Genomic DNA, 144,179 nt, shown 5'->3' with positions numbered 1-144,179 from the left:
TCTACACATATTTTAGGATGTTGTCTATCCCTGGAAATAATCAGAATTCATGTAAACATTGCAGATTTGAAAAAGCTTGTCCAAAGAAAAAGTGGTCTCTTGGCACAATTGATGGGGTAAATTGAGCTTAGGGCCAGGGTAAGCATTGGGACTCATTTCTAACACTTTGTAAAATAAAATAATACACTTTTAACAATAGGTCAGGCCCTGGTGTAACATCATATCCCAGTGATAATGCCTTGCATTACGCATGGGAAGAAAACACTTAAATTGTGGCCTAGCCCTAGAGGGGGGCGCACCCAACTGAGGATGGCCTTTTTCATCATTTCAACATGACTAATCACACAAATGCGAGGTGTCTTCAAAAAACTATGCATATTATGCATAAAACTGACTAAATGTAATCATCATTTGTACGGGGTAGATTGATTAGCCATTTGTTCAACTTGCCCCTTGCCAAATGGCACAATTTACCCCAAAGCAACCGTTTTGACTATCAGCCCACACAGCTACGTGGATGCACTTAAATGCTAGGTTTAAGACCTCATATTGTAGCTTACAGAGATCCCGACTGTCTTACAACGATCTACTTTGGTTTAGATACAAGCATTTTGAAACCTATAACACAATAAATTCATTGAACTTTTATTTTTACCTCACTTGATTACCGCTTTTTCCATGTGGTTTATTTCTTCACAGACTCCATGAAATGATGACCTCTTCCTAAATATTTGGTCACATGATTAATTTTGTGTATGGTTTTCTAAAAACAAGTGGTGGCTCAACTAACCCTTTGGCACGACTTACCCCACTTTCCCCAACAGTGCTCAGAAAAGTTTGACTTTTTAGGCTGTAGTTTTTTAGTTCAAATCATTTCAGCAATTTGGATGACAGAAAGTGTCACAGTTCTGTCTTGAGGGTTAAAGGAAGAAGAAGGGTGTGCCCATTGTTAGTACACTGCAGTGGCAACCCGTCATTCAGGGCAGGTGGGGCAGAGCCTGTTTTGAGCCCCACATTTTTGGCAAAGAATGGGGTAGGGCTTGCCTGTTTTGCATGTTATTTTGGCATTAATACGTGTCACATATCAGTTTGCAAACAATGTAAAGAAATATATATATGTCATTGAGTTAATAAAGCTGCACACAAACATGGTCTCTTTTTTGTTTTCTTGAGTGAGGCAGCTCCAAAATGCAGGTGTTTCAGCCCAGCTCAGTGCTTTCTCTGGTGGTGGTGGTGGTGGTGGTGGTGGTGGTGGTGGTGGTGGTGGTGGTGGTGGTGGTGGTGGTGGTGGTGGTGGTGGTGGTGGTGGTGGTGGGGCAAGCCAGCAGGAAATACGGAGCGGTGTGCCGTGATTGGCTCAGTGTTCTGTCACTCATGGGGAAACTACGTCACCGCGAAGTCTAAGGGGAGACCTCGAAAATTCGAGCCCTTTGGGTTCTGACATAGAGATACATTAGAAGTGCCCATCCAAGAAGCCTCAAGGTCATTGGCCACAGATATAATGATGTCAAATCACGTTATAGGTACAGTAGCTGATCATGTCAACATCATACTTTCAAAATTTTAGCTAGCAGTCATCATCATCTTTCAAGTCGACAATCTACTGGCAAATCCTTTTCAATCCTTGTCATTTGAAGATCGGACATAAACATTACACACAAGTTGGAAATCGTAAATTCAACAATGAGTGGTTTGGAAGGAAGTGACTACAGCAAAAGGTGAGTCCAAAAACGTATTGTTTGCTCCTGCATAAATGATGTAATATGCCAGGGAGATATGTATACTGTAGCTAAGAAAGTAATACTAAGTGTATGTTGTGCAGTAAGATGTTAGTAGCCCATGTGCCTCACACTAATCATTTAATAATCTTAATTTTGCCTACTGTTCTGACTTGGTGTTGCACGTGTACATGTAGCCTATAGCCTGTTTTAGAGAAATGTAATCATTGAATATTGTAAGAGCATTCATAGTCTGCTTATATGGCCCCTTTATTTATCCTGCGCTTCTGACTTGGTGTACAGGGAGAATACTGTAAGAACGGCCTATGTTCTGAATTCTGTCGCTGTACATTTCAAAAGTGCTGAACAAATAGTTATATTGACAACGTCCGTCCTGGCTCGCTCATTAATGTCTTAATCGAAATGACGGATTGCCTCTAATCTGCTCGTCTTTCCCTTATGCCATAGTTTGTACATCTCAATTGTCAGTAGAAACAAATTTTGTTTAAACAAGTCCGCCTATGTTTTTTAAAAAGACAGTAAATGAGGCTGAATTAACTGTTTCATTGACAGACAAGGCTCCGCTGATAGCCAGGTGTAGCAGTGGTAAGGTGTTTGGACTGCTGTTGGAACTCTGCTGTTGGGACAGCTTAATGTAGGCCACTACACAACAGTTTTTGGGCACCGTTTGTCACCGTTATAGTGCAATTAATGTATTGTTTAGTGTTGAGTGGTGGCTTTGCTGGCATGCATAATAAAAACTTTTTTTTTTGCACCACCAAGATTTACATGCTAAAATTGCCACTGGTACACTGTGAACTTTCTCTAAACCATTACTGTACAAGGTAGGTAAAGTCCTCTATGACAAGTTCTATACATACCTGAGACTTAATCTCTTGATAAAATAACCTGTGTTTGGGTATTTTGATTTAATAAGGTGCTCTAAAAATAAAAAATGTTTTGGGGACACCAGTCTTCATCCTCTGCACCAGCGCTTCCCAAAGAAACCTTGTTCCTAGCTTGTTTTTACTAAATGTACTTCCAAATCATTAGAAAGTGCATGACTGCAGTCTCACTGTATAAACACAGAGCTGTTGGTACCGGGAATTTGATTAGAGAGCGGCTTTGATTTGAGGATTCCCAGCCCCTTCCCTTCCCCAACAGATATCAGCCAGATATCAGGAGGAGCAGAACCTGAAGAATGGGCTTCCAGACCATGTATCCAGTCTGTCGAACACACTCCCATTATCTACTATCCTCTTATTTTGAATCTTTATGTTCCCTTGAGCTGAAAACAAAATGTTAAAGCTATTCGAGGAATGCAAGCTAATTTTGTGCCGTCTCAAGACCAGTGAGTTAACAGCAGTGGTGTACTTAAGTAAAAATATTTTAAAGTACTACTTAAGTCGTTTTTTGGGGTATCTGTACTTCACTTTACTATTTGTATTTTTTGACAACTTTTACTTTTACTCCACTACATTCCTAAAGAAAATAAGGTACTTTTTACTCCAAACATTTTCCCTGACACCCAAAAGTACTCATTACATTTCGAATGCTCAGCAGGACAGGAAAATGGTCCAATTCCCACACATCAAGAGAACATCTCTGGTCATCTCTACTGCCTCTTATCTGGCAGACTCACTAAACACAAATGCTTCGTTTGTAAATGATGTCTGCGTGTTAGAGTGTACCTATCCGTAAAATAATAAAACAAGAAAATTGTGCCGTCTGGTTTGCTTGATATAGTGAATATGAAATGACTTATTCTTTTACTTTTACTTTTGATTCTTAAATATATTTTTAGCAATTACATTTACTTTTGATACGTAAGTTTATTTAAAACCAAATACATTTAGACTTTTACTCAAGTAGCATTTTACTGGGTGACTTTCACTTTTACTTGAGTCATTTTCTCTTTAAGGTATCTTTACTTTTACTCAAGTAGGACAATTGGGTATTTTTTCGACCACTGGTTAACAGTTGTGCGAGGTTACGATGGGAATCTCTCCACTCAGAGGACAGTGAGCTACTTTTTAGGAAGAATTCAACATTGGTCTAAGACTGGAAAGCAGTAGTGGATTACACTGTTTATCTTGGCCTGCTGAGCACTGCTTCTGTCTTGACAACTGTTATGAGTTTATCTGGACATGGTCCTCATCCATACCATCTACGCAGTGTATTGAAGTATTTTTTCCATAAGACAACTAACTTTCAACGTCAACACAACACGGTAAATGTGCTTTTATATTATACTATTCTTTGTCAAGAAGGACTGCGGTGGATTTAGTCCAATGGAAAGTTTTGAGAGTACAAAGTCGACAAATGGCTTTATTTTGATAATTTCCTGACTGAAAATCAGGATATTCTCCTTCTGCCCAACTTCCTTTCCCTGTTACTTTACTTCCTCTAGCCACTGGGCGTGCTCAATGGCAGCGTGACTTTTCTACATTTCATTTTAGAACCACAATGCTGATGATTATTGTCTTAGCAGACAATCTGGCTGAGGGCAGCACAACCTTTGCCAGACTAGGACTACTACACAGGTGAACATCCTGTACAGATTGTCCTTAGAGCCTCCTAGCCACCTTTAACAAGACTATAGTCACTACAAACAGGATTCCTTAGTAAGATTTCTGCCTGTCAGCATGCTGCTTTGTAGCAATAGATGACAGGTGAGTGGTAGGCCTATTCGACTGGGGCTTATGTGACTGATAAGGATGGGGCTAAGGTGAGTGGCAGGCATGTGATGTCAGGTAAGGGCAAGTGAAGCTACTGTAGTGGGGAGGCTCCAGCGCCTACCTGTTGTAAGGGTTCCTTAGCAGTAGAGCTTGGCTGCCTGCACATCCTTCTGATGGGGTGTGACATCCATACACGGGTGGAGGGACAGGATACTGCTGCTCACCTACACAAACAGACACATTAAACCGTTAATGTTCATCTCAATAATCACCCACCAACTAAGCACATTACAGATTGAGAATGTAAACAGTATCATGGGACATTCCTAAGGATAAGAGACAGCTTCACGACTGCACTGGAAGTGAGTTCCCCGATTCTTTACTTCTCTCGACAACCCAGACGCACAGCTATGAGAGAGTAACAATAGTAAACATACTTGTCTGACGGTTCATTTTCTGTGCGTGAACAAACAAAATGTTTCAAATGAAGCACTTTGCTGTTCTACGAGTGACGTGGGTATGGGTCAAAGAAAGAAGGGCCACATTAACTATAAAGCTTTCAGGGAACTCATCTCTGGTCGAATGGATCCTTCTCTGAGAAAAACTATCCTGAAATGGAAATTGTGAAAGAAACCTGTGACCTGTGGCCGAATGTACACAGCACTTATACAAACAAGAGGCTCTTCTTTGAAGCCGTAAAGCACACTGAATCTTTTTGCTTTTTCAAAGCGCAAATGAAGGATCTCTGCTTTGGCTCTGCCTCCACATATTGTGAATGGGTCCCAGGGCAGTTCTAAACATTCCAAAAATCTTGTATCGCTGTTTCCTACAGTTATCATTTCCATGAAGAGAGTCTGAAATTTACAACATCACAGTTATAAAATTAACAACACACGTCCAGCCGTTTACTAACAGGAGGGCCATGGATGAAGAAAAGGAAAATGAAAAACCCAAGATGGTAGTGATTTAGGACACTGACGTGAAGGTCACTGTAAGACTTAACCTCGCAGTGACTTTAAGATGGAGGCCACTCCCTAGGTGAGGAGTATGGAGTTCACAATACACGTGTTTACACACATATATACTTGAATGCACACACACACACACACACACACACACACACACACACACACACACACACACACACACACACACACACACACACACACACACACACACACACACACACACACACACACACACACACACACACACACACAAACACACAAGCAGAAATCTAGGTGAGAATATTGTGCTGTTTACCCATACTGGTCTGCTGAGCGAGGGAGTCTTCATGTTTAAAGGAGTGGTTGGGGAACTGGGAGGAGTGGTGTGTGGGAGTGTGACCGTAATTAGTGGTACCATCGAAAGCACTGTAACCTGTAAAGACAAAGAAGAACGGTTTAGAAAAACTAAATTAATAATGTCAAGGTTTTAAGACCATGGAAAGTACATAAAAATGTGTTTACATGTGAAAAGTTACTTTATAAATTCTGAATTAGCTCATCCATTAACATTCAGCACCATAACCCTTTGTACTGAATGGGTAGGTAAATTACCTTCCTCCTCCCTCCTCAAACTCCAGTTGCCCCTGTGTTGCGGTGAGAGTGAAAGCGTCCGGAGTGAAAACAAACTGTGGCAGGACACTGGAGGGCTGACACCAGGTTCAAGGCTTAATCATGTCTATGTCTGACCCAGGGTGGAGCACCAGTTCATCAGTCACACACCAACCAACACCGACGCCAGGAAGTACACACCACAGCGACTTTCACCAGCGCCCCAGCAGGGTTCACTTAAAACTCATTAAAGAGCTCTATTTGTCTTCCACTCATCTCTGTCTTGACAGTGGAGAGGAGGACAGGACTGATCCCCATTACAGTAGACCTACATAGGGCTGGGTAGCCTCCTGGGCTGGTCTGGGACACAAGGGGGCATAGTGAAGGGCACTGCCCAGGGAGTTTGTGTGGTAGTGTTCTCACCTTAAACCAGTCTGCTTTACGCACTGCAGTAGAGCGGGATGTGAAGAAATACCAAATGCACCTACGAAGTGACCAGAATTTTCTGCCATATATATATATATACAGTCCTGTCTCGGAGCTACACATATATATATATATATATATATATATATATATATATATATATATATATATATATATATATATATATATATATATATGACTTTTTCCACATGTTGTTACGTTACAGCCTAATTCTAAAATTGATTAATTAAATAAAAATCAGCAATCTACACACAATACCCAATAATGACAACGTAAAAAACAGAAATACCTTGTTTACATAAGTATTCAGACTCTTTGCTATGAGATTCGAAATTGAGCTCAGTTTCATCCTGTTTCCATTGATCATCCTTGAGATGTTTCTACAACTTGATTAGAGTACACCTGTGGTAAATTCAATTGATTGGACATGACTTGGAAATACACATACCTGTCTATATAAGGTCCCACAGTTGAAAGTGCATGTCAGAGCAAAAAACAAACCATGAGGTCAAAGGAATTGTCCATAGAGCTCCGAGACAGGATTGTGTCAAGACACAGATCTGGGGAAGGGTACCAAAACATTTCTGCAGCATTGAAGGTCCCTAAGAACACAGTGGCCCCATCATTCTTAAATGGATGAAGTTTGGAACCACCAAGACTCTTCCCAGAGCTGGCTGCCCAACCAAACTGAGCAATCGGGGGAGAAGGGTCTTGGTCAGGGAGGTGACCAAGAACCCGATGTTCACTCTGACAGAGCTCCAGAGTTTGTCTGTGGAGATGGGCGAACCTTCCAGAAGGACAACCATCTCTGCAGCACTCCACCAATCAGGCCTGACAGCCCGCTTGGAGTTTGCCAAAAGGAATCTAAAAGACTCTCAGACCATGAGAAACAAGATTCTCTGGTCTGATGAAACTAAGCTTGAACTCTTTGGCCTGAATGCCAAGCATCACGTCTGGAGGAAACCTGGCACTATCCCTACGGTGAAGCATGGTGGTAGCAGCATCATGCTGTGTGGATGTTTTTCAGCGGCAGGGACTGGGAGACTGGCTTCGGGACAAGTCCCTGAATATCCTTGAGTGGCCCAGCCAGAGCTTGAACCCGATCAAACATCTCTGGAGAAACCTGAAAATAGCTGTGCAGCAACGCTCCCCATCCAACCTGACAGAGCTTGAGAGGATCTGCAGAGAAATGGGAGAAACTCCCCAAATACAGGTGTGCCAAGTATGTAGTGTCATACCCAAGAAGACTCTATGCTGTAATCGCTGTCAAAGGTGATTCAACAAAGTACTGAGTAAAGGGTCTGAATACTTATGTAAATGTTATATTTAAGTTTTTTATTTTTAATAAATTAGCAAACATTTCTAAAAACCTGTTTATGCTTTGTCAATATGGGGTATTGTGTATAGATTGATGAGGGGGGAAAACTATTTAATCCATTTAAAAATAAGGCTGTAATTGAACAAAACGTGGAAATAGTCAAGGGGTCTGAATACTTACCGAAGGCACTGCATATATCTTCTACAATATAATGCGTTGAACGTTAATTGTAATAATTTATTTGATGGTCTGCTTATTACTTTTGCTGAAAAGATTATGAATCATATAAGGACAAGTACTCAAATGTACATCACTGAACCACGGCCTTATGTGTATTACTTACAGTATAGCATCAATGTAATAATAAATTATAAAGAGTTTTGACTGACTCCCAAAGAGTTCAATTATTACAGAATTGTGTATTGTCAACCCGTAACCTAATCAATAGTCAGATACAAAGTGTCTAATTCTATAAATGAGTGCCTTCATCAATATAAACTAATATCACAGTGACTGTATAGATATTAATCAACTTCAGAATTCCATCTATATTTTCCCAGTAATTGTATTTCGATAAGTGTCTTTTTTTAATGTTCGTTTTGAAAAAGCAGGCCAAGAAGTAGCCTACAAATCTTGTATAAGTTATTACAGAGTTTCCGTGTGTTAGAAATGTCAACCAGGATGGTAAACCAAGGGAAGTCAACTATAAAACTATGCGACAGTTGGAATATCAGAATGATACTTAGAAACAATACGTTCATTTCAAAAACTTTACATAACAAAAAGGGTTCTGAAGGGTAATATAAACCTTTGAAGGGTAATACAAATATTTGCAGTTTTTAATCATTTTGTTCAAGGAAAGTCCCTACTATAATACCTTAACTAGCCTATTCTCTTTTCCTCAGCTTCCATTCAAGTAAACTTCACACACACACACACACACACACACACACACACACACACACACACACACACACACACACACACACACACACACACACACACACACACACACACACACACACACACACACACACACTCACTCATGGAATTGCACAAGCACAAGTACACTTTAACGACACAGACACTAATACGCACAAAGTACCTGTCCTCACACTAACTCGTTTTGACTTTCAAGTTTCGTATTTTAAATGTAAACAGAGCATGAACACAGTGGACATTCCCTCAGTGACCATCATTGATTTAGTATCTAGTGAAAGTGACCCGCATGAGTCTGTGCCATGCTTGTTTGCACTGCTTGGCCAGGCACAGAAGGGGTGTGATAAGTGGGTTGAAGGTTGGACGAGCCCTTTGAAACTGATGTTATTTCTAATTAATCCTCCGTTAAAAGTGCAGACTGATTACATTTGGTGTGTGAACACTGGTGACCCCCAACAGCCCCTAAAAAGAAATCCCAGAGCTTGACTACAAATAGCTCAGGTCAAAGTGAAACCGAGGGGTAATAATCATTTAAAAAATAACTTGGAAATCATAAGCCAAGTATATGTCACACTCACAATTGGTCAGCTTCAGATACACTTTCATCGATTTAAGGAACGCTACTGAGATTAGTTCATGTCATAATACAAGTTAAAAAATAATGACCTTTTCTGTTATCACTGAGCCTTTTCCCCTTAATTTGTATTACATTACCATACTCTTCTATAGCCTATACAGTAGCCTAATGCCTAATTCATGGCTCAGCATAATACTGAACGTTCAGTAGCTATGTGTGTTAACCTCCCGCAGGACTCTTAAACATTTGTATTTGAGATTCAGTTGTAAAAAAAAAACACAAGTCCACAATAAAGGCAAGGTTTTTTTTTGTAAATGTTTAAGAGTCCTGTGGCTGTATGATCAGCTGAACTATAACACAGCTGCTGGTATTAGAACTTCAGAGATCCTATTGTACATCCATTTGTGATGAAAATCATCTATTCTGTTTGAAATAACGCTTTGTTGAAAGGGCACATTCATTTAAAAGCAATGTCAGTAATTCATAATATAATTTGTTATGAAATTGACTTGCTGCAGTGGAATATACTACTGATAAATAATTTAAACAGTACTAAGTTCAGTGAGCGTCATTAAATAATATTGTTTATATATATGTATGCAATGCACTAATTATAAACTCGCTAAATCAATCATAAGTTTGTGAAAATTGTGATAAGTTAATAAAGAAAAGAGCATAGCAAATGCAGAGATTTTCTCAATTGTAAACTCATGTCAACAACATTTGTTTGTTTATTGATCATGAACTATAGACAAATGTACATCACTAGAGTCAGCAAAAAACTGTAGGCAGGGAAAATAGTCAAATCATAAGAAAAGCATACATTTGCAAAATTATACAGAAGGACTAGAAACGTAACTGCTTAAAACTACTTTGAACAACACGGAACAAATCCATTCTTTCTGAGAATTAAAATATTGTATTTTACCTAATACCAAGTCCTCGTGCAACCACACTACACTACACTACACTACACTACACTACACTACACTACACTACACTACACTACACTACACTACACTAATCTAATCTAATCTCCAGAATAGATTATTATGGTTAATCTTACCCTGGTTCCTGGAGGGGGGCTGGGTGTCCATACAGTTGGTCAGGTAGGGTGCGTTGCTGAACATCCTTGGCTGGCTTGGTGGGGGCTGGCTGGGTGGAGGGGGGGCCCCGAAGGCCCCGTACCTGCAGGCCCCTGTGCCAGTGAACTGGCCGGAGAAGTGCACAGTGAAGGCGCTCAGGCCGCAGTGGGGGTCCTCATGGGGGTCCCCAGAGCTCCAGCTGGGCTCCTGCTTGATGAAGGGGTGGGGGGCCAGCGAGCTGTAGGGGGTGCCAGTGTGGAAGTCCAGTACGGGGCCCCACTGAGGAGCACTGCTGACGGGCAGGGTACAATTGCCGTTCCCCCCTGGCAAGGCTGGCACCGGGGGCAGCAGGGCGTTGAGGTCACGTACGTCTGAGCCCATCTCTGGCGGAGCGACCGCACCCTGAAACCAGTCTGTCCAAAACCCCGACAGGGTCGCTCTGAAAATGGACCTAAGTCTTCTTCGGCGTTCTGATGTACCCGGCTCCTGGTTCTGTGGAAACTCACGTCCAACAAAGCCTCATTGTAACATAGGAAGACGGCAAACTTTGTATCTAGGGAAACACACACAATTGCCCCCAAACGAAGGTGAAACAATAGTGCTTCTTTTGTTGTGTGCTCCGGGAGTCCATGCAGTGGACAGAGAGAGGTGCTGCCTGGAGGTCCAACCTGGGGAGTGTTCTCTCAGCTCTGTGAATGGAGGAGAAAAAGTGGGAAGGGAGGAGAGGAGGAGAGGAGTAGCCCTCTATTCCTTTACTCATGCGTCTGTTTTCTTTAGAGCCCACAAAGCTCAAATAGAGACCTAGTGAGAAGGCTGGAGGAGGAGCCAAGGCCAATGAGCAAGAGGGATGAGAAGCTGGCTTCATTTCATTTACAGTATGGCTCCTCAGCCCCTCACTCTAAACACCTCTCTCTATGTAAGATCACACCATGCAGTAAGTCTAAATGAGAATGTTTGTGTGATTTGGGTTATTTCATTAGGATCCCCATTAGCTGTTGTGAAAGCAGCAGCTACTCTTCCTGGGGTCCACAAAAAACATGAAACATGACATAATGCAGAACATTAATAGACAAGAACAGCTCAAGGACAGAGCTACATACATGTAAAACATGAAACATAGCCTACATACACACAGAATATCTAGGTCAAACAGGGGAGAGGCATTGTGACATGAGGTGTTGCTTTATCTGTTTTTTGGAACCAGGTTTGCTGTCCACTTGATCAGTGCGTGTGTATGGATGCATGCGCATGTGTGTGTGTGTGTTCATGTGTGTGCGTGTGTGTGTGTGCGTGCGCGTGCGCGTGCGTGTGAGAAAGTGAGCAAGAGAGTGAGACAGTGAGTGACTGAGAGAGAGTTCAATTGAAATTGAAATAATTTTGGGGATTTAGAAATAAGACAAGTGTACATCCCTTCACTATATTCCTTTCGCAGCATGTGCAAATAAGTTGTGAGTACCAATATTACTGCTTGATTTGTCTTGAACAGGATTATTCACTGAATCTTTGGATGTTGCCAAAACGTTCGATTTGGAATTATTATACCTACTGTGTGTTAAACTTATTCCTGGGGTGGCCTAAATCTAATAATCAGCTTTACTAACAAATAGAACATATGTGGGATGTTGACACACAGCCTATTTAATATTACTGCATATAGAACAACAAAATGTAGGCAATGCTTTCGAAATAACAACATCATCTCACATTGTTGGTCATTTATAACTGGAACATACACTTAAATGAGTTACATTCTTGTTTACGCAATGGAATCAGCGTCTCTTTTTCATATAGTCGGACACGATGAGGATGTTATCTTGGTTCGGTGAGTTGGATATACATTATGTGTTGCTCATGCCTTGTCACTGCACGTAGCCTAGGTTGTATATCATGAATGCAATCAAAAGCCCTCTATTTACGAACAGAAAATGTACATGAACACAACATATAAACGATGGAGTGACATTCTCGTCTCTTGAAATGATACCATAACCTGAATATGTTTTGACATTGATTAAATAAGCGGCTCATGCAAAGTAACACAATTCGTTTTTCGATATAGGTGCCTTGGTCAATTATTTTCTGATTGGCATATTTAAGTTCCAAGTTTTAATGTCGTATGCACAAGTACAGTGAAATGGCTTTCTTGCAAACTCAAAGAAAGGCATTTCACTGTACTTGTGCATGTGACATTTCAACGTGAAACTTAATTATTTTGACTAAATGTATTCCGATAATCCCTGTAATTTTTCTTAATTCGTTCACTGTATCTCTAAACATTATATGAACCTCTGTCTATCGAAACAGTTGAATTTAGCTCAAAGGCTAAAAGTTGAATTTAGCTCAAAGGCTAAAAGTTGAATTTAGCTCAAAGGCTAAAAGTTCATCCAAGTAGCAAAATAATATTAATAGTCTACTAATACTAATACTACTACTAATAAAGTATTATTACATGATATTGTTATATTCTATTATATGTGTATTAATAATTACAAACTATGCTTCAAATTTGTAGTAGGCCTACACTTATATTAGTAATGTTTTATCGATGATGAAGTACATTTTCTAGACATGGGTTATTTGCATAAATTCTGTCAAAAAAGGATTGTGACCCTGAGACCAAAATAGACTGTTAAAACATCATTGATTATGAATACTTTTCAAATGATCTTCCAGTGTAAATTCTGTGTTATGGCGCTATGACAAGGCAACACATTGAAATGCATTATTTTTTATTTTGTCCAATATGGTTATATTTTTTTTTTTAAACATATAAATATTCTGAAAGACAAAACAAGTAGGCCTAGCCTACCTCTCTACTTTCAATCCAGAAATACATTTTGCGCATTCGGGAAGACTCCAACATATTCTCTATGCTCCCACTGTAACAGCGATAGGATTTGGAAGGCTATGGAATTAGGCTGTTCTACCAATGTTACCATGCATCTGATGATGGCAGCCGCTGTGGTAGGGAACAAGACAAAACTTCACAAGATGAATAAAGTGTCTCTAGCCTACTTCAGCGCGGATCATTCCGTTTCGAATAGAGAGTAGTCTATATGGCCAGGTCTTGTCTTCTTATAGCCTACTAAAAAGGGGCCGCGCAAAACCCATCCACAGGTTGCAAAATTAACTCTAAAAGCGGCAATGGGTCCGTTTGGGAAAATGTCTCTCTTTTGTATAAAAGTGGTGTGTGTAGGACCTCCCGAGTGGTGCAGTGGTCTAAGGCACTGCATCGCAGTGTTGCGGCATTACAACCGGCCGTGACGGGAGTCCCATAGGACCTCACAATTGACCCAGCGCTGTCTTGTTTAGGGCCTGCAGGCTGACTGCGGTTTTTAGTTGAATGGTGTTTCTTCCCAACAAATTGGTGCAGCTGGCTTCTGGGTTTAAGCGAGCGGGTGTTAATAAGCGCGGCTTGGCGGGTCATGTTTCCGGGGGACGCATGACTCGACCTTCCCCTCTCCCGAGCCCGTTGGGGAGTTGCTGCGATGAGACAAGATGACAATTGGATCGTAATTGGGTATCATGAAATTGGGGAGAAAAAGTGGGTAAAAATTACAACAACAAAAAAGTGGCGTGTGGCTGAACTGAAAACGTTGACCCCATAGTGCACTTTGTGATAAAAGCACAATATTTGGCACAGAGCAGCTATACACGAGCCCATCATTCTGCAGCGATACACCATCCCATCTGGTTTGCGCTTATTGGGACTATCATTTGTTTTTCAACAGGACAATGACCCAAACACACCTCCAGGCTGTGTAAGGGCTATTTGACCAAGAAGGAGAGTGATGGAGTGCTGCATCAGATGACCTGCCCTCCACAATCGGCTGACCTCAACCCAATTGAGATGATTTGGGATGAGTTGGACCGCAGAGTGAATGAAAAGCAGCCAACAAGTGCTCAGCATATGTGGGAACTCTTTCAAGACTGTTGGAAAAGCATTTTTTATTTTTTTATTTAACCTTTTATTTAACCTTTTATTTTATTTAACCATTTAACTAGGCAAGTCAGCACGAATTCCAGGTGACTACCTCATGAAGCTGGTTGAGAAAATTCCAAGAGTTTGCAAAGCTGTCATCAAGGCAAAGGACTGATCATGTCAACATCATACTTTCAAAATCTTAGCTAGCAGTCATCATCATCAATCAAGTCGACAATTTACTGGCAAATCCTTTTTAATCCTTCTCATATGAAGAGAAACAATGAAGAGAAATTATAGATAAAACGTATCGGTGCTCATCGGCCATTGGCCATAAACATTACATAACAAGTTGGAAATCGCAAATTCAACAATGAGTGGTTTGGAAGGAATCAGTGACAGTGGCTGTGTGGTCCCAAATCTGGGATGAAGGGGCTTGTTTCCAAGTTTAAAATGATAAAAATTCAACATTGGCCATGCTGTCAATGAATCATGATTTGTGCTGTGCTCAAAACAATTGTTAACTAGGAACTGCAAAAACTTGACTTCAGCGAGTTCAAGACAACTGGGAAGTCGGGAAATAACAAGCTCCGACTGGGAAAATAGGTTTTGAAAGGTCATCCAACTAGGAATTGTAAATCCGGCCTTTTTCTAGAGCTACGACCTGAAGGTCAATGACGTCCTCATGATTCGATCTTGTTTTTTTCCGGAGTTCCCAGTTGTCTTGATAGCACCATAAATCCAGAGAATGCCAGGCTTTGATGACAAAAGTTGCCCACGAAGGACTGCCGCGCCACCTTCCTGTTCAAGTGAGCACAACAAGGTGAGTCCAAAAATGTATTGTATGCTGCTGTATAAATGTTGTAATATGCCAGGGAGATATGTATACTGTAGCTAAGAAAGTACTACGTGTATGTTGTGTAGTAAGATGTTAGTAGCCCACATGCCTCACCCTAATAATTTGGTATATTTACCCCTCTTCATTTCGCCTACTATTCTGACTTGGTGGTGCACATGTAGCCTATAGCCTGTTTTAGAGAAATGTAATAATCAAATATTGTAAGAGCTTTCATTGTCTGCTTACATGCCCCCTTTATTTATCCTACGGTTTTGACTTGGTGTACAGGGAGAACACTGTAAGAACGGCCCATGTTCTGAATTCTGTCGCCGTACATTTGCTAAACGTACAAGTGGTAAACAAATAGTTATATTGATAACGTCCGTCCTAGCTCGCTCAATAATGTCTGAATCGAAATTACAGATTGCCTCTAATCCGCTTCTCGTCCCCTAATGCCATAGTTTGTACATCTTAACTGTCAGTAGAAACCACATTTGTTTAAGCAAGTCAGCCATATCAGCTATGTTTTTTTGAAAGGCAATAAATGAGGCTCAATGAACTGTTGCTGCCAGACAAGACTCCGCTGATAGCCAGGTGTTGCAGTGGTTTGATGTTAGGACTGCTGTTGGGACAGCTTTATGCATGCCCTAACAGTTTGTGGGCACCGTTTGTCACCGTTATAGTGCAATTGATGTATTGTGTTGTGTTGTGTTGTGTAGTGGCTTTGCTGGCATGCATCACACTTTTCCCCCACCAAGATGTACGTGCTACAATCGCCACTGCATATTTGAGATGTAATTGGAACTGAGTTGATAGCCCAAAGCTTTCCAAAGTTAGAGCTAAAAGTCTGATGGCAGATGAGCTCATTTTTCCTATATCGGTGGCCATTTTAGGTTGTACTGGTACATGTATGTCAGAATAGCTCAATCGCCAATTTCTCAGCCTCTGAGTATCACAGAACTCCAACACTTTGAATGAATAACAGAAAAATGTCCATGACAAGTGGCTATGGGTCAAATTGATCAAAAGAACGTTTATTTTCAAACATCCAATTTGCTATAAATGTCAATTTTTTTTCTAATATGTGCTTATTTTGGGGGCATTAAACCATTTATTTGTGTTACAAAAAGTGAATAAAATAAAATGTGTTACTGCTTGACAGACAGTGTCAATTTGCAGCCATTATCAATTATGACCTCCGCTAACGCTTTTAAGATAAAAAAATATGTTGGCGCTTTTATAGTTAAGAAGACAGCGGCCATATTATGGGGCAAACCATCCCGACTCCCGAGAGCAACGAAAAGAGACTTTCTGCAGCGATGAGTGATCATGACCCTGACCCTATCTCGGCTAGTTAATAATTTCAGGAATTGTACATTTCAGGAAAGTTAAATGGATGCATTTTAAGTCCCAGAGGAATGATCAGATCCTTGTCTATAATAAGCTTTGTCAACCAGCAAAGTGAAGAATGTGAAAAAGTGGATACAGAAAGTAATGACTTGTAAGGACATCACATTAACTTTTGCCAAATCACGCACATTCAGCTTCAAAGAAAATAGTAGGCTACTTTCCCTTCTGTGACAGTGCACCAACTCCCCTTTTCAACCCTGTCTCAGCTGTAATCCAATCCAAGATGTTTAGTAAGGGAGAGAATAGGAATCCACGAGTGGCCCATCTTCACCTGGGAGTGAAGCCTATTCTGTACGCCCACAACAAGGACTCTTGCCCATATAAACAAACACACATCACACCCACACACAGTGTTCCTCACTCATCATAACTCCCAACAAGCAGTGTCCAACTGTAAAACAAGGCAGAGACCCAGGAATCTGTCAGGCCCCGTGTCTGTATTGTTGGTATTCCTCAGTGAGTTTACTGAGCTCAGTAATAAATAGCCGGGGTGACCCAGCTTTAGCCTGCTGGAGGCTGGGGGACAAAGCAGAATGCTGGATCAGAGTTCCATCAAAACACACAGCAACACACAGAGAGAAAACTAAACCCAGCATAGTGTTTGTGTGGTTAGAGTTAGTGACTCACTGCTTTTCCTGGCAAAACAGAGATTTTTGTGAAAAGTGCTTATAGCATAGAAAACATTGGAAACAGGGCCTATCTGAGAGTGATGGTAGGCTAGCGCGTGAAATGGCTTTGAACAATGCAGGATGTCTGTTTTGCAAAATTGCAAAAACTGAGATTAGGCGTGCCGTTGTGATATACTGTATGTTTTCGTTTTGTGCCGTCAGTATCGATAGATAAATCATTCATTGCTGGAACAACAACATTGGGAGAAACAAAGCATGTTAATGAAGAAATATATGAATAAAGAAACATACGTTTGGTAATGTTACCAATAGACCCAGGGCTGGTTCCAGGCAGGAAATTAACTTTGCATTTTTCTCTCCACAGTCAAGAGGGGGCCATTAAATGTTTTCACGCGAGGTGGGGGAGCCCCCCCAACCAAATCTTGCAATGTGTTGTTGCATTTAATCACAAGTATTTTATTTAGTCCTTGTTTTTGATCTATCTCTACTGCTTCCGATCTTGCCAACTCCTCAGTGCTCATGGCAACACTGACACAAACAGCAGACATGGATGAAAGTCAACTCAAAATGGCCACCATCTCTGTTTACATGGAAATAAAAGTAGATCATCACCACCTGTTATCAGTAACTGCCTCAATTTGTTACATGCCAGAAATGTTCTTGCAGGGAATATTTCCCTGATCATTTTTTTAAACATGGTGTCAACTTTCCTCTTGGTTCTAAAATAATGTCCAGTAATACACTGGAAAACTGCCATAGGCCTAGATGGACATTTGGTCAGTCTGTACTGTAGGATGACGTGTCAGAGTTTGGGATTCCTAACGGAAATATGCACTCAGCATCATTTCCCCCTCGACAGCTTCCTTGTAGGGTACATAGTGGTCATCATGTAACCAATTAGACAAGATATGTCTCAATTTGTTCCACGTTGGGGCCATGGTGTGGCCGGAAGCTTTGGCCCGAGCAAGCATAGATAGACGCAGCAGCACTCCGTTAAATTGATGAGCTGAGATAGTTTCTGACTCCACCATCTGGAATTCTAGTCTGGGGTTCTGCTAAAAGCTGCTGACCCACGTTTCAACTCTTAAACTCGGGGAAGAAGGCAAGAAAGAAAAAAAGCCTGTCATGTCGGGAAGAGTCACTGTGTCAAAGTCCTTTATCTTACCATCAACAGGGGAGTTGGAAATAAGATTGGAGGCCTGAGTCGTCTGAGGCTGGGGAAATGAAGACAGAGCTATGAGACAAGTCAGACTGCTGTTCCTTCTAGTAGTGTACAGCAGGGCTTGGTCCCCGGTCCCTTATGGTTTCACAGCTTAATGCTATGATGTTAAATATTTGATTGATTTCCATATTTATTGTTTAAAACATGAATGCCACAACTGTACTCTGATGAACATCTTTTTGTTCTTTGTGTTCTGATCAATGGGTAGACCAATCATGATCGTTCTTTAGATGTCCGATAAGGACTGTGAGATAATACCCCACCTTGACAACGAAGATAGAATGAGACAATAGGTTGCAGTCTCTTTCTCTCTCTCTCTCTCTCTCTCTCTCTCTCTCTCTCTCTCTCTCTCTCTCTCTATCTCTCTCTCTCTCTCTCTCTCTCTCTCTCTCTCTCTCTCTCTCTCTCTCTCTCTCTCTCTCTCTCTCTCTCTCTCTCTCTCTCTCTCTCTCTCTCTCTCTCTCTCTCTCTCTCTCTCTCTCTCTCTCTCTCTCTCTCTCTCTCTCTCTCTCTCTCTCTCTCTCTCTCTCTCTCTCTCTCTCTCTCTCTCTCTCTCTCTCTAACACACATACACACATACACCCTTTCACTCTATTCACTCTATTTTAAAAAATATATATGTATCAAAGGTTTTCCTATCCCAGAGGATCTCTGAGGCATTCTGTAGATGTCCGATCTGGCATTTCTTAAAAATAGCAAAGAGGAGTAATAGCTCCCAGGGCCATAGAATGCATTTTTACTCTACAAACAACAAATTATCTTCAAATAAAACCTGACAGACTTTTACCCAAGTGCTTTCCAGTCTCAAGAAACACAGTGATCCAGCTGACCTGGAAAATATTTTGTTTTTCCACACCCTTCAGTTCCTTCGAAAATGATGGACTTCAAGGTACAACATTGGGCCACTTCATTTGCTCTGCACTAATTGATAGCCCCAGTCGACTTTCAGTCGTTTGATTCATCTGTGGTCGAAGTCCACTGAGAGGCCTTAGAGAAAATGAGAAATTCTGCTTTTAATCCATGGCAGAGAACACTCAAGTTTGAATATGCTTCTGGCGCCTTGAGCAAACAGACAGCACTTGAAGCGACAAATTATTGTAAACATGGAGAGAATATGGCCTCACTTCAATGGAGTGCAGAGGACAGCTGTTGAGAGCAGTCTGCAACAAACTGTACAGATGTTACAACTGACAGATAACACAAAATCTTTTTCAAATAAATCACTGTCTTCTTTAATCAGCTTTCGTCTTCAGTGAATTACATTAAATGGGAAGGGGATACCTAGTCAGTTGTACAACTGAATACATTCTTCTGAAATGTGTCTTCTGCGTTTAACCCAACCCCTCTGAAACAGAGAGGTGCGGGGGGCTGCCGTAATCGGCGTCCAAGTCATCGGCGCCCAGGGAGCAGTTGTTTTGGGGGGTTAACTTCCTTGCTCAAGGCAGAACAGCAGATTTTTCCACCTTGGCGGCTCCGGGATTCGAATCCAGCGACCTTTCGTTTACACTAGGCTACTCGCTTTTGAAATCCCCCAAAGTCTGCTTCAAAACAATGTCCCTCTGTTCACATGCTCAGCATAAATAATCGGACACTCTCTCGTACTCGTACTGGTGCCGTTAAGGCCCTTGCTCACTCCCTTCTACACTATCTGCGGATACCACCGAGGTCAGTTCACAGCAGCACAGCCGGCTGGCAGCATGGCCACGTGCAGAACGACATTAAAACTACACAGGTGTTGGAGAGAAAGAGCCTCTTTGGGGCGTCTCTCTCTGGGGATAGTAGACTGATACAGTCGTTATTACTAAGGCCCAGTAGAGAGAGGCGGCCTTGGGGCTGGTGTTCCACAATGCCCATTGTTTACTAACTGCTACAGAGGACTGACTAAGATATATCTTCTGCTGTACCGCCATTCAGTCAATTCAATACTATATAAAAAGTTTATAACAAAAACACAAAACATACTAGCTACTGTAGTAAATGTAACAAACTTTCGCTGATTATATTGGAGGAGCAACATGGACCTCTCAGAGGGGGAGGAAAAGTTACATTTAATCATATTTTTATCAACTTAATGCAAATGACAATAAGCCTGAACTGGGCACACCTCCACGGAAAAGTTCCAGATGGAGCTCGCAGTCTGGTCAGAAATAATAATGTGGCGTTACATGTGGGAGTTTGATTTACAACCAGAAAGAGGAGGATCTAAGAATAACAGGTGGTACTGGATGTGCAGGTGGTAATGGATTTGGGCAGTGCAGTTGATAAGGCAAAGGCCGAAACTTGTGTGAGACTTGAGTATCTTAAAAACACTGGCAACTCTTCAAAAGGCTGAATGGGGAAATATTCAGCTATTTGAGCGGATGTTGGAAGCCATCCAACATTACCTAAACACAGGGAGACTGAGGCACTGAGCGCCGTATCAGCCAGAGAGGTACCGCCAGCTGCAGCACACCATTAATTCATGCGCCTTGGTATGCTGCAAGTCAGACTAACTTGAATTCATGTCAAAAACACTACACTAAACTATGCCTGGAAACTACAGAAACATACCAATAGGAATATTTAGAAATGCAGTGATAAGGATTCATAAGGAGCCCTTTTGGTAATAGTTTCTATGAACCAGCGGTATATAACACATTCACACAGTGTCTACCTGTGTACTGTAGGACATACAAAACGTCAATGACATCCATTGTGAACTATATGAATTACTATAAGCCGTGACAACTGCTTATGGCTCCCTATAACAGCCTTTATAAACAATTTACAGACTACATTGCCTCTTCGTAAATGCCTCATAGGTATTGTTCGACAAGTAATGTACAATACATAAAGGAAAGTCCCATGTCGTATAAAACGGTGAGTTCTACATCCTTACAACACACTAGCAATCCTTTGAGTTGAAACTGTTCGGTCTCTACTCTCTATGGTTTATGAGGAGGAGAAAGTGGAGAAGGGCTGGCTGGGGTTCAACAGGCAGAAGAAATTATGTTTGGTCTGCCCATTTTTTTCAAACTTACTATCTCTGTGTATAAGAACGCCACAGCATCAGTATAGTAGGAATCAAAGTCCTACAAATAACAGAGCAGTTCTGATCTGCTGCCAAATCCACGTTACTGAACTCTAAAAGTGAAGAGCGCGTCAGACGGTTGGTGTCAGCGATGGGATCCAACTCTGCTGATAGTAAATGGAGAACAAATTGCTTTGATAAAAAGGTCACAATGTTACAGTGTTTCAAATGGAAAAAAAGCCTCACCCAAGGACAAGCGTTCATTGGTGTACTAGCTTGTTTTGGTCACGCTACACTGCCTGGCTGATGTTTTGATTCCTCTGACTCACCAGAGCTGGGAGATAATGAAGTGTCACTTGATGATGGTCTCAATTTTTATCTATCCTCATTGTTGGGTGGTGAGTGAGTCATGAGACGTTGTAATATAAGTAGGGATGCGGAAGCCACATTCAAGGTTGTGTTCTGTTCCCTAAACATCACGTCCTTGTCACCTGTCCGTGAGGCACATACTCCAGTAGTTACTAACTGGGAGTCGGGCTAAAGAAGATTACCTTTCTGGCTAGAACGTTTGGCAGGAAAACTAAGAAGAGCACGGTAAACATGAGGTCTGTCTGTGTCTGCCACTGGGTTCACTGGCTGGTCACTACAGTTTCACACGGCCCACAGTAGCCTAAATGCAGGGCCTTACCACGACTAAAACATGGAAGTAGAAAAAACATCACTCAAGTTCCAAGTAGGCCTACCGTATGCATCACAGATTCCTAAAGAAAAGTTTGACATTTTCCAGAATAATGTAACATTCTAACATCATTTTTTGATATTCTCTTTGTGTTATTGGCAGATTTGACATCCTGATCATCAGCCATTGCTCTGTGGCATGACGTTTTAGCAGTGCCGCTTCACCCAGTATCAGTGTAAATTTAGCTCACTTCTGGACCGTGGCTGTGAGGCAGTGAGTACCCACTAACTAAACACTCCTCAGTGACATGAAGGCCATCCATCACCGGACTCTGCCATTGTAGTGCATGTGAGAGAGAGATTGGGTCAAACTCTGCTAAATCATCTGAATTCCTGCTGTGTCTTGGCCCTTGCTCTCTAGATGAAGATAAAGAGTCATGCACATTCCTCAATTTAATAATTAATGAAGTAACATGTGATGATGTTGTGTTGTGGTGTGTAATGTCTATTAAATGTGCGACATATGTAATGTTTGTATTACATTTTTGTTGTATACAACATTACATTATTGCAGGTATTGTAATAACATTCTAATGTAGTGGAACTTTTTTTTTCAAATGTTCCCACCAAAATGATCTTTACATTTCACACTATCGACTCTTGGTGATATACAGTTATGCATTGCTTTTTTGCTCTTGGAAGACATGCCAAAACTTGAGTTCCATTGGTTATACTGTACAGAACACACTAAATAAATAAACGTTGCTTATCACTGCTGAGGAATAGAACACACAGTGGCACCAGGAACTCCACTGACATCAATCTGAAGACCTTTGACCCCATTTTTCCTCCAATCTGACAGATCATTAAACACTGAACGCTACATCATCAATCTGAAGGCCATTGATCAGATCTGATCATTGTTTACGGAAAGTTGCTCACAGACTTTATCAACAAGTCTACGTGTTATCCCAAGGAACTCAATAATCGAGAAAGAAACAAATAACCTACACTGAGCGGCATGACAAAACAAGGAAGTGGGTAGATCAGAGAGACTGTCCTTCCAAAGAACATCCTTCCAGACATAAAGTCAGTTATCATTATTAGTGAGAAGGAAAAAAAACTACGACAAAGACATTAAGGGGCATCCCCATGATTGGATGAGGGCTAAGGGATGGACAGGGGCTGTCAGCCTGGTGCTTTTATGTACCTACAGATGCCTATGAACCTAGAGGAAGACTGTGATGGAAGGCACCTGCTCCAGGCACTGGTTCCTCTCTACTGAGCCCCTCTTGGATGGCCTATCCTCTATACTTTCACTGAGCTGCCTATATCTGGGGCTTCTCCCTCCAGCATACCAGCAGCTCACCCAGACGTAGCCTTCTCTGATGAGCTCTTCTCTGGCCAGTGGGAACCAGGGTGAAGGGCCACAGAGCTGAAAACTGAGACTGGATCTACTAATTGAGTGATAATAATATGACCCAGTTGGAGGATGTATGAGTGCCTATGCGACAGCTCCCTTCTGAACAGATTTATGAGAGAGAAAGAGACCAAACCTCAAACAACACGCTCCATAACATCTGTCATCTCACGACGCCCTTTTCCGTCTCATATAATATTGTCGTATCACTGAAGACCCTGCACCAAGATTCACACAGGGTGAGACAGGGTGAGAGAGAGAAAAAGGGACAGCTAACCTGGCATCAACACTCCCCAAGTCAGAGGCTACATTCATCAGGGAGGTGAAGTCAAGGGTCGCTTGGTAAGAGTAATGGAGCATGTCATTGAAGCCTCATCAGGAGATTCTCTGGTTGGCTGGTAAAGTAAGCAGATACCCTATAAGGAATAAAGGAAAGACAGTTCGCAAGTGTAAGTATATCAAATAATACCAGGTTAAATCAGAGTTACAATACTTTGTGGTGTGTTGAATACAGCAAGAGCACGGAACATTCCCTATAACGTGAATCTAAAAACATCAAGCAGAAGTTTCAGTCTTAAGTTTCTTCAGGCTATAAGCAGAGTTCAGAGAGCATTCTATAACTGTATTTTCATTTCATGTAGAAAATCGTTGCACTGGAAAATATAGTGGAGAAAAGCAGTATTGAGTAACACAGTGAATTCTGAACACATGAACGCCCACACACAGTAGGCCTACTGTAACTTTAAACAACACCTTATTTATCCTGTCATAAACTAGCATTGACATGGTTACAGAGAACATTGTTTTTTGTACAGTATTCTATACATATTTTAGCCCTTTGAAACATTAAACAGGACAAAAGTTAGCTCTGATCTACCAGCCATATTTCAATGTTAAATAAATAGAACACAACTACCTAGTGAACAACAGAAGCGCGCTTAGCTATTCTACAAGTTGCTAACTAAACACATTTACCGCTTACTGGATGTTGGCGTGTTATTATATAGTCGTGATTTAGGAAGAGAGTAGTGCAGGCTGAGGTTGAGGCCCAGACAAGGAGGAGAGGCTGGGGGCATGACAGTTTTACAAGATCCCCTGGAGTGAAGAAGTGTTCTCCGTCATTTGGCTGCTGCGTCCTGCTGTTGGAGACTTATGGGCTGACACCTCAATGGGGACGCGGCTTAATGCAAGACGGCATATGGGTTAAGACCCGGCTCCAGTTCCTCCCTCAATCACAGCCGAAACAGTTCATCCTTTATGGAGCTCCACACAGTCAGAGTTATTCATACAGATATATAGGGTGACATTCTGTACCTCCTAGCCATGGGAGGAGGATGTACCCATGTGATGTTCTCAACCTTGCTCAAGTCAAACGTGTGTGGCGCTGGCATGGTGGTCTTTGATGTGTATAATTCAATCAGAGGAACCATCCAAAGAGTGTTAGCCTTACTTCCATATCTCTCACCAGAAGGATTTGTACGGTGATATTTCATCATTTGAATAACTTTGATAACTTTGATAACTGACGGCAAAAAGTGAGACCGCGAAGAGACAAGGGCTGAGCTTATTTAAGAGCATAAATGATATAAAGGATGAACTTCAAACCCTGGTGACCTTTGACAGTGGGGGACGGCCTAAGATTATCTTCACTATGCTCCAGACCCGGGGTAAGATGAGAGGGCCTGAACAGAAGTGCTTCACAGCGTGCACACAGGGAGACCAAGAGCGTAGTCGCTCATCTTAAACCTTACAAGAAAAGGTAAAGTGAGCTATTCGTTATTAAGTTGTGAGTTTTAGTACAGCTATTGCTTGCAGAGGCTGTATCATTTTTCTAACAATGTTTAAGTGTAAAAATGCTACAAAGTCGATGTGTTAAATGAATGCAAAAAGTTCAAGGTTGTTTGATCTTTAAAACTATTGAAAATATAATCAAACACTAGATCCCTTCTTACTTCAAATACACATCTTCGGTTTATGTTTTCATTGGATTGCTATAACACTCTTATGTGGGCAATGCTTTTCTAAAAAAAACTCTGGTTTCTCTACAGAGGCACTATGGGGGGGTCCAGAGTAAAATCAGCCCAGTATAATGTGCTCATGTACCGGAAGTATTTTATAGACCAGCAGCTGCAGTATTTCACTTCACGAGGCAGTGCTCTCGGAGTGCCAGGATTGCACTCAAGCTTTCTTAAAAGGACATTTTCTTCTCAATTTAATAAGACTTCCTGGTTAGATTTATTGTGATGGCTTTTGAAGTAAAGAGGCATAACGTGACAAAAGAACAAGCTCTATAACCTCGGGATATTCCACAAAGTGCTGAGCATTCCGAGGGATCTGTTTAGTCGACGGTTGCAGAAAATTGGCAAATAAAATGTTTTCCCCGCCTATAAAGACTTTCAATTAAATTGATCTGGGATGTAAATCATAAGCAAACTTTAAACTTGACTCCAACAGTAAAGATGTGAGGTGTTTGTTCAGGCTTCAAGGCTCATCACCTACAGTTTATGGGGAATACGTTAAGAACGTCAAGGTCTTCTAGTATGAAAACTTTGTTTTCATACTCTGGCAGTAATCATCGCTCACACACTCACCCGTGATGAACAGCATTGTCTATCTGATCAACAAAAAAAACAAAAAAAAGATTAACAATAGCACAGCTGAGACATTCAAATGATAAGACAGGAAGGGCTTAATTAAAAATGGTAATTCATTGAGGTCTATGATTCACACACCCCACAGCGAAAGAAGACTATGTTGACATGATTTTGATCAGGGTGCCTTGTTCCCAGAGAGAGGCACCTTCCTCAACAGTGTTATTCTAATGTTAGCTGAATGCACGTGACCCAGTGGAGCATGCAGAGAAGAGTAGAGGAAGGGCCTGGCTAATTCGCTTGGCACTCAGTGAGGACACAGTGATGGAATGTGAATGTCAGCAGCCTCTTTATTTACACACTATATAAAAACCAACTGGTAATTAACACCGGGGCGCCCTCCCGCGCTCAAGTGTAATTGACTGTTTCAAAAGGACCACCGCTTCATAATCCTGGCTGTGTATTAATATTACCCTCTCCATATTGCCCCATATCCCACCCTCCGTTTCAGGACAGGGGTCACCACCACTGGCTGAGACACTCAAACACATAAGACTTCTTTATGAAGGCATTAACATTTTGACGTGTTCATAATGAGTAAGTGTAGTAAGATGGACCTCGGAGAGACCTTGTGCTACTGTCGAAGGTGTGTGGTCTTATTTGTGCTGTGTGAGGAATTTTCTTGTGGAATACATCTTGAGTGGTAAGCCTACTGAGTATCCGTAAGAGCAAAATGATAATTGGCGTTTTAATTGCATTCGTGCGGGTAACTGGCTGAAAAACTATTACATTTCCCTTTGTATCTTCCAGGGTTCTGTATTTGTAAAAATTGGAAATGGTACAGCATTTCGATTAGATCTAGTCAATTTGACAGCATCTTCTGGCATCCATTTCAAAGTGATCATCCCAATAGCCAATTTACAGCATAGTAATTATCCATGGTTACAAATAGTATAAGTGTTGTGGTTAAAGACTAGTTCTTTATTCTCAACACTGCTCTCTACACCCGCTGTTAGTCGGGATAAAATATCCACTTGTTAATCTTGACCGGTGAGGCCTGTGAGCAACATACTGTATCGCCCTAACATGTGTTCATATGGTCTCTACTGCTTCCTCACAGGGGGGACATAAACTTAATGAGAAGCTCATTTGCATTTGTTAATTTGGGTTAATGTGCACTAATTGATTCTTGTAACTTGTGTATTCTAATTAACCCAAGTTACAGTTGCCCAGTGGTCCTGCTCCTGCTGGAAATGAGTGGTGTATTCGCCATTAAATTCCCTCTGAGACACTGCCAGATTGGCTGTAGAGTAATTAAGAGTTAATTAGCTTGTAAACAATTAGACCAAGCAATTTTCTTCCTACCTTTGTTTATCTATTTCAGTGTGTCTATACTGCAACGTAAGACTGCTGGCGACCCTTTTGAAGTCTATAACAATGCAACTTAAACAAGCCAGGTACAAAGAATTAGGCTATTTTTAATTGACTGAACAGTAGGCAAATAACAAACTGCATGGATCCAAAAATAAATACAGGAAACCACTGAAAATACTCGAGCAATGCCTTCCTGTCTTGAGAGTAGTTTTCAAATCTCAGCAACAGCACATTTGATCGTTTGAACAAGTGAACTTGTGGAATGTAATGATCAATAAATGAATGGAATCTACTCTAGTACTTCTTTATAACTGCGTAGTTTCATCCATTTTGAGTCTCTTGGGGAGTCTCAACCTCTCGGAGCACAGGAACTGCTCGATCTTGGCAATCTGGGCTCTGATGTTAGACTGCTGCGACACCTCGTTGTCCTGTGAGCTGGATGGAAAAGCACCAGAAGCTCCCTCTGCTGAAGCTGGGGTGACAGGGAGAGGAGTCGGTCCTGGGGTACTCCTGCCACAACCTGCTGCTGCGCATAGTGGAAGGGGTCAGACTGACAGTTAGTTATTAGTTATGAGCCTTTTAGGCTTAAATAATAGATCCAACTTGTTGAAATTGTCCCTTTACATGTTTTAGGTGCTTTCCCCTCATACATGTACCTCATGCTCATTGTTTCTCATTTCACAGCACCTGGCTCTAATAAACAGCAGACTGTCACACTGCGATGATTGTGACGAGAGAGTAAGTGAGTGTGTGTGAGTGAGGAGAGGTAGCAAAGTATCATTAGGTAGCCTATTCCCACAGCCACTCCATTCTCTATCTAGCAATATGAGGTTTGTGTTGAACACACGGTGAAAATCCCAACCCCTCCACAGTAGCATCTCGGTGACCCTCAACATTAAGACTCAGACTCTGTGACCCTCAACCCAGAGGCCTGGATACAAAATAAAAAAGATTTACAGGAAACAATTATCTGAAATAGTTTGAACTGTTTTCTGTCACTTGTCATTTGACAGATATGTCTGAGAGTTCCCTATAAACGTATGAGTTGATTCAACATTCTAGACATTCCCAAAGCATGGTTGATCGCATCTACCAATCTATCCCTTCGGAGTCGAGATACTACTGTTCTCCATCAACCTCGAACTGAGAAAAATGCCGTCATTTCACCCGGCTGAAACGTTTTTGTAAAATAAGAAAACTTGAAGCTCACTTTCTATTTTCATTGCTCTGCATAACTGCTCCTTAGATACTGCATATGAACTCACTTTTTCTCTTGATATTTCATAAAAGGTATCTCTGATTTTGTTCCATTTCCCTTGAGGATCTGTCTTGTGGGAAGTCAGGATGCTGTCAGCTTCCTGTGAGTCTGCAGACGTGGTCATCACTGACGGATCTGAATGACAAACAGGGAATGGAAGATATACTCAAGCCAATCAGATTCCCTTGATCAAATATCAGGTATGCCGATCGCAAGGAGGCAATCATGAAGTCGTAAAACAACGACGTTCCTTTTTCAGAGTAAAAGTACTTTGAAAGATTATTTGAAGACTAAATGATTGCCATACTCACCTGTACTCACATACTCACTGTTTTGCTTGCCCTTTAGGATGATGGGTATTGTGAATGGAGAAGGAAGCTGTCGGAACCCAGAGGACTGTTTGGTTTTCAGTTCAGACACTGGAGATATCTGGCATGTAGAGGTTGTAGGGCTACTGTCATTGATACTTTGACTATTTGCGATGCCCTGCATGTTCCTGGAATGTATGTCCCTTTTTTTCTGCAGTTAACACAAATGATGATTGATATCTTTTGTTGTTTGCAAAAAAATGTATTGTCTATGTCAAATGTCTTCTCTTCAACTTTTAGCGGGTCAGATTGTCTTGAATGATTGTTTTTGGAGGAGAGATCGGTCTCAATTCTTGGTTGACGTCAGTGGGTTGTTGTGCGTAACTTCAGCATCCTTTTCATTGGCATGTTGTGGTCTCAACTCCACCTCCACTGTAGAGTTACGGCAGTGGCCTTCATGAACCCTCTCAGACTGTGGTGAGCCCATAGCAAGTGGAGAAGGTTGGGACTGTGATCCATCAGGGCCGGCAACGTCCACACAAACATTTGAAGAAGGATGTTCAGGGACATCATCTCCATGGGTTCCGTCAGGGCTCGCATCAAGCTCTCCACTCTCTGGCAAGGTCTCCTGACAGTTAGGATCCAGTGGATCCTCTGTCACAGCTGGTTGTTCATGCTTGTCCTCCGACTTCTTGATGCCAATATTATAGTCCAACTGAGCACAGTCCTGTGCAACAACACTCTGGGGACTGTTTTGCTGTGGAAGATTCATGGGCATTGATGGAAGACAAGATATGCCCATTATCTCTTGCTCTGTCGTATTCTCAATGTGTGTGTTGCTGTGTTAGGCTGAAGCTGGTAATGACCTGCTAGTTGACTCATCATTGACCTCTGGCATGTGACATCTTATTACATTGATTTCAATGACCTTCTGAGGAAGCGCGTTGCATGGATCTGAGGACTGTGAGACTGCCAATGGGGTCTCAGCTCGGACTGGGCCAATGTCCTGAAATTATGATGCTGCTTTTCTGGCTGCCTCCGTGTTTATCACATGTCTGGCTGGTTGTCATCTCTGGTGTATACACCCTCTGTTCTTGCTATCCATCCCTTGTTCCTCCAGCCACTGGGTCAACGTCTAGCGCACCACAGACAGACCTGTTCTCAGAGCCAGATTCCCCATAGAGTGACCTGTGTCGGTTAGATGGACATCCAGACATTATTAATCAAACTGCAGACTGGATCATTGGAATAACTGGAGTTAGGTTTGTTGTTTGAGTCAGCTGGCTGACCTTCCCCTGCTCTGCAGATACTCAGCACATGGACAACGTCTGTGACCGTGGTCGGACCATCTGCAGATCCGGACTGGAGCGAGGCCAACCACTCCAGACTTCCTGCTGGTGGCTGGAGCACTGAGCTAGGTTTGTCAATACCCTGACGGCTCTCCACCTCCCTTTACGTCTGTGTACGCTGGATCGGAACCATGGGTGGCCTGTACGCTGTTGATATCCTTATAGTTGGCTGTCTGTGGAGAGACATCCATCACAGTCTCCAAACACCCCTCAGGACCGACTTCACAGCTTTGATCTGTGTAGGTAAATCACATACCAAACAACATCAAAGATACATTTGGTACAATTTCTACAAAGTTATTGAACTGACATCAATGCCACAATTAAATATGCAATTAACTTGAATGCGATGGTAATGAATCATGCAATGGCAATGACTGGCAAACAATATAATGTTATTTTTGTACAATATAATGCATCTTACCTGACACATTTGTGACATGTCATTTCCCCTGTTTGTGCCTCTCCATCCACTACACCTGCATCCTCTCTAGGAATGTCCTTGGCAGATTGGTCTCTGGTTGTCTTTCAGCCCACTCTGTATAGGCGAACGATAACAGATAACAGTATTATTGAGGTATTCATGGTGTAAGGTCGAAATACAGCAATTAAACATCTGTACAAAACGTTATGCACACCTGCTCTTCCCATGACAGACTGATCAGGTGAAAGCTGTGATCCCTTATTGATGTCACTTTTTAAATCCAGGTTAAAGAAGGATTTTTAAGCCTTGAGACAGTTAAGACATGGATTGTGTGTGTGTGTGCCATTCAGAAGGTGAATGGGCAAGACAAACGATTTAAGTGCCTTTGAATGGGGTATGGTAATAGGTGCCAAGCGCACCGGTTTGTGTCATGAACTGCAATGCTGCTGGGTTTTTCACACTCAACAGTTTCCCGTGTGTATCAAGAATGGTCCACCACCCAAAGGCCATCCAGCCAACATGCCAACTGTGGTAAATATTGACGTGGGCCAGCATCCATGTGGAACGCTTTCGACACCTTGCAGTCCCAGCGAATTGAGGCTGTTCTGAGGGCAAAAGGGGGTGCGACTCAATATTAGGAAGGTGTTCTTAGTATTTTGTACACTCGGCATATATCAGCATGTGGAACTCGGATTTGTACTTGGCAAATGTTGCTGTCCCACCTCTAGTCCCTGTGTGCATTCTGCTTGCAGTGTAGCATGGGATGATAGTTCTGTGTGTTTCTCGTGAAGGTGATCAGAAGCCTTCTTCACAGATCTCAGGTGCTCTGACTGGATCCTCACATGTCACATACGCTTCTGTTTAAGCACACGCAGTACACACAATTTGAACACAACTTTAGTGTGTTCAGATATGTGGAACAATGACACAAACATACAATGTCTAGTTAAGTTTGACCATGCTTTTACATCACAAGAGAGACTTGGTCTATTGAATATATTTGTCCAGTGCATCACAACATCTTATTCAACCGTATTTGACAATATTCAGGGATACCTCATTGTCCCATGTCATCTTTGAATTTCTGTACTCCTCCATCAGATCAGTCTTCTTTTTCCTGGGTTTTCTCTCGGATCACTTCATGTTCTCTTTTAAGGGCCTGCAATAAAATTAATCACCCGAGAGGTTTTTTGTGCAATAATACATTTTTATGTGTTTATTTAACCTGGACAGAGGGATCTAAACAGGAATGGAAGCCAATACAAATCAGCTGAGCTGTGTCATGTTAATAATGATTTTAATAAATGAATGAATATGTGAATTAAACTGGGGTAGAGGGGCGAGTAAGAGGCAATAAGATACGCGGCTGTAAACAGAGAATAAACACACTATCATTCAGTTGCACTTCGTGGGTACTAATGTGCAAAGTGTGATATATAATGCAGTCCGTCATCTTTATGTGCTGCGAACACTGTCATCATTTATTTCTGTCCTTGTATAAATTCACTTCATAATCATTTAACTGGTTTTAAGAAGTCTTTGATCGAAAAGAGAGTGACAGAGGAAGTGTTTGTTCCACCGTTTTGTATTAAACCATCAACAGTGCTCTCTGGTCATTTAAATCATACCTATCAAATTCTGTTCTATTTTCAGAAAATCATGGGGCAATAAAAAATGCAATAAGTTTTAATAGAACAGAATAAACATGGAACGGGAAAGTGAATTTTGCAGACCATTTTGTAATCTTAAAAGAAAACCATTTTCTTTAGCGTAGTTTGCTTATTTGAAACGAGGAGACACTAATACCTGCTGAAAGGCCTGATCTGGTACTCCTTCCGCTGTGCTTCAACCTCCAGCTCCACTCGGCTCACAGCCTGAGTTTATAACAGCAGAAGTTGCTGGACATGCGAGATCATCACCTCTTGAACACACACAAAGGGGTGGGGGCTGTGTTAATGACATAAAGCACAACCGCTTGCCTGCCCCGTGTGGAAATCCCCTTTCCAAACCCCCACAAACCAACCCCCTTTATTTTACACTGACACACTTTCCCCAAATCCATCAAATGTCACCTTTTAACATTTTCACCCCATCGAGCAGCCAATGTAATACACTATGCTATGCAGGGAAAGACAATTTGGATACTGACCTTTTCCCCAGCCCTTTCAGTCGTACACTCATCGCTGAGTTTCTTTAATTAATTTCTGTTTCCTACAAAATAAAAACCTGTTTAATTATTTACATTTCATTCATGTTGTCTTGATATACAAGGTAATAAATACCCTGCTACATATCCAGAAAAACAGATCCACCCACTGATGACACTTTGACCTTAAGAAGCTTGTTATTAAGTTCCTCCACATCCTTGACGAAGACAAGAACATAAGAGTGCTTTCATTTACAAACTTGGAGACCCCAAAACTCCGATCCACATCCATAAGAGGGAAAAGTAACAAAATGATGTCATGGTAAAATGTGTGTAACCTTCAGTCTCCGGCACTTTATAGTGCACTATGCCCTTTAGCACAGTGAATGCTGTACATATATATTACAGAGATACTGCACAACAATGATATATGATCTCCTTGGCAGATAATTATTTGAGTTACACCTCCAGACACTGCCTTCTCTACACAATCGTTCCCTATAAACAGCAGTCAGTATGCTCTGCTGATGTACCATGCCTTTTAAAAATCATATTTAAATCATGTGTCAAGTGTTTTAAGGAGATGATTGTGGATTCTTGTTTTCTGTTTACAGACGTTAGTTTTATTGTTGAGTCTCATGACATTTTCAACTGTGAGAGGCATCAGAGACCACAAAGAGAAAGTCATTGAACAAATGTAAGCTTGATGAACTAAATTCATTAATGAAATTACATCATGCAACTTGTTGACCAAGTTAAATATTTCTGGGATTTATATACAGTGCATTCAGGAAGTATTCAGACCCCTTGACTTTTCCACATTTTGTTACGTTACAGCCTTATTCTAAAATGGATGAAATAGTTTTTTCCACTCATAAATCTACACACAATACACCATAAAGACAAAGCAAAAACAGGTTTTTAGACATTTTTTCACATTTATATATATTTTTTTTGCAATATCACATTTACATACATTTTCAGACCCTTTACTCTGTACTTTGTTAAAGCACCTTTGGCAGCGATTACAGCCTCAAGTCTTCTTGGGTATGACGCCAGTCCACCTGGTCATATGTTCCCAGTCCACCTGGTCATGCTGCTGCTCCAGTTTCAACTGTTCTGCCTGCGGCTATGGAACCCTGACCTGTTCACTGGACGTGCTACCTTGTCCCAGACCTGCTGTTTTGGACTCTCTCTCTACCGCACCTCCTGTCTCTAACTCTGAATGATCGGCTATGAAAAGCCAACTGACATTTACTCCTGAGGTGCTGACCTGTTGCACCCTCTACAACCACTGTGATGATTATTATCTGACCCTGCTGTTCATCTATGAACGTTTGAACGTCTTGGCCATGTTCTGTTATAATCTCCACCCGGCACAGCCAGAAGAGGACTGGCCACCCCTCAGAGCCTGGTTCCTCTCTAGGTTTCTTCCTAGGTTCTGGCCTTTCTAGGGAGTTTTTCTTAGCCACCGTGCCTCTACATCTGCATTGCTTGCTGTTTAGGGTTTTAGGCCGGGATTCTGTACAGCACTTTGATTTATCAGCTGATGTAAGAAGGGCTTTAAAAAAAATTGATTGATTGATTGATGACACTACAAGCTTTGCCACACCTATATTTGAGAAGTTTCTCCCATTCTTCTGGTCTACAAGCTATTTTCAGGTCTCTCCAGAGATGTTCGATCAGGTTCAAGTCTGGGCTCTGGCTGGGCCACTCAAGGACATTTGCCCCGAAGCCCCTTCTGCGTTGCCTTGGCTGTGTGCTTAGGGTCGTTGTCCTGTTGGAAGGTGAACCTTCGCCCCAGTCTAAGGTCCTGAGTGCTCTGGAGCAGGTTTTCATCAAGGATCTCTTTGTACTTTGCTCCGTTCATCTTTCCTTCGATCCTGACTACTCTCCCAGTCACTGCTGCTGAAAAACTTCCCCACAGCATGATGCTGCCACCACCATGCTTCACCTTAGGGATGGTATTGGCCAGGTGATAATCGGCTCCTGATTTTCTCCAGACGTGAAGTGTGGCCAAAGAGTGCCTTTTACTGAGGAGTGGCTTCCGTCTGGCAACTCTACCAAAAGGCTGATTGTTGGATTGCTGCAGAGATAGTTGTCCTTCTGGAAGGTTCTCCCATCTCCACAGAGGAACTGTGGAACTCTGTCAGAGTGACCATCAGGTTCTTGGTCACCTCCCTGTCCAAGGCCCTTCTCCCCCGATGTATCACTTTGGCAGGACAGCCAGCTCTAGGAAGAGTCTTGGGGGTTCCAAACTTCTTCGATTTAAGAATGATGGAGGCCACTGTGTTCGTGGGGACCTACAATGCTGCAGAATGTTTTTTGGTACCCTTCCTCGGATCTGTGCCTCGACACAATACCGTCTCGGAGGTAATAAGAGATAAGGTATTACTGTTTCTGCAAACATTTCTAAAAACCTGTTTTCCCTTTTTCATTATGGGGTTTTGTGTGTAGATTGATGAGGGCATTTTTTATTTAATACATTTTAGAATAAGGCTGTAACATAACAAAATGTAGAAAAAGGGAAGAGGTCCGAATCCTTTCCCGAATGCACTGCATATGTAGCTTTATCTTTACTGCAAATGGAAAGGTAACATTCTCCAGATGAACTCCACAAGGTGGAATTTTTTTTCCCTATCTTCTTTAAATGAACAACAGCTGCTGACCACACCGTAACTGTATCACCACTTTACATAAATAGTGATACTATGGTTTAGGGGCAAAATATTAACATGTTTCAAAAACCAAGCACAACAGAGTTACTGGTTGAATGCCAGACAAGCTACCTGATAATGTATGGCCTGCCTCAGATTTCAAAGGCACTTCAATATTTTGTCTTGTCCATTCACCCTCTGAATGACACACATGCACAATCCGTGTCTCAATCGTCTCAATCCTCATTTAACCTGTCTCCTCCCCTTTACCTACATTGATTGAAGTGGATTTAACAAGTGACAGCAATAAGGATCATATCTTTCACCTGGATTCACCTGGTCAGTCTATGTCATGGAAAGAGCTGGTGTTTCTAATGTTATGTACATTCAGTGTGTATTAGAGTCTGGGGCAAAGTCTGGCTTTTAAAACGTATGGTAACACTTTACATTAAGTAGCTCTGCACAGGTATAAGAGCAACTTAAGTTTGACATAAAATGTCTAAATGTTCTAGTGGGCATGGCTGTGGTGGGAGTACCATTTTGCTCCAGCTTCTTGTGGGCCTGCTTGACCATGGCCCACTGTCTGTAGAGAGCCCCAAACCACTTCTCCACTTCCGCCAGTTGGTTCAGGTGGCTGTCTTTAGTCTGGGTCCGCAGCTGCAGCTTCTGCTCCTCTAATAAGAAGGAAAGTGGGTTCTCGCTCAGTAGAATGGTCAGGATTGGTATGATTTTTCGAAGTCAGCCGCCACAAAGGAGGATACTGGGAAAGAGTTTGCTGTCACTTTGGGCTGAGAGGACCTTTGTTTAACATCTTGGCCGCCGGCTCCCCTCCTAGAGATAAGGAGTCAACTTGACACATGCCTGAGAGCCTTTTATTGTTCGTCGCTGTCATTTTTGTTTGATTGTCTGTATCAAGCCGCTTTTTTTCTTTGCCACTGGAAGGTTAAACAGAGTGAGGCTCAGTTATAAAACAGTATAGTGATATTTTCTCGGCTGCACTGGCAGTTCAAGTGTCACACACTCCCTATCCGTTACTCCTGATGAGCCAATCCCTCCCCTCATCCTCCTCTTTAATTCCGCCCACTCCCACTCTCCCCCGTCGACATTTTATATAATTGGAATCCTTACCAGCTCGCTTAATTTCTTCTCCAAACTGTACTCGAACAACTGTAAAACCGTAGTAAAAAGACAGTTATGTTTACAGTCTACAATGCAGACTTTCAGGGAAGTTTTATAGTATAAGCAAAGCCTTGCATATGTGCAAATAACATTCAATATAACTAACAATACAAAACACATGGATTTAAAATGATTTAATATACAGTGCGACATAAAATAAAATCAACACAATTGTGCCATAATATAAGCAAGAAGTCAATTATATTACTCCAAAATAAAATGTCAAAAAGAGGCTGTATTGCTCAATAGCAGGGTTAGGTTGTAAATGCAGTGAACCATGGGGACTGCCATATATCACCTTAGCTGTCTCAAACCAGTATCTATTCCACATACACACCAACTCATAAGGCCAGCGGTGGGATAGCTTTTCACATCGTTCACCCATATCCTCCAAACAGGAAAAAAGCGGAGGGAATCTTCCTTGTGTGTTTTCTAGAAATGTTACCTGTAACAATTTCACTTCCTCCTTCAGACTGTTAATCTCCTTGTCCAGCTGGTGCTTTCCCTTCAATTAAACATTGTCAAAATATATTTATTTAGTTTATTAGAATCAATAGAATAGTATTTGTGAACTATAAACTAAACTCAGTAACTTAATTTTGGCATTACTGAATTACTGCATTTGTACAACACAATATGAAACAATGGCATATTACCTTTTCCACGCAGTATTGGGTGTGAAAGGTAATTTAAAAAAAATGTATGAATAAAGGGAAAAAAGTTAAGAATAGTTTTATCATATTTTTTCATCTTCGACACCTCTGATTTTGGACTGACACTTAATTCAGGGGAGAAAATTAAACAGATTGCAAAATTATTATGTCATGATATCAGAATCAAATGTTACCAAAACTATAAAGCAAAATTGGAAACAAAAAATAAAATAAAAAAGCTGGCTACATTGAGCATGTTTACATGCACACCAATAATTTGATATAAAACTGATTATGGCAGTAGGCCGAGTATGGCAATAGTCATGTAAACACTTTACTCTGCTTATCCTACGGATAAACACCTGGTTTTCTGAGCAATCTTTGGAAGGAAATGTTAACAGTTTTATCCAGCGGTGTATTTGATCTGCGCATGTGCCAGCACCAGCAACGCAAACCTCCTGCTTATGCACGAGTGCAGTGAATTCAGAGAAACTGAAAGTATGCATTTTATAAATAGTTTTCACATACAACCTTTATATACCCGAACTCGGAATCAAATGGGCTTTGCAAAAATAACATGGTATAACCATGTGTTAGAACGTTTATTTTCATTGGCGATTTTCTGCATTTATTTAGGTCCCACCAGGTAGCCTGATTTCAGATGTGTTAGAACGTTCATTTTGATTGCCGATTTTCTGCATTTTATTTGAGTCCCATCAGTTAGCCTGATTTCAGATGTGTCCATGTAAACAGGATGTAACGGCACTCGTCGGATGAAGAAGGAGATCAAGGTGCAGCGTGGTAGGCGTTCGTGATTTTTAATAAACTGAACACCGCAACAAAATAACAAAGTAGAAAAAAACGAAAGCGCACAGTTCTGTCAGGCAACAAAACAGCTAAACAGAAAATAATTCCCCACTAAACCCAAACGGAAAATCACAACTTATATATGATCCCCAATCAGAGACAACGATTGGGAACCACACATGGCAAAAACAACAAAGAAATAGGAAACATAGAATCTCCCACCCGAGTCACACCCTGACCTAACCAAACATAGAGAATAAATAAGGATCTCTAAGGCCAGGGCGTGACACAGGATTAGTAGGGTAATCCTTCTTCCTGCAAAGCATGTAAACATTTTAAACAAACTATTACATTAATCTGACAATCCACAATAATCGTATTATTGTGTGCATGTAACCATACTCATGCTTCCACTCCACCACATAGTCGCGGGAAGTAGGGGTGTTGAGGGTGAAAAATCTGGAGAAAAATAAAAGAAAAAAGAGGGGCTGTCATTTGTGAGATATTCATCTATTCTAGTTTCTGCTTCTTCGATACAAGTTTACTAATCTTTTCTTCATACTGAGTTTCAGCCTCCTGAAGCAAAGTGCATACAAATAATATATAAAATACATAGTCAATCTCAGATTTAAAATTATTACTAGAGTATTCTTCGCAGTGCCGTCAAAAAGGCCCAGTGCAGGCAAAAACGTGATTTTCCTGTGTTTTATAAATATTTCCACACTATGAGGTTGGAATAATACTGTGAAAATGATGACATTGCCCTTTTAGCGTAAGAGATGTTTGAAAACGCCACCTGAAATTTCAGCATGTTTAGGTGAGATGGAGTTTTGGCCTTGCATGGCCAAAGACCAATAAGAAAGAGTTCCAAACCTCTCTGCCAATAACAGCTAATTTTCAGTATTCCCCTTCCCACTCAGACAACTCCCAGACAGTGTTAGCGAGTTTTGTTTCTTTTTACCATTCTAATTGAAAACAATCACAGTAAGGTACTTAATTGTTAACCAGAAATGGTTTGATATTGAGATAAAATCGGCTGCAATCATTTAAAATAATTGAACAAATCATGATCAATACCAATATATTTTTCCTAAAGACAGAGTTGGATACCGGTCTACAGAATAAATTCAAAGAGGGAGGCTCAACTATGAATTGAGTTTCAGTAGTTCACCGCGATATCTTCGGGGAAGTAGCGGTACATTAGAGTGGTGATATTAGTGCCCTGGAAAGCAGGTAAAAGGAAAAAGCTTTCTACATATAGTTCATTTGTATATGCGTGTGGCATTTGGCTCATGGAGTTTATTTAAGTTCCCATTAAACTATGCATTGCATACTCGAAAAGTGCACACAAGATTAAGCTGTTAGTTTGCAGAGGAATCATGGGTGGTGAGCCCAGTAAATAGGTTATTAAACTTGGGTATCCAAGTAAATCAAGAGGCAACAGCAGATTAAATAATGCCCGAGCCAAAACACATTGTAAATATCAGGCCTATCCCATATGTAATCTGAATACATGTAAATAACCTTATGTGAAAATTCCCAACACAGTATTCTAAGATCAGATAAATGCCTATCATCGGTTTTCATTTAATTGCTAGTCTGGGCATTAAAGCATCTGGAGTTTGAATGCAGGTAAACCAATGAGATACCCAGACTTTGACGTCATGGCCCTAAAACGTCCATATGATTATTTTTAAAAATGGCGCAGTTAAAATATTTGCCACTACTCCATCGTCACACTGTATAGGAAAACAAACGTGATGGAATTTATCTTGCGCAAGATATTCTGACGTGACATCCTCTTCTTTTAACCTCAAACCTATAAACCCAAGAACTACAAAGTGTTACTTTAATGGCATGCCTGAGGATCACATAGATTGAATACTTTTGTTTCTGTTCCAGAAACATGGTAATAACAATAAAAGGCAAGAGACAATAGTTTATTTTCCTCTTATAATCTTAAACATGTCCAGTGCCCGGTTTAAAGTGCTTGCTCCAGGGTACCCCTTTTTACAAGCAAATACGAGAATTCATCAGGTTTTTGCTTGCATGACCCCGTTCTGATGTGCAACTACAGCTGGCTTGTGTCCAGATGGCCAAAAATGTCTGTGAGCTTCCTCTGAAAAATCATAATACACCTCCTACGAAATTACACTCCCCAATTCCTCATGACTTGGCCAAATAGAGCCGTAAGTGTACGAGCTCTTCCTGGTAAATAATGGGATGAAAAGGAAGTTGTTATTGTGGAGACATTCCTGAAAATGTTCGTTTTTCCAAGAACGTATAAATCGATAATCCGGCTTTATGTTACTGTAACATCAAGAGATATTTAAAGGATGTTAATAAATCCTTGTTCCATGTGAATATGTAGTTCTTCCACTGCTTCAAGAAGACTTGTTTTAAATTCCAACACTTGTAAGGAAATTATCCCACTGTCTGTCTCATGAGGGGTGTACGATAACGACAGCTCCTTTTCAAAGTCGTGTCCTCCAGTCAACAACAAAAAACTACAATAATTAGGATGTAAGTTAGGGAAATAAGAATTCAAATGCATTCCATAATTGATGTCTTTCTACAGTAACCCTAGCAGAGGGTGGCGGGGAGTTTTCCTGAGTGTGCCCTGAGATCCATCAAGATGTTCAGGTCAGGAGGTTTTGTTGGGACAAATTAACACTCTGATAACTCCTGTACAAGTAAAAAAATATATAATATTTAACAAGTCATACTTGGTATACGCCTAACGTAACAGAACTGCAGGGTATACTGTGCAATGATTTGGTAGTTGTAGCAATTCTACTGCATTGAGAATAACATCTTCAACCCATCAAGGTGGAAATGAAGCTGTCCTGAGAGTCTAATAGGGGTCAGAGCCATTACACTGAATGGACAAATTGCCCTGTCATTCATCTTAAATTATATAAGTTATTTAATTTGACCTGTAGATGGTCCCTGTCTCCTCATCATGACCACTTTTTAAGTGGGAGGTCTCCACTGCCGACGATCCTTTAATAGAAAATAGTATTTTCTCCATTCAACCTGCACCATTATCAATCAAGTGCAGGGATTAAATGAACCCGTTAGAATTTGCTACTATCATAAATGACATTGTGACCTGGGGGGGGGGGGGGGGGGGCAATTTCTTTATTTGCCTGTCCTCTGATTCATTTGAGCAGATATTAAACAATTCTATAAGCCATGAAAAGCGAAATTAAAAGGACACCATCCATACAACGGGATAATTCCCATCAGCAACATGAAGGCTTTATTACCTTCAAGTTTTATTACTATTGTCTTGTAATGCACTGAGGGAAAACACTGCCATAACCAAAGCCCTGAGGTGAAGTTGACACGTATTTAATCACAATGTCATCGATCATGACGGCGGGGCTGACTTAAATGCTTAAAGCACAGCTACAGCAAAGTATTTAGGGCTCTTGTACCACAATTACGTAATTACCACCAGGTAATGACTGAGCTCAATAATATTGTAAGAGATAACGTAAACAAGCATCATAAATTCATGCCATAGACAATCAATGACCACACAATAGCATGAAAATACTGACTGTGCAAATAAAATAATATGAACACAACATGCAACCATTTCAAAGATTTTACTGAGTTACAGTTCATAGAAGGAAATCAGTCAACTGAAATAAATTTATTAGACCCTAATCTATGGATTTCACATGACTGGGAATACAGACATGCATCTGTTGGTCACAGATACCTTAAAAAATGGGTCGGGGCGTGGATCAGAAAACCAGTCAGTATCTGGTGTGACCACCATTTGCCTCCTGCAGCATGACACATTTCCTTTGCATAGTTAATCAGGCTGTTGATTGTGGCATGTGGAATGTTTTCCCATTCCTCTTCAATGGCTGTGCAAAGTTGCTGGATATTGGCGGGTATTGGAACACACTGTCGTACAAGTCGGTCCAGAGCATCCCAAACATGCTCAATGGAAGACATGTCTGGTGAGTATGCAGGCCATGAAAGAACTGGGACATTTTCAGCTTCCAGGAATTGTGTACAGATCCTTGCGAAATGGGTCTGTGCATTATCATGCTGAAACATTAAGTTATGGCGGTGGATGAATGGCACAACAATGGGCCTCAGGATCTCGTCACTGTATCTCTGTGCATTCAAATTGCCATCGATGCAATTGTGTTCATTGTCCATAGCTTATGCCTTCCCATACCATAACCCAACCGCCACCATGGGGCACTGTTCACAACGTTGACATAAGAAAACTGCTCGCCCACATGATGCCATACATGTGGTCTGCGGTTGTGAGGCCAGTTGGACGTACTTCCAAACTCTTTAAAAAGACGTTGGAGGCGGCTTATGGTAGAGACATGAACATTCAATTCTCTGGCACGCTCCATCAAAACTTGAGCCATAATGTTGTGTGACAAGGTGCACCTCTGTAATGATCATGTTGTTTAATCAACTTCTTGATATACCACACCTGTTAGGCGGATGGATTATCTTGGCAAAGGAGAAATGCTCACCAACAGGGATGTAAACAAATTTGTACACAACATTTTGTAGATATAAGCTTTTTGTGCGTATGTAACATTTCTGGGATCTTTTATTTCAGCTCAGGAAATATGGGATCAACAATTTACACATTGCGTTTATATTTTTGTTTAGTATGCTTCCATTATATGATGATTCTTTTATGGGATGATTTTAAATTATTTAGATGACTGGGAGGTTCAGAATTACATGATCACTTGCCAAACAGGATATGACAGCTCACTAAAGAACCTCACATTTGACTCTCTGTTTAAATAAAAGGTTAACTACAATAAATATAACATCCAAGTTAGACAATACAATAAATACTTAGTCAGGGTGGGCCAGGGTGAGTGGAGGCTTTTGTTTCAGCCAAGCAGTAACATACTTTTTACTATGGTCTTTTACCTTATCAGTATTTTGACAAAAACAATATATGATATCTAGCAAGCGACATCAACATTGTATGTGCAAGTGCTTCTGCATTGTCGGCAGCTTTATCATCCCTTCCAGCTATAATCCATAATGTGTTTAACGCATGTGTAGCCTAATAATTGCATTTAATCCTATGCATTCACCAATAATTGTTACTAGCACTAGGAGGCGTGAGATGACCAGAGTACCCACTTGCAGCAGATGGATGGTACAACTGAATAGTTTTAGAAATGTTCTAAAACACACAAATTGCCATATTTTAAAAACCTTGGTCACTGTAACTTTGTAACATTGAAATATCAAAAGCTTGTGGTTTTAGAAACTCTTCTGCATCATTGTATGTCAACATCCCCGGGTTGCTTCACTTCAACATGAGCTTATTTGAACCCGAGCACTAAGCAGGTATGACATCGGTTCTCTGTGTCCAAATATGATTCAGGACTTTAAATCAAACCTAACCTAAATCAACTGAAAAATAGAGCCAAAAATATTCTCTATACTTACTCCATAAGGGAACAGTGCATACCTGGAATAGTGATGAGCGATTAGGGCTTTTTGAGGTCGGTTCCCGATTAATGCTGTAACACAGAATATATATTTTTTAAAGTCCCATGATGGTAGTGACTGCCCATTACTGCTTATCAGTTATTAACCATAATTTCTGGGATTTGAATACTTTATTATTTCATTCCAAGTCATCTCTATTGAGCTGCTGCCTGTGCTGTCTGACAAAATTGGCACCTTGTAGATCGTCAAAGTAAATAAGGTATACTTTTATTTATTTTTTATTTCACCTTTATTTAACCAGGTAGGCCAGTTGAGGACAAGTTCTCATTCACAACTGCGACCTGGCCAAGGTAAAGCAAAGAAGTGTGACAAAAACAACAACACAGAGTTACACATAAACAAATGTACAGTCAATAACACAAAAGAAAAGAAAAATTGAAAAATCTATGTACAGTGTGTGCAAATGTAGAAGAGTAGGGAGGTAGGCAATAAATAGGCTCTAGAGGTGAAAATAATTACAATTTAGCATTAATACTGGAGTGATAGATGTGCAGATGATGATTTGCAAAAGAGCAAGAGGGTACGTAATAATATGGGGATGAGGTAGTTGGGTGTGCTATTTACAGATTGGCTGTGTACAGGTACAGTGATCGGTAAGCTGCTCTGATAGCTGATGCTTAAAGTTAGAAAGGGAGATATAAGACTCCAGCTTCAGAGATTTTTGCAATTAGATCCAGTCATTGGCAGCAGAGAACTGGAAGGAAAGGCGGCCAAAGTAAGTATTGGCTTTGGGGATGACCAGTGCAATATACCTGCTGGAGCGTGTGCTACGGGTGGGTGTTGCTATGGTGACCAGTGAGCTGAGATAAGACGGGGCTTTACCTAGCAAAGACTTATAGATGACCTGGAGCCAGTGGGTTTGGCGACAGATATTTAGTGAGGGCCAGCCAACGAGAGTATACAGGTCGCAGTCGTGGGTAGTATATGAGGCTTTGATGACAAAACAGATGGCACTGTGATAGACTACAACCAGTTTGCTGAGTAGAGAGTTGGGGGCTATTTTGAAAATAACATCGCCAAAGTCAAGGATCGGTAGGATAGTCCGTTTTACGAGGGTATGTTTGGCAGCATGAGTGAAGGAGGTTTTGAAGCGAAATAGGTCATGACTGCTGAATAGAAACTATCAACGTATTTTCAGGTCGTGATACCTCGTGAAGCAACAGCTGTTCTCTCTATCTCCTCACGATCGCACATTCTTCTGTCTCTTCCGTAGCAGGTGTAAAAGAAGCAGAATGGACAAGTAGATGCTCAATGGATTATGGTCACTGTAGTTAATTACCTTTATGTGCTAAATGTTGGACATTGGCCTGTTGGAAACTACAACTCCCTACTACTTTTCCAGGCTGTATCACAACCGGCCGTGAATGGGAGTCCCATAGGGCGGCGCCCAATTGGCCCAGCATCGTCGGGGTTAGAGTTTGGCTGGGGTAGGCCGTCATTGTAAATAAGAATTTGTTCTTAACTGACTTGCCTAGTTAAATAAGGGAAGAAAAACTTTGCAAAGTTCAGGCTGGATCTGATTTATCTCTAGAGAAACTGTGCAATGTGGGCATTGAGCTCACAGAAAAAAAAAACAGAATGAAATGGAATTAAAATAGTTTAACCGATGTTGGTCAATTAGTTGTTTGAAAACAGAAAAATAACCAACATTTTGGTTAATCGCTCAGCACTAAACTGGAATAACTAATTAATTAATTGAATTGTGTCCTGTACATCTCACTGATTGCTTCCATGTCTATTTCTTTGAATAAAAGAGTTCAGCATCCACTTGTCTCGGTGTGATCCATCTTCTAGTTGATCAATCTTCTAGTTTTCTATTTGTTAGATTGCTCCTTCCCCGTTCATAGACTAACTACCGTTACCGCCTATTGTTGAGGTATCTTTAGTGCTTATTGATGAAGGTATATTTTTCCTGGGGGACTTTTGTTAAGATCCCCCACGCTCGGTCTGAACGTGAACACCCATAGCTTGCCGAATGGTTTTGGAAACATAAGGAACGTATCATTCATAACAGTGAGAAAAATACCCCAAAACATACATGTTTTTTAAAATGACTAAACACATTTAAAGGGTTAGTGTTGCACATGTCCATATCTCCATGTTACAGCGCGTGTTTACGGAAGACAGACGGACGGTCAAGGCGACCACCTGTACTAATTAGACATCTAGCATGCTCTGAACACCTGTGTGTAAAGTAAGGCTGCCAGAAACATGTTGTAACTGAAGAATACTGTCAGCTTCAACTGTAATAAAGCTGTTAAAGCAGTGTATAGTAAGTGTATATTTTTGTATTTGTGAAATGATTTTGGTGTGATATGAAAGTAAAGGGCTTTATGTTTTCTAGAACCGTATAACAATTGAGAATTAATTCACGTTTAGATATAGTTTTTGGCTGTCAGAGCCAACCTACCTATGAAAATAGCAAGGTCCTTGGACCTTAAGGAGTAACGGTAGGTTATCCTAGCTATGTTGGGCTAGATTTCTCCCTGCTTTTTCAGGAACCCCCTAAAAGCTCTCTCGGGCACCCATAGGACCTCTGGTTGAGAACCACTGGTGTAGCTCCAGGCCTATATAGTTAGCAGACCCCTGTTTAGAGAAATGTGCCTTTGACTAGCCTCATGGCGTCTACCTCAGAGCCTGGGGTCACAGGGGTGTATTAGTCGCACATGGTATTTTACTACGTTTTTTTCTACAGGACAAATTCAGGTCGGTTTCCCCGTTTCGTTTGGTTCCTAGTTTGTACAACCCTGGTTAGTCTGGGCTACCTGTAAATAATTTTCACCAACCGTCTTCAAGACCAAGGGCCTATAAACCAGAACAAGGCGCCGACTTACCGGTAGACCCCTTCCCCTGCCACTACCAGCGAGCTAACGTTAGCTGGCTAGGTAGCATGGTTGGTGACTTACCAATTTCACAGCTGATTTCCTTTAGATGTGAAGAAACAAGCACACTTTTGAGAATACACAATAAGTGATTTTAAGTAAATCTAGCAAGGTTTCTAATATTATATAGTGACAGTGTTGTTTGCATAGCTAGTTAGCTACATTTATGAAAGTAACAAAGGCAATGTTGTAGGCCTAGCTAGCCATCTGTTGTGTAAACGTAATCAGCCGCTAGCACAGCTCGCACACAGCCAGATCAATGCACTTTCAGCCTGCCTGCGAGAAAAACAAACAAAATGGACATAATTTGGAGCTGTGTTCTGACACCTGAATGCACAGCACACATATCTACAAAAAGCCAATTTCTAAAACGTATCATCTTAATATTACATTTGCAACCTAACCATAACCACACTGCTAAACCTAACCTTAAATTAAGAGGTTTGACTTTGTGGCTGTGGCTGTGGAATCTGACTGTGGCTACAGAAGCTAGTGGAAATCCGACTGGTGACTGGGTACATGCCAGATATGTGACTGCACATTATTTTACCTGTGCAAAGGGAAGGAATCACTGACGTTACTCGCTCTCCAACCAAGGTGCATATTTTGAGAATCAAACTGAAGTGAAGAGCTAATTTAGCAACACTTTAAGGATAGTGGAAGCTTATAAAAGTGCTTATTTATGAACCATGAAAACAGCCCCAGACCATTATTCCTCCTCCACCAAACTTTACAGTTGGCACTATGCATTGGAGCTGGTAGCATTCTCCTGGCATCCACCAAACCCAGATTCCTCTGTCAGACTGCCAGATGGTGAAGCTTGATTCACCACTCCAGAGAACGCGTTTCCACTGATACATAGTCCAATGGCGGCGAGGTTTACACCACTCCGACTGATGCTTGGCATTGCGCATGGTGATCTTAGGCTTGTGTGCATCTGTCGTGCCATGGAAACCCATTTCATGAAGCTCCCGACAAACAGTTCTTGTGCTGGTTGCTTCCAGAGGCAGTTTGGAACTCAGCACTCGGTGGTCCCGTTCTGAGCTTGTGTGGCCTACCACCTCACGGATGAGCAGTTGTTGCTCCTAAACGTTTCCTCTTCACAACAACAGCACTTACAGTTGACCGGGGCAGCTCTAGCAGGGCAGAAATTTGACAAACTGACTTGTTGGAAAGGTGGCATTCTATGACGATGTCAATTTGAAAGTCACTGTATGCCCACTCTACAGTGCGGAGGGTGCATGATGAGGTTATAAATAAGAGCGGGATCATTTTTATTTGCCAATTGGCAGCCAAGCACCGATCATCATGTCGCCACAATACAAATTAAGATCCTCGACAGTTATTGGAAAGGAGCATCGAGCTCACCACCGTGCACTTTCACCACCGTGCACTTTCACCACCCTGTGAAGTTCATCATAACCTTTTTCATCTGTAGCCTAATCAACTGCACATACGTTTCCAAATCTCAGTGGGAGGACCACACAACATAGCATCGCGTGACTGCAAGTTAACTTCGACATTATGGTTATTTTGTCAATATTTGCACAGAAGCATTTCCAGCGCAGTTGTCGCATAATCTATTTCACCAACAAAAAAATGTTTCAAACTTTTCTAGTGCATTTTGTTTTGTCGACATCAAGAAAGTTCACTGACAAATTAGCTGTTTTCATCAGGTTACATTTATGTACTCTCATAAACAGTCTGGATGGAAACCTGTTTACTGTGTTTATATTGTCTAATACTCTTCAATTTAGCATTTGGGAACCCACAGGGATGCACATTTTGTTATAGCCCAGAACTCACACACCAGATTCAACTAAAACTAAGTACATCAGGGATGCTGGTGTCGGGCAAAAACTTAAATGTCGAGCCATGTAAGGTACCCAGGACTAGGATTGAAGAACAGTCCATTCACAGTCCATTCCTTTACTCTGGTTGATGAAGTGAGGCAGGAGGAGACAATTCTGAGACTGCTGCAGCTAGTAGCGCTTCCTATGCTTGACAATCTGTTGGAAGGTAGAGAGGCCTCTCTCTCCCCACCGTATGGCACAGTGGGACCAACACTTGATATACACCAGCAACTACCTGGACAATGAGACCCTGAGGGCCTTCAAGGAATCACAGTATGTAGTGTGATTTTTTTTATCATTCTTAATTTAATATCTTACATGAATATTTCTATAATTGAAGATCTCATACAGGCCTACAGAGTACAATATTCCTGTTGGTGAGGGACTGGGGACAACAGTTTTTTCAGTGGCACACAATTGTATGTTTTCTTCTGTTGAAGGGAGGATGATTGGCTTACAGCAGCATTGGTCTGTCTGGAGTTGCTGCCTGACCAGCAGGTGGTGGAGGTGAGCCGTGAGCTGCCCAGGTGTCCAGATGATGTGTTGTTGTTGGCCAGGGCCAGCACCATTGCACAGGCAAACAGTAGTCCAAACTGATGCTGTATGAAGCAATGGTGAATACTACGGCCCAGCCGACCGCTCGCCCCAGATCGCCAATCACATGTCCGACATATACATTGGGGTTACCGAACTTCTAGGTGACCACTTCATATGACCTAGGTCATGATGGCACCTTTTCTATCACAAGCAATTTGTAATGCTGCATTAAAGGGGCAATCTGTGGTTGCTACACTTTTATTAATTATATGCAGCCATTTATTCTTGAAAAATATTACTTATCAATGTGTCATGCACTTAGTTCAACTGTCTAACCCCATCAGAACCCAAAATATAAGCTTGTTTTACTCCATTGTTTGTAAACATTGTAATTGTAAACAAACACTGTATAGCTTCAAAACATGGTTAAAACTATCATTTTGATCTCACGGATGGTCAGTTCTTGCATCCATATACCCGTCTATGAATTTGGTTACATTTCTCCAGTCCCACCCCTAAGCTGTTTACCCAAAACTGTGGTGGTGTGACTGCTTTGTTGTTGTTTGAACTGCAGATTCAGTTAATACAAAGTTCGATAAAGCTCTGGAGGCATTGCAGTTGTGTTAAAAGCAACTGCACCCTCGTAAGTTAAGCGGGAGGAGCTGTGCACATTGTTGTGCTTCATGGCTACAGACCCACTGGGAATCAAGCTAGACAAAGAGGTGAGACTGTAAGACTAATGCCCTGCTGGTCATCTATGAACGTTTGAACATCTTGGCCATGTACTGTTATATTCTCCACCCGGCACAGCCAGAAGAGGACTGGCCACCCCTCAGAGCCTGGTTCCTCTCTAGGTCTCTTCCTAGGTTCCTGCTTTCCTAGGGAGTTTTTCCTAGCCACCGTGCTTCTACATCTGCATTGCTTGCTGATTGGGGTTTTAGGCTGGGTTTCTGTATAGCACTTTGTGACATCGGCTGATGTAAAAAGGGCTATATAAATACATTTGATTGATTGACTGATTGATAATGCACATGGGGCAGTTACTGTTTCTGTAGGGAGTCAGAGCATTCTAATTCAGACCTTGATTAACCAGAATATATTCCATTTCAAATTATGTTGGAATTACTATCGGCATTATATGGTCTCATTTTCAGATTGAGAACAAAATGGTTATGAAGATATCTTTTTCCAGAGCCATTATCCACAGCAAATCGCAGCAAATGCCGGACAATCATCTTGATATTTTTAAGGTATTCTTGTTTTGCAGACAGAGCAGTGACTGATTTATTTGGGTCCTTGAAAAGCTACATGAATGTTTCATTAACATTGTATGTTGTGAGAATTTCTCATGAACATGCATTCATTACATAATTTCATTTGACACATGGCTTAATTGAAAAAATGTCTGTTTCAGATATCAGAATCTTTGCACAAGCTGGTCAGAGACAAACTTGCCAGAGTTGTGCACAGGAAACAACCAGAGGTAAAATATATATCTGGCGGTAGTCTTTGTGGAGAGTGCTCTGACTCAGATGTCTCACATTTTGCTCTCTTTGTTATCCTTAGGCTCCACCTTCTGTCAGCAAGCCTCAACAAAGCCTTATACTCAAAGAAGGACTATACTCAAAGAACAACAAATGAAGAGCTGTTGGCATTATTGAAGAACAAGCTTTTCGCTACACCTGCAATAACATCTGCTAAACACGTGTATGTGAGAAATGAAATTTGATTTGATGAATAGCCAAATCAGAGGAGGCTGGTGGGAAGGGGGGGCTATAGGAGGAAGGGCTTCTTGTAATGGCTGAAATGGAATAAACTGAACTGTTTGCATATGTTTGATGTGTTTGATACCGTTCCATTTATTCCATTCCAGTCCTTGCAATGAACCCGTCCTACTAGAACTCCTTCCACTCAGGGCCGGCTCTAGCCTTTTGGGGGGCCCATGCGAGATTTGACGGTGGAGAGAAACATTTATGTTTTGAAGTTGATTTCCTGCATTTCTACACATTTTGCCATGTGGCGTAGAGAAAATGTTGCAGGTCAGGGCCTCTGGGCGGGTGCCATGCGTGCTCGATTGGTATTAGACTATGATTAAATTACGTCAGATGAAAAATGTCATGACATGCCTGATGGAAACAGAACGTTTGCCGATAAACTTTCCAAATGTAGACAAAACTAAATACGCTAGTCAAGGTGGGATCTTTTTGTCTGTAAAATTAATTACGAGAGAAATGTCGGTGAAAAATGCGTTAATGCGCAAATATTTATATTATAACCCTCATATCGACGTAAACTTGGAGTCACGCGATGACATGTTCTGTGACCCTCCAACTATGATTCTTTAGGAAATCATGCACTTTATTCGGCTACAGATGAAATAAATTATGATGAACTTCACAGGGTGGTGAAAGTGCCAGGTGAAGAGCTTGATGCTCCTTTCCAATAATTATCGAGGGTCTTATTCTGGTGACATGATGACGATCGATGCTTAGCTACCGCTCATTTGTCCATAATAATCTTATCATGTATAGTGCATGCTGAAAGTATTCAGACCCCTTAACATTTTCCACATTTTGTTACGTTACAGACTTATTCTAAAATGGATGACATAAAAAAGGTCCCTCATCAATCTACACACAATACCCCATAATGACAAAGTCAAAACAGGTTTGAAGAAACTTTAGAAAATGTATAAAAAAACAAAAAAAGAAATACCTTATAGACTCAAAATTCAGCTCAGGTGCATCCTGTTCCCATTGATCATCCTTGAGATGTTTCTACAACTTGATTGGACCTGTGGTAAATTCAATTGATTGGACATATTTGGAAAGGCACACACCTGCCTACATAAGGTCCCACAGTTGACAGTGCATGTCAGAGCAAAAACCAATCCATGAGGTCGAAGGAATTGTCCGTAGAGCCCCCGAGACAGGATTGTGTCGAGGCACAGATCTCGGGAAGGGTACCTAAAATGTTTTACAGCATTGAAGGTCCCCAAGAACACAGTGGCCTCCATCATTCTTAAATGGAAGAAGTTTGGAACCACCAAGACTCTTCCTAGAGCTGGCCACCCGGCCAAACTGAGCAATCGGGGGAGAAGGGCCTTGGTCAGGGAGGTGACCAAGAACCCAATGGTCACCCTGGTCACCCATAGCTCCAGAGTTCCTCTGTGGAGATGGGAGAACCTTCCAGAAGGACAACCATCCCTGAAGTATTCCACCAATCAGGCCTTAATGGTATAGTGGCCAGAAGGAAGCCACTCTTCAGTAAAAGGCACATGACAGCCCGTTGGAGTTTGTCAAAGGAACCTAAAGGACTCGGACCATGAGAAACAAGAGTCTCTGTTCTTATGACACCAAGATTGAACTCTTTGGCCTGAATGCCAAGCATCACGTCTGAAGGAAACCTGGCACCATACCTACGGTGAAGCATGGTGGCGGTATCATACTGTAGGGATGTTTTTCAGCGACAGGGACTGGGAGACTGGTCAAGATCGAGGATAAGATGAACAAAGTAGAGAGCGCTCCAGAGCGCTCAGGACCTCAAACTGGGGCAAAGGTTCACCTTCCAACAGGACAACGACTCTAAGCACACAGCAAAGATATCGCAGAAGTGGCTTCGGGACAAGTCTCTGACTGTCCTTGACTGGGCCAGCCAGAGCCCAGACAAACCCAATCGAACATCTCTGGAGAGACCTGACAATAGCTGTGCAGCAATTCTTCCCATCCAACCTGACAGAGCTTGAGAGGATTTGCAGAATAGAATGGGAGAAACTCCCAAAATACAGGTGTGGCAAGCTTGTAGCATCATACTCAGGAAGACTCAAGGCTGTAATTGCTGCCAAAGGTGCTTCAACAAAGTACTGAGTAAAGGGTCTGAATACTTATGAAAATGTGATTCTTCAGTCTTTTTCTATTTTTTTTTATACATTTGCAAAGATGTCTGGGATATTATGGGGTATAGTGTGTAGATTGATGAGGGGAAAAAACAATTTAATCCATTTTAGAATAAGGCTGTAACGTAACAAAATGTGGAAAGGGGTCTGAATACTTTCCGAATGTACTGTATGTCCTTTGCATAGAGTTGATCAGGCTGTTGATTGTGACCTGTGGAATGTTGTCCCACTCGTCTTCAATGGCTGTGTAAAGTTGATGGATATTGGCAGGAACTGGAACATGGTGTCATACACATTGATCCAGAGCATCTCAAACATGCTCAATGTATCACGCCCTGACCTTAGTTATCTTTGTTTTCTTTATTATTTTGGTTAGGTCAGGGTGTGACGAGGGTGGTATGGGTGTTTTTGTCTTGTATAGGGGTTTTTGTATATCTATGGGGTTTTGGTATTGTCTAGGTAAATGTAGGTCTATGGTGGCCTGAATTGGTTCCCAATTAGAGACAGCTGTTTATCGTTGTCTCTGATTGGGGATCTTATTTAGGTTGCCATTTTCCATTTTGGTTTGGTGGGTTATTGTCTATATGTAGTTGCATGTCAGCACTCAGTGTTTATTAGCGGCACGTTCATTTTGTTACTTTGTTAGTTTGTTAAGTGTTCTTCGTTTATTAAAAGGAAGAACGTATTCCAATCACGCTGCGCCTTGGTCTCCTCTATACGACGAATGTGACACAATGGGTGACATGTCTAGTGAGTATGCAGGCCATGGAAGAACTGGGACATTTTCAGCTTCCAGGAATTGTGTACAGATCCTTGTGACATGGGGCCTTGCATTCTCATGCTGAAACATGAGGTGATGGTGGCGGATGAATGGCACGACAATGGGCCTCAGGATCTCATCATGGTATCTCTGTGCATTCAAATTGCCATCGATAAAACACAATTGTGTTCGTTGTCCGTAGCTTATCCCTGCCCATACCACAACACCACCACCACCCGGGGGAAATGTTGACATCAGCAAACTGCTCGGCCACACAACGCCATACACATGTCATCTCCCCGGTACAGTTGAAACCGACATTCATCTTTGAAGAGCACACATTTCCAGCGTGCCAGTAGCCATCGAAGGTGAGCATTTGCCCACTGAAGTCTGTTATGACGCCTAACTGCAGTCTGGTCAAGACCCTGGTGAAGACTACGAGCACGCAGATGAGCTTCCCTGAGATGGTTTCTGACAGTTTGTGACAAAATTCTTCAGTTGTGCATAGGGCTGTTGGGGTGACTGTATTACCGTCACATCAGCAGTCATGAGTCATGACCGCAGTAAAATTTCACATGACCTTGAGTCACGTAATCTCCACTGCTGGCTTTCCTCTGAAGCTAAGCAGGGTTGGTCCTGGTCAGTCCCTGGATGGGACACCAGATGCTGCTGGAAGTTAAAAATATATATCTAAATTCCCCACGGCAGTGATTGGGGACTTTGCCCTGTGTAGGGTGCTGTCTTTCGGATGGGACGTTAAATTATCGTCTTGACTCTCTGTGGTCAGTAAAGATCCCATAGTACTTATCGTAAGAGTAGGGGTGACATGCCACGTTCAAAACAACTGGGAACTCAGAAAAATACTAGGTCAAATCATGACGTCAGTGATATTCAGGTCGGAAAGTCGGAGCTCTAGAAAGAAGCAGAGTTCCCGAGTTGGATGACAATTCAAATCGATTTTTACCAGTTGGAGCTGGTTAAAGTTGTTTTGAAAACACTGAAGTCTGAGAGAGATTTTTGAGCGTATGGAACATTTCTGGGATCTTTTACTTCAGCTCATGAAACATGGGACCAACACTTTACTTGTTGCGTTCATAATTTGACTCAGTGTATATTTAATTATTTTGGTCGGGGCCACCTAGCGGCTGGGGTTCCTAAGCGACCGATTATGCCTGGAATCGGCCCTGCACCCACCATCCTCCAGTGATCCAAAGTACTCTGCCAAAGAGAAGAATGGATCCTTTCTATGTCTGCTGTCAGTGTGTAGCCAGTGTCAATTTTGTCAAAAGATCACACTTTGTACATGTTTGTATAGGCCTAGGACAAACTTTGTAAACATGCATTATGAATTGCATTTAAATAATCCAAGTATTTTAATACATGGAGATGGATGGTATTTGAATTTAACTCGTGGGAGAACTCTGATTGCATCAGTCTTATTTTTCTTTAAGTTTCCGTGTTTTTGTGTTGAGGGACACATTGCAGTCATAAATATTGTAGCCATCTTCCGTCTGAGAATTTATTTAGCAGGACCTCACGACGAGAGTGGTCGAAGTTTGACGTCACTTTGGCCCAACCCACTACCGGAAGACTTCCTTAATTTTCACCAGAGATCAACAACGCATTTAGCTAGCTATGTAACTTCATTCACCATGCCAGAAGTACACTTTGATTAGGTAACCAAATTGATTCTAATTATTTTACATGTAACATTAGCGAGCCTGGCTTCGATGCAACCTAGATAGTTTTTACATTGTGCTGTAAAAAAACTATATTGGTTGTATCGAAGCTATAGTTAGCCTAGCAGCCAGATGATGAACATCAGGCAGTAGGTAACGTTATTGTTTTGTTTTCAGCCAGCAGAGAGACTACTACTCCATCACTCCATTGTCCATTCACTTCAGGTCTGGCAAAAGTAGGACCAAAGAAATCTACCCTGCAAGCTAGCTAACCACAGTATACGGTATGTTGCTCACATTAATAGTGTTTTTGCTTGCTAGCTCATGACGTATGTTAGGCTGTCTCTGCTGTCGAGGTGTAAGGACTCGGTGACGTCATTGAAATCACACTATTGGTTTAGCCTTGACAGAACTGTGCATTGTTTGTTATGCGCCAGTGATCTTATGACCAGACGCCACAGAGCTTTGATTGTTTTTGTTTGCAATCACACCATTAGGATGGTGCGATGTCCTGGCTGCCTTAAGTTGTCTTAATGCTTGCCTTGTGTTGGGGTCAGGTTGTCTAAACATCAGCCTGTTACCATGGTTACTCCATGCTATCAGTCTGAAAGACGTCGCTGTAAAAAACGCAGTAGTCTGTCTCTACAAGCCAGAATGTTGAATACAGTGATATTTAAACGTACTTTATCGGTTGTCCGTGCTGTTGGTCGTTTTGGAGGTAGGAACTGGACTACTGGAGATAGGGTAACCACAGGAAAGTGTTGTTTACCCGAGTTTTTGCGGAACCGTTAGGTTCTGTTGCTTGCTTGTATTTTCCATCTCATGATGCATTTCACGTGGTGCACAGTATGTAAACAATAGCCGAATGTAACCAAATGTTCTCGACCAAAGCTCTTCCCTTGCAATCAGCTGATTTGTGTGGGACAACTTTTGGTCTGTGCTTTGGTTAAACTCGGCTATTGTTGACATATTGTGCAAATCGCGTGTGAATTGCGGCAGCATTGAAAATACAAACCAACTTACAGACCATCATACTGAAAGTAGTGTTAATAACACTACTCTGTGGCTATTTTTGGCTCAGATTACCTCCTACATAAGGCCAAAATCAGCGGACAACAGGTGAAGTATGTTCAAGTGAAGGTTATTCCACAGTCTGACTTGTGATGGGACTGAACACAAAAAGTGAGCCTACATGTTAGAGACGAGAGAGTCTTCCACTCTCTGATTTGTAGAGGCTAGTGGTCAGCCATCACACAACTGAAAGTATTTGAATATGTTTCTTATCCTAATTTATCCCAACTTAAATTTTTCAGTCCCGGGACTCAAGTGAGAGGAGCAACATGCCCAAGGACTCTGACAAACCTGGGGGTGGAGAGGACAGAACTGACTCCTCTGAACAGTCTCATAGTAAGAGAGTCCGGAGAGGCACACCTAGTCCTCACAGAGGGAGCACCCCACAATGTGAGTAGCACCTATAGGGTGAGAACTAGATGGTATACAGCTACAAACATAATTTACTTTTTGTAGCAGGTTAGAAAATGTGGGTTAAGGTATGGTTAGGTTTAGGGTTAGTTAAAATAAAAAAAATATCTCCCTGAAACGACCAAAAAATATGATTTTGACAATTTATGTGTCTAGCCGCAACCCAGCTGCCTTAATGGTTCAAAATCAGGTGTACTATTTGAAGTCCAAAACGAACAGATGTCATTTAAGGTGAAGTTGGTCCACATCCCCTTTTAGAGCTGCATAACCTGTTGCCATTGCACCCCTGTTTCACAGCCAGCCCACCAAGATTTGTGTCAGTGGAGGAGCTCATGGAGACGGCGAAAGGTGTGACCAACATGGCCCTGGCCCATGAGATCGTAGTGAATAATGACTTCCAGGTGAAGCCCTCAGAGCCAGCAGAAGGAAGGTGAGCTCAATGGATAGTCTTATAGAAGTGGCTGTCACTATGTATTCTGATTGCTGTGCCATGCACAATTATAAGACCTGATGTACTGATGCTAGAATCCACAATTTTGTAAATATGCTATTTTTGCATTTTGTATTGCCATTTATATTATTTATCTTGCTATGCTCCCAGTTTGGAAAAAAGAGTGAAGGAAATTATGCATAAAGCATTCTGGGACGTTCTAGAGGCACAACTGAGTGAGAACCCGCCATCATATAATCACGCCATCAAACTTCTTGCTGAGATCAAAGAGGTAAGACAGCTGTTGCTAGGCCATAGATGCAGTAAAGAGGTCTATGGACCGCAGACCGTGTGGGATAGAAGAATGACGCCTGATTGGCATACATTCAACAATTCTGATCTAACAAAGTAGATATTCGTCAAATCCGTCACGATTGATGTATTGTATCAGGCCCAAAGGGTGGTTGCTAAAGTCCGATTTGGATATGTTTTCGCTGCATCACATTTAGTAGTCCCTTTTCAGGTTTAGAAAAAGTGACTGCTAAATTGTAACTCCAGTTCGTATGAGCTGGTAGCATAGCTAGCATGGAGAAATCATAGGGTGGTATTCAAAGTCGTTTTTTAACTGTAATGCGGTTGATTGGTGACGATGACATGAACATGTATTGGTGTTGAAGTCCATACAAGCATTATACTCAGATTTTTACCTCGTGTGAAATACACATACAGTATAAACAATAGCCTAAATGTAGGCTAATTTTACTGGAGGGCAATGAGGAGATTCGGGATCTTTCCCCCACATGTTTCCATATTTCCTATTCTTATTTCTCGTGTTTTTTTCTTCTAGTGATACATTGTTATTGATTGTTGGGTTTTGAGTTTGCAAGAAAGGCATTTCACTGTACTTGTGCATGTGACATTACAACTTGAAACTTGTTTCGGTCGAGTTCCATTGACCTCTTTACCGCATCTATGTTTTATCATTCAAAAGAGCAAATTTCATTAAACGGTCACTCTCTCTACCACTGTAGACTCTGCTGTCCTTTCTGCTTCCGGGTCATGGTCGGTTGAGGGGGCGAATTGAGGAGGTGCTAGACCTCTCTCTGATCCAGCAGCAGGCAGAGAACGGAGCTCTGGACATCAGTAAGGTGGTTGAGTTTGTCATTGGTATGATGGGTTCACTCTGCGCTCCGAGCCGGGATGAGGAAATCCGGAAGCTTCGGGAAATCACAGATCTTGTGCCTCTGTTAAAGTAAATCGGCAGTCAATTCTTTTTAGTGCTGGAATGGGGTTATCTTTTCAATGATATGTTAATGTGACACAATTGATGTCTCCCTCTTTTTGTCATTCTAACATAAGGCCTTATTTTGCTAAGTTTTATGCTTGGAATGTCTTCATCCCTGTCAGTACTTAAACATGTTCATACTCTCTCTCATAGGGCGATATTTCCAGTGATGGATAAAATGAAACTTGATATGGCCAATTTTGCCGTCAGCAGTATCCGACCTCACCTCCTGCAGCAATCCGTGGAGTACGAACGGAAGAAATTCCAGGAGTTTGTTGAAAAACAACCCAGTAAGGAGGACATCATGAGCGTCTCACAACTGATCATTGCTAATCACTAATGCTTCAATCATTCCTGGTTGAGCAAAATCCTACTTAAGCTATGTTGTGCTGGCTCTTACTGTAGATGATGTAAATGTTTGTGGAGTAACATGCATACTTTTTCAGACGCCTTAGACTTCACTGAGAAGTGGCTTCAAGACTCTGCTAAATGTGTACTTCATGAAGATCAAGCGGGTGGGGCGGGTAGTTTACCCACTCCTCTCGCTGTGCACAACCATGCTTACCTGCGTCTGCTTAAATGGAACCACGCCTCTGATCCTTTCCCTGAGGTAGGCTTGTCTGTCATACACCTTGCACAGGCCCAACAATGGCCTAACAGTGGTTAATAATCCTTAAGTCTATTGATGTCTTAAGTCTTCACGTCTCTATGGATTAAAATGACCGCGATGCGGTGTCGTAAGTAACATAATTTAAAAAATCCCCCATTTTTAAAATCCATCAGTTTAAGATAGAGATATCAGTTTTTTTGCTGCGTTTCAGTCCACCGCATTCACCTATGTTGGCCTTCCGCATCTGCGGTGGAAGGTGGCTGAGCTACAGCGGTATTCAGACCATGAAACAATCCAGATCATCTCACAAAAACATCTGTAGCATCTGAATTGTAACGCTGATGTGCCAACTTCTGTCTGTAACGTCCGAACCGTTTGGGCTACAAACTAATATGACCCCATGGGACTCGTCTGAAGGTAACCCATACAAATGTATGGAAGTATGGAGGTCGTTTTGTGCCAACAATAATAAGGGGTTAAGTACTGTATGTCAAAAAACCCAACAATATTTCCTGAGCTTTCTTATATCTCCTAGATAAAGGACAGACACTTCAAAACCTTATTCCTTATTATTTATTTTTTGACTGTCTTTTTTTGCCATTTATAAATGTTTTATTCAATGCGTTTCTATGGGCTATAGTAGTAAAGGCCAAATTCAATATTTGATCAAATCTATATCTTTTTTTTAATACCTAAAATTCCAAATCAAATCATCACTTTTTTATGTTCTCTCTCTTTTTCCTTTGTCCCAGACTCTTCTCATGGACCAGGTGCGTTTCCAGGAAATGCAGCAGGACTTGGAGCAGCTGGTTCTGGTGGCGTCTGTGCTACTCATAGTGTACAACACCACGGGAGAGGCCATCTCAGGCCTGCCAGGCCTTATGGACAGACTGAAGAGGACCATCGGGGTTCTGCTCACAGAGACGCACATGCCGTAAGTACACATTTAAATACACACAGTTTGAATGATCATACACACACTTGAATATACTCATAACCATGGTCTACGACATTAGGCATAGTGACTACTCTTGTTCGTCATACATAATACCCAGAGCCCTCATTCATTTTAGGAATTTATGAACTCGCCCAACTCTTAACTTTGGTCTGAAGGTCTTTCAGTGCAGATGAAGCCTTGGCTACCATTGGAGAGAGGATGTGTGTGGAGCTAAGTGGATGTCTGTCTGAACATGGCTTCTCCCCGTTCTCCACCAACCGGCAGAGCATTCTAAAAGGCCAGATCTCGGCTGTTACTCTCCCAGACAACGCCATCCGCAGGCTTATAGGTAATCTAACCATAGTTGAATGTATTTTGCCAATGCCATCCCCAATTCCCCTCAATGAAGTTTTGTGCAGAATATAGTTTGGGTCTGTATCTTCTGTCTATTTGATCATCGTTTACATGTGTGGTCATGCCAATGACACTATGTGCTTGTGATGATAGCATACCTAGTTTGTTGCTCTGTGTCACTTTAACCCTCTGAGCATGAACATTCTTTCCTTACTCAGGCTCCCGCATCCAGACTTACTTGCTTGCCTTCCTGGAGTCCAGTCACAGGAGTGCTCCAACCCTGCCAGGGGGCCTAGCTCCAGTCAGCAAAGAGCTGGAAGAGATTGCCATGAAGTTTGGCCGTCTGGTCCACTTCAACAAGTTGGTTTATTCCCCTTTCTACCAAAAGATCCTTCAGGAGATTGTGCAAGAAGGAGAAAGTCATGACACCTAGGCTTTAACACTGAACTGTTAATTAAAATGGGATTACTGTAGGTTATCCATGCTTTCCATTGTATGGCTAAAGATAATGTAATAATGACAGTATTGTACAATGCCAGTATTAATTGATATGAAAATACTTATACACAAGCGCTGTTGCATTCACATGTTACTTATTTGATGATGGTGCCTCTGTTTCTGGATTGGTACAACAAACACGGGTAAAAAAAGGCATACAAAACGGCATGTTTTCTTTTACTTGCATTAAATAAGGAGTTCTGTGATAGCATCTGGAAACTATTTGGTACAGGCTACTCATGAATTGAATTGCTTAAAAAAAATATACAACAAGATGTAGAATTTATTCCCAGAAGATAACACTAAAAAGTATTCCTTAATACACGTTTCCAAAGTGGTCCTCGATGGTAAAGGGGAGAACATAAGAGGACTTTTTGTGTAGAGACCCTCCTTGTTGGATATTTATTTCCACTGTAAACTGCTATGTATACTGTAAAGCACACATCGCTACCTAGGTTTCCATCCAATTGGCGACAGTTTCATGCGAATATTTTAAAATCTGCATAAAACAATATGCACATTTTCCCAACAGAGATGTGTTCCCATCAAATTGACAGACAAAAGGCTGTGCGTGATGATGTAGTGCAACTGAAAATAGCTTTTGCGGTTAAATTCCCATGTACCGAATAAAAATAAAAATAAATAAACAAGTTAAATGGGTTTCCAGCGCATTTTCAACTCTACTGATGGTTTTCACACACAAAATGTTGGATTATATAGTGAGTGTGCCCACTCTGGTATTGGCATCGCTGTTGGCAAGCCCGCATGTTTAGTTTACATGATGAGATTATTAGGACAAAAGAGCGAGATTATCTGATATATCTCAAACGGCAGACAAGCATTGATGACCATGTCACCAGAATAAGACCCTCGATGTTTATTGGAAAGGAGCATCAAGCTCACCACCTTGCACTTTCACCACCCTGTGAACTTCATCACTAATTCACAATTTATTTGATCTTTAGCCTAATAAACTGCATGCTTTCCCTACGAGTCGTAGTGGGAGGACCACAACATGTCATCGTTTGACTCCAAGTTTACTTTGATGTGATGGTTATTATATCAATATTTGCGCATAAGTGTTTCCATTGATATTTCTCTCATAATTCATTATACCAACACAAATTCCACCTTGTCTAGCATCTTTAGGCCTGTCATAAATTTTTTTTATCTGACATGTACTTTACTTGCATAAAAAGGTTGGATGGGAACCTGGTTATTGACAGTGATCATGATTGGTGCCTTGCACCTTCATGTGACCAGCTGTAGATTCATGATTTGGTAATTGTTCAAACATGTTAACAATTTTAATGAAAGGACAAAAGGTAATACTGAACCATACAATCAATCAAATGTATTTATAAAGCCCTTTTTACATCAGCAGATGTCACAAAGTGCTATACAGAAACCCAGCCTAAAACACCAAACAGCAAACGATGCAGATGTAGAAGCACGGTGGCTAGGACAAAAGCAGGAACCTAGGAAGAAACCTAGAGGAACCAGGCTCAAACGGGTGACCAGTCCTCTTCTGGCTGTGCCAGGTGGAGATTATAAGAGTACATGGCCATTAAGGCCAGATTGGTCTTCAGTATGTTCATAGATGATCAGCTGGGTCAAATAATAATCACAGTGGTTGTAGAGAGGTTGCAACAGTTCAGTACCACAGGTGTAAATGTCAGTTGGCTTGACATTCCCTGACACCCAAAAGTACTACATTTTGACAGGAAAATGATCCAATTTACGCACAAGAGAAGATCCCTGCTCACCCCTACTGTGTCTGATCTGGCGGACTCACTAAATACATGCTTAATTTGTAAATTATGTCAGTGTTGGAGTGTGCCCAAGGCTATCTCTCTGCTTTGCTTACTATAAGGAATTTGAAATTATTAATAATTTTACTTTTGATACTTAAGTGTATTTAAAACCAAATACTTTTAGACTTTTACTCAAGTATTATTTTAATGGGTGACTTTCACTTTTACTTGAGTCATTTTCTATTAAGGTATCTTTACTTTTACTCAAGTATGACGTTTGAATACTTTTTCCACCACTGGCATTCAGAGGTCGAGACAGCAGGTATGGTAGAGAGAGAGAGAGTCTAAAACACCATGTTTTTACAAGCTCTGTTTGCTTTTTGGCAAACCAGGTTTCCATCCAACCTTTTTATGTGAGTAAAGTAAATGTTGGATAAAACATTTATTGACAGGCCTGATGGAAACAGCAAATTTGTCTGTAAACTTTTCAAATCTCGACAAAACAAAATACACTAGACAAGGGGGGATCTTTTTCTGTCTAAAATGTATTATGCGAGAAATGGCAGTGGAAATGTTTTCATGTGCAAATATTGATCATATTGGAGTCAGGTAATGATCTTTTGTGATCCTCCCACTACGAGTTGGGAAAGCATGCAATTTATTAGGTAAGGCTACATTTTTTTTTTTTTTTTAACCAGGTAGGCCAGTTGAGAACAAGTTCTCATTTACAACTGCGACCTGGCCAAGATGAAGCAAAGCAGTGGGACACAAACAACAACACAGAGTTACACATGGAATAAACAAACGTACAGTCAATAACGCAATAGAAAAATCTATATACAGTGTGTGCAAATGAGGTAAGATTAGGGAAGTAAGGCAATAAATAGGCCATAGTGGCGAAGTAATTACAATTTAGCAATTAAACACTGGACTGATAGATGTGCAGAAGATGAATTTGCAAGTAGAGATACTGGGGTGCAAAGGAGCAAAAAAACAATATGGGGATGAGGTAGTTGGATGGGCTATTTACAGATGGGCTATGTACAGGTGCAATGATCTGTGAGCTGCTCTGACAGCTGATGCTTAAAGTTAGTGAGGGAGATATGAGTCTCCAGCTTCAGTGATTTTTGCAATTCGTTCCAGTCATTGGCAGCAGAGAACTGGTAGGAATGGCGGCCAAAGGAGGAAGAGGCTTTGGGGGTGACCAGTGAAATATACCTGCTGGAGCGCGTGCTACGGGTGGGTGCTGCTATGGTGACTAGTGAGCTGAGATAAGGCGGGGCTTTACCTAGCAAAGACTTATAGATCACCTGGAGCCAGTGGGTTTGGCGACAAATATGAAGCGAGGGTCAGCCAATGAGAGCATACAGGTCGCAGTGGTGGGTAGTATATGGGGCTTTGGTGACAAAACAGATGGCACTGTAATAGACTGCATCCAATTTGCTGAGTAGTGTTGTAGGCTATTTTGTAAATGACATCGCCGAAGTCAAGGATCGGTAGGATAGTCAGTTTTACGAGGGTATGTTTGGCAGCATGAGTGAAGGATGCTTTGTTGTGAAATAGGAAGCCGATTCTAGATTTAGTTTTCGATTGGAGACAGATGAAAAGTTAGGAACTTCACTTCACTGGGTGGTGAAAGTGCACGGTGATGAGCTTGATGCTCATTTCCAATACCTATCGAGGGTTTTAATCTGTTGACATGATAATTGATGCTTGTCTGCCGTTTGACAAATAATAATCTCGATCTTTTGTCCATAATAATCTTATGTAGTAGGCTATACCCACACTGTATCTGCGAGTGCGAGCAGTTGGCTAGAGCGCCCATGTACTCACCAGAATGGGACGTTCGCAATATTACACAAAATGTTTTGTGACAAAACCATCAGTAGAGTTGAAAATGCGATGGAAATGTTTTATTCGGCACTACGTCATCTGGCACGGCCTTTTATTGGCCACTAGCCAATTTGATGGAAACGTCTGTGGTGGGAAAATGTACATAATGTTTTTAAGAATTTTTGAATATTCGCATTTAAAATCTGTCCCCAATTGGATGGAAACCCAGCTATAGATGCAGATAAAACCAGTCATGCATACAAATGTGTATATACTGTAAGAGCTTAATGTTACTGTTTAACTTATTGTTTTCTCAACATCTACTGCATGTCCATCGATCTTTTGACTCATTCCATGCAACATTAACTCTCCTTCAATGCATAGCCGCGGGAAGTAGGGGTGTCGAGGGTGCTGCAGCACCCCCTGAAAACGCAGATTTTTTTTTTTTTTGATGAATAAAAATATACAGTACCAATGAAAAGTTTGGACACACCTACTCATTCAAGTGTTTTTCTTTATTTTTACTATTTTCTACATTGTAGAATAATAGTGAAGACATCAAAACTATGAACTAACACATATGGAATCATGTAGTAACTCAAAAAGTGTTGAACAAATCAAAATATATTTTATATTTGAGATTCTTCAAAGTAGCCACCCTTTGCATTGAGGACAGCTTTGCACACTCTTGGCATTCTCTTAACCAGCTTCACCTGGAATGCTTTTCCAGCAATCTTGAAGGAGTTCCCACATATGCTGAGCACTTGTTGGCTGCTTTTCCTTCACTCTGCGGTCCAACTCATCCCAAACCATCTCAATATGGTTGAGATTGGGTGATTGGGGAGGCCAGGTCATCTGATTCAGCACTCCATCACATTCTTGCAAAAAACTCAAATCTGTTTTTGCCTTGTTATTATAGGGTATTGTGTGTAGATTGTGGAACAAAAACAACAATTGAATCAATTTTAGAATAAGGCTGTAACATAACAAAATGTGTAAAAAGAAGTCAAAGGGTCTGAATACTTTCCGAGTGCACTGTAAGTATTTTCTTTTTTTGCGGCAGGTAGCCTAGTGGTTAAGTGTTTTGGCTAGTAACCGAAAGGTCGCTGGTTGGAATCCCAAAGCCGACTAGATGAAAAATCTGTTAATTTGCCTTTGAGCGAAGCATGTAACCCCAATTGCTCCTGTAAGTTGCTCTGGATGAGAGTCTGCTAAATTACTAAAATGTAATGATCAGCTCGTCAAAAATTGAAGGATGAAAACTTGAAACCACTTATCATGACAATTTAGCCCACGGTGTAAAGCTCCTGGACAGCAGTTGTGAGTATCCTGATTATCTGTTCCATATTGTCCATTTTACTTTGACCTGTCCTGTTTATTATTGGGCACCATTTATGTTAGACACATCATGCAGATTTATCAGATCAAATAGCCTGTCTCATTACATTGTCATACATTTTATCTCAAGCCTGTAGGCCACAGAAAAGGCAATTTGGCAATTTCGCACATTGAGTAGCCTTCAATTCTCAGAACAAGAATAAACTGACGAGTTTCAGAAGAAAGTTCTTTGTTTCTGGCCATTTTGAGCCTGTAGTCAAACCCACAAATGCTGATGCTCCAGATACTCAACTAGTCTAAAGAAGGCCTGTGTTATTGCTTCTTTAATCAGAACAACAGTTTTCAGCTGTGCTAACATAATTGCATAAGGGTTTTCTAATGATCAATTAGCCTTTTAAAATGATAAACTTGGATTGGCTAACACAACGTGCCATTGGAACACAGGAGTCATGGTTGCTGATAATGGGCCTCTGTACGCCTATGTAGATATTCCATTCAAAATCAGCCGTTTCTAGCTACATTAGCAATTTACAACATTAACAATGTCTACACTTTTTCTGATCAATTTAATGTTATTTTAATGGGAAAAAAGTGCTTTTCTTTCAAAAACAAGGTCATTTCTAAGTGATCCCAAATGATAGTATGCACATAGTCAAAAGTTTAGACAAACCTAGTCATTCAAGGGATTTTCTTTATTTACTATTTGTAGAATAATAGTGTAGACATCAAAACTATGAAATAGCACATATGGAAACATGTAGTAACCAAAAAAAAAAGTGTTAAACAAATTAGAAATGTTAAATTTGAGATTCTTCAATGTAGTCACCCTTTGCCTTGACAGCTTTGCACACTCTTGGTATTCTCTCAACCAGCTTCATGAGTGCTTGTTGGCTGCTTTTCCTTCACTCTGCGGTTGAACTCATCCCAAACCATTTAAATTGGGTTGAGGTCGGGTGATTGTGGTGGCCAGGTCATCCGATGCAGCACTCCATCACTCTCCTTGGTCAAATAGCCCTTACACAGCCTGGATGTGTGTTTTGGGTCATTGTCCTGTTGAAAACCAATGATAGTCCTACTAAGCGCAAACCAGATGGGATGGCGTATCGCTGCATAATGCTGTGGTAGTCATGCTGGTTAAGTGTGCTTTGAATTCATAATAAATCACGTGTGTCACAATTAAAGCACCCCCACACTTCCTCCTCCACGTTGGGAACCACACATGTGGAGATAATCCGTTCACCTACTCTGCGTCTCACAAAGACACAACGGTTGGAACCAAAATTCTCAAATTTGGACTCAACAAACCAAAGGACAGATTTCCTCCGTTCTAATGTCCATTGCTCATGTTTCGTGGCCCAAGCAAGTCTCTTCTTATTATTGGTGTCCTTTAGTAGTGGTTTCCTTGCAGCAATTCGACCATGAAGGCCTGATTCACCCAGTCTCCTCTGAACAGTTGATATCAGGTTTGAAGGTAAGACCCAGATACAGATTGTGTCAAAGTAACAATGTTTATTACAGCAACAGGCAAACGACAGGTCAAGGCAGGCAGGGGTTGATAATCCAGAGTAGTGGGGCAAAGGTACAGGACAGCAGTTAAGGTCAGGTCATGCAGATTTCGTTAATTCAGAGGTGAGGTATGGGTACAGGATGTCAGGCAGGCTCAGGGGCAAGCAGTCAGGACAGGCAAGGGTCAAAACCACGAGGGTGAGGAAAAAGAGAGACTGGGGAAAAGCAGGAGCTGAGACAAAACCGCTGGTTGACTTGACAAACAAAAACTGGCACAGACAACCAGAAATCACAGGTATAAATACACAGGGGAAGATGGGCGACACCTGGAGGGGGGTGGAAACAAGGACAGGTGAAATAGAGACGGTGTGTGACAATTGAGTTGTGTCTGTTACTTGAACTCTGTGAAGCATTTACGTATTTGGACTGCAATTTCTGAGGCTGGTAACTCTAATGAACTTATCCTCTGCAGCAGAGGTAACTCTGGGTCTTCCTTTCTTGTGGAGGTCCTCATGAGAGCCAGTTTCATCATAGCGCTTGGTTTTCGCGACCACACTTGAAGAAACTTTCAAAGTCATCGAATCTTCCAGATTGACTTACCTTCATGTCTTAAAGTAATGATGGGCATTTGTTTTTCTGTGCTTATTTGAGCTGTTCTTTCCATAATATGTACTTGGTCTTTTACCAAATAGGGCTATCTTCTGTATACCACCTCTACCTTTTCACAACACAACTGATTGACTCAAACGAATTAAGAAGGAAAGAAATTCCACAAAATTAACTTTTAAGAAGGCACACCTGTTAATTGAAATGCATTCCAGGTGACTACCTCATGAAGCTGGTTGAGAGAATGCCAAGAGTGTGCAAAGCTGTCATTAAGGCAAAGGGTGGCTACTTTGAAGAATCTCAAATACAAAATATATTTATATTTATATTTAAAATCTAAATATATTTCTACAATGTAGAAAATAGTACAAATAAAGAAAAATCCTTGAATGAGTAGGTGTGTCCAAACTTTTGACTTGTAGTGTATATTTATTTCCTTTGCTGAAAAATACACTTGTTTTAAACCCCATGCTTTTGGGACTAGCAGAGCCTTCAATTTGGAGTTGCATGCAATACACATATCTAACAGCAGAGGGAAACAATACTCAATATTGAAACAGACATTCAAATCAAGTTGATTCATACATTAAAGTGGCCAGCGCTATCATCTAGGAAAAGGTTAATGTATTGCTGTGGGGAAATGACAGAGGTGTTCTCTTTTTATCAATTGCTGAAACAGAAGGGCATTCTGAGGGCCTGGGAGGGTTATTTTAGAATTTCTCATAATATAACACAGCCTATTATTATTTTACTATTATTATTATTAGCTATGGATAGAATGCAGAAATGTCCTTATCAATTTTTGTTGCATTTTGCACTGAATAACAAATCCTATTTATGATGTTTTATGTGGTGGGGTCGTCACCTTGCCGTTGAAAATAGATTAAATTGAATTGCATTAATTGCATTAGATATTGGAGGTAACTAAAGTTCATTTTGAAATTGATACTATAATTAATCAATAAGCATGAGGGGTGTGGTATATGGCCAATATACCACGGCTGTTCATAAAAGCACAACGCAATGCAGCTTGCCTGTGTACAGCCATTAGTCGTGGTATATTGGCCATGTACCACAAATCCCCGAGATGCCTTAATGCTTAAATATACCACCGTTTTCAGCCAATCAGCATTCAGGGCACGAACCACCCAGTTTATAACAGACCGTAGACCATGCATTGGTCAAAAAAAATGATTTTACTGTCCTAATTAGGTTGGTAAACCTGATTTATAATTGGATTTTAGTAACTGAGGAAATACATCACGTGACTGAGGCTATGGGGACTGTTTATATTTGCTCAAATTTGTCATAATTGTATTTTTTTCTTTTTATAAATCATGTTTCATAAATGTTATTTTCTTTATAGATTACAATTGGTGCAGTTCGTTTTGCTTGGCCCGGTGCCCCGGGTGAATGGCGATTTCACTTAAGGACCAATGGAATGGTCTAAAATCAGTTAACTCCGCTACCATGGGGAACCGGGCCATGCAAAAAGAACTTGGCCAGCGGCTTTGACGATATCATGCTCAGAAGTCAGATCGTAATGTGTCGATGGTTGATTTCTCTGGTCTTGTTCTATGACTCTCAAAAATTGCACACGCAACGGAGTGGGGAGACTTTTTTCTGCTGGCTTCCAACATAGTTCGTGCTACTTGATGAAATAACGAGCAAAGTGCTGGAACTGTACGTTCTCTGTGATACCTTTGTTGGGACCAGTTTAGAAATATGGGCTTCGTTACCCTTGAAACGAAAACAAGAGCCACTTTTTTTGCGAAACTGGCAGTTGTTGACTACGCTGTGGACGAAGACTGGTTTCATTTAATGGTGTAATACGTGAGTTATTTGGAGTTTAAAATGTGTGAGATGGTGGGTTTATCGAAAGCCTCGTTGTCCAGGAGAACAAGATGGCAGCATTGCAGGCAGACTGAGCATGGTGTGGGTACTTGTTAAACTCGTTAGCATGTTCAGAGAAGCCCTGCTAACTGTATTCTGTCACTAACTACTGTTAATAAAGATAGCTAACGTTTATGTATGCTAACGTTAAAATTATCAAGCCATTTGTGTGAATTCCAATGCATTTCGTAACTAGTAAATAGCTAGCTTGTTAATTTTACTCATAGTTTGACTTCAATGCCTAACGTAGACGTTGGCTAGCTAACGTTAGCAAATCTGTCAAACTAGCTAACTAGTTGCTAGCCAATAGTTAATGTTAGCAAAACGTTTGTTCGTCAGCATGGGTTGCCTTTTTGATTCGTCCATTGGTTTGTATGTACATTGTATGTACATTTTAATTATCTGATTTTGGGTGATTTAATTATTGCCTACCAACTAGCTGGCTAGCCAACGTCATGGAATGGCTAACGTTAACTAACTACATTTCGTGGAATAGCAACAGTAACGTTACTGCACTGAGTAGTAATCCACTCGGGGGGTAACGAGAAGTCCCAGTCATGTCCTTCCTCTTGTTGTGACATAACGTTAACTGACAAGATGAACGCTTACATTCACCAGCCATCTAACTTATAATAACAATGTTTTATCCCTCAGACATATAGCTAGTTAAAACATTAACTACCTAGCTAGCTATATAACTTACATACTATTGGATTTCTGCCTTGGCACTACTAACGTTAGCTACTTATTTGAAATTACTTAAAGCTACGTTGTCAACAGGTGCCTTATCAACCACCCATACCCCTCAAGTTTGCACCCCCACCCATTTGTTGATTACTTACACAGAAAGGTCAGTCACTAGTGATTTGACTTAGTTACTAGTGGCCTCTTACAGCAGGCAGACTTTACAATCCTGAAATGGTGAGGAGTGTAATTCAACACTAGACCAGGGTCTCCTACCAATGATGGGGAATCAAGCTACTGCGTGTATGGACAGAAGGCATTGCAGCTGACTCTGTTTTTGTACTTAGCTAGTGTGGTAACTAGTAAGTGTTGGACAAGGTTTATGTAAATAATGATAAAGAATTAAGCCTTGCTGTTCTGATTTATATCACCACAGGGTACCCCTGAGTGTGAAGTGAACCTTTCATTGGGTAATCAGTTTATTTTATTTTGTCGTGTTCCTTTTGGTAGGATGACATCATTTCAGTTCATGTGTGATGCAACTAGCAATCTGCTTTTTGTTATCTGTTCGTTTTTACAATTTAAATTAGGAACTGAAGTAGGGATGGGCATTTCATATTATGTTATTATTCATATTCATTTTTGGGGATTTTCTGATTGTCAAAATACAAAATAAAATAGCTACTGACTATCGAGCAATCAGAATGATGTTTGTCAGGGGTCTCCAACCATTTCCAACATGAGAGCTACTTTAAAAAAAAAATTACTTACTGTGAGCTACTCATTTTTAATAATTTTCTCCTTTCAAATAGGCACATTCTTTTCTCCTATTCTCCCTAGCAATTCTTCCCCGGGTCCTTAGTGTACAAGAAAAAGTGCACTCTGTTTTCTGTCAATATACCTGATAAAATAGTGGCTAATAAACAACTCTATATTGTGTTATATTTTTCCTTGTAGAATATTGTTTCAGTAAAAATTACAATTGTTCTTATTTTATTTAACTAGGGAAGTCAAGGACAAATTCTTATTTACAATGGTGGCCTAGGAACAGTAGGTTAACTGCCTTGTTCAGGGGCAGAACAACAGATTTTTTTTCGGGGATTCGATCTAGCAACCTTTCGGTTACTAGTCCAACGCTCTAACCACTAGGCTACCTGCCGCCCCTCTTAAAGAAACAACAAAATGTGATGTTCTGAGTCCTTGTCGATGCGTAAATCACAGAAGATCTGGAATCATTTAAATTGCACCTCTGTCCCTTTTTACGTTGCAGATCTAGCGAGGGAAGAATGTGCTGTCTATTCTGCTGGTCAAGTGACAGTTCTCAACTGCTGCTGTTCATTTCATGGCAACGTTTGCAAATAACAAATAATAGATACACTTATTCATGATATACTTCTGCCAGGTAAGCCTTCTTTGCAGTTAACATTTAATTGAAGGTTTTGGGGCAAGTATTTTTGTCGGTGGAACATGTGAAAATTGCATGTACTTTCAGCGAGCTACTGGTAGTGCGCAATTAACCTGTTGGAGACCGCTGATGTAAATGCTAGACAGCAGGCATGCTGCTTTTCTCCGGTAGTTTGGCTAAAAGCAATACAGAATGAAAAGTCAGATTTTCACCATAATAACTGATTCTGTAACAAAAGTTTTTGGGGTGAGTGTTTTGCATTCATCTGTCAGGTATTGTGAAAACTGTTAGGTGAGTGCCTGTAATTGCTTTTTGAAGTGGGGGGGAAATGGCATACTAATGTCAGGGCAACCTGGGGGGCTAAATGTGCAGCAGTAGCTCAATGCACCATTATTAAAAACTGCGTTTAAAAGTTGTTTTTACTCAATTAAGACTTTCAAATGTCATGGGGTATACTTGTTGGTAAAAATGTCAAGGATAATTTAATTTAGACAAAAGCCTTTCAATTGTTAAAATAGGCCATCTATATATACAGTACCAGTCAAAAGTTTGGACACCTACTCATTCCAGGGTTTTTCTTTATTTTTACTATTTTCTACATTGTAGAATGATAGTGAAGACATCAAAACTATGAAATAACACACATGGAATCATGTAGTAAACAAAAAACTGTTAAACAAATCAAAATATATTTTATATTCTTCAAAGTAGCCACCCTTTGCCTTAATGAAAGCTTTGCACACTCTTGGCATTCTTTCAACCAGCTTCACCTGGAATGCTTTTCCAACAGTCTTTATGGAGTTCCCACATATGCTGAGCACTTTCTGGCTGCATTTCCTTCACTTTGCAGTCCAACTCATCCCAAACCATCTCAATTGGGTTGAGGTCGGGTGATTGTGGATGCCAGGTCATCTGATGCAGCACTCCATCATTCTCCTTGGTCAAATAGCCCTTACACATCCTGGGTCATTGTCCTGTTGAACACATGATACTCCTGCTAAGCGCAAACCAGATGGGATGGCGTATCGCTGCCGAATGCTGTGGTAGCCATGCTGTGGTAGCCATGCTGGTTAAGTGTGCCTTGAATTCTAAATAAAACACAGACAGTGTCACCAGCAAAGCACCATCACGCCACCCCCATGCTTCACGGTGGGAACCACACATGCAGAGATCATCTGTTCACCTACTCTGCGTCTCACAAAGACACAGCGATTGGAACCAAAAATCTCAAATTTGGACTACTTTGAAGAATCATATGAAATATATTTTGATTTAAGAATTTTTTGGTTACTACATGATTCGATATGTTTTGATGTCTTCACTATTCTACAATGCAGAAAATAGTAAAAATAAAGAGAACCCTTGAATGAGTAGGTGTGTGTGTGTATATATATATATATATATATGAACTCGAGTACCGTAAATCTTCAATTAATAGCCCCAGTGTTTATTTGCTTAAATCGCTCAACACAACAGGCACTTATTAGAGACAGGAATCTAGTTCATCAAGGTGTCTTATTTCCTTAATGCACACACGTTTTGCTCATTTGCGTAGTTGTTTAATTCCAGCATTTTAATACGTTTCTTCATTTCTTTATTGTTATTTACACACATTCACAATGCTTTTGTCTTAGTATGCCTCTTTACAAAATATTTATTCTCCTCTCTGACTGTGCATTTCGGTAGTTCTTACTTTCGTCTCCTAAGGGTGATCGGACTATTTCTATTGTTCTGTACACCCAAACTTGTTCTGTTTTTGTGTTTGCCAGTTAGCTATCAGTTCTCAGCTGTTAGCAGCCAATGGCTCGTAGTTTCTTACCAAAAACAGATGATTTACAATTTTTTCAAGTCAATACTGAATTGTTTAATGTTAGAAATCAAACATTTAACCTCGTAAATAATTTATGATAAGCTTGTAAACAATTTAATTTAGACTGTTTTATTTGCTATAATGTTTTCCGTTGCCCAGCTATTAAAACACAGGTGGCTATTTGAGACTTGGGGCTTAATTATTTGTAGTTTTACGGTAATTGAATACTAACGTCTGTTCGGATATTCGATTAACCATGCCCCTCCCTAAACTAAATCCATTTCAATACGAAAGACACACCCATTCGTCTGTCTGAACATGGCATACAGTGCTTTCAGAAAGTATTCATACCCCTTATTCCACATTTTGTTGTAGCCTGAATTCAAGATTGTTTAATAACCCATGACAAAGTGAAAACATGATTTTTAAAACTGTATTGAAAATTAAATGTAGAAATATCTCAATTGCATAAGTATTCACACCCCTGAATCAATACTTTGTAGAAGCACCTTTTACGATGATTACAGCTTTGCGTCGTCTTGGGTATGTCTGTCAGCTTTGCACATCTGGATTTGGTGATTTTTCTCCGATTCTTCATTGCAGATTTTCTCAAGCTCTATTAAATTAGTTCAGGAGTAGCTGTGGACAGTGATTTTTCAAATGGCATTCAAGTCTGGCCTTTGGCTGGGCCACTCAAGGAGTTTTACGTTCTTGTTCTGGAGCCATTCCAGCGTTTCTTTGGCTGTATGCTTGGGGTCATTGTCCATTTGGAATGTAATTCTTTGCCCCAGTCTAAGGTCGTTTGCTCTCTGAAGCAGGTTCTCATGAAGGATTTGCCAGTATTTGTCTCTCTCTACTCATTGTTCCCTTAAGCTGTACCAGTCTCCCAGTCCCTGCTGCTGACAAGCATCCACATAGCATGATGCTGCCAGCTTCATGGTAGGTATGGTGTTAGACGGATGATGAGCTGTGCCTGGTTTTCTCCAGACATAGTGCTTTGCATTCAGGCCAAAGAGTTACATTTTTGTCTCCTCCGACCACAGAATCTTTGCCTTTTTGCAAACTGAAGGTGTGCTATCGTGTTTTTTTTTCTCAGGAGTGGCTTCTTCTGGCCTCTCCCATAAAGCCCAGATTGTTGAAGTGCTGTAGAGACTGGAGAACATGCCAGAAGGACTACAATCTCAGCCAAGGAACTCTGTAGTTCCGTCAGAGTGGTCATTGGGTTATTGGTCACCTCCTTGACCAAGGTCCTTCATGCCCGGTTACTCAGTTTGGTCAGACAGCTCTAGGCAGAGTCGGGGTAGTTTTGCATTTTTTCAATTTCCCAATGATGAAGACCACTATTATTGAAAACACTCAATTTATGGACAGTTCTTTGAACTTCATGGCATAGTTTCTGCTCTGACATGCACGGTCAACTGTGGGAACTTATAGAGAGGTGTTTCGAAATCAAACAATTGATTTGGCCACAAGTGGACTCCAAGTTGTAGAGACATCTCAAGGATGATCAAAGGAAATTGGATGCACCTGAGCTCAATTTGGAGCATCATAGTAAAGGGGTATGAATAGTTATGTAAATTAGATCTCTGTATTTAATAAATTGGCTAACAATAAAAATAAAGTATTTTACTTTGTCATTATGGGGTATTGTGTGTAGATGGGTGACGGGGAAAAAATTATTTAAACTATTTTGAATTCAGGTTGGAACACAACAAAATGTGGAATAAGTCAAGGGGTATGAATACTTTCTGAAGGCACTGTATTAGTGCCCCATGGTGTAACTATTGCCCTGTCAGCATAAAACCTTTCCATACTGTTTGAAGCAAACACTCACTCTGATAGAATCTGCAGCACAGCTAAAACGTTCATGTTTCCCAACTTTGATGATCTAACAAGTGCTGGTACTCCAGAGACTATAGTGACAAGATGAGACATTTTAAAAGGTAATGCTGAAAGGTTAGCTTTTGACAGGCTGGCAGGTTGGCTGTCTGTTTGCTTGTGGTCTAAAGTGTCACACAGTTTGCTGTTTGAATAAAGCCCCCCCCCCCCCCCCCCCCCCCCACATCTACTGTAGTTCCCTTTTTTGCTTGCTCTGCTTTTCCTGCCTGAGGGAGACAGACACAGAATAGCTCACCCACAAGAGGGATGGGATTCCCCCCTCATTACATTGATATGGTTTTAGTTTTTTGCTGAATGTGCCCCGGTAGAGCTTGCTATGGAGAACCGATGGAAATTCTGGAAACCACATGCTATCTGATCTAACTGAAATGTCTAATTGCCTCCTCCATAGCAATTTTTGTTGGAAGTTGTGTTGAGATGGCCTAACAATCAGCCACGTAACAACAACGTGGCTGGCTAAGTTTTATTATACAGCGTGAAAAATGTATTTTGGATAGTTATTGCCTGCAAAACCAGAGCTGGGGTAATTGTTGTAAACTAATCTGTCCCATTCCTTCTCTCTTACAGGTATGGCCTCAAAAATGTTGGTGTACCCACCACATCTTTATCAAACACAAACGAGTGCCTTTTGCAGTGTGAAGAAACAGAGTTGAGCTCAACAGCTGTTTTTTTTTATGATTGGAGCCTGTCGACCTATATAATTGGAATACATTTTGGCATTGCCCAGCCTACCAATATCCTCCATTTAAGACAAACTTCAACATCTTGTAGACCCCTGAGTGGGCAGGACATATCTTTGCAGTCCGCTGCATCCCTAAAAGTAGTACACAGTGAGTTGCTCCAAAAAACACCTCGGACCCAGGACCAGGGTCCCCCCTGTCAAGGCAACTGTCCAGAGAAGCCGGAACAGCAGTGGAGCTACAGGGGCAGTCAGACTGGGTAGAGGGGACTGTGGCCAGAGAAGCAGCAGTGAAGGAGGTGAGGAGATAGAGAGCGGGGGAGGTTTGAACTCGTTGAAAAACCCCCTGCAATGTGGGCTGAAACGTCAGGGTGAGCACCCGGAGAACAGTGGGAAAGCCATGCAGATAGTGGAGGACGTTTCCATGATACCTGCCATGTTGCAAACTAACATAGGGAACACGGTGGGGGGAGTGCCCCGCAAACAGAATGGGGGAGGGACTGGGGCTCGCAATGTGGTCGGGGATGGGGACTACCAGTTGGTGCAGCACGAGGTCTTGTGCTCCATGAAGAACACTTACGAGGTGCTGGAGTTCCTGGGGCGCGGCACCTTCGGACAGGTGGTGAAGTGTTGGAAGCGGGGCACAGGAGAGGTCGTGGCAATCAAGATCCTAAAGAACCACCCATCGTATGCGCGACAGGGCCAGATAGAGGTGGGCATCCTTGCCCGTCTGAGTGGCGAGAACGCAGATCAGCATAACCTGGTGCGGGCCTTTGAGTGCTTCCAGCACCGCAGCCACACCTGCCTGGTGTTTGAGATGCTTGAGCAGAACCTCTATGACTTCCTCAAGCAGAACAAGTTCAGCCCGCTGCCGTTGAAGGTGATCCGGCCGGTCTTACAGCAGGTGGCCACTGCGCTGAAGAAGCTCAAGAGCCTGGGCCTGATCCACGCTGATCTGAAGCCGGAGAACATCATGCTGGTGGACCCGGTGCGACAACCTTACCGGGTGAAAGTGATCGACTTTGGCTCGGCCAGCCACGTGTCCAAAGCTGTGTGTTCCACGTACCTGCAGTCACGCTACTACAGGTAGGTTGGGCCTGCCCTTTTACGTCACAATAATACAGTTTAGTACTGTGACCTGACTACATGAATAGAGTGTTGTTCATGCCTTTATCTTCATAGAAATATTTTAAAAGTTGGGATGACAAATCAGCACAACTCCAGTTAGGCTACCAATTAAGCGCTGACCAGTTCAAGATACAGGGGTAGCATTTCACAAGGGTTAGTCTATTGTCCAGAGCTTTATGCATTTAGGCCATTATGTAATATGAACAAAGGGCCCTGTAATAACCTGCAGATTTTTCAGAGGGAGCTTGACGGCATGCAAACGCTTTCCCTGCACTGCCTCTGTTAACCATCAGACGGTTACGCCCAAATGGGCCTACATTACGTAACCTGTTGAAGGAACAGAAGTGTTTACATGAACAAGAATGCCTTTAATGTTTTACATGTTTCCGGATGAGACACATGGAAAATTCTCAATGTCTAATCCTTGTGGCCACTACCATATATAGGCCTATGCTTACAATTTAACAAGTATGTGAAATGTTGAAACAGTGTTACGTAACATACCTCCGTGACCCGCTTCGGTGTTATGGTGCTTCTCAGAAATGGTCCTGGTCTATGAAGAGCTTAGAGGGCCAGTTTATTCTCATGGCTTGGCTGCATATAGCCAGAGAGGTCAGTAGGCGGGGTGAAGAATGTTGCGTGTAAACGCACATTTAGAGACCGGAGAAAGGCATTTGGACGTTCCTCTGTTTTAGAGTGCACGTGTATGTGCAGCACACGGCACCAAGGTATTTTTATTTTCTTTCTATCTGCATCTTGGTATTTGGAACAGCAGTTCTCATGTTCAGCCAGCCATGGAGCATGTGTCGGAGGCTGACATGAGGTTCACAACAGCTAAGGCTGGTTGCCTGCCTTATGAACTGTACACAGTGAACAATTGGCTTCTCTTGGATTCATATTTCCATTTCATTGTGATAACTGTAGTTTATCTATGTGTAGACATGCCAGTATGTCCAGTGAACTCAACCTACGCAGACAGCAGTATGTGAACACCCCTGCAGTTGCACACCTGCTAAACCTCTCCCTACGCTGCTCAAATAGGTGTTGGACTTATCTACTTTCTTGATGTTGATTATGTAATGCTTCAGTGAGGGTACAGAACCCATGTGTGACTTTGTTGCACTCAGGTTATCAGTCAAATAGATATAAGGAGGAACTGAGTGCATAAACTGAAGGTTGAAACCGAGTGTTTCATAAGAGGGATATTACTTCATTCATAGTGCTTCACATTTTGGAGGTGACTAAAGCTCTACTTTTTTACTTCTCAACTAGGCCCGGAATGCAGCTCTCGACTATTACTGCTGGATTAAATCAGAAATGTGTTCAAATTACAATGCATAGACTGCTGCCTGTGACATGTAGTTTAGGCCTTATCGTTTTATAGCAGTGGTCACCAAACTTTTCTGAGTCCAGGTCACTGAGTCAAAATGTAAGCTGAGATCTACCATTCACATTTTTAAAATAATATGATTTAAACATAAGCCTATGCAACATTAACCAATTAAAAACAGTTCTGTAGCAATGAGGTTTGTGCAGTAGGCTATAGGCCCAATACATTATCACAGCTGTGCTTGATTTGCCCTGCCAATGTTGTTCTTGTCAGACTATTTCAACATATTTGGTATACACTAGTAATAGATAATTTGTTGTATTACTTGTAGCACAGCTGAGTGAGCATAATATATACATTTTTGTTACTGAACTGATGGCCTGCATCTGATGGTCAGTCTGAGGGGATGGAGGGAGCAGCCGTGAGGCTGCCTCTCACCAGACACCGTCCCCTCCGCTCTCCCTCCTTCCGCTGAGAAAAGGGGACACAGTCTTCCAGCTGATGGCGAAACTTAACTCGCACTGCATTATTTCTGCCTCCGAGATCAGAGAAAGTGCAATATTCCTTGATATTTAATAAGACACAAGCCACGGAAACTTAACGAAAACATTTTGCAATACTCATTCATTGCAGCTGGTTGTAGCATGAGTGGAAGTAGGGAAAACGCACATTTCATGGCTTTATAAAAGGGTTGAACAAAGTGTTGACAGGGCCGAATAACAACTTACACATGAACTTACTCATAAAAAAGCAGCTCTTTGTTGTTATCATTGAGTCTCTATTAGAGGTCGACCGATTAATCGGAATGGCCAATTAATTAGGGCCGATTTCAAGTTTTCATAACAATCGGAAATCGGTAATTTTGGACGCCTATTTATTTATATATATATATATTTTTACACCTTTATTTAACTAGGCAAGTCAGTTAAGAACACATTCTTATTTTCAATGACGGCCTAGGAACGGTGGGTTAACTGCCTTGTTCAGGGGCAGAACGACAGATTTTTACCTTGTCAGCTCAGGGATTCAATCTTGCAACCTTACGGTTAACTAGTCCAACGCTCTAACCACCTGCCTTACGAGGTGCCCGCCTGTTATGCGAATGCAGTAAGAAGCCAAGGTAAGTTGCTAGCTAGCATTAAACTTATCTTATAAAAAACAATCAATCAATCAATCATAATCACTAGTTATAACTACACATGGTTGATGATATTACTAGTTTATCTAGCGTGTCCTGCGTTGCATATAATCGATGCAGTGCGCATTCGCGAAAAGGACTGTCGTTGCTCCAATGTGTACCTAACCATAAACATCAATGCCTTTCTTAAAATCAATACACAGAAGTATATATTTTTAAACCTGCATATTTAGCTAAAAGAAATCCAGGTTAGCAGGCAATATTAACCAGGTGAAATTGTGTCACTTCTCTTGCGTTCATTGCACGCAGGTATATGCAACACTTTGGGCCGCCTGGCTCATTGCGAAGTAATTTGCCAGAATTTTACGTAATTATGACATAAGATTGAAGGTTGTACAACGTAACAGGAATATTTAGACTTATGGATGCCACCCGTTATATAAAATACGGAACGGTTCCGTATTTCACTGAAAGAATAAATGTTTTGTTTTCGAGACCTAACGCTCGTATTTCTGTGTGTTATTATGTTATAATTAAGTCTATGATTTGATAGAGCAGTCTGACTGAGCGATGGTGGGCACCAGCAGGCTCATAAGCATTCATTCAAACAGCACTTTCGTGCGTTTTGCCAGCAGCTCTGCTGTTTATGAATTTAAGCCTATCAACTCCCGAGATTAGGCTGTTGTAACCGATGTGAAATGGCTAGCTAGTTAGCGGGGTGCGCGCTAATAGCGTTTCAAACGCCACTCGCTCTGAGACTTGGAGTAGTTGTTCCCCTTGCTCTGCATGGGTAACGCTGCTTCGAGGGTGGCTGTTGTCGATATGTTCCTGGTTCGAGCCCAGGTAGGAGCAAGAAGAGGGACGGAAGCTATACTGTTACACTGGCAATACTAAAGTGCCTATAAGACAATCCAATAGTCAACGGTATATGAAATACAAATGGTATAGAGAGAAATAGTCTTATTATTCCTATAATAACTACAACCTATAACTTCTTACCTGGGAATATTGAAGACTCATGTTAAAAGGAACCACCAGCTTTCATATGTTCTGAGCAAGGAACTTAAACGTTAGCTTTCTTACATGGCACATATTGCACTTTTACTTTCTTCTCCAACACTTTGTTTTTGCATTATTTAAACCAAATTGAACATGTTTCATTATTTATTTGAGGCTAAATTGATTTTATTGATGTATTATATTAAGTTAAAATAAGTGTTCATTCAGTATTGTTGTAATTGTCATTATTACAAATACATTTTAGAAATCGGCCGATTAATCGGTATCGGCTTTTTGGCCTCCAATAATCGGTATCAGTATCGGCGTTGAAAAATCATAACCGGTTGACCTCTAGTCTCTATAGTCGTGGTTTTGAAATCTCACATCAGCTTTGCTGTGCGTTCAAGGCTTTTTACAGTCTATGGCATGAGGTAACTGAACTCAGATCACTGTCTGCAATCTGATTGGAGAGCGGTAGGCCTGTAAGGGGACTTAATTTGCTCTCCGGGCCTGCCAGGTAGGTGGAGTTCGACCTTCAAACACAAATGGTTCAAAATGGGAACACTTTTCCTTCCCGGCACTAAGGCTGCTGAATCAAGTGCACCTATCGCCAACAGCGCTGTGTTTTTTTATTAATTAAAAAAATATATATATATTGCTGAAATGTTTGGTGATTGACTAGGAATGCCTTGGAGACTACTGGTTGGTGACCAATGTTTTTTTATCGGAACATGTAAAGTGAGTTTTCCGAGGTACCGCACTGTGCCTTAAAAGCTCTCGTTTAGTTTATTCAAAGTCACTACGATGCCTTTTGCCTCTACTCTCATTTGTACCTGCTGTTTGCAGTCTTCTTCACTTTGCCTCCCATAAAAGTGACCTATATATGTACCTGCATGTTTCAAATGGTAACCTCTTTTCTGACATCAGTTATGCAAATCCATGGACTGCAGGAAAACCCTGGTCTTGAGGGCTTGGTGAAATACCCTTAAAACCTCTACAGGATCAGTGTCACTATACTGGGACGGTTGTTTCCTAATATGCAATAATGTGACTAGAAAACGTTGTGTACAACAGCCAACTTTCTGGGACATAGACATATCTTATATGGGCAGGTAGCTTAATTTCTTGTTAACATCAGACAGAAACAATAAACGAGGACGGTTGCTAAATGTTATGTGCGCAGACCTTTTAGATTAAAGTAATTGCGCATATGCGTAGGTGTGTCTTTGCCTATGGTTTTGGGTTATGCCATTAACCCATGCCTCCGTTTTTCTTATTGTCAATGTGGCCAGTAATACACACTGTTATTGATTGACCATGGTGAAGAGCAGCCTTTATGCATAGTCAGGCTCGTATGCTGGGTTGTCATGACGAAGCACACTTGAGGGGCTTACACAGTAATTAGTTTTTAGAAAGGCATCAATCCGACGTACGGTCAGACTGCTCCGAACTCTAATTCAAATAGACAGTGCATTCGGAAAGTATTCAGACCCATACTTTTTCCACATTTTGTTACGCTACAGACCTATTCTAAAATGGATAAATAGTTTAATTTTCCCCTCATCAATCGACACACTACCCTATATAATGACAAAGCAATAACTTTTATTTTTTTGCACATTTATTTCAAATAAAAAACTGATCACATTTACATAAGTATTCAGACCCTATACTCAGTACTTTGTTGAAGCACCTTTTAGCAGCGATTACAGCCTCAAGTCTTCTTGGGTATGACGCTACAAACTTGGCACACCTGTAATTGGGGAGTTTGTCCCATGCTTCTCTGCAGATCCTCTCAAGCTCTGTCTGATTGGATGGGTAGAGTCGCTGCACAGCTGTTTTCAGGTCTCTCCAGAGATGTTCATGTCCGGGCTCTGGCTGGGCCACTCAAGGATATTCAGGGACTTGTTCCGAAGCCATTCTTGCATTGTCTTGGCTGTGTGTTTTTAGGGTCGTTATCCTGTTGGAAGGTGAACCTTCACCTAGTCTGAGGACCTGAGCGGTCTGGAATGGGTTTTCATCAAGGATCTCTCTGTACTTTGCTCCATTCATCTTTCCATCGATCCTGACTAGTCTCCCAGTCCCTGAAAAAACATCCCCACAGCATGATGCGTCACCGTAGAGATGGTACCAGGCTTCCTCCAGACGTGACGCTTGGCATTCAGGCCAAAGTATTCCATCTTGGTTTCATCAGACCAGAGAATCTTGTTTCTTATGATCTGAGAGTTCTTTTAGGTGCCTTTTGGCAAACTCCAAGTGGGCTGCTGCGCCTTTTACTGAGGAGTGGCTTCTGTCTGGCCACTCTACCATAAAGGCCTGATTTGTGTGTAGATTGAGGATTTTTTATTTAATACATTTTAGAATAAGGCTGTATAACTTCTACTTGGTACTCATCCCGGATCCGGGAGCACCCTCATCAGTAAAAAAGCTGACTAGCATAGCCTAGCATAGCGCCACAAGTAAATACTAGCATCTAAATATCATGAAATCACAAGTCCAAGACACCAGATGAAAGATACACATCTTGTGAATCCAGCCATCTTTTCCGATTTTTAAAATGTTTTTCCTGCATAGGTAGCTATCACAAATTCGACCAAATAAAGATATAAATAGTCACTAACCAAGAAACAACTTCATCAGATGACAGTCTGATAACATATTTATTGTATAGCATATGTTTTGTTCGAAAAATGTGCATATTTCAGGTATAAATTATAGTTTTACATTGCAGTAGTTACCAAAGCAGCTAGAATAACTACAGAAACCAACGTGAAATACCTAAATACTCATCATAAAACATTTATGAAAAATACACGGTGTACAGCAAATGAAAGATCTTGTGAATCCAGCCAATATTTCAGATTTTTTAAGTGTTTTACAGCGAAAACACTATAGCATTATATTAGCTTACTACAATAGCCTACCACACAGCCGCATTCATTCAAGGCACGTTAGCGATAGCGAATAAACCAGCAAAATATATTAATTTTTTCACTAACCTTCTCAAACTTCATCAGATGAAAGTCCTATAACATATTACACAATACATATATGGTTTGTTTGAAAATGTGCATATTTAGCGGTACAATTCGTGGTTGAACAATGTGAATACTAGCCAAACAGCACAAAATAATCCGGATATATTTCTGACACTCACATCATCTAATCAAATAACTAATCATATACTTTACTAAAAAATACAGGTTGGACAGCAAATGAAAGATACACTGGTTCTTAATGCAACCGCTGTGTTAGATTTTTAAAAATAACCTTATTACGACATACAGCTTACGTTATAGCGAGACAGCGCCCGAAATCTGGGCGGAATATCGTCTAAACATTTTCGACAGAAATACGAAATAATATCATAAATAGTTCCTACTATTTGATGAGCTTCCATCAGAATCTTGTACAAGGTGTCCTTTTTCCAGAATAATCGTTGTTTGGTTGTAGAATGTCGTCTTCATCTGTCGATTTAGCTAACAAAGATGGCCATGCGGCATGGAAGTGCCCAACTCACAATAACGCATAACAAAGGAAATACCGAAAATCGCAATATACTGATATAAACTGTTATAACTCGGTTTAAAATAACTACCTTATGATGTTTTTAACACATATCAAATAAAATCAGAGCCGGATATATCTAACTTCTAAAACGAAAGCTTTTCTGAACGCAATGCAGATGTCCCTCCTGCGTCAGGCCAAACGGTGAAAAGACCAGACCTTCCGTTCCAAGACGTCTTGTTCAGCCTCAGATCTAGCTAGACACCCCATTCCAACTCTCACTGCCTACTGACATCTAGTGGAAGGCGTATGCAGTGCATGTAGACCCATAGATTCCATGCAAATTAATAAACTGACCCTGGAACAGAGCCCTCGATTTCAGATTTCTCACTTCCTTACAGGAAGTTTGCTGCAAAATGAGTTCTGTTTTACTCACAGATATAATTCAAACGGTTTTAGAAACTAGAGAGTGTTTTCTATCCAATAGTAATAATAATATGCATATTGTACGAGCAAGAATTGAGTACGAGGCAGTTTAATTTGGGAACGATTTTTTACAAAGTGAAAACAGCACCCCCCCTATTGAGAAAAGGATAATGTAACAAAGTGGAAAAAGTCAAGGCGTCTGAATGCTTTCCGAACGCACTATGAGAGACTGCATTTAATTATACCGCATCTGGTAGATGTGGTAGCTATACTGAATGAAATATAAACGCAACTATTTCAAAGATTTTGCTGAGTAATCGGTCAATTTTAAATAAATTCATTAGGCCCTAATCTATGGATTTCACAGGACTCAGCAGGGGCGCAGCCATGGGTGGGCCTGGGAGGGCATAGGCCCACACACTTGGGAGCCAGGCCCAGTCAATTTTTCCCCACAAAAGGGCTTCATTACAGACATAAATACCCCCCCCCCCCCCCCCCCCCCCCCCCCCCGCAGGTGGTGAAAGCCTAATGTGGAGGTCCTGGGTGGTCTGCAGTTTTGAGGCCAGTTGTACGTACTGCCAAATTCTCTAAAATGACATTGGAGGCAGTTTATGGTAGAGAAATTAACATTCAATTGTCTGGCAATAGCTCTGGTGGACATTCCTGCAGCCAGCATGCTAATTGCACGTTCCCTCAACTTGAGACATCTGTGTCATTGTGTTGTGACACAACTGCACATTTTAGTGGCCTTTTATTGTCCCCAGCACAAGGTGCATCTGTGTAATGCACTTTAATTAGCTTCTTGATATGCCGCACCGGTCAGGTGGATGGATTGTTGACAAATGATAATGTTGACAAATAATGTAAACTAATTTGTGCTCAGTTGAGAGAGCTACATTTTCTTTGTGCATTTGGAACATTTCTGAGATCTTTTTTTTTCAGCTTATGAAACATTGGACCAGCACTTTACATGTTGCGTTTTTATATTTTTGTTCAGTGTAGTTTGCACTTGCCTTGAGTTTTCTCTCTTCAACTATGGGTTGAGGTTGTTGTTACAGTTTGGCTGAGGAGTGTGTAAGAGACGCTGAGCATGATACACTGCTGCTAGAAATAGGCCTAGCCTTTGGGTGTTGGACAGTGCAGTCTGACTGCTACAGATGGTAAGCTGCTGGCATGGACCACAGTAAAACATGCCAGAAGTAAATCCCCGAGGGTCACACTCTTCTGGCTGATCTCGGATCAGTTTATAGATTAAATTATACTTTCTGAATATTCTAGGATAACTTTATAAAAACATTTTTTGGGGGGGTTCGTTCTCTTAAAAGTAGAATAATGTGCCTGTCACCTGGCTGCCTCCTTTGAGGAATTTGACCGCTGGGTGTGTTTTCATTGCCCTGTTTTTCAGGTTTGGATGTTATTTGGGCATGTGTGCTCTTGATTCCAGCCCACATGTAGTGAAAGTTTGAGTGTGGTATTCTTATGAGAAAATGAAGTTAAACCTATTGAGATGGGAGAAAACAGATAAAATTGCATAAATATGGATACCATTCCTAATTTAGGCCTAATCAGGAGCACTGGTAACAAGTTCATCCTTTTAGAACAAACTAAACATTTTAAAATACTTCTTATGGTTGTACTTGGCGGTATACTGTTTATGCTGTATACAATGGTATTTGGAAAAGGCCACAGGGTGGTTCTTCAATACGGTCAAATGTTGTTGTTTTTTCACGACATTTGAATATTTGTAGCTACTTTTTAAGTTTACTTGCAGTCAGCTTGTGCAATACGTTAGGAGAGGAAGCAGATCGCGTTCTTCATTTCACCTGTCACATTATGAAGTCTACTGTAGTTCCCCAGGACAGTTGAGCCAGTCACGTGTTTGTTTGTAAATGGGAGACGGCGGGAGCTGATGAGTCCAAGCGTTCTGTATCTATCAGCTAGTCTATGAGGCGCATATGAGGTGATAAAGTTACACTTGTATGCAATTCACTACTGAGTGTTTGCTATCATATCTTATAATGGCTTACTGCTATAAGTCAAAGAGCTCTGGATGAGTAGTCTGTACAGATACCAATTTTTTTTTTACCCCTGTGCGTTCTAGTGTTGTTTTTTTTTTCTCTGTTCTTTTCCACTCTGCTCCGTGTACACACGCTGCTTTTCCTTCAGAAAAGCGTGCATCACAACTTTGTTCATTTGCACAATTTATCTCATTCACTTTTGCTTGTAAATGGCCACACTCACAGAAAATGACATTTGGTAGCTATTAGCTATGCTTAACTTTGAGCTCGAGTTGCCTGTCTTTGCAATTTTGTTTACGTTCGTTTTCGCACGTTAGTATTTGGTTAATGATTTCGCTATTAGTTTGTGCAAATTGTCTTAGCATTTTGTTAATTGAGGCCCAATGGGCTTTTCTTACGTTTTAGCACTATAGTTTTGGCAAGTCGGTTAGGACATCTACTTTGTGCGTGACTCAAGTAATTTTCCCAACAATTGTTTACAGACAGATTATTTCACTTATAATTCACTGTATCACAATTCCAGTGGGTCAGAAGTTTACATGCACTAAGTTGACTGTGTCTTTTAAACCCGCTTGGAAAATTCCAGAAAATATCATGGCTTTAGAAGCTTCTGATAGGCTAATTGACGTCAATTGGAGGTGTACCTGTGTGTGTATTTCAAGGCCTACCTTCAAACTCAGTGCCTCTGCTTTACATCCTAACTGACCTAAAACAGGGCATTTTTAATAGGATTAAATGTCAGGAATTGTGAAACTGAGTTTAAATGTATTTGGCTAAGGTGTATGTAAACTTCTGACTTCAACTGTATATACAATACAGTAGGAACATTAGGTTATCTGTAAATATGACATTGTGAAGTGACTCCAGTAATGTAGGCTTATTAATTGTTAGGCTAGTCAGTTAATCATTCTCTTGTGGGAAATACATTTTTTTAATTTTGTGGTTAAGATATGGGTTAAGTGTAGTTTAAAAAAATAAAAAATAACTTTTTCTCTCTGTTTAGCCTCCTCTAGCTGTAGTTGGGCAGTGTTCCCCCTCAGGTTCTTATCCCAGAATAAATGGAGCACTGTGCTCTTTTGAATAATTCAACCACCAGCTCCTGTGTGTGTGTTTTTAGTTTTTTTGGACAAGAGAGGTCTGGAGTTACACAGCCAAAGAGTTTGCCTTCATGCAAGGTTTCAGTAGTTTTGTGGTTTAGCCCTGCCCTGAGGTTGGACTTTCCCTGTACCGCCCCAGGGCTGTCAAATGCAGGGTTTGCGGTGTCCATACTGTTATTTTTGCACTAATTGTCATTAGCAGTGAGCCCTTCATTTTTTGCTTTTAAAGACACATTTCTCCTTCTCCGCTCCTGACTGCATGTGCTGGTTCTGCAGGGAGGGGGACGTTGCCTAGGCTACTGAAGACTTGTTTGCCGCAACAGCTTGCATGTTTTAGCAAGGAGCAACAAAGTTTCATCACGTTGTGGAGTCCGTTACAGCAGAAACTGACTCAACCGCACGAATGCCCAGCCGTCACGTCTCCAGTCAGCTGTTCGTTCCATGGTTATGGGGGATATTTTATTTACTGTCTTCAGCCATAACCGTCGGTTATACTGTAATTGTACCAGCCCTACTTGGAGTACTACCACAAGTGGCATCACTGCTCAGCCACTCTTTTTGTTGTTGTTTGACAATGACAAGACTCTGTCAAATGTTAGCATTGGAGGTAAACCGGTTTTCATCAGTGTTTTACAGTTTGTCAGCTCCTAGATCAAATCTTGATAACGACTATCTGGAATAAAATGCTTCCCACACTGTATTGTGAACTACATTTTCTCCCTTCCATTTCCATGACTTTTGGATTTTGTAACAGTTAGGCTAGCACCACTAAAACACAGCCAGGTAATTACAGACCGTTAGAACAGAGCTGAAACGCCAAGAAAGCCTTGATGCCCAAATGTGCCTAATTGGTTTAGTCTTGATGCACTTTTTTTTTTACAGAAATGCAATGGTTATTTGGATCAGTCTAAAACTTCGCACATACACTGCTGCCATCTAGTGGCCAAAATCTAAATTGCGCCTGGGCTGGAATAATACACTATGGCCTTTCTCCTGCATTTCAAAGATGATGGTACAAAAAAATATAACACTTTTTTTCTTTATTTTCTTTTTACCTGATCTAATGTGTTATATTCTCCTATATTCATTTCACATTTCCACAAACTTCAAAGTGTTTCCTTTCAAATGGTATCAAAAATATGCATATCCTTGCTTCATGTCCTGAGCTACAGGCAGTTATATTTTGGTATGTAATTTTAAGCAAAAATTGAAAAAAAGGTGCGGATTCTTAAGATGTAGATCGTGTGTGCTTTCCACATAACCAGCTTATCTTGTGCCAGCTCAGGGGAGAACCTTACTTTTATGGCTGACTTGCCTTTGAAGGAAGGAATACTGCTTCAGTCTAGCCGGTTACGTTGTTGGTCGTCATATTTAGTTTAGACTTGTAGAATGTTACTGTGCCATGTTCGTTTAAAAAAAAAAAAAGTTTTTTTTGATATGACACGGATCTCTGTGTACACAACCAGGTCAATGTATTTCCTACGTCATGCTTATTGATCTAGTGCTGATAACTGTGATATAGGCCTATTAGTGCTCCGCAGTTGTCTTTCTAATTCTATTTGCTAGGAAAATATCCAACAATATGTTTTTTTCTTGCGCGGAGTCCGATGTTAAGCTTTGAATAGGAGGCGCTGGTCTTATTGCCTAGTATGCTATAGGGTAGGGATATGGGTTTTGTACTTTTTTATTTATTTAAAAGCCATAAACTTCCTGGAACAACACGTTCAGGGCCTTTCTCTTTGGGTACATGCCTTGTGAAATGCTTGCATGCAAGCCTAGACAGGATCAGTCTGTGGGTGCAATACAAGCTGCTTGACGTTAACCAGAGCTATTTGCCTTTGCCACAGTAAAATGAATTACTCCCTCCCTCAACATTATGCAACATCACTGTTTTTCTTCCTCTCCTCTTCGCTTTGGTTCATGAAGCACATTTTTCATGTCTGCTCTGTCATATGGCAGACTTGAATGGCCTTAACATGCATATACCTGCTGTTATGTTTTAGGTTGGACCCCATTCCATAGAGCCAGGAATGGCTCACAATGTGTTTGAACACTACCTCCTTAAACTCTGAACATTCTGTACCGAGCGTTAGTAAACTTTAGAAATTAGAAAAGTTTAGGCAGAACAAATTTCACTTGCCCAGGTGCCTGCTAAAAGTGTCTGTTTTGATTTCAATAGACATTCCCTGGTTCTCTCCACCCAAGGCTATTTTGTCCATATTAAAAGTGCCCTCTTAAACTTAAGGGCAAACTGCAGTTTTCATCACAAGGTGTTGGATATGATCTAATCCATGACCTGCGTAGTTGTATTTGATCTGATCCCATGTCAACAGATCACAGAACTGTGGTGTAACAAGCCTCCTCGGATGTCTTAACCATGGGCTTAGTCTCCTCTGACCAGAGGCCAGTCTCTCGATGAGGTCTGGCAATTGACTTGACTCTTGGTGTATAGAAATGCCTGCAGGGAATTAGGGCAGTTTTAATTACGCATTGGCTTTGATTAAGCTGTAAAGACCGGTCTGAAGATTTACACCAAAAAGTGTAGAGAAGCTAGCTGTGTATCCTACTAATAGTTACCAGCATAGTAGTACATCTCATCTTGGTATGGAGCTCTCTATGCAATTGTTCTACTTTGTGATTTGTCTCGGTAAGCATGCTGGCCCTCATGGGGCGGCAGGTAGCGTAGTGGTTAAGAGCGTTGGGCCAGTAGCCGAAAGGACACTGGTTTGAATCCCCGAGCCGACTAGGTGAAAAATGTGTTTTATATGCCCTTGAGCAGGGCACAACCTCAATTTGCTCCTGTAGGCTCTGGATAAGAGCATCTGCTTAATGACTAAAATGTAATGATATTGTTGCTCTGTGTTTGATTGCTGTACCCTGTCCATATCACAGTGTCTGGTTAGGGTTGGGCGACTTACTATCTTGTCTAGCTGTTAAAAAAAATAAAAAATGCCTATATTCGCTCGCTCGCTCTCCATTTGATAGGCTAGGAATATGACTGAAGGCTACGCTTCATCGGTTTATGCATGGCTGTCCCCCGATTTTTAAAAATAAATAAAATAATATGTAAGCGTTTCATCTGTTATTTGAATAGCCTAAAAATGCACGATGCTTACAGAAAGTATTCACACCCCTTGACTTTTTCCCACATTTTGTTGTGTTACAAGGTGGGATTAAAAATGATTTAATTGTCATTGTTTGTCAAAGATCTACACAAAATACTTGTCTTTAGCGTTTAACTTCTTATGGCTGCAGCCCGGCGTCGGTACACTTATGACAACAGCCACTTCAAGTGCAGGGCGCGAAATTCAAAAGATATTCTTTTTAAATATTTAACTTTCACACATTAACAAGTCCAATACAGCAAATGAAAGGTACACATCTTGTGAATCCAGCCAACATGTCCGATTTTTAAAATGTTTTACAGCGAAAACAGCACGTATATTTATGTTAGCTCACCACCAAATACAAAAAAGGACAGACATTTTTCACAGCACAGGTAGCATGCACAAAGCCAACCTAACTAACCAAGAACCAACCAAACTAACCAACAAACAACTTCATCAGATGACAGTCTTATAACATGTTATACAATAAATCTGTTTTGTTCGAAAAATGTGCATATTTCAGGTATAAATCATAGTTTACATTGCAGCTACAATCAGAAATTGCACCGAAAGCAGCCATAATAATTAGACACCAACGTCAAATACCTAATTACTCATCATAAAACATTTCTGAAAAATACATGGTGTACAGCAAATGAAAGACAGGCATCTTGTGATTCCAGCCAATATTTCCGATTTATTAAGTGTTTTACAGCGAAAACACAATATAGCATTATATTAGCTTACCACAATAGCCAGAAACACAAGCCATTCCCCAGTAGTAAAAGTTAGCGATCGTGACAAACCAGCAAAAGATATATAATTTTTGACTAACCTTGATAAGCTTCATCAGATGACAGTCCTATAACATCAGGTTATACATACACTTATGTTTTGTTCGAAAATTTGCATATTTAGAGCTGAAATCAGTGGTTATACATTCTGCTAACGTAGCTACTATTTTTCTGACACTTTTTCTGACACACATATTCTGACCAAATAGCTATTCATAAACATAACTAAAAAATACATGTTGTATAGGAAATGATAGATCCATTAGTTCTTAATGAAATCGCAGTGTTAGAATTCTAAAAAATAACTTCATTACGACATCCAGCTTCGGTATAGCTAGAGTACCCAAAACTTGGGCGCCGACGACTAGTTCACATCTACGACAGATATATGAAATAGCATCATAAAATGTTTCTTACTTTTGCTGATCTTCCATCAGAATGTTGGACAAGGTGTCCTTTGTCCAGAACAATCGTTGTTTGGATTTAGAACGTCCATTTTCCCTCTTGAATTAGCAAGCACACTAGCCAAGTGGCACGGATCTCTCCATCGTCAACAAAGTCAGAGAACGGAACACGGCAAAACTCCTGAAAAAATTTCAATAATCTGATTAAACTATATTGGAAAAACATACTTTACGATGATATGGTCACATGTATCAAATAAAATCAAAGCCGGAGATAGTAGTCGCCTATAACGGCAGCTAAACAGAAGGCAAATCCAGGTACCACCTCGCGCTCTCCAGAGTACCGGAAATGGGGGACACGTCATACAAAGAGCTTGTATTCCACTTCAGACCAAGATAAACACTAAATTTCTTCTCTCACCGCCTCTTGACATCCAGGGGAAGGTCTAATGAAGTGCATGTATACTCATACGTATCATGCCCATTTATAGGCAGGAAGAAGAACAGAGCCTCGATTTCAGACTTTCCACTTCCTGGTCAGGAAGTTTGTGCCAAATGAGTTCTGTTTGACTCACAGATATAATTCAAACGGTTTTAGAAACTAGAGTGTTTTCTATCCAATAGTAATAATAATATGCATATTGTACGAGCAAGAATTGAGTACGAGGCCGTTTGAAATGGGCACCTTTTATCTGGCTACTCAATACTGCCCCTGCAGCCCAAACAGGTTAAAGGGCTTGGCCTACAAACTACTATGACCCCTCTGGAAAGATGACTCTCATTAACACGATGGTGTCCTCTGTTTTGCTCGTAAGACCCCCACAAGCGTTTTGTGACTCGTCTGAAGTCGGTACAGCCGATCTGCCAACTTCTGTCTGTAGCGTCCGAACAGTTTGGGATACACACTAATATGAACTGTCTGTGGAAAGGTGAGACTCATTTTTTAAAATATATATATATATATTTTTTTTTTTGGGGGGGGGGGGGGATCTGCACAAAGGAAATATCTGCAATTTTCCACCAGTGGTGTGTTTCCACCAAACTGACTTGTTGCGGATAAATAACAGTGCATGCAATATACTTTTTCGCTTAAGTTTTCGTTCACCAAATAAAAATCTAATGTTCAATGTGTTTCCATGGATTTTCTACTCTACCGATTTTAGTTTTGTCTCAATTGTGCCTACTCTGGTCTTGGCACATGCACTCTAACCAACAGCTGGCAGATAGTGCTGGTAGGCTCTGTGGATAGGGTAGTCTACGTCAGGGATCATCAACTAGATTCACCCTTCGGAATTTAGTTTTTATATTTTTCTTGAGCAGATGGTCAAGGGGCCGGAACAGAATTTGACTAAAACCTAATGATTTCAAACCTTGCTTACATTTTGTATACGATAATATATATATACACTGCTCAAAAAAATAAAGGGAACACTTAAACAACACAATGTAACTCCAAGTCAATCACACTTCTGTGAAATCAAACTGTCCACTTAGGAAGCAACACTGATTGACAATGAATTTCACATGCTGTTGTGCAAATGGAATAGACAACAGGTGGAAATTATAGGCAATTAGCAAGACACCCCCAATAAAGGAGTGGTTCTGCAGGTGGTGACCACAGACCACTTCTCAGTTCCTATGCTTCCTGGCTGATGTTTTGGTCACTTTTGAATGCTGGCGGTGCTTTCACTCTAGTGGTAGCATGAGACGGAGTCTACAACCCACACAAGTGGCTCAGGTAGTGCAGCTCATCCAGGATGGCACATCAATGCGAGCTGTGGCAAGAAGGTTTGCTGTGTCTGTCAGCGTAGTGTCCAGAGCATGGAGGCGCTACCAGGAGACAGGCCAGTACATCATGAGACGTGGAGGAGGCCGTAGGAGGGCAACAACCCAGCAGCAGGACCGCTACCTCCGCCTTTGTGTAAGGAGGAGCAGGTGGAGCACTGCCAGAGCCCTGCAAAATGACCTCCAGCAGGCCACAAATGTGCATGTGTCTGCTCAAACGGTCAGAAACAGACTCCATGAGGGTGGTATGAGGGCCCGACGTCCACAGGTGGGGGTTGTGCTTACAGCCCAACACCGTGCAGGACGTTTGGCATTTGCCAGAGAACACCAAGATTGGCAAATTCGCCACTGGCGCCCTGTGCTCTTCACAGATGAAAGCAGGTTCACACTGAGCACGTGACAGACGTGACAGAGTCTGGAGACGCCGTGGAGAACGTTCTGCTGCCTGCAACATCCTCCAGCATGACCGGTTTGGCGGTGGGTCAGTCATGGTGTGGGGTGGCATTTCTTTGGGGGGCCGCACAGCCCTCCATGTGCTCGCCAGAGGTAGCCTGACTGCCATTAGGTACCGAGATGAGATCCGCAGACCCCTTGTGAGACCATATGCTGGTGCGGTTGGCCCTGGGTTCCTCCTAATGCAAGACAATGCTAGACCTCATGTGGCTGGAGTGTGTCAGCAGTTCCTGCAAGAGGAAGGCATTGATGCTATGGACTGGCCCGCCCGTGCCCCAGACCTGAATCCAATTGAGCACATCTGGGACATCATGTCTCGCTCCATCCACCAACAGACTGTCCAGGAGTTGGCGGATGCTTTAGTCCAGGTCTGGGAGGAGATCCCTCAGGAGACCATCCGCCACCTCATCAGGAGCATGCCCAGGCGTTGTAGGGAGGTCATACAGGCACGTGGAGGCCACACACACTACTGAGCCTCATTTTGACTTGTTTTAAGGACATTACATCAAAGTTGGATCAGCCTGTAGTGTGGTTTTCCACTTTAATTTTGAGTGTGACTCCAAATCCAGACCTCCATGGGTTGATAAATTTGATTTACATTGATCATTTTTGTGTGATTTTGTTGTCCGCACATTCAACTATGTAAAGAAAAAAGTATTTAATAAGAATATTTCATTCATTCAGATCTAGGATGTGTTATTTTAGTGTTCCCTTTATTTTTTTGAGCAGTATATATATATTAGTTGAAGTCGGAAGTTTACATACTCCTTAGCCAAATACATTTAAACCCAGTTTTTCACAATTCCTGACATTTAATCCTAGTAAAAATTAATTCCCTGTCTTAGGTCAGTTAGGATCACCACTTTTATTTTAAGAATGTGAAATGTCAGAATAATATTAGAGAGAATGATTTATTTCAACTTTTATTTATTTCATCACATTCCCAGTGGGTCAGAAGTTTACATACACTCAATTAGTATTTGGTAACATTGCCTTTAAATTGTTTAACTTGGGTCAAATGTGTCGGGTAGCCTTCCACAAGCTTCCCACAATAAGTTGGGTGAATTTTGTCCCATTCCTCCTGACAGAGCTCGCACACAGTTCTGCCCACAAATTTTATATATGGTTGAGGTCAGGGCTTTGTGATGGCCACTCCAATACCTTGACTTTGTTTCCATTTTGCCACAACTTTGGAAGTATGCTTGGGGTCATTGTCCATTTGGAAGACCCATTTGCGACCAAGCTTTAACTTCCTGACTGACGTCTTGAGATGTTGCTTCAATATATCCACATAATTTTCCTACATCATGATGCCATCTATTTTTGTGAACTTCACCAGTCCCTGCTGCAGCAAAGCACCCCCACAACATGATGATGCCACCCCCGTGCTTCACGGTTGGGATGGTGTTCTTCGGCTTGCAAGCCTCCCCCTTTTTCCTCCAAACATAACAATGGTCATTATGGCCAAACAGTTCTATTTTTGTTTCATCAGACCAGAGGACATTTCTCCAAAAAGTACGATCTTTGTCCCCATTTGCAGCTGCAAACCGTAGTCTGGCTTTTTTTATGGCGGTTTTGTAGCAGTGGCTTCTTCCTTGCTTAGCGGCCTTTCAGGTTATGTCGATATAGGACTTGTTTTACTGTGGATATAGATATTTTTGTACCAGTATCCTCCAGCATCTTCACAAGGTCCTTTGCTGCTGTTCTGGCATTGATTTACACTTTTCGCACATAAGTACGTTAATCTCTAAGAGACAGAATGCGTCTCCTTCCTGATCGGTATGATGGCTGCGTGGTCCCATGGTGTTTATACTTGCGTGCTATTGTTTGTACAGATGAACGTGGTACCTTCAGGCGTTTGGAAATTGCTCCCAAGGATGAACCAGACTTGTGGAGGTCTACAATTTTTTTTCTGAGGTCTTGGCTGATTTTTCCCATGATGTCAAGCAAAGAGGCACTGAGTTTGAAGGTAGGCCTTGAAATACATACGCAGGTACTCCTCCAATTGACTCAAATTATGTCAATTAGCCTATCGGAAGCTTCTAAAGCCATGACATAATTTTCTGGAATTTTCCAAGCTGTTTAAAGGCACAGGTAATTTAGAAAATGTAAACTTCTGACCCACTGGAATGTGATACAGTGAGTTATAAGTGAAATAATCTGTCTGTAAACAATTGTTGGAAAAATTACTTGTCAAGCACAAAGTAGATGTCCTAACCGACTTGCCTAAATTATAGTTTGATAACACGAAATTTGTGGAGTGGTTGAAAAATGAGTTTGAATGACTCCAACCTAAGTGTATGTAAACTTCCGACTTCAACTGTACATCTCTGTGTGGGAATACTTTGGAACAGATTTCCAAAATATTAAAATCACCTGTAGTTGATTTGCTGGTGTTTTTAGTCTTATTTCCAACTTTTAAAAAATGTATTTGCTCAAAACTTTGGGGACCAAATAAAAACACCCGTGGGCTGCAAGTTGGGGAAACCTTGGTCAACATGATAAAATTATTATGCGTAAGTGCAAGAATGTATGTATTTGTCAAACGGGAGTCGAGCATTGATCATAATGTCACCAGAATAAAACCATCAACATTTACTGGAAAGGAGCATCAAGCGCATACCGTGCACATTCACCACCCTGTGAAGTTCATCACTTATTTAATCTGTAGCCTAATAAACTGCATGGTTTACCCGAGTCGTAGTAGAATGACCGTACGCCATGTCATCGTTTGACTCCAAGTTTACTTCCATATCATGTTTATTACATTAATATTTGCGCCTAACACGGAACCCAAACCGGCTGCTCGCGTGCGCCATCGTGCATAAATGTATTTTGTCCCCCCACACCAAACGCGTTCACGACACGCAGGTTAAAATATCAAAACAAACTCTGAACCAATTACATTAATTTGGGGACAGGTCGAAAAGCATTAAACATTTATGGCAATTTAGCTAGCTAGCTTGCACTATTGAGATGGGCAACTTTCATAAATTAGGTGCATTACCGCCACTGACCGTACTCGTCTTTCAGTCACCCACGTGTGTATAACCAATGAGGTGGCACGTGGGAACCTGCTTCTATAAACCAATGAGGAGATGGGAGAGGCAGGACTTGCACCGCGATCTGCGTCACAAATAGAACAGACTTCTATTTTAGCCCTTGGCAACGCAGACGCTCGTTGGTGCAATAATTGAATAATATAGATTTCTACATTTATTTTGCAAGTATAGTCAGCCTGTAAAGGCTTTTCCACTGCCATTTCTTGCATAATAAATTTTACAAAGATCCCACCATGTCAAATTAACAAATTACAGTATCTTTCGGCATTTATTAAATTGTACTTCCTGTTTCCATCACAGCTGTCGTTTATTTTATTTTATATACGTTATGACTTTACTGTGGATGGAAACAACATCGTTATTGACCATGTATTTTCAGTGGATTCAATGGCAGTTCTTACTTTTGCCACAAGGGGTATTGTGCCGATTTAAAAAAAAAAAAAAGTGCTTTTGGCATGTGTGCACATTCCAAAAGTACCTTCAGCGCCAGCGCTGCTTCACAGGCACTATTCATGGTGCAAAAGTACATGTACATGCATACCCAAAGCTCTTGCTAGCAAATTCAATAGGGTCTGGCTCCAGCAGATACCTTCTCAGGACACAGACAAGCTCAGACGGGTCTAATGGTGCCGGAGAGGATGGTGCGTTACCGCCACCAACAGTTGGTGTGTGCGTCGCACACTGATGCCCTGCAACAAAGCTACTGACTCGTGCGATACACGCGACCAACAAACGTCTACCGTTTGCACGCACACATTCTGAGACGCAAAAATACAATTTTGAGGTTCGCAGACCAGGCGGCGTCAGCATGCATCATCTGCAGCTGGATGCTTCTCAGCAAATTGGCAGTTCTTGACTGTTAGCAGTCTCTTACTGGCAGTAAGAATGGGCGATTGCCAGAATTGTTTGACTTTCATCAATATTACATTTCTATTTAACATTCGAAACATTGACAAATACCATTATGTAAGGTAAAATAGAAATCCAAACCGGTCTGTGCATCAATACTGATGTGTATAGTAAAATGCAGTTTACTGCCCAGCCCTACCACTGTTTTACAATCTAATTTTAAGTCAAAGATTGAAGCTTCCATGGTTATCCAATCCCACAGTAGAGAGAAGGTCGTGTGGTCTGATCAGCCAGGGCTGCTGTTTTGATCAGAGAAACATGCCCTTGGCAGTACACATCATTAAAGTAGAAATGGTCAGGAACACAATGGCCTGTGGCTGCTTGATGAAGACCTGTTTCTTAATTGGCACATTAAAGGAGGGTCATCTGGCCATGTCTGGGCTGATGCTGCTGATGAGTCCCTAATAAAGTCAGTCAATGTCCTGTGTCGACAGACTGCAGATGGGTTCAATGGAGCGCTGGTCTTCATTCTGTGCCTTCTCGAGTTGGAGAGCAGTTATCTGCTGGTGCAGAGGCTCTAGTCCGTTTGTTTAATCACCCAGGCATGGAAGATATTTAATGGTCGTTGAGTAAAGTAAATGATGCCCATTTTTTTTTTGTGTGTGGCTGTTGGCTAGAAGCTAATATCTTCCTTCCCTGTGTAATCTAATCTACATTCTTAGCTGCTATTCCAAATGCTATTTTGGCATCATAGTATTCTAGCTATGTCAGTTTGGTCTGTTTTTACCCAGATAAGGCAGCTCTCATGTGAATGGTCCAGTGTATTTTAATTCTGGAAATGGTTGCCCCCCCCCCTACGAGGCTCCACAAAGTGCTGTGTTCCATCAAATATGGTGTGTGCATTGTACGGGCAGCTTCTGGAAAGGCAGGCCGTGGCTGCAGCCTTTATCACACTGCCGGAGTTCAGTTATGAGCGGTATGCTTTCCCCGCTGGGTGTGAGCGCTACACAAATGGTCTGATATGTATATTCACAGGTTCAGCCACTCACTCACGCACACTTCAGCCACAACCCATAAAGAACGCACTAGCTTAAATGAACTTGATCGTATCTCCTCTTTCTAAATATCCAACATTAGGTCTTAACAAAACATTTTGTTAAACTAGTCTGTGTCCTGTGGCATCTGTATGGAGGAATTTCTGACTTTCTGTGAATTTGAAGGGCTGTAAAATTCATACGCTGTTCTGCTCTAAGAGTACAGGCAAAATGGAAACACTTGAGTAAATGAGGGATACAGGTGTGGTTCCTGAGTTAGTTAATTGCTTAATTAACATCATGCTTAGGGTCATGTGTAAATATGGCGACCTTGGCTATGCCCCCATAGAATGACAATGCCCCCATCGACAGGGCACGAGGTCACTGAATGGTTTGTTGAACATGAAAACGATGTAAACTATGCCATGTTCGTCTGTCACCAGATCTCTACCCAATTGAACACTTATGGGAGATTCTGGAGCAGCACCTGAGAGAGCAGTTTTTTCCACCACCATCAAAACACCAAATAATGGAATTTCTTGTGGAAGAGTGGTGTCTCATTCCTCCAATAGAGTTCCAGACACTTGAAGGATCTATGTCACGGTGCATTGAAGCTGTTCTGGCTCGTGGTGGTCCAACGCCCTATTAAGTCACTTTATGTTGGCGTTTCCTTTTATTTTGTCTGTTACCTGTATTTGCATCAAAGAGCGCTTCTGTCCTTGTTCTTGCTGCTTGGGTAATGGGCTAAATTGGGTCATTTATCCTTGACTTCTATTAAGGCATCTCAATGGAAGGTTGATGTACTACATTTGAACATTCTCCAAGTTTTTCCAAAGAACACATAGCTGTGTTTATCAGCTGTGTAGATTTCTAGCTACGCACCCCATGAGGCAGAGTATTTTTAGCCCAGCAGGTTGAGAACCGTGGCAGGAGAGCTGTATGTAGAGCCGTATGTCTCTAGACACAGCGTGAGAACCGTCTGAACTGGAATAAACTGATGTAGGAATGGAGAGCCAATGTCGCTCAGAGAGATTGTCTTCGCCTGCACCCAGCTGTGCTGACAGGTTGAGGAAACCCCCCCACAGCTCCCCCCTAATCGGCATTCCCCTGACACATGTAGTGTTTATTTTAGTAGATTGAGTTTAGTTAGGGCCATGGTTAGATATTCCCTGCTCCTGGGCCTGTGGAAGACATGTGTTTTCCCCAGAACAGCTGCAGTGTGCAGAATTCCCCTGGACCACAGGGAGGCGGATACCCAGGCCTTGTTGACCAGGCGGTCAGATCCTCGGTCACAGTAGCCTAGGAAACACGTTCTCTGGGGATGAACTTCCTGCTCCAGCCTGGATTAATCAGTTACTTGCATGTTATCTATATTAGTTCATGCTGGTGTTATATAGGCGAGGCTTTATCTCTAACGGGACATTTTGTAATATGATATAACAGACTCTTCTGAACTTAGCCGTAAGCACACCATGTACAGGAGTAAAAAAATAAATAAAAAAAAGAAGATAAAATTAATCACTAACCTTTGATGATCTTCATCAGATGACACTCATAGGACTTCATGTTACACAATACATGTATGTTTTGTTCGGTAAAGTTTTGATATCCCAAAATTTGAGTTTACATTGGCGCGTTATGTTCAGTAGTTCCAAAACATCTGGTGATTTTGCAGAGCCACATCAATTTGCAGAAATACTCATAATAAACATTGCTAAAAGATACAACTGTTATGCATGGAATTTTAGATCCACTTCTCCTTAATGCAACCGCTGTGTCAGATTTCCAAAAACTTTACAGAAAAAGCACACCATGCAATAATCTGAGTACAGCGCTCAGACACAAAACCAAGCCATACAGATATCCGCCATGTTGTGTAGTCAACAGAATATTCACTTACCTTTGATGATCTTCATCAGAATGCACTCCCAGGAATCCCAGTTCCACAATAAATGTTTGATTTGTTAGTCCATCATTTATCTCCAAATACCTCCTTTTTGTTCGCGCGTTTAGCCCAGTAATCAAAATTCATGAGGCGCGATCACTAGGTGCAGACAAAGTCAAAAAGTTCCGTTACAGTCCGTAGAAACATGTCAAACGATGTATAGAATCAATCTTTAGGATGTTTTTAACAAATCTTCAATAATGTTCCAACCGGAGAATTCCTTTGTCTTTAGAATTGCAATGGAACGCAAGCTACCTCTCACGTGAACGCGCGTGGTCAGCTCATGGCACTCTGGGAGAGACCTTACTCAATCCCCTCTCATTCGCCCCCACTTCACAGTAGAAGCGTCAAACAAGGTTCTAAAGACTGTTGACATCTAGTGGAAGCCTTAGGAAGTGCAATATGACCCCATAGACACTGTATATTTGATAGGCAATGAGTTGAAAAACTACAAACCTCAGATTTCACACTTCCTGGTTGGATTTTTTTCTCAGGTTTTTGCCTGCCATATGAGTTCTGTTATACTCAGACCTCATTCAAACAGTTTTAGAATTCCCTATGCTGCCCCCTACCCTAGTGAAGTTAAGCGACGGATACTGACGTTGAAATGTTTTGCGTTTCTCAATGTCCCTTGTCCTTTCTTTGCTTTACATAACTCTAACTTTCTGCTCTTTTTAGGAATGACAGGAAATAGTTATTTGTGGCTTCCCCTTCCAGCACAGGGTAGAAAAACATGTACTGTCCTTATCTTCCTGTTAGAGAAAGGCCTTTTATAACAGGTGTTACTTTCCCAGATAGCTGAGGTTTTATACTATGTCTGGTTATCTCTTATTCACAATGGTGCCTGAGGCGAACACCCTGTGGGTGTACATGATCCCCCTCAGCTGTTGCCAGTGTTGTCCAGGGCTGGATATAGAGTAACTCTGCATCTCTTCTTCCTGTATGCTGGGTGTGCTAAGCCATGCTGTCATCAGGGCACATAATTAACTGCTGATGCAAGAGAGGGTGCCCATGGTCACAATATCAGATTGTACTGTTGATATTCTCTTTTCAGACGTCTCATAGCCATGCCCACTCTTCAGATGTCCAAAATAGGTTTTGAGAAAGTAGTTCATTCTTTCTTGCCTGAAATAATTACAGATGGCCTATTTGTCTGTATCTGAACTGAAGTTTTATGGGTCTCTGCTGCACAATATGACAGACTATATAACAAGTGGCGTGTACTCATGGATGCCAGGCTTCCCCAAAAAATGTACCTAAAAAAAGAACATGAAAGATAAAATGTTGTCTCTGTTTCATAAAAATAATAGCCAACCAGCATTGAGCTAAAAAGTGTTAACGGAAGCCAGTTTGGATTTGGCTTCACACCAATCACATCAAAAACAGAATGTAATTTACAGAAAAACTTGAATTGTTGCATCTTTGTGTCGTTGACCTCCAGTGGCTGGCTACCTAGCTACCTAAAATTGGCCCTTACCTAAAATAAGCCATGCATGGAGATAGTGATTTGGATTTGTGGTTTTACTTAGTTCTCCACACTGGCCAATGCTTATAACGGTGATGCTAACCATATTTAGCTACTTCATATTTAGCTTGGACTTAATTGTTTTTGGTATCTTTTAGTTGTCACTATATTATACTAAGCATAAGTGAGTTGATGTTGAAGTTGAAATGGTGCTGGAATAGTGGAGGCAGCTCCTGTTTTCTTTTAGACTTGCAGTAACTCTCCGTGGTTACTAAACAACCGTTGATTTAGAGTCTGAAAATGTAGGAAACATTAACTTGCCTGATCCTGCTGTAGGTCATGTAACTGTTTGATACATGTAAAATGCTTTGTGGACTTCACCTGACGTATTGCTCTCTGGTTTTGTGACGAAACAAAGGTGTGGTTGAATTTATTCTGCCTCTGTCTTATTGTCTCGGCATTAGGCCTATACACACAGTGCTTTTGGATAGTATTCATACCCCTTGACTTTTTCAAAATGTTACGTAACAGCAATAGATTCAATAGTTTTTACCCCCGTCATCAATCTACACACACTAACCCATAATTTAGAAATTGTTGCAAATGTATAAAAATTTGAAATTGAAATCACATTTGCATAAGTATTCAGACCCTTTACTCAGTTCAATGTTGAAGCACCTTTGGCAGCGATTTATAGCCTCAAGTCTTCTTGGGTATGACGCTACAAGCTTGACTCACCTGTATTTGGGGAGTTTCCATTCTATTCTGCAGATCCTCAAGGGCTCTGGCTGGGTCACTCAAGGACATTCAGAGACTGGACATACCGAAGCCACTCCTGCGTTGTTTTGACTGTGTGCTTAGGGTCGTTGTCTTGTTGGTAGGTGAACCTTCGCCTCAGTCTGAGGTCCTGAATCCTCTGGAGCAGGTTTTCATCAAGGATCTCTCTGTACTTTGCTCCGTTCATCTTTGCCTCGACCCTGACTAGTCTCCCAGTCCCTGCCGCTGAAAAACATCCCCACAGCATGATGCTGCCACCACAATGCTTCACCTTAGGGATGGTATTGGCCAGGTGATGAGCGGTGCCAGTTTTCCTCCAGACATGACGCTTGGCATTCAGGCCAAAGAGTTCAATCTTGGTTTCATCAGTCCAGATAATCTGGTTTCCTTGAGGTGCCTTTTGGCAAACTCCTAGCGGGTTGTCATGCGCCTTTTTACTGATGAGTGGCTTTTGTGTGATCACTACCATAAAGGCCCGTTTTGGTGGAGTGCTGCAGAGATGGTTGTCCTTCTGGAAGGTTCTCCCATCTCCACAGAGGAACTCTGGAGCTCTGTCAGTGACAATTGGGTTCTTGGTCACCTCCCTGACCAAGTCCCTTCTCCCCCGACTGCTTAGTTTGACTGGGCAGCCAGCTCTAGGAAGAGACTTGGTGGTTCCAAACTTCTTCCATTTAGGAGTGATGGAGGCCACTGTGTTCTTGGGGACCTTCAATGCTGCAGAAATGTTTCTTCCCCAGATCTGTGCCTCGACACAATCCTGTCTCGAAGCTCTACGGACAATTCCTTCAACCGCATGGCTTGGTTTTTGCTCTGACATGCACTGTCAATTGTGGGACCTTTTTATAGACAGTTGGGTCCATTTCCAAATCATGTCCTATCAATTGAATCTACCACAGGTGGACTCCAAGTTGTAGAAACATCTCAAGGATGATCAATGGAAACAGGATGCGCCTGAGCTGAATTTAGAGTCTCATAGCAAAGGGTCTGAATTCTTATGTAAATAAGGTATTTGTTTTACATTTTTTTATACATTTGCTAAACATTTCTAAAAACCTGTTTTGGCTTTGTCGTTATGGGGTATTGTGTGTAGATTGACATGTTTTAATCAATTTTAGAATAAAGCTGTAACGTAACAATGTGGACAAAGTTAAGGTCTGAATACTTTCAGAATGTACTGTATCATGGTGGCAAGGCATAAGAACTAACCTGTTAAAGAGCAAACAACTTACCCAGTTATTTTACCCGCCCACCGCTAATGGATATAACCTCCCAATTTGCATGCACTTCTCTGATTGAGGGGTTGGGTTAAATGTGGAAGACACATTTCAGTTGAATACATTCAGTTGAACAACTGACTAGGTATCTGCCCTTTCCCTAGAACTAAGAGCCTGTTTTTTTTATCACACCTTCTCTCGCTGAATTTGTTTCAGCATTTATCCGTCGACAGACGTTTCCTGCCAGCAGGATATCAAAACCGAGTGATGACAGTAGGACGTCACAGATTACCTTGTGTGTCACACTGTAATGGTCGAATTAGGGTGTTGCGTCTGACCATCGCTAGGCAATGGATGTTTCATCTGTCAAGGCAGCCGCTGTGCTCAGCCTTGGTTTTAAAATGGTATCTGATTGATTGGCCTTCATTTTATATGGAAGTGGAACCTTGCGGTAATGCCCGCAAAATTGCTTGATGGCCGTCAAAGTCCACGAGCGTCACTCTTCAGCTTGATTAAACATTTGTTTTTTGTGTGTGTGTGCTCTGTCTCAGTATTTGTGAAGAACTAATAGGAGTTCAATATACAGTACATACTGCGTTTTGTTTGTGTGACCTCATGGTCTTCATACACAAGTTCCCACAATAAATCATGTTAAGATCTTGAGTTCCCTGCCCTCCCATGAGTATAACAAATCCAATGCCTGTTGTGTATGTGTGTACTAGTCTAACAATGGTTGTTGAAAGTGCTCCCCACTAAACTCTTTCCTGTTTGTGTTCCCTATATACAGGGCTCCAGAGATCATCCTGGGTCTGCCGTTCTGTGAGGCCATCGACATGTGGTCCCTGGGCTGTGTCATCGCTGAGCTCTTTCTGGGCTGGCCCCTCTACCCAGGAGCACTGGAGTATGACCAGGTAAATCAAAGCACCTGCCAGACATTGCCAAAGCTAGCAGACTGTCAAGGGAAGAGAACGATACTGACAGAACTGACATCTCAGTGAAGACTGGCCACACACAGACCAGTGGAGCAGTGTAACAGCCCCTGATGCCTGTGTGCTGGTGCATTTTGATTCTAAATGTGATGGTTAAAGCCTCCACTTTTCGTTTGTTTTCTTATTGAAACCCTGTCTTATTTTGTTGGTGCTCTCTAAGCAGTGAAGTATACGAATACAAAATGTCTAATCTGGACATTAATGGAACAGGAAATTGGCTGTGTCATCTTTGATTATTTCCCTTAGGCCAGTAACTACGTGATTGGGACTGAGTCCCCCAGCTTAAAGGGGAGACCATGGGAAAGCTCTGTGGTGTGCTGGGGTAGGGCTGTCATTCTTGTGTCTAGTGGTCATTTGGACCACAACCAGGCAGTAGTGCTTTGCTGACCATGAGCCCCGCTGACTGCTGCACCGCACCAGCGCTGGGTCCAGTTCCACGCCACACAGCAAAATGTATTTATAAGCCTAATGCTAGACACACCACACACACACCTCGACCCCCCCCCACCCCAAGCCTGCACCATCAGCAGGTTCTCACTTCATTGCTCTCACTGTGTTTGTGCAGCGTTGTGGCAACCCAATTTGAATCTCTATAACATCCAAATCATCAAGCCTTAAACAGAGCCAGTTAATCTCGCCGGTCTCCTGGCTGTGTTGAGAGATACAGCGGCAGCTTTGCAGAGTGAGGAAAAACCCCTGCCTCCTGTCCTAACACATGCCTGGTCTTGTAGTTTTAGCAGCTCTAAGGCACAGTGTTTTGGCTGGAAGAGGGTAGCTATGACGTACCCTTTCTGAGCAATAGGCCTTACTGGCTTTACTGTCAGGGACAGATGCTAACTTGTATTTGTCATACTGTCAGTGTCACTGCTCCCACAGGAGATCAAGTGTCCAAAAATCTAAGTCTGTTCTATTGCTGTTTTTAAAAACAATTTTAGTAATGATCTCATGGGCAGCAATGACGTTGTTTGAATAATAAGTAGATCTCTTCATTATTGTTTTTGCTATGTTACCAGATGAGCAACATGTCTTTTTGTAAGGTGATTTTGTTTTTTTTGCAGTTATCTAGGTCACCCTACCTCCACTTTGTGGGATTGGAAAGGTTTCCATGGCAATTTTGGAGCACATTACATCTGTCCTGGGCATGTCAAGTGGCTCTCAGCATATTGACCTGGCAAAGTAGCAAGGGATGAGCAGCAGTACTATAATAGAAGAGTAACTGATATTCCTACTGGGATTATATTTTACAAGTGTATGACGTGTGTCTATTTACTCCGTTTGGAAGACCTACATGTAACCTTTTTGATTAGGTTGGATTAGTAGAGACCGAAACACCCTGTTTGGCTTAAGTGTCTTTGTTCTGCGGGTATGTTTGGGAGGGCTGGGATAGCCGTGTGCCTGTGTCAGGCTCCCGATGTGGGGGTGACGGAATGCTGCTAATGGGAAGTTCTGCTCGACACCTCTCACACAAACCTCACACAGAACTCCATCACCACACTTGGCAGGCCAGTCATCGCATGCCATCAATAGCAGTGCAGTGGTCAGCTCTATTTACGTCCTGCATTAAAATACTATTGTCTAGTTTGTTTTGAAGAATATCTGTGTAGTGCTATCAGGGTTTTCTCAAGATCAAAATGGGGTTTTGGGTGGTTGGCGTGGCTGGGGCATGGCCATGGGCGTGGCCAATGGTGCGGTCGCCGACCACCATTTTTAGAGGCCCTCCTGTTGACTGCAGTAACAAAAGTTAATTTCCTGCAATTCCACATCTTGCCATGGCTTATGCTATCTGACTGACTCAAACATAACAAAATGAGTGGGGTCCCTATTCAATGACAAAAATACAATACACATTTTTGGGGGGAATTTTTGATTCTCTGTCTAGCTTTTATTGTGGTGATTGTTAGTTCTCAAAGATGATCTTATTTGAAAATATAAGTCCATTATCTTTTCTACATACTTTACATCTGGTTTTAGTCATTTAAGTTGACATGTTTTTCCATTATCCTTAATGTTGGTGATTCCTTTGTAGATGTGCCTTCAGAAAGAATTCGTACCCCTTGACTTATTCCACATACAGCCTAAACTCGAAATTGATTAAATATATTTTTTTCATCCTTCTACACACAATACCCCATAATGACAGTGAAAACATGTTTTGAGAAATGTTGGCAAATTTATTAAAGAAATATCTCATATGTATTCGCACCCGTGAGTCAATATTTTGTAGAAGCACCTTTGGCCGTGACTACAGCTTTCAGTCGACTTCGGTATGTCTGTGTCAGCTTTGCACATCTGGATTTGGGGTATTTTCTCCCATTCTTCCTTGTAGATTTTGTCTAGCTTTGTTAAGTTAGATTGATAGTGGTGGTGAACAGCCATCTTCAAGTCTTATCATAGGTTTTCACTGGGATTCCAGTCTGGGCGTTAGCAATTTCCAACGTGGCTTTGGCTGTATGCTTGCGGTCATTGTCCTGTTAGACTGGGGCGAGGATTTACATTCCAAGGTTATTTGTACTTTTTGGTGCAGGTTCTCAAGGATTTGGCTCCATTCGTTGTTCCCTCTATCCTTACCAGACTCTCAGTCCCTCCTCACTGAAAAGCTGCCTACATGCTTCATGATAAGGACGGCGTTAGACGGGTGATGAGCGGTGCCTGGTTTCCTCCAGACATGGAGGGTACATTTTCTCATCAGACCACAGGATCTTTTACATTATGATATCTGTCTTCTCTCTCATAAAACCCAGATTGGTATAGTGTAGTAGAGCTCTCATCTCAGCCAAGGTACGCTGTAGTTCTGTCATTGGGTTCTTGGACACCTCCCTGACCAAGGTCCTTCTTGCCCGTTTGGTCGGACGGCCAGCTCTAGGCAGAGCATGATCAAAGGAAATTGGATGCACCTGAGCTCAATTTGGAGTTTCATAGCAAAGTGGTGTGAATATTTGTATAAATGAGATTACATTTTCATTTAGTTTCATTTTCAATAAATTAGCTAAAATGAAAATGGTTTCACTTTGTTGTTATGGGGTATTTGTGTATAGATGGGTGAGAATCAATATAATCAGGCTGTAACACAACAAAATGTGGAATAAGTCAAGGGGTATGAATACTTTCTGAAGGAACTGTATATTAGTAGGTCCAACAAGCAGGAATATGATGTAAACGCTGCAATCATATTGTCTTTCTCTGTCTCGCTCCTCCACAGATTCGCTACATATCTCAGACACAAGTGTTGCCGGGGGAGCAACTGCTAAACGCGGGGACCAAGACATCCCGCTTCTTCTGCAAAGACTCCGACTCGCCTTATGCTGCCTGGAGACTGAAGGTAACATTGACACTCTCTGATTCCTGAACATGGGCATCCTAGACCAGGGCTAGGCAACTACACTGAACAAAAATATATAAACATCAACATGTGAAATGTTAGTCCCATGTTTCCTGAGCTGAAATAAAAGGTCCCAGAAATGTTCCTTACGCACATAAAGCTTATTTCTCTCAAATGTTGTGCACAAATTTGTTTACGGCCCTGTTATGGAGCATTTCTCCTTTGAAAAGATAATCCATCCACCTGACAGGTGTGGCATATCAAGAAGCTGATTAAGCAGCATGATCATTACACTGTAGATGTATGACGACCTTGTGCTGGGGACAATAAAAAGCCACTCTAAAATGTGCAGTTTTGTCACAACACAATGCCACAGAGTTTTGAGGGAGCATGCAATTGGCATGCTGACTGCAGGAATGTCCATTAGAGCTGTTGCTTTAAAATTGAATGTTAATTTCTCTCTATAAGCTGCCTCCAATGTCGTTTTAGAGAATTTGGCAGTACGTCCAACTGGCCTCACAATCGCAGACCATGTATGGCATCGTGTGGGCGAGTGTTTGCTGATGTCAATGTTGTTAAGAGTGCCCCATGGTGGCGGTGGGGTTATGGTATGGGCAGGCATAAGCTACGGAACACGAACACAATTGCATTTTATCCAAGTCAATTTGAATGCAGAGATACCGTGGCGAGATCCTGAGACCCATTGTCAGTGCCATTCATCCGCCGCCATCACCTCATGTTTCAGCATGATAATGCACAGCCCCGTGTCGCAAGGATCTGTACACAATTCCTGGAAGCTGAAAATGTTTGTTCTTCCGTGGCCTGCATACTCACGACATGCCACCCATTGAGCACATTTGGAATGCTCTGGATCGACGTGTATGACAGCGTGTTCCAGTTCCCGCCAATATCCAGCAACTTTGCCAGCCATTGAAGTGGGGTGGGACAACATGCCACAAATACTGACTGGTTTTCTGATCCACACCCCTACCTTTTTATGTTACCTGTGACCAACGGATGCGTATCTGTTTTTCCAGTCATGTGAACTCCATAGATTAGGGCCTAATTAATTTGATTTCGATTGACTAATTTCTTTATATGAACTGTAACTCTTTTAAATTGTTGCATGTTACGTTTTTTTATATTTTTGTTCAATATAGATTTAGCCGCGGGGTGATTTTTGTCATAGCAGATGGTAGGGGGGCCGGAACATAATTGTAATAATTTTGAGTACTGCAAATGGGCCACAACTAAGCCAAAAAATGTATTGTATTTGATTACATTGAGACACGATCACATATCTATTTTATTTGTGGGAATACTTGAACAGATTTCCAGATTTTTTTTATTATTTTTTATTATTATTATTATTTTTTGCTGAACTGGTGATTTTTTTTTTTGTGTGTTTGCAAAAAAAATAAATCACTCACTGGCCAAAAACTGAACCGCCTGTTGCCGACCCCTGTCATAAACCATCAACAGATCCAGTTCTGAGTACGCTAGGTAGAATTCTAGAGAATGCATTTTCACAATTGAAGACCCCTCACATTTTCTGTTTCTGCAGACGACAGAGGAGCATGAGACTGAGACGGGGATGAAATCCAAAGAGGCCAGGAAGTACATTTTTAGCAGTCTGGATGACATAGCACATGTGAGTACAGAACTTTGCTTAAATGTCCCGTGTGGCTCAGTTGGTAGAGCATGGCGCTTGCAACGCCAGGGTTGTGGGTTCATTCCCCACGGGGGGACCAGGATGAATATGTATGAACTTTCCAATTTGTAAGTCGCTCTGGATAAGAGCGTCTGCTAAATGACTTAAATGTAAATGTGTCAGATCACATCATTCAAAGTACGAATTTGCGTACAGGTAAATTATGATTTGTGAAAACGACCATTTGATACAGTAGTGTGACAAGTATACCTGTGTATTTTGATACATAGTAGCTAAAGATGTTGGTTTTGTTTTGCCGCCTTAGGTGAATCTGGTGCTGAATATGGAGGGCAGTGACTCGCTGGCAGAGAAGGCAGACCGGATGGAGTTTGTGGGCCTGCTGAAGACCATGTTGCTGATTGATGCTGAGAATAGGCTCGCTCCCTCAGATGCCCTCAACCATCCCTTTGTCACCATGCAGCACCTTCTTGACTTCCCCCACAGCAATCAGTAAGTCTAACCTAGGGATAAACAATGACATAACAAACCAACAAAAGCTCTTCCATGCTCTACCAAGAAATTAACTACAAACTGATTACAGATGGACACGGATCAGAAGTAGGCTGCAATGTTCCATGAATGCGCTCTGCCCGATCGTCCATCTCACCCGTTCTCCCTTTTCTCCAGTGTTCAATCGTGTTTCCACATCATGGATGCCTGTCAATCACGTCCCAACACTTACGATACACTCAACCGCAACAAAGCGCCGTTCCACAGACCCTCAACCAACTCAGCTGGACTGCCAATGGCCTTCAGTAAAATGGGATCGGTTCACTCCCAGGTAATCTATTCACAATTACAAGAAGCTTAATGTATGGTCTGAATGGATGTAAACTGGAAATCTATGTTACATTTATGGTTGTGGTAAATAGACTTCTTATTTAACCAATATTGCCACCTACAGGATTATTGGTGCTATTGAATTGCTATTAATTGCTATTAATATTTACCTTTTAATGGTACTGCTGTCTCTCTCACTTCAGTGTCTGAAGTAAATAATGAAAAGAAAAGTTGATTAAACTTAACCCCCCCCCCCCCCCCCAAGCAGGCTTTGACGCAGTCTGCTCCCTCTGGTATGCATCCTGGGATGCTGCAGACTGGAAATGGTCAGTTTGGGTGTAACGACTCCTTTCAGCCAGCCCTCATCCTTTGCCCCCCAACCATGCAAGGTATGGATCGCCTCAAATTAGCACACAGTCAAGTCACTTCATGAAAGATACAATATTAATGCTGGATTTACAGTGGCCATGTCGATCAAAGTTCAAATCCAATACTAGGCTATGCTTGTTGTTTTTGTAGGTAACCCAAACCAGTCAGGATATGCAGTTCGGATGGAGAACACGATACCAATGGTGAACCAAGCCCCTCCCATACAGCCTTTGCAGATGCGACCTGGAGTTATGGCACAGGTGAGACTGGCTCACATTGGGGATATTTGTATACAGGGGTCAGATGCCACACTGTACTTAGTTGAGGTCCTTGACTCATGCTAGTCGGAGGTAACACTTTCAAGTGAGGCGGTTCAGGAGTTTGCCGCATCTTAAAGGTTTATGGCGTGTTAATGATTCCTGTCTTTTTTCTTTGCAGCAACCGTGGCCAAGTAGAGGCCAGCAAATCCTGGTACCAGCCTGGCAGCAAGTGGCTCCTCCTACCACCGCTATGGCTTCTGATACTGTGGCTGGACCACAGAGGCTCAGTGACTGGGGGTGAGTTAGTTTACCATAGAAGATATTACCTTTTTAACACTTCACTTGCCCCTTTGTACTGTGGAGATAAAACGTGTATATAATGTTGTTGTTTTGCCTTTTTAAAGGAAAGTACGGCAACACAGCAATCATTACACCAACATGATGCAGCCTATTCTAACCAACCAAATGACCATGTCCGGTCCACAACCAATCAACATTGGAATTGCACACGTGGTGTGGCCACAGCCGCACGCCAACAAGAGGAACCAGCCCAGTCAGAACAGGTGAGATTTCCTTCTTCAGCCCAACGCTTCTCCTCTATGTTCCAGTTAGATAGTGTCCATGGCAAATCAATGCTGTTGAATTGACCCGACTTCATTGTTTCTGGCTTGATAAATTATTGATTTTGCATCATCATGATAAGGTGGCTGTTGACACTTTGCTTCTTGAAAGTCTAATATTTTTATCTTGACTGTTTTGGGACTATAATGGACTAACAAAAAAAGTATAAATTTATAGTTTTGAGTGGATTTTCCCTTTTAGTGAGTGTACTACTAAATCATAGTCATATTTTTCTTACATAAACAATAGTCAATGTACGGATGAACAACTTTTACTCTACTACCTATTAGGAGCATGAACTACTCACACAACAACAGGGACATCCAAATCTCAATGTGCCGATCTCCAAAGATGTCCGACCGTGTTAGTAACACAGGAGGAGGCGATTCGTCCCATCGGGAGAGGCCTGTGGAGGTTCAGCAGGAAAGGCATGAAGAAGTGAGCTGCTGTAAGGCAGTGGAGGACGAGCGGATAGATATGTCCCACCAGCAGCGAGAGTCTGTGGTCATCGATGACCTACCCAGCCCCACCCTCAGCGTAATCAGTATCAGCAGTGACACGGATGGGGAGGAGGATTCTTCCTGCAGGTGCAAAGGCGGCTCTGACTGCGAGGCTTGTAAGGGCTCTCTGAACATGGAGAGGGTGTGCTCCCTCAGCAGCCCAGACAGCACCCTCAGCACCAGCTCCTCTGCCTCGGTGCAGTCCAGCCCGTCCCCCTGCAAGAGGCCCAACAGGTACTGCCAAACTGCACAACTTTTGATAACTTGCCTGAGGGGCAAAAGTCTTGATCATCAGTGGCACGCCTGGGCATTTAGTTGTTCTGTTAGCTATTCTGTTATTGATTGTGTTTGTCTGTTTTCAGCATGTCTGAGGACGATGGTCATGGGAGCGGCTGCGAGACGGTAGACGGTTCCCCCGCCTCGGACTCCAGCCAGAGCCACAGCCCCTACCTGGAGAGCCGCTACCTAGGCAACCACAACCATCAGTCCCTGGGTATGACGACGCGTGGCATGGACCCCGAGAACGAGCCCAGCAAGCTCCCAGTGAGAACCATGGTGGTGCCCCCTATGAGGGTGGTGCAGAACAACAACAACATGGACCAGCACACAGCCAGAACGGGTCAGTTTCTATTTGGAGAATTTCAAGTCAAAATTGTTTCAGTAATAACAGTAAGAATAGGCCTATACAGTTATCTTTTGTTTCAGTTTTGTGTAATGCAAAGGCCTGGTTAAACTGATCTCTGAACTGTTAAAAGTTAGTTTATGGAATTTCTTTCCTCAATGAGTTTGAGCCAATTAGTTGTGTTGTGACAAGGTAGGGGTGGTATACAGAAGATAGCCCTATTTGGTAAAATACCAAGTCCATATTATGGAAAGAACAGCTCAAATAAGCAAAGAGAAACAACAGTCCGTCATTACTTTAAGACATGAAGGTCAGTCAATCTGGAAAATTTCAAGAACTTTGAAAGTTTCTTCGAGTGCAGTTGAAAAAACCATCAAGCACTATGATGAAACTGGCTCATGAGGACCGCCACAGGAATGGAAGACCCAGAGTTACCTCTCCTGCAGAGGATAAGTTCATTAGAATTACCAGCCTCAGAAATTGTAGCCCAAATAAATGCTTCAGGGTTCAAGTAACAGACACATCTCAACATCAACTGTTCAGAGGAGACTGTGTGAATCAGGCCTTCATGGTCGAATTGCTGCAAAGAACCCACTACTAAAGGAAACCAATAAGAAGACGAGACTTGCTTCAGCCAAGAAACACGATTTAATGTACATTAAATCGGTGGAAATCTGTCGTTTGGCCTGATGTGTCCAAATTTGATATTTTTGGTTCCAAGCGCTGTGTCTTTGTGAGATGCAGAGTAGGTGAACGGATGATCTCTGCATGTGTGAGTCCCACCGTGAAGCATGGAGGAGGTGTGATGGTTTTGGGGTGCTTTGCTGGTGACACTGTTGGTGATTTGTTTAGAATTCAATAAGAAATTTCTGAATGGTTAGTCCTCGGGGTTTTGCCTGCTACATAAGTTCTGTGACATGACTCACAGACATGATTCAAACCGTTTTAGAAACTTCAGAGTGTTTTCTATCCAAATCTACTAATAATATGCATATCTTATATTCTGGGGATGAGTAGAAGGAAGTTGAAATTGGGCACGCTATTTATCCAAAAGTGAAAATGCTGCCCCTATCCTAGAGAAGTTAAGACACTGGTAATGCCACAATCCAGACATGATCAACCTCAAACCATCCATCTGCACTGTCAGATGTTCTTGAATTTTCATATACAGCGCATAATGGCAAGGTTTTTTCTGCCACCTACATCCAAGCAGTATAAAATAAATACTTGTTTTTTTGGGGGGGGTGGGGGTGGTGTAAGTCAAAGATAATGGACTTATATATTTTGTAATAATATAATCTTTGAGAACTAACAATCACTAAAAATAATGGCTAGGCAGTCAGAGAATAGAAAATTGAGAAAACAGTCAATTTTTAGCAGTATTTATTTTGTTTGAGCGAAAGAACACTGCATGGCAAAATTCATGGAATTGCAGAAAATTTGCTTTAAAACTGAATATACTGCCAAATTCCACCTTCTAAAACAACGTTGGAGGTGGCTTATGGTAGAATTTTATGTAAATTTCTCTATGACAACAGCTCTGTTGGACATTCCTGCAGTCATCATGGCAATTGCACACTCCCTCAACTTGAGACATCTGTGGCATTGTGTTGTGTGACAAAACTGCACATTTTAGAGTGGCCTCTTATTGCCCACAGCACAAGGTGCACCTGTGTAATGATCATGCTGTTTAATAAGTTTCTTGATATGCCACACCTGTCAGGTGGATGGATTATCTTGGCCAAGGAGAAATGCTCACTAACAGGGATGTACACAAGTTTGTGCACAAAATTTGAGAGAAAGAAGCTTTTGGTGCATATGGAAAGGATCTTTTTTTCCTGGATCTTTTATTTCAGTTAATGAAAAATGGGACCAACACTTTGTTGCGCTTAGGTTTTTGTTCAGTATATATTTTTGTGCACATTTAACCACTTTTTTGGGGTAGGCACAAAACTACCTTCATACTTCCATACATTTTTTAAAACTGGTACCAGTTACCTTCAGACGAGTCCCATTGCACTTGTGACCATGAGTCTCCCCTTTCCATAGAGTGGTCATAATATTCTGTAGGTTAAAACGTGCGGACGCTACAGGGGCAAATCGATAGATTTTTTCCCGCCTTGTCGGCTTGGGTATTCGAACCAGCGACCTGTCGTTTACCGGCCCTACTCTTTTAACTGCTAAGCTACCTGCCGCCCTTAGCCCTGAAATCGAATCCATGTGCCATCTGCTGATCGTAAGCCTCAGACCTGGTGCCAAATAGAGATCCTCTCTAGTGGGCCATGCGGATGAAACCGAGATGAATACTCTTACTAATGGGCTTCATTACCACTAGCAAGGAGGAGCAATTCTATTTCTGTCTGCCGAAGTTTCTCTCTCTGTGTTTATTTCAGCAAGGCATGCTCTCGTTTCCAGTGGGTCCTTATTGGTGTTGTTTTACCCTGTCATATTAAAATACTTATTTTATCTGTTAGTCTTACCGATCCCTTTTCTGATTTCTCTTGCAGTCTTCGAAATCTCGTGCCAGTCCAAAGGGCGTTGTGCTCCCGGACGACTGAACCACCACTCCGCACCTCTCCATCCCCGGCAGCAACAGAAGATGACCGCATTCCAGCAGCAGCCCCTGGGCTTTGGCCAGGTCAGTCCCCCCCTTCTTACTGGTCTCTTCCAAGTTTTGACATTCAAATCTAATTCTACCGGCATCATTTTACTTTGTTAACATTTGAGTAATTTAGCAGGTGCTCTTATCTAGAACGACTTAGTTTGTAGTGGTGTCTAACGGTTTCTCTCTCTCCTCTGCCCACCCTCAGGTCCAGCATTACGGCTCCTGCAACAAGGAGTGGAACGGAAACTATGGGCAGCACCGGCGGCCGCACGCTTACATCCCTCCCACGGTGCACGGCCACGCTTTCACCCTCCCCCACAGCAGCCCCACCCACAACTCGGGACACCACCCCCAGGCCGCTCTACTCTCCTACCCTCCCTCGGCGCCCGTCGCCCACCTTCTGGCCTCGCCCTGCGCCCAGCGGCCCGTCCTGCAGCCCACCTACGGCATTGTCCACCAGGTGACCATGGGCATCAACCACCGGCTGCTGCCCTCGCCCACCATCCACCACCAGGGCCAGTACAACCCCCTCTTTCCACCACACTCCTACATCGCCTCGCCCGCCTATACAGGTTTTCCCCTCAGCCCCACCAAACTCAACCAGTACCCTTACATCTGAGAACCAGCCACCCAGGGCCATGGGCCAGCAGAGGCAGCCAGCAGTGACAACTACAACCAAGGCCTTCATCTGTCATCTCTCAAGTTATGACAGATAAAGAATCCCCTTTGACTTTTACAAATTATGTTGGTTGATGGTGATGATAAAAGAATTGAAACCGTTAGCTTTAAAAAAAATATATATATAATAGTTATAAACACATCATGGAAAAGAATGAATGAATCAGTGAATGATTAAGAAATTCTCACTTTTAATGTGTTTTTGCACATTTGCTCTGCTTTGTCATTTGGATCGAATGGTTCTCTCTATGAAATGGGTCAAATGGAGGGGGTTAGAGGTCGTTTTCTCAACCCCCCCTTTTCCTGTTTTTCTGTATTGCCTTCTATCTAGCACGTGTGCTAATCACATCACTCGTTAAGCCATCCCAGTCTCCAGTGCTTGGACAGCAGAAGTTTGTCTCCGTTCGTTTGTTGGTTCATTGTGGTGTAAAGGTGTTACTGTGTTGTTTGCTAATGTCCTCTGTGTTTTCAGTGTGATACTGTCAGTGGTCTGAAAAGGTTGTTCCACACGCTGCATGACGTCGCATGGGCAAAATAACTTAGTCGAGTCGTTGACAGATGCTTAGATGTCACTCTTTATATGTGTACTGTGAGACTTGCTGCATCGTAACTTGTTCCCACGCCTATTAGTGCCTTAAATATATGAGGTTGTTAATGTTACTTATCGCACGCGCGCGTGTATATATATATATAAAATGTACTGGACTGCAGCACTTGAAGATAATTTTTACTCTGATATGCTTATCAGATAATCAAATAAGTCATGCTTATTTGGCCTCACTGTATATTTGAGTAGTTGGGCTTCTTTTACCAGAGGACGCCGGCATGCTTTGCTGTGGCAAATGTTTATTTGGTTTGGACTTTATCCAAATGAACTAATGTACATAAAACACAATTTGAATGATTTTAATATTTGATAATCAATTTCTAGTCACTTAGTACTTATTTACTAACAGTATTGACATTGTTTTTTTGAAATTGCAGTACAATCTAGATATTAGGCGCTGGTTTGCTGTGTTATGGTTTTTTACAGCCTTTTTCTTAGATTAATACTGATGTGAGGCATAATGTTGACTATCGACAAACATGCAAATAGTTGGTTGGTTCTTAGTACAGTATGATCTCATTATCTTCAGAACACCTATACAGTGTTTGATATACCCATCTATCAACCTACAGTATAATTGCTGGACTATGTAGTGCTTGACAAGGTGTATTGGTTGAGTGCAATTTGCTTTCATTGTTCCATTTTAAAGATTTGTCGTCGTCAACTGCTTAGTGCTTATTTTCTACATTCCGTCAGGGAGGAAATATATTTTTGTGTGAATTTTGTTTTTAAGTGCTTGCATTAGGTTTTTGTCTTTCCTTACTTTCAAATGAAAATGCTCTTTTAGCACCAAAGACTAATTCATATCCTAAGCAAGGTAGCTACTCTTTCTTTTTCCGTTGACCTCAAGTATTCTGGAGTCATCGAGATGAAATATATTTTTAAAAGGTTTGAGGTTTTATTTTCAGCATTTTGGGCAAGTTGTATGATATTATGTATTGAATGTATCCTAGATAAGCTGCTAGCTATGTACTGATTGCCACATCAAAATGATTAACTTAGTTCTTACTCTGCGTTCTTACTTTTGTATAGTTTTAATTACCATATAATAGAGGTGGATTTTATTTTAGTATAGAGTATACTTAATGGCATTAAGACTTGTTAGTGCCTCTATATTTGCTTTGACATTTTGAAGTGCGATTGTATCTACTGTATTGCAAGTAATGGAATTTAGCTTTTTTTTTGTTGGGTTTTATTTTTTATTTTTTGTGTGCGCATATAGCATCAGTATTTTATCTTATTAATTATAGGTTGGGTTCATCATTGCATACAGTAATTGATGTGTTGACGATTTTGTGTTGAGTTTTAGTTATTATTCTGTTAACACGCTCAAGAGCCTACATCTTACTCACATTATCATTGACAGATCTGTATTACCATGCAGATATATTTACTGCAACACATCTATTTGGTCCTTATCTAAACATTGGGCTACAGAGAGGCCTTCACACGCGTACTATTTGTTATGAAATGCATCGGTAAGCACTTGTTCAAATTGATTGAACTCTCAATATGCTCATCAGGTTCGGTATAAAGCAAAATCCCACTCAGTTTTCATGAAATTGCTGTGCTCTGTGGACTTTGACTATATGATTTTTTCCCCTAGGCATTTATTTTAAGCCTAAGAAAATGTTCTAAGCCCACTTTTTGTATCTAAAGTGGATTGAGACAGATTTTCTACAGATTATTCTGACCTTTTCATAGTTGATTGACTGAGGCATATGGGTGGGATTTTTCTTAAATCTTTAATCCAAACAAGGGGGATGATGACTGATCTTTTTCGCTTTCAAATCTTGCTACTCCTTTTGTAGTCTTTCATTACATTGTGGACTGAGAGATTGTTTACTCACTAGCCCCACAACCCCAGACACACACGGATGCATTTTTCTCATTCTGACTGTCTACAACCTAGTGCCTTTTCAGATTTGTGATCCAGAGAATAACTGTTGGTGATAGCTCCCTTACCCCTAGGCAGTCCCCTCTCCTGCAGAGTGGTGGCAGTAGAGTCAGACGTGGATGCTCCTCAACAGAATAGAGTATTACACATCCAAGTGGCAGGATGTTAGGATTAAGCAGCCTTGTGTTTTTTCAGGACTTCTGCAGCCTGTCTCCAAATCCAAATATGTTTTACATGTTTGCCATCAAGTGAGAAAGCATTCTGCTTTTGGACTCGTGTACAATATAGTAGAGCTGACAAATACAATGCATTCTTCTCTCTGAGAAGCTCTTATGGGTGCTGGCTTCTATCTTCAGATCACTTGACCCCAATGCGCAACCTTAAACATATGGTCTGAATCCATAAAGCTTTTCTACAGAATATAAAAATACAATGTTATTCTTAGTCAGGGAATATTTTTTTACACTCTTCACCCAAGACGCAGTTTCTCTCTTATTGGACATGCACAAATGCAAAGCTTTACATACAATGTGAATGTATATGTGGAGTTGAGCATATGTTGGTTTGCAGACTTGACAAAATGTTTTTTTTTAGTTTTTGATGGCTACAGAGAATTCTATTCTGTGTATATGATAAACATCCATATAGCAGCCTTAGTTTTGATGAATCACTTGTTGGTATTTGCTTTAACATCCCACGTAAATATTAGGTCCAAAGTTGTCACATATACTGCAACTGTATTGTATTGTTTTATGACTTCCTATATGATTCATTCAGGGTCTTTTGTGTTGTCCAGTATTCTACTGTATTAACCTTCCAATCCTTACCACTTTGTTTGATTGCTTTGGATCTTTTTTGCAGGAATTTCACCTGTTAGCAGAAGTTGTATTTCACTTCAATTTATTGGATAATATACGGTATCTAAACAACACAGCATATAGACTTGATTGGAACTGTTACTGGTTTAATGTGTAGTTTTTGTGGCTTTATGATTTTGTTTGCTTTTGATTTTATGCTACACTAGTTTGCCATGTAGCAAATGCACTGTGCAATATATATACATTATGAGGACTGGGACAATTTATTATTTTGGATGTAATGTCTTTTACAGTTTGCGGTTGTATTTCTCTCTAGTTCTCAGTGATTTCAATGTGACCAAGCCTTATGTACTTTGTCACAAAAAGCGGGTTTTCCTGGTGAATATTGGCGAGTGTCAAATTAAGAATTGGTGTACTATTGTCAAGATTCACTTTGAATAAAAAAAAATGATATTGCTTCAGCCATCTTGCTTGTCACTGTGTTACTCCAGTTTTGCACAAGGTATTTGTTTTGCTAACTTGTATTTTACAGTTTGTCCAATTTCAGATGCAGTACAATACAGTAGATGAAACGGGTCGAAGCCAATAGCACCACCCTGTGCAAGCAGAGTAGAAAAGCACTACCTGTATTTTGATTGCATTGACCACGTACAGTATAGGGCATGCTACATCACTATGATTTACATGACACATTGTTCCTCAGCCTATGCCTGGAGTGTTCTAAATAATAGCAGACATGTTAATATAAGCTGTCATTTTGAAACCAGGCCAATTGTTTTTAAATGACATGTAGCTTATGCAATGCTGTTCACAACCCAGATCTCAAATGTCTCATCACTTATGTATGCGATACCATTGGCCCGCCCTGGCTGCCCCCTGGTGACAACCTGTCCTTTTGAAGCCCAATTTTAATTCATGCAAATCAAATTGGTGATAGAATTAGCGTTTTCCAGTTGGTTTAGTATTGATTACTTATTAGTTTGGTTTGCCATCTATACCCACAAGCGGTCGTCTCACTGAGAATGCAAATATTTTTAGCAGTCAATGCTGGCGTCACTGGCGTGAAATGACGGGTTTGAAAGTAAATATTCTGACGGTGTAGTATGATTTATCAGTTCGTTTTTTCAATGGGAGACGTTTGTTTCGTCAGAATGAATGAATTCACTACTATGGATATGAGTGCATCTTTAATTTTTCGCAGAGAATAGCTTATTACGCGCTAGCAGGTCGACGCGGTGCATGGAGTGTGCCCTACAGACGCATTACACACAAGTGTCAATGCTGCCGTTTTGTGTCAACCTCGGGGAGAGACGGGCTTACGCAGAACCGCTCATTGTCCGCAGTGAAGGATTGATCAAATGTATTTTACAAGATTAAGACTGTTAGATGTATCAAGGATAAACAAATGGCTTCAAAACATGCGTTTAACAGCCTCGATGATTTGATCGCCAGCGGAATAAACAATGCTCGCGCGCTTGGTTCGATTGAATGGATAGGTATGGGGATGGGATCCACCTTATGTTTCCAGAAAAACGGAAAAACACTGGGGCTGGATCGAATGTGGACTAAATGTATTTTATCCGTTGGAATGGTTTTGCTTTTAATGCCATCGGTCCTAGCTGCTGATGGTAAGACTTATTTGGTTGATGACAACCTGTTCGAGTAATATTTTTCTTGATTTTGGTTGGACAAACTAATTGGTCTTCATTGAGATGTTGGGCTGTATTATTATAGAGCCGTACCCCAAATTGGTTGCTCTTCAGGTTGGTGGAACTCTTCGTACCCTGTCCCTATATTATGACTATCAGCTCACACACGGGGATAATGACCGTGGAGATAGTAGCCACCTTCTAGTTATTTTTGTCGATGTAGGAAATTGCGATTTATTACAGCAATCTAGTTTTTAGAAGACAACAAAAAAAGCGCCACTTGCAATGTAGCCTTTGTGGAGGGCACTTTACAAATCCACATAATTTGTTATATTCAAACAATTTGGGTAGTAGTGGTTTATTGTGCGTAAATGATGACATTGCGCCTATTTTTGCATGATCTAAATGTCCCACTAGCCGTGTTATCTGTCGCAGACACATTCAAGCTATTGAACGTCCCTAAATCAATATGAATGTTGATTTTCTATAATGCAGCCTCCCAGACACTGTCTTTCGAATTAGTAAAATAACCGCTGGAGTGGCCTTTGTGCCTGGGGTTGCATGCCTGTGTGCAGTCAATACTGCAACGTGCGCGCGCCGCAGAAGCGCGCTTTTGATAATATCCATACTAACTTACTTGATCGACAGTGTTGGCAACATTTGTGGAGGTTATTCACAATATATAAGAAAAAAAGAACACAACTCGTGAAACGTTCATACTCATTATTTATAAAGCTGTCATAAGAAGCAAAAACTAGCCACTAGCCTAAATTGGGTTTAGTTTTTTCTTTTCCTCTCTGATTTGTACCTGGTGTTTATTAGCATATCATTTAACCATAGGTAGTTGTTTTCATCTCGTTGTTCATTCAAGTAGGAAAACAGCTCGTGAATTAGCCATGGGCCTGACCTATACACTTTCAAGTCCTCTCAGATTGCCATAATATACCCCTATTCCTCCATTCATAAAACAATATTGGAATTTGGAATTTGGCGTTTGGCTGTGGTCCAGGGAGGGCTAGATCCACGTACCATTTTTAGAATGAGGTGTTTTTTCTGTATTTCCTGAGGGATGGGGGGGGGTTGAGCTGTTCCTTTGAGTCAACATGGAGCTCACTGTGCCTTGTTGCCATGGGAACTGATCTGTCTAATGCTTTTTTTTCTGACTGGGAAATATATAGCCTGCCCTATAGCATCTGAATAACCAGTACACGCTCCAATTTGTGTCTGCTTTTAGACAATAGTTTAAGATTGATTTTAAATTATTAGAAGTGCTGTGTGAATCGAATAGTACGTGCAAACAAAATGCTTCTTTGTGTAAATTATGGAAGATAGGATTTCACACTGCTCGACAGCATCAACAGGCATTTTGGAGATACAGTACAGTGCATGCCTATAAGCCTTTCTTCACAAGAAAACACTGCATTTTGTGCTCCATTTTCTTTCCAGTGTTGTTCTACCATTACACACAACTAGACCTTTCACATTTCTTTAACCAGGCTGTCCATGATGTGGTCATGTCTTGCTGCTGTATCAGTATTGGTGTGGAAAAATGGGCAGCACACTGGTCTTGGAGCAGGCTGCTGAAACAACCAGTAACCCAATACTAGTTTAGTGGTGGTAATCCAATGAAAAGCCAGTGTATTTATTGCAGAGTATATAATGACAGCTGCTGCTGGTCGCAAGGCAATGAATTCCCAATAATATTTAATCTGTCTTCATCAATTGCACTGATCAATTATGCTAACCAGGACTCGCATTCTGCTGATTTAGTCTTTCATAGTGTTTCTGATTTTTATACATGCTGCTCCAATGGGATTTCTTTAAAAATATATATATGTGTTGATACCAATCATAGGAAACAGCATGGCACAGTTTGGTCGATTTTTTAGGTTTCAAATGATACAATTTGACATGTCAGAGGATGAAAAATAAAAAGGTAAAGATAGACTATAGAACCCCTTTCCAATTGCTCAGTGGTGTCCTTGATGAAGAATGTGTAGCTCAAATGATGGCGGGAAAATGTGGGCCTCTGTTATGTGTCCTGCTTGCTAGCTCCTTATACCAGAGTTTCCCAAACTCGGTCCTGGGACCCCCTGGGTGCACGTTTAGTTTTTTGTTCTACAGCTGATTCAAATAATCAAAGCTTGATGATGAGTTGGTTATTTGAGTCTGCTATGTAGCGCTAGGGCAAAAACCAAACCGTGCACCCGGGGGGGCGTGCAGGACCGAGTTTGGGAAACACTGGCCTTGTTCAACCCCATAATACGATGCCCACAATTTGGATTAATAGTTGGGTTGCTTGGATACCTAGTCTTTTTAATAGATCCGCCTCAAACATGGCCTGTACAGCACCTTGCCCCATGCACTCTGCTGTGCTTCATTAGGGTGATTGCCTGTGCTGTGAAAGTTAATTATGCATTGCTAGAGCCCCTCTCACTGTGTCAGATCTTAAATAGATATTTCCCTTGTACATTAAATACATTATGCATGACAAGCCTCTACAAATCATGTGGTTGGGATGAGCTTGTTGGCTAATTTGATTTCTAATCCCAATTAGCTATAGTAGTTATTTCCTGATCTATGGGGAATTCTATATCGTGTTCTGAACATGAGAGTATGTTGAAAACACAGTTTGTGTTTTTGTTGTTGTAATGAAGTGTAATCCTTGATGCAGAAGATGTAATTATATATGCACAATATAATGTATTCGTGGGTAATACATGTTATTACATAAATACATGTTAGTATATTATACTGTGTGTGCATATGTGTGTTTTCCAAATGTCTGTACTTTGGAGTCTGCACAGCAGCTATAAGTCCAGCTACTGTGTCCCCTTTTTAAAAGCTGTAATTCTGAGAGCCATGTAATCTGTATCTGACAAGCTTAGACGTCCCCAGAGATTGTCCATATTCATAGACACAGTGTTTTGTCATTTCTTTCCTTGGGGAATAGCGTTGACCCCAAAACCAACACATTAGGTAACAGATTTTTCAGTAGAAATCACAGCCAGTGAATGCTCTTGACTTGCATGAACATTTCATCAAGTCCCTCAAGATTGAATGAAGAATGGATGTATGTCTCCGTCTCCTTGAGCATTTCTGAACTCACAATGTATTAGAGCGCCCTCTCGTCATCGCTCACAGTGACGGCTGTGTGACGGCCTTAATAGATGCTGCCTGCTATGTAGCAGCAGTCCTCACTTTGTGTTGGCCTGGGAGACTTCAGTACTGACTAAAGAGAGAAACACAAAGAGAAGGGCTGTCTGGCTGGCCTCACCTTTGACCTGAGCAGATCAGCAGGTCAAACTCAAAGAAACTGCAACAGGAACAGAAAAGTAACTGCTTTGATTCATTTCAGCACTGACATACAGAAGCCCTGTGTCGTTATTTATTTGGCACAGCTTAAATATATGGCTGTAAAGGTATTTGGAATTTGCATGTACATTTTCTTGTGCTGTATACCCTGAAGGTAAAGCGAATGAAACCTGGTTGGCACAACCCCAATGAGTTTGGAATCTTAGAAATATTATTCCCTACAACTTTAACGTCCGTTTAGAACCCACTTGCTGTATCCTCAACTGGCGGAGAGCTGCAAAGATCCTTCTCACTGTGTGTTGTATGACTGTGTCTATTATGTAACGGGAAAGGACAGCCAACTGAGTCCTGGCCTTCTAATGAATACTATATGCAATGGAATCAGAGCCATTTAACAAATGTGTTTCCTAAGAGGGGTTGGAAAGTCAGGGGATCATGTGGTGGCCTCTGTTAGGTTAATGCTTCTGATTCCCAGAAACAATGATGAAATCGCTTCTAATGCTCACACCATGTGTACCTGCAAGTCTCCCACTACAGTAGGTTATGAATCAGGGTCCTTTGTAGCTCATTTGGTAGAGCATGGCGCTTGTAACGCCAGGGTAGTGGGTTCGATTCCCGGGACCACCTGTATGTAAAATGTATGCACGCATGACTGTAAGTCGCTTTGGATAGAAGTGTCTGCTAAATGGCTTATATTATTATGTATTGAGCCAGGGTAGGGGACAAGAAAGGGCAAAGCATGGCTAGTGGTTCCTCATTGGACAAGTGGCGTCACGTGGTCCTGCAGCAGTTTTGGCATTTGTTATGAAAAATCAATGCATACTTTCATGTTAAAAGTCTTATCAATTGAAGTGCTTCTGCTTCCCTGGGATAGGCTGCTGCTATGGGCTTTTATGATTTACTGTCTGTGTTTGGCCATTTAAGTCAATAGGAATTCATAATCAAAAATATGGTTTGTGTACATGCCTGCCAGTGTACTGTGTGTGTGTGTGTGTGTGTGTGTGTGTGTGTGTGTGTGCGTGTGCGCGTTCGTGCGTGCGTGCGTGCGTGCGTGCGTTTGTCACTTAGCTACAAAAGTTCAGGTGGCTTACTTTTCTAATTTCGCTCTACCCTCAGTGCCAGTTCTGTCAGTTGATCATACTGTAGTGAAATAACTGTGAATTCCTCACACGATATCTGAATTTGAGAGAAGCTATAAGAAATGTTTTTAACACCTTTAAAAAAAATATCCGGACTGAAAAAATATTCTTAATATACAAATTGGTCTTATAGAAGGCAAGCAAGTCAGTTTTAAAACAGGCATGTTGTATTGAATTGTATAAATTACATATATTTTTTTATGAAAATATTTTATTTTTGTATGATCAGTAATGTGTTTGCACCAATCACACCAATCATGTCAGTATCTTGTTTTGTCAAAAGGCCGTACGTTGCTTCTGATAGTATTTGGAAATTAAGTGGATTGTCTTTAGTGTTGGTCTTATATTTATGATTGAGTCTTACTCACGTGGACATGGTATTGTCTGTCTGAGGATCAGTAGGCTACAAAGAACAATTCAACAAGAACTAATGCAGAGTGAAACTAACTTTCCCAGTGTCTATGTCTTACTTCTGGTACCCTGAGGTCGGTTTCGACTCCTCAGCTATGAGAAAGAAAATTCTCGCTGCTCTTTTGCAGGGTCGTACTGGAGGAGCAAGACACTCATTCACTTTTAATAGGGTTGTGATTGCCTGCTGCATCCCTGGGACGTGAAGCTTGAAGCATGTGTTTCTTGGGATGCACTGAGGTGAAGGAATCTCACATGCTCTCCCTTGCAGGAGCTTAGAAAGCTCTCAATATTTCAGTCCCTGGCTGCTGTGATGCTAACCAAAGGAGAAGGCTGCAGAGCCAGACTGAGCCCGATTCAGAATACAAAAACGAACCAGGCCTGCTGAAATCCATGCTCCATCCATCTTTGTCGCCATTCATTATCACTGTCCCGCAAGCCATCAGGTTTGTTGTAGAAAGCCAGTGTGGCAGGATCAGGATATGTTTGTTTGCCAAGGTGGATTTAGGGCGATGTACTGTAATGCTGTTTGCTGTGTCCCCTTCTGTGTTGCTTTTCATGAGCTACAGTGCTAGACTAGAGCTCTCCCAGCAGTGTCCCCTCCAAATCAAAGGCATGCAGTAGAAAAAGTCAAAGGAGCCTCTCTCCTCAGTGCAGCTCACTTAGTGGATTCTTCATTGCTGCCTGCCTGATCACCATATGGCCAGATTGTCAACTGCATAATTTCCACTCTCTCAGTATGTCCTTACGTGACCAATTTTAAAATTGTCGTGGCTCAGAATGTCTCACTCTGTTTTTGCTAGACTGCCTTGACATACCCCAAGCCGGAAATGGTCACATGATTGTCTTGTCTAGTCACATGGGACCATGTAATGCCTACACAGATGAGCTGCTATCCATCTGCATCATTGACATAACAACCTAGTTTTGTTTATCACATTTAGAAAGCATTCTTCATGTGTGTGCAATGTGCTAGTTACCTTGTTTATTCCTCCAATGAAATACATTTCCAGGCTCTTTAACACCAAATCATTTTAGTTTTTGGTTGGAAGTTTAACAAGTAGGCTTATTCGTTGTTGTTTTTTGCGATCTTGTGTTATAACACAGTTGTACTAAGCTAAATCTTATAACTTATATTCTTCAAGAATCTATGGGTATTTTTGTCACAGCCTGAATTTTAAATTGATTCAATTTAGATTTTTTTGTCACTGGCCTAAACACAATTTTCAATGCCTCGCAAGGTTGGGCACCTATCGGTAGATGGGTAAAAAATAAAAAGCAGACATTGAATATCCCTTTGAGCATGGTGAAGTTATTAATGTTATTAATTTAACTTTGAATGGTGTATCAATACACCCAGTCACTACACAAATACAGGCGACCTTCCTAACTCAGTTGCCGAGGGGGAAAGATACCCCACAGGGATTTGGTGACTTTAAAACAGTTACAGAGTTTAATGGCTGAAAACTGAGAATGGATCAACAACATTGTAATTACTCCACAATACTAACCTAATTGACAGATGAAAAGAAGGAAGCCTGTACAGAATAAAAATGTTCCAAAACATGCATCCTGTTTGCAACAAGGAACTAAAGTAATACTGCAACAAAAAAAATGTTGGTCCTGAACACAAAGCACAAAGCGTTATGTTTGGGGTAAATCCAATACAACACATTACTGAGTATCATTCTCCATATTTTATTTTCAAGCATAGTGGTGGCTACATTATGTTATGGGTATGCTTGTAATCAATCGTTAAGGACCAAGGAGTTTTTCAGGGTAAAAACTAAACGGAATGGAGCTAAGCACAGTCAAAATCCTAGAAGAAAACCTGGTTCAGTCTGCTTTCCACCAGACACTGGGAGATTAATTCAACTTTCAGTAGGACAATAACCTAAAAACACAAAGCCAAATCTACAGTGGTTGCTTACCAAGAAGACAGTGAATGTTCCTGAGTGGCTGAGTTACAGTTTATATTTACAGTAAATCTACTTGAAAATATATAGCTAGACCTGAAAATAGTTGTGTGGCGATGATCAACAACCAATTTGACAGAGCTTGAAGAATTTTTTAAAAGAATAATGGGCAAATGATGCACAATCCAGGTGTGGAAAGCTCTTAGAGATTTACCCAGAAAGACTCACAGCTTTACATTTCTAAAAACATGTTTTCACTTTGTCATTTTGAGGGATTGTGTGTAGATGGATGAGAGAACAAAATATTTAATCCATTTTGAATTCAGGCTGTAACACAACAAAATGCGTAATAAGTCAAGGGGTATGAATACCTGCTGAAGGCACCGTATCAAATCAAATTTTATTGGTCACATACACATGTTTAGCAGATGTTATTGTGGATGTAGTGAAATACTTGTGTTTCTAGCACCAACAGAGCAGTAATATCTAACAAGTAATGACTAACAATTTCACAACAATGCCCACAATACACACAAATCTAAAGTAAAGGAATGGAATTAAACATATATGAATATTTGTACGAGCAATGTCAGAGCGGCATAGACTAAAATACAGTAGAATAGAATAGAGTATAGACACATGAGATGAGTAATGCAAAATGTGTAAACATTATTAAAGTGGCCAGTGATTTCAAGTCTATGAAATCACTGGCCACTTTAATCAATCATTAATTGTTTGGGAAATATTGCAGGCAGTAGCATATATTGCAGACTGTGGCTTTAAGTGTGTGATAACTGAAGAGCCAGAGTATGTCCATCATATTCTCCCAGGACCCAGGAGTGTGATCACTGCAATATGGGTCATACACACAGGGCCTGGGCTCCAACAAGAGATCAAACAGAATTTGGCACTTAGTTTATTCTGCAGCTGAATCTTTTTTTACAGCTGTCTTTAGCAGCGTGTGTGCAGCACTGTCACTGTCACAACATCACATCATTGGCTTTTTTTCAACTTTCGAAAAAAAGTTTAATACTCTCCTTAATCATAAGCTGTGCAAAACTCAGGCTCTGATTTTACTTTAGGTTGGCATTTCCATGAGTTAGTGTGCTGTAGGGTTTACTGTCATAACTTAATACCTTGCTTCTATCATAAGAATAATTGGTGTGCGTTTTCTTTCAAGTGTGAAATGGAGAACAAAAATATCTATCTTCAGATCGTCATTTATGGTAATGTCTTACCTGGGAGACAGTGGCACTAGCTTACGATTTTTTGTGTGTGCATGCAATTACAGTAGCCTAGGTTGTTTGCTTTGATTCTACTGATTAGTAATATTTAATGACTACTAGTAACAATACTATTGAATTACTGTGAATAGAATTCCATTGACTCAGATGGAACAACAGCTTTTTGGTATTTGGTGTTTTATTAGGATCCTCATTAGCTGTTGCAAAAGCAGCAGCTAACCTTCCTGGGGTCCACACAAAACATGAAACATAATACAGAATGACATAATACAGAACATCAATAGACAAGAACAGCTCAAGGACAGAACTACATACATTTATTTTTAAAGCTACACGTAGCCTACATATCAATACATACACACAAACTATCTAGGTCAAATAGGGGAGAGGCGTTGTGCCGCGAGGTGTTGCTTTATCTGTTTCTTGAAACCAGGTTTGCTGTTTATCTGAGCAATATGAGATGGAAGCAAGTTCCATGCAATAAAGGGCTCTATATAATACTGTACGTTTTCATGAATTTGTTCTGGATTCGGGGACTATGAAAAGACCCCTGGTGGCATGTCTGGTGGCATAAGTGTGTGTGTCAGAGCTGTGTGTAAGTTGACTATGCAAACAATTTGGGATTTTCAACACCTTAATGTTTCTTAATAAAAGAAGTGATGCAGTCAGTCTCTCCTCAACTCTTAGCCAAGAGAGACTGGCATGCATAGTATTTATATCAGCCCTCTGATTACAATTAAGAGCAAAACGTGCCGCTCTGTTCTGGGCCAGCTGCAGCTTAACTAGGTCTTTCCTTGCCACACTGGACCACACGACTGGACAATAATCAAGATTAGACAAAACTAGAGCATGCAGAACTTGCTTTTTGAGTGTGGTGTCAAAAAAGCAGAGCATCTCTTTATTGCGTCTAGACCTCTCCCCACCTCCCCATCTTTAAAAGGCAATGTTGTTGCTATGCTGTGACTGAAGATGCATGCTGAGCTGCAGTGTGATCATGCTTAGCAGGTGTCTGTGCAGTACCACTCAGGGTAAATAGGTGCCATATTCTGTTGTGTTTGACAAACAAAACAGTGATATATCAGCTGAACTTTCATATCGCTTAGAGCTCAAATCTGCAAGCCCTGCTGTCACTGCATGCTGAACGCACTCTGTCCATACTTGATGATTCCCTTTTCTTATCTGCCTTATCTTCAAGTGAGATGACATACAGTGGCAAGAAAAAGTATGTGAACCCTTTGGAAATACCTGGATTTCTGCATAAATTGGTCATAGAATTTTATCTGATCTTCATCTAGGTCACAACAATAGACAAACAGTCTGCTTAAACTAATAACAGCAAAGCAGCCCCAAACCATGATGCTCCCTCCACCATACTTTACAGTTGGGATGAGGTTTTGATGTTGGTGTGCTGTGCCTTTTTTTCTCCACACATAGTGTTGTGTGTTCCTTTCAAACAATTCAACTGTATTTTGCCAGTAGCTCTGTGGAATATCCAGGTGCACTTTTGCAAACTTCAGACGTGCAGCAATGGTTTATTTGGACAGCAATGGCTTCTTCCGTGGTGTTCTCCCATGAACACCAGTCTTGTTTAGTGTTTTATGTATCGTAGACTCGTCAACAGAGATGTTAGCATGTTCCAGAGATTTCCAGAAGTCTTTAGCTGACACTCTAGGATTCTTCTTAACCTCATTGAGCATTCTGCGCTATGCTCTTGCAGTCATCTTTGCAGGACGGCCACTCCTAGGGAGAGTAGCAACAGTGCTGAACTTTCTCCATTTATAGACAATTTTTCTTACCGTGGACTGATGAACATCAAGGCTTTTAGAGATAGTTGTGTAACCCTTTCCAGCTTTATGTAAGTCAACAATTCTTAATCTTAGGTCTCCTGAGATCTCTTTTGTTAGAGGCATGGTTTCTATCAGGCAATTCTTCTTGTGAATAGCAAACTCTAATTTTGTGAGTGTTTTAGGGCAGGGCAGCTCTAACCAACATCTCCAATCTCGTCTCAGTGATTGGACTCCAGGTTAGCTGACTCCTGACTCCAATTAGCTTTTGGAGAAGTCGTTAGCCCAGGGGTTCACATACTTTTCCCAACCTACACTATGAATGTTTAAATTGTGTATTCAATATAGACAAGAAAAAGACAATAAGTTGTGTGTTATTAGTTTAAGCTCACTGTGTTTGTCTATTGTTGTGAATTAGATGAAGATCAAATTTTATGACCAACTTCTGCACACATTCATATACACTACCGGTCAAAAGTTTTAGAACACCTACCCATTCAAGGGTTTTTCTTTATTTGTATAATTTTCTACATTGTAGAATAATAGTGAAGACATCAAAACTATGAAATTACACATATGGAATCATGTAGTAACCAAAAAAGTGTTAAACAGATCAAAATATATTTTATATTTGAGATTCTTCAAATAGCCAACCTTTGCCTTGATGACAACTTTGCACACTTTTGGCATTCTCTCAACCAGCTCAACTGGAATGGTTTCCAACAGTCTTGAAGGAGTTCCCACATATACTGAGCACTTGTTGGCTGCTTTTCCTTCACTCTGGGATCCGACTCATCCCAAACCATCTCTATTTGGTTGAGGTCAGGGGATTGTGGATGCCAGGTCATCTGATGCAGCACTCCATCACTCTCCTTCTTGGTCAAATAGCCCTTACACAGCCTGGAGGTGTGTTGTATCATTGTCCTGTTGAAAAACAAATGATAGTCCCACAAAGCCCAAACCCAAACCGTGCTTCTACACCTGCATTGCTTGCTGTTTGGGGTTTTAGGCTGGGTTTCTGTATCGCACTTTGAGATATCAGCTGATGTAAGAAGGGTTATATAAGTACATTTGATTTGATTTGATTTAATGACCAGATGGGATGGCGTATCACTGCAGAATGCAGTGGTAGCCATGCTGGTTAAGTGTGCCTTGAATTATAAATAAATCACAAACAGTGTCATCAGCAAAGCACCCCTCCACCTCCATGTTTATGATGGGACTCACACATGCGGAGATCATCCGTTCACCCACACTGTGTCTCACCGTGTCTCTCAAATTTGGACTCCAGACCAAAGACAAATTTCCACCGGTCTAATGTCCATTGCTCGTGTTTCTTGGCCCAAGCAAGTATCTTCTTCTTATTGGTGTTCTTTAGTAGTTGTTTCTTTGCAGCAATTCGACCATGAAGGCCTGATTCACACAGTCTCCTCTGAACAGTTGATGTTGAGATATGTCTGTTACTTGACCTCTGTGAAGCATTTATTTGGGTTGCAATTTCTTTTGTTTTATTTATTTTTATTTCACCTTTATTTAACCAGGTAGGCCAGTTGAGAACAAGTTCTCATTGACAACTGCGACCTGGCCAAGATAAAGCAAAACAGTGCGACAAAAACAACATCATAGAGTTACACATAAACAAATGTACAGTCAATAACACAATAGAAAAGAAAAATAGAAAAATCTATGTACAGTGTGTGCAAATGTAGAAGAGTAGGGAGGTTTCTGAGGCTGGTAACTTTAATTAACTTATTCTCTGCAGCAGAGGCAACTCTGGGTCTACCATTCCTATGGCGGTCTTCATGAGAGCCAATTTCATCATAGTGCTTGATGGTTTTTGCGATGGCACTTGAAGAAACTTTAAAAGTTCTTGAAATGTTCCATATTGACTGCCCTTCATGTCTTAAAGTGATGATGGACTGTCGTTTCTCTTTCTTTTTTGCGCTGTTCTTGCCATAATATGTGCTTGGTCTTTTACCAAATAGTGCTATCTTCTGTATATCCCACCTACCTTCTCACAACACAACTGATTGGCTCAAAAGCATTAAGTAGGAAAGAAATTCCACAAATGATCTTTTATCAAGGCCCACCTGTTAATTGAAATGCATTCCAGGTGAGTACCTCATGAAGCTGGTTGAGAGAATGCCAAGAGTGTGCAAAGCTGTCATCAAGGTAAAGGGTGGCTATTTGAAGAATCTCAAATATAAAATATATTTTGATTTGTTTAACACTTTTTTGGTTACTACATGATTCGATATGTGTAATTTCATAGTTTTGATGTCTTCACTATTATTCCACAATATAGAAATTAGTAAAAATAAAGAAAAACCCTTGAATGAGTAGGTGTTCTAAAATTTTGGACCGGTAGTGTACTTTTTGTTGCCACTGTAGCTGTGATAAAACATAGCTTAGGGAGTCTTAGGTTCGTGCAGTTTTGCTAAGTACAATAAAATGTGATACCTATTTTTATATTTTTCATATTCACATTTCCTGTGTTTTGCTTGTGGAATAAATTGCTCTAATCATCCTTTTCAAGGTTAATTGTTGCATTTGGGTCCTGTAGTCTTCCTGAAAAGTACTGTAGAAGTGTAACTTACACTCCAGATCCAATATTCAACCCAGAGAGACAGATGGACACTATGAATAGTTTCAGGAACTGTGTATCTGTACATCCTGTTGGAAAGGTGTCACTCCATGGAAAGCACACCACACTGTCGCAATGGGTTTAATTTCAGTTGGACACTTCCCAAAGGCCCCCTCCTCACCACCTGTGCCTTGGATGGTGGTGCACTGTGTTTCTCCATGCTTCCCTCTTTCCTGCCCCAACGGCTCACTGTTTTGAATGGGCAGAGGTTCTTCATGAATCCCAGGACGGCTGGAGCTGCCATGTGTTGTCATAGGAGCCCAATGGAGGAGCTTTGGTGTCTACTGCCATGGCTCAGCCTCTCAGTGATCTCTCAGTGCTTCTGAGGGAGGGCCCTTATGTTGCACCCTGTTAGAGCAGGTGGCTTTCTGTGGGGGGATAGGATAGATACAGGAGAGGTCTTCAGTGTGTCCTGTCTTGAAGACACCAAATACTGTCACACTCTCACTGCTGAGGCTATAGGGTCTTTTAGGATAAATATCTAATGATCATGTTTGCTATAAAGAACGTACAAACTCGTTGTCATATATATATTCATGTAGAGCTTTAAATGATTGGTTCATCTGAGCTTTTTGTAGGATTAAGCGCTGCTAGTTCCTGCTAGACTCATTGTTTGAGATGAACAGTCCAGTAGGTAGTGTTAATGGAAGACAGTGGGCTTGCATCCTGGGGATGTAAGCACAGGCCTGGTTGTACTGTACAAAGCCAGCCTGGTTCGGAAATCCTTCCTTTTAATTAAACAATCCTCCGATGAATAGATTTAGAGTGTGGGGGAAGCATGTGCTCGGTATGGAAGTACAAATGCGCTCTGGAGGTTTGCCAGTATTTAATCGTCTCCCTTATAGGAGGCAATAAACCCTGCTAGCTGCCCATTCCTCATCGTTCACTGAGGAAAGATGTCTTTGAAAACACCACCACCGTATCAGCACAGATTCAACGCACTAGCTTTCCCTCGTAGGTTGAGATTATATGTTTTTTAAATCACGGCAGCTGCTTATGTGTGCCCCAGATATGTACTTGAGAGCATCTAAATTAATTCCCTATGCTTATCCTGAACAAAACATAAGTGACCTACTTATTAAGATTATTTGTCCTCCGTCACGGTTTCATAATACTGCTCCTGGATGACTAAGAAGTGTTTGTATCCTCAAATGTTCTGCTCCATAGTTTGAAGTCAGTTTCTCCCCGTGCCACTCATGTTGTTGACAGGGGGCACGGCCAGGCTGCGTTTTGGAGAACAATATTTCATGCTTTCAAGATGTAGTTATAGAGTGAGACGATGCTGATGAGAAACATAGGGGGACAGTCAGGATGTCATCATCAGGCCTCTGGGATTGATGAGTCAAATGGAGAATGAATGTGTTCCTGCCTTCCCAGCTAACAATTCTAGGGAGGGAGAGAATGTTTTTGTATTGTTAGATGTTTAAGTGTCCAGTTCTCAGTTAGTTAGGTGAACATTCTATGTATGTAAGTAAAACTCTCCTGAGAAGCTATTTTGCATGTTTTGGAATTAGAGTTAGGAGAACGTTCCCTAAATGTCAAACAGAACGTGTTTGCCATGTTCTCAGAATATCCTATTTTTATATTCGAGACACATTTCATTGTATGCTGCAAGAACATTCCTGTGTCCAGTTTTCTGAGGGTTAGGATAATATTCTATCAACGTCCCACCAAACATACACAGTACATGGTTAACATGTTCTCAGAATATAAGATATTAATGTTGTAGACACGTTTCATGGGAACATTGCAGGAACATTTCTGTGTAGTGGTCTAAATGTTGGTGGGGCATTTTACCCGGTCTTAATGTTACTCCTGAATCACTATAATCAATAAAACAGTTTTTCTTGAGTGTACTTTTAGGAGAGCTGAGATTTACTTCAAAGTGCATTTCAAGAAGACGATGGAGAGATGCTCAGCTATTCAGAATGAATAAATACTCATCATTTATGAGAGATAGTGGATATTATTTGTGCTGAAAGTAGAATTCTACAGATTCTCATCTTTCAATGAGGAACTGATTTTAATTAGACCAGATGAGGGTGTTGCAAATGTTGCCAAGTAATGATATTAACGTATGTTGCTAAGAATGTGAGAGTAGTGTGACTCCCCTAGCAGGTCTCAAACCCAGGCCACCAGCGCCAATGACAAACACCTTAACCACTGTCCCAATAAGGGATATCTCTAGGTCATGTGCTTGTTCGGCCTGCCCAGAAGCAAAACCTAGCTAACATATGGAATTGTTTTAAGAGGGTCATAAAATGGACCATTTAGCTATTTGATTTTGAATGTTAGGACCCTTGTACATAAAACAAAAATATATACAGTATATACAGTACCAGTCAAAAGTTTGGACACACCTACTCATTCAAGGGTTTTTCTTTATTTTGACTATTTTAATAGTAAAGACATCAAAACTATGAAATAACACAGTTGGAATCATGTAGTTAAGATTTTAAATTCTTCAAAGTAGCCACCCTTTGCCTTGATGACAGCTTTGCACACTCTTGGCATTTTCTCAACCAGCTTCACCTAGAATGCTTTTCCAACAGTCCTGAAGGAGTTCCCACATATGCTGAGAACTTGTTGGCTGCTTTTCCTTCACTCTGCGGTCCAACTTATCCCACTGAGCAAATTCTTAACAAATCAGTGTCACCAGCAAAGCACCCCCACACCATCACACCTCTTCCTCCATGCTTCACGGTGGGAACCACACATGAGGAGGTCATCCGTTCACCTACTCTGTGTTTCACAAAGACATGGCGGTTGGAACCAAAAATCTCACATTTGGACAGATTTCCACCGGTCTAATGTCCATTGCTCATGTTTCTTGGCCCAAGCAAGTCTCTTCTTCTTATTGGTGTCCTTTAGTAGTGGCTGTCTTCTGTATACCACCCCTACCTTTTCACAACACAACTGATTGACTCAAACGCATTATGAAGGAAATCAATTCCACAAATGAACTTTTAACAAGGCACAACTGTTAATTGAAATGCATTCCAGTTGACTACCTCATGAAGTTGGTTGAGAGAATGCGAAGAGTGTGCAAAGCTGTCATCAAGGCAAGGGTGGCTACTTTGAAGAATATAAAATATACAATATATTTTCATTTGTTTAACACTTTTTTGGTTACCACATGATTCCATATGTGTTATTTCATGGTGTTGATGTCTTCACTATTATTCTATAATGTAGAAAATAGTAAAAAAGAAAGAAAAACCCTGAAACCCATGTACTGTGTATGTTTGGTGGGACGTTGATGGAATATTCTCCTAACCCATAAAAAACTAGATGCAGGTATGCTTTTGCAACGTTTCCAAGAAACGTGACAGGAACATTAATGTTAAATATTCTAAGAACATGGTAACCACCTTCTGGTTAAGTTCTGATTGACATTAAGGGAATGGTCTATTGGAAACAGTCCTTGTATGTCAGTGAAGCCAGGGGTGGACTGGGACAAGAATTCAGCCCTGCCATTTTATCTACACCAGCCCACGTCACTGCATGCAGGGCCGTGCACAGACCTTTCAGGGGGCAGGTGTTCAAAATTGTTGATGATTGATGTAAATCTGCTAGTTAGCTCGTTAAATATTTGTTTTACTGATTGCGATTTAGCTTCAGTGCTCTTTAATAATAATTTTATGATACATCCTAATATTCATAACCTTCTAACTCATGATTTATGGCTGGCTGGCTGGCTAGTGGCTTGTGTGGAATTTGAGTGTATGGTGGTTAAACTACCTGTGAGCCTCTTTTTTAATACCTCACAGAATCGTTTTCAATACCTCACAGAATATTTTTTAATACCTCACAGAATCGTTTTTCAATACCTCACAGAATATTTTTTAATACCTCACAGAATCATTTTTCAATACCTCACAGAATCTTTTTTCAATACCTCACAGAATCTTTTTTCAATACCTCACAGAATCTTTTTTAATACCTCACAGAATCTTTTTTCAATACCTCACAGAATATTTTTTAATACCTCACAGAATCGTTTTTAATACCTCACAGAATCGTTTTTCAATACCTCACAGAATCTGTTTTAATACCTCACAGAATCTTTTTTCAATACCTCACAGAATCTTTTTTAATACCTCACAGAATATTTTTTCAATACCTCACAGAATATTTTTTCAATACCTCACAGAATATTTTTTCAATACCTCACAGAATATTTTTTCAATATCTCACAAATGATCACGACAGGCTACTTTGACACTAACAAACTGAGAATCTGCGATCAATCAAAAGGATCTCATCTTGAAGCCATCAATAGATTAGCCTACGCCTAGGTGTCTGAATATGAGGAGTCCTAAAAAAGCTTTCCAGTTTCACTAAAATACCTAACGTTGCGCAGCTCACTCGCTGATGGCTGATGCACTCGTGCTAAAAGCCTATCTCTCTCTTGTTTTGCTTTGTAAAACAATGTTTGCTCAATGGGCCTATTTGGATGTTAAGAGAATATTTTGGTAGCCTACAGCAGACAGATTATAGTCTTCTCTTTTCTGTAGGAGCCATTTCCAGAAATGTAGTGAAAGGCCTGTTTTGTCTGCATGCTGTTCACTGATAGATTTGTCGCGTGTTCCCGACTCCAAGCCTAGGCTATGCCTTCTTATTGGGCTACATACAATCCACAGGTAGGCCATTTTTTAAAAGAAGCTATGGCTCCTCTGTGTCTATGTTATAAGCCTACTCGTGGTGTAGTAGGCTGTTCTGAATGATTTAATTTACATTTGAACATACGGCAGTTAATTCTATAACTTTGGCAAATGTATTTAAATTCATCAGGGGGTTGCAGTACCTCCAGCACCTTTCCCACAGCTATGATTCTATAAGGAAATAAATGATGAATTGCTGCTGTGTGTAGGCCAACCAGACTGAATATTGATGATGATGTAGCCTAAATCAAGTGTTATGCTGCTGTGGTAGTAGCCTAATGTTGATATTTAAACTAAATAGCTTGCTACACACACTCGACCGGTCAATTCTCAAGCCATGCATGTTTGGATACTGGGCACACGCAATCTCTGTACCCTGCAGGGCAGACTGGAAAAAGGCACAAACGGGCACACGTGAGCTCCGTACAGGCACAGGGCAGACCAACAGATGGGTTAGGGGTGGGGGGGGTGGTGAACTTCACGACATCACAACGATTTGGGGCCAACGACATAAACTGTATACAAAAAAATAATAATGATACCAATACCCAAAAGAGAGTGAGAGGGCAAAGGGGCAGGTGCTCAGGCACAGGTAAACCTCTATCCGAGCCTGAACGCATGCGCTGTGTGTGTGTGTGTGTGTGTGTGCGCGTGTGCGCATGTGCGCGTGTGAGGGAGAGAGGTGACCATATAGAATGTGTTCTTTCTACATTTCCATGCTACATCTACATGCTTTCAGTTGCTGTTTATGTCCCATCTCTCTCCTCGTTTTCCAGATGAAGGGCACTACAACGAGTCATCAAGGCATGCGGCTCTGCCTCAGGACCCAGCCGTGCCCTCTAACCTCTCTGCCAGGGCAACGCCAGTGGAGGACGGGCCCCGGGCCCCTCCAGCCATACCCACGGACCCAACAGACCCATCAGGGTTGACAGCAGAAAGCACCAGAGAGCAGCCTGTGCAACCGTCAGTGCTAGCTAATGCCTCCTCCTTAGCCTCCTCCTCAGCCATCAACAGTGACAATCAAACAGCAGGAACAACAGACCCTTTGTCTTTAGCCCCTGTAACCAACAGCACCTCAAACACCAGCCCAGGTAGGACACGTCTTCAAACAATAATCAACCCCATCTTGTTGTAGAAGGAAAAAAAACAATCGTAATGTTATGTACGTACATACAGCCTCATGACTGTTGTTAGTGTCTCTACACACTTTGGTTTCTTGTCATCATCGTTGTCGTCATCATCATCATCCTCATCATTGTCATCATTATCATCGTCATCATCATTATGCTCTGCACCTTCATTCCCTCAAAATCCCATTTTCTTTTGGTCCAGCTCAGTCCCACATTACCCTGCTCCATCCCCTCCATCATGCTGCCTCTCCAGGTCTGACCTCATCCTCACATTATGGGACATCATCCAAACGGGACATTTTTCACCTGACATGAATGACCTGATATGAACCGATTTTTGCATCATTTAAACGCTGCTCCTTCTTTCATTGCAGAGGAGGGAGACAGCAGTTTGCATGCGAACCCAGATTTACCTACAGTCCCAGTGTCCTCTCTGGCCACATTGGGGGAGAGCGACGTCATCCTCCCAGACAATGTGACTAGTCCTTTCTCCACTCACACATGGAACACCACTACACCTGCAAGGGCTGACACCAACACCACTACACCATCCACCACAGCAGCACACACCAACCCAACACCAGACTCTGTGACCAATGACAGTCTACAGCTCACAACTGTGACCACCACGACCGTCACGCCCCTGACCGTGACCACCACAACTGTGACACCCCAGACCATCACAGCTTCGACCACAGAGGCTGTTACAACCACAACCTGGACCACTACGACCACACAGGAAGTGACCACCCTCCAAGAGACCACAGTGATGGCAACCACAACTGACCAAACCACGACCACAACCACAACCGTTCCCACTACAACTACAAATGCACCGACTACCACTTTGACGATCCCCACCACCACTAAAGGAACAACCCCTGGACCGACCACAACTGAACCTACCCCCACCAGTCCTGAAGGGGAGCATCTACCATGTAACATCACTGAGAAGACCTGGGTCAAAACAGGTACAGTATGGGCTCTCAATCAACAGCAGCTCAGTTTGAAAACCTTTCGTTAGTGTACTCTGTTTCGCCAAATAAATCAAACAAGATTTGAGATGCCACCGTATGATTACATCCCTAATGAAGACCTTCATAAAAAAAAAATATATAACTGTTTGTTTTCCTCCAAAGTTTTGTCCATGCAGCTGTGGAGGAACAGGCTTGATATCATGACGAGGCAGAATCTGTCTAAAGGACTCACCTATGCTCTACAGAGGGCCTTCAATGACACCAATGTTTATGTCCAGGTCCGTATTATTCCGCACTCTACTCTCTGTGTTCGGATGTTGTTACTGCTGTAGTGTAACTGGAGAAGAAAATCGACTACATCAAATACAGAATACAGTGCCGTAGTCCTGTTTAAATGTTGATAGTCCATGTTCACGTTGTTGGACAAGGATTTCATATTAGTTACTCTAGATGGCCAGAGTAACTAATATAGCTCTAGGAACTATAGTGAGTGTATTTACTTATTCTGGCACCCCTCTTAGCCATACTATTCATGGGGTACAATCTCTCACTTTGATAGAGGAGGAGACTGAAGTGACTAACGGTGAAAGGATTTCAATATGATGATAAATGGCATCTTGAATGGTGAATAGGCTTTGCTTTATAGAGGCTGTTAACAGTATGTGAAGAGAATAGCTCTTTATTGACCCTACTAGCTGAATGACTAAAACCTATTATTACCAGCTCCTCTTCAGACATGTCTGTTATTCAGTTCTCTTGTTCTCTGTGTTACTGTCTTTCTATTTTACTCTCAGTCCTTTCTCTCTCTCAGTCCTTTCTCTCTCTCAGTCCTTTCTCTCTCTCAGTCCTCTCTCTCTCTCTCTCTCTCTCTCTCTCTCTCTCTCTCTCTCTCTCTCTCTCTCTCTCTCTCTCTCTCTCTCTCTCTCTCTCTCTCTCTCTCTCTCTCTCTCTCTCTCTCTCTCTCTCTCTCTCTCTCTCTCTCTCTCTCTCTCTCTCTCTCTCTCTCTCTCTCTCTCTCTCTCTCTCTCTCTCTCTCTCTCTCTCTCTCTCTCTCTGATGGCTGACTCAGTTTAAGTCCATTGATTTCCTACCTGTGCTGTCTGTCTGTCTGTCTGTCTGTGCTGTCTGTGCTGTCTGTGCTGTCTGTCTGCCTGAGGTGTAATTCAGTGGTTGCTACTCTATCCCAGTCCTCTTCTCTCCCCATCAGAACCCATGTATTATTACTGAGCCCGGAAGTGATCAGCAGGAAACAACACAAACACAAGCTGCATAGTTATGTGTCCGGGGATAGCTAGCTAACACATACTGGTGGAGACTGGAGAGGAGTGAGTGGTAGTACATAGGGCTAGAAACACTAGTCTTGACCCACTGCAATTGTGTTGGGTGTTAGCGATAGCGATCAAGATATAAACAACACGTTTTCTCTTCTCAGGTTGAACGTGACCTCTGCAGCCCTCATAATGTCACTCTTGGGTACTATGTAGCCAGTGGGAAAACGGTCTACATAGCATCTGTGGTGGTGGAGACAATGAATGCCTATGGCTTTGACAAAGTGCTGGCAGACATCCGGCAGCACAGTCCTCTGGTGAAGGCTGTTCTGCTCCCTGTAGCCCCCTGGGCCTCCAGCTTCAGTGTCCATCTGCAGCTCAAAACAGGTGAGGCCCAATAGGGACAACACTCCACAACAACACATCCAACGCAGTAACACTGCTGAATGATGTGACCATGATTGTAGAAAATGTAGTACTGCGCTCTTATGTACTGTAACTGAATGTACTCTACTTGTATATTGATTGTTGCTCTGCGTTTTGTTTTAGTTCTCAGGTTCGTCGGGCCAGAAGACAACGTCAACTCCTGCAGTTTTGTTCAAATGATGGAACAACGGCTGGAGAATGCATTTGAGGAAGCTCAGGACAAAGTGCTGGAATCTTACAACGGGCTTTCTGTGGAGGTGTGTTAATGACTTTGGGCCAAATTCAATCCCACGCAATTAGCATACCTGTTTAGTGTGTTGTATTTACTTCGACATGTCTGATATTGTTCAACATCCTCGTCTGTGTTTGTTCAGATCCAGAGCACCGCCCAGGTGATTGGCTCTCCTGCCGTGTCTCTGGTCTACGTGGTGAAGAATGACAACGCGGTGCTGAACGGAACCGTCTCCAGCGGTCTCCTGAACCAGCTGACCGCAGAGCTGGTGGGCTACTTCCTCTTCTTCCCCCCGCTCATCATCGCTGAGCGTAAGTGCCCCAGGGCATCATGGGAAGGGTTTGCGTGATAGAAGTTTCCAGTGGCGTTTTCTTCTTGTTTTCTTCATTTTTTATACAGAAATATGTCATGTTTCCACTGAGTGTTGTCGTTGTCCTTCAGCGAAAGCTTAAGTTTGTGTGTTTGTAAGTGTGTGGTCTGAACACGAAAATATGAATAGTGTCTTTATTTCATTATACCAGCATATAATTAGATGTAAGTAGATAATTAGATGTTGAACTAATTGACAAAGGTGACGTTATGGTCCAATATTGTGCAGTGGAGAGGAGGCTGATTAGCTCACTTCATGCTAACCTGCAATCATTTGCGGCACCTTCTGGGTTTTTTCTTCAGAAAATGGATGATTTGAGCACGAAGGGAAGATCAAATAATATTCTATTTATACACTGAGTACACAAAACATTAGGAACA

General features: G+C 41.4%; 4 protein-coding genes and 1 long non-coding RNA gene across 7 annotated transcripts in view; 4 read left to right on the top strand and 1 right to left on the bottom strand.

Moving 5' to 3' along the window:
- The window catches only part of LOC120054134 (Wilms tumor protein homolog), a 19,447-nt gene extending 8,398 nt beyond the window's left edge, over positions 1-11,049 (bottom strand). For 2 of the 3 annotated variants that reach the window (XM_039001545.1, XM_039001546.1), the window contains exons 1-3: positions 10,300-11,049; positions 5,660-5,776; positions 4,518-4,620 (exon numbers count right to left, since the gene is read on the bottom strand). In XM_039001545.1, the coding sequence (XP_038857473.1) occupies positions 4,518-4,620; positions 5,660-5,776; positions 10,300-10,699 (620 nt within the window). In that variant the 5' untranslated portion in view covers positions 10,700-11,049. Of the gene's footprint in view, positions 1-4,517; positions 4,621-4,833; positions 4,975-5,659; positions 5,777-10,299 lie in introns of those variants that run through there. The other variant, XM_039001547.1, reaches the window with a different exon arrangement.
- Positions 11,050-55,227: 44,178 nt separating this feature from the next.
- On the top strand, positions 55,228-62,355 carry tcp11l1 (t-complex 11, testis-specific-like 1). Its single transcript, XM_039001544.1, has 11 exons — positions 55,228-55,319; positions 55,500-55,606; positions 56,636-56,783; positions 57,102-57,234; positions 57,406-57,526; positions 58,266-58,486; positions 58,673-58,809; positions 58,966-59,129; positions 59,882-60,063; positions 60,243-60,415; positions 60,639-62,355. Exons 3-11 carry the CDS (start codon positions 56,663-56,665, stop codon positions 60,851-60,853), a joined length of 1,467 nt encoding a protein of 488 aa, XP_038857472.1. The 5' UTR covers positions 55,228-55,319; positions 55,500-55,606; positions 56,636-56,662; the 3' UTR covers positions 60,854-62,355.
- Positions 62,356-69,465: 7,110 nt separating this feature from the next.
- On the top strand, positions 69,466-76,408 carry LOC120054131. The gene is made up of 3 exons (XR_005477568.1): positions 69,466-69,890; positions 71,803-71,934; positions 76,214-76,408. It is a non-coding gene; the product is annotated as an uncharacterized LOC120054131 (long non-coding RNA).
- Positions 76,409-76,470: 62 nt separating this feature from the next.
- On the top strand, positions 76,471-121,096 carry LOC120053292 (homeodomain-interacting protein kinase 3-like; the record flags this gene model as incomplete). Its single annotated transcript, XM_039000427.1, has 14 exons — positions 76,471-77,411; positions 105,645-105,768; positions 109,046-109,165; positions 110,730-110,816; positions 111,142-111,326; positions 111,504-111,657; positions 111,925-112,045; positions 112,176-112,285; positions 112,464-112,582; positions 112,690-112,848; positions 113,197-113,640; positions 113,769-114,025; positions 116,536-116,666; positions 116,839-121,096. Coding segments are annotated over 14 exons (3,366 nt in total), but the record flags the coding sequence as incomplete, so codon positions are not given.
- An 18,959-nt stretch (positions 121,097-140,055) lies between these two features.
- Positions 140,056-144,179, top strand: part of kiaa1549la (KIAA1549-like a) — a 20,643-nt gene continuing 16,519 nt past the window's right edge. Inside the window, exons 1-7 of the mRNA XM_039000426.1 lie at positions 140,056-140,065; positions 140,173-140,487; positions 140,901-141,497; positions 141,666-141,781; positions 142,936-143,158; positions 143,321-143,454; positions 143,572-143,740. Of these exons, the coding sequence (XP_038856354.1) occupies positions 140,056-140,065; positions 140,173-140,487; positions 140,901-141,497; positions 141,666-141,781; positions 142,936-143,158; positions 143,321-143,454; positions 143,572-143,740 (1,564 nt within the window). The remainder of the gene's footprint in view (positions 140,066-140,172; positions 140,488-140,900; positions 141,498-141,665; positions 141,782-142,935; positions 143,159-143,320; positions 143,455-143,571; positions 143,741-144,179) is intronic.

The sequence above is a fragment of the Salvelinus namaycush genome, chromosome 9 (assembly GCF_016432855.1).
Source record: "Salvelinus namaycush isolate Seneca chromosome 9, SaNama_1.0, whole genome shotgun sequence".
In the NCBI taxonomy this organism is placed as follows: Eukaryota; Metazoa; Chordata; class Actinopteri; order Salmoniformes; family Salmonidae; genus Salvelinus; species Salvelinus namaycush.
Note: the sequence above shows the minus strand (reverse complement) of the source record. Positions and strands in the feature narration are given on the sequence as shown.

What these genes read in the sequence shown, in the direction of transcription:
- tcp11l1 (XM_039001544.1), top strand. Translation starts at nt 56,663, where the DNA reads ATGCCCAAGGACTCTGACAAACCTGGGGGTGGAGAGGACAGAACTGAC. An exon ending in CAGAGGGAGCACCCCACAAT is followed by an intron (nt 56,784 to 57,101) that starts GTGAGTAGCACC and finishes CCTGTTTCACAG; the next exon opens with CCAGCCCACCAAGATTTGTG. An exon ending in TCAGAGCCAGCAGAAGGAAG is followed by an intron (nt 57,235 to 57,405) that starts GTGAGCTCAATG and finishes CTATGCTCCCAG; the next exon opens with TTTGGAAAAAAGAGTGAAGG.